This window comes from Pempheris klunzingeri, chromosome 8 (genome assembly GCF_042242105.1).
Source record: "Pempheris klunzingeri isolate RE-2024b chromosome 8, fPemKlu1.hap1, whole genome shotgun sequence".
Classification (NCBI taxonomy): domain Eukaryota; kingdom Metazoa; phylum Chordata; class Actinopteri; order Acropomatiformes; family Pempheridae; genus Pempheris; species Pempheris klunzingeri.
Genome location: NC_092019.1, coordinates 16,072,014 through 16,196,290, shown reverse-complemented (window position 1 = coordinate 16,196,290; position 124,277 = coordinate 16,072,014). Strand labels below are relative to the sequence as shown.

Sequence of the window (124,277 nt, the reverse complement as noted above, 5' to 3'; positions counted from 1 at the left end):
TTCAAAGTGAAATGACTTGATGGTGGAATTAGTTTCATTTTCTTTTGCCAAATTATTTTTTTAAAGGAATCACTCTAATTGACAAAGATTAAAATTTTTTTTAGAGATTTTAATGAATTAATAATTCATTTATTTTCCTGATGTTTTTTAAATTGAAATTAGAGATAATGTAGGTGTGGTGTTTCATGGAAATTAAATGAAGTTTATATATTTATAATGTTACATATAATTTTCCCACTATATTTGATTGACTAGACCTCAGAAAATCCATAGGTTGGTTGCGCGGTTTATTACAGCTTTGAAAATCTACATTGTTAGCAGTTCATATAATTTTTCCAAATATTTGGGTGTATTTTGGCTGTAAATCACACAAGTCACTGCATTGTTTTTTTATATTAATTTTGAAGATTTGTTAAATAATTTACGTGATGTGAAATTTTACAATCATGTAAAAGAGGACTTTGTTTTTTATTTCTTTGTGTGTGTCACGTCTTCTGCTTTCACATTTTAGTGAAGAATGTTACGTCTTCTATGAAGAGCCAACTGCAATCTGAGCCTTTTTTACGTGGCAAGACAACAAAATAAATATGATTGCATTTAAACGCGTCGAGTCATTTAATTGTCTTTTTTGAACTTTTGAAAGTATTGATATTTTATGTAACCGCGCGCACACACACACACACACACACACACATTGCACACACTTTATTTGCAGAACACACATCTAGTATAATACGCAGGAGTATGAAGATAAGGAGACTTCAGGGACTTGAAATGACCTTGTGGTGTAAGAGGCCACTGTAACATGAGTAACCTAGTGGAATATTGAGCTGAGTTTTTATCTATGGGTGGCCAAAGCCTGCTAAGACTCAGATACCTAATAGAATCCCAGTATTAATAGACCCCAAAGCATCATTGAAAATATATGAATCTTAAAGTAGTAACTGTATTTACTTTCAGTAAACACAGAACTGAGGTTGGACGCAGAGCAAGAGGAGATGTTTTTGTTTTGCGTTTTGAATATAGAAGTTTACATCTAAATAAGCTGTAAATGCATTTCCATTTATGTAGGCTGTAATGTAGAGCCTCTTGTGAAGCCAGAAAGGCAATTTCCTGGATAATGGGGCTAATGCTTCTATTTCATGGTTTATGATCTCTTCTGATGACATGTTTGTCACTGTTGAGGCATGTTATGAACTGCCTTTGATTTTGACCTTCACGTAGGAATTTCCACAGCCGATGTTTTCATTCTTTTTTCCACTGTGAATGATGAAGTAAGCATACTGAAATCAGCGGAAACTGGGGGATACTTTCAGACTGGTATAAAAGGAAAAGGACTTAGAAAGCAGCAGCGGTAAACTGAGCCTGTGTCCAGGTTGTGTTAATCCAGCGAAAGGATGCACAAACAGAAGCTTTTATATAACAGTGTGATATTGATGGATTCTTTTTTTAATGTTTTATAGTTGATTCCAGACAGGAAATAATTGAACAATCGTACCAAGAATTTCTGATATTTTTAGATTTTTTTTCTCATTGGACAGTAGTGGTGTTCTGAAAGCGTCGGCTGTGTGTCAGTGTACTAAAACTGGAGCTGAACTCACCCTCCAAACTAAACGTCATAATTATGGACAGATGTTGCCATATTATATAAATTTAGAAGACTGTAAAAATTCCATGTCAAAGCTTCGACTGCGGGACGACTGCGATCATAAACAATTTCTTGGACGACAGATTTAGTTTTTAAGTATCTGTCTGACTAAAAACAAAAAAAATCCTCATTGCATATCCATACTGCAGCTCTGCATTTCAACAAATGACTCTGTAATTACACTGTACCACATTTCAACATAACAGGTTCTGTTACCAGAAGTTGGCCTATATCTATTTGGACCTCAGCTGAATATTTAAGGTTCGAATTGCCAGTGTTGATTACATCTTCCGAAACACAAAACTCTGGCTATTAATAGAGGCAAACAATGCTTATATAGTCATATTGCTATTACTTGAAAAAATACATAATTTCTAAGGGCACAATATGATCAAATACGATTATATATTTGAAGGTATTTACAGTAAAAAAAAATCTGAAATAAAATTAAATATGTATTTTAATTCAAAGTAATATAAATCTGCTGTAGTTTTAAATTATTGCAAGATAACAAGTTTCTCCTTTCTTCTTAGCATTCAGCAGGGCGTAGATGTCTGCGGCACATGCTTCCCAAGGCTTACCTTGAATTTTGGAAGGATGTTAAGAGTTTGTCAGCATGTAATCAACACCTTGATCTTGTTGAGAATCCTGACCGGTGTATATTTCACATAATTCAGAACCAAGGTGAGCTGAGGTGAGAGGGCGTCCCGACGACTTCAAGTGTCCCTCTGAATTCTTTGGAAATGCCTCAAGAACATGAGGTCCTTGGGAGAGGTGTTTTTTAAACATCTTGAATTAATTTGTTGGGTTTTTAGAATAATGTATTTTATTGAAGTCACAGCATCCATAGAAGATAAACACCTTATGTCCTCAAGGCAGTGAACCGATACAAGGCCGAGCTGGTTTTCATTGTGCATTCTGTCCTTCAAAGCCTTCATCTGGTACATTTTAACAAAGAAGACTGTGAGACTGTACCACAAGTAAATGGTTCTGGACACGACTAGTCTTGTTAAGATGCTGATGATTACAGGGATTCTATGCTTTTGCTGTTATGTTTTGACTGTTTTCACCGAGAGGCAGCCATAAATGTTATTGATGGGCAGAGCCAGTTGGAGATTTAAAAGGTGCCAAAACTAAAGCTCCTCTGATTTTTCCAGCTCACCAAGCTGATATTCAGCCAACACTTCTGCGCATTACTGCCCACATCTGCCTTCTTCCAAAAACTTTTTGCATCAGGAAATGGAAATGACTGAATCGCAGTTTGAATCTCCTGACCTCCGGACTTTAAACACCGCATCAGCCAGCACGTAGAAGCAAAAGCTGTGAAAACAAGATGCACAACACAATGCTTTTCTGTCAGGTGTCATCGCTGCCACGTGTCTGAAAGCAACACTGAGAGTTATTTTACTCCTCAAGGTAAAGTCTCAGCTGTGTGTGCAGTATTATATAGTCCCACAAAAGAGCTCTCAACAATATCAAGAACAAGGATTATGCTTAAGTCTCCAGCAATCACCAAAATGTCACTTGACATCTCTTGCACATATTGCGTCTACTTTTTCCAATACTTTATAATCAGATACAGTATATATTTCCCAGGGTGAGTATTTGACCCTTCATGCGGTAGAGAGTAAAAGACGCTTAAGATGCTAAATCTGTGAAGTGGGTTATAACAAGCAGATCCTTTACTTAAGTGCCTTTAGATTCTTTAGAGTAAGAAGAATATCCCCCTTATTTATTCTGGGAGGTTTCACTTCACTTATTTTCCCAGCGACAGAGTATTTTCAATGGGCTTCACAGCTGATCAATAGTTACCACTCTTTACCTCACATATATACAGAACTAGAACAGCTGTCACTATGCAAGCAACATTATAGAAAACATTGCTTTGTATAACAGAGTATATGCAGTATAAAAAATGTAACTGTGTTCACAGAGCCATAATGGAGGGTTGAGCAGCCATTGTACGAATGCAGAGCCCCTAAAGCTTTAAAGCTGTAGGAAGGTAATTATTTCATATAGAATTACTAAGTATTTATGCAAATTATCTTTAGTTTAAAAGTTGACTTTGATAGTAGACAGCCCAAAACCAATAAGAATGATATATTTTAAATCATTTATCAAATTGCAGATTCAAAATGTCACTTAAAAACCACTGACAAGGAAATAATTTGGAATAGATGAATCCATTGAAATAACACATTTGCATTTACACATTCATTACTGAGGATGCCACATCACAACACACCCAGCTTTGGGGAAATCACTTCGTTTTTTTTAACGCTATTTGATTTTTTTCATTCAGTGCGTATTTATATGAAGTGATTTACCGCATCATTTACAATAAGAGTCTGTTAGAAGCATAGAAAAACATGGTTCCCGACCAGGTTCCATGTTTTGCTCATAGTCTTTTCTGCGTGAGACTTTGGGTCGTGGAGGCCTCTGAGGATTATCATTGAATAATTTTGTGGCCTTGATGAATCGGTGTGCTATTTAATTTCCAGGTTATGAATAATAGTCTGAGCTTTTATTTCCTCTTCGCCGTAAGCAGAGTTTGTTTGTTCTAAATAAAAGCAAAACTATCTGCGTCTGCTTGTCGTACTCTTATTCACATCCTTTACACGTGTCAGGTAGACAATAACAGTGTAATTATTTCTGCTGTATGCTCACAGAGCAGGCCCTTCCACTGTGTCTCACAAACACCGGTAAGGGTGGATGGACCGGATTATGACAAAGGAGGTAACAACACACATTAGCTGTTTTGGTGTTAAGCTGAAGCAGGAGCTCTTGTCAACAGATTCACAGACCAACATGCCAGCCTTTGTTGTCAATGTGTTCTCATTCACATCCACTGATTTCACATTTCCTACATAAGAGCAATCCAAGGACACTCTGAAAAACACTGCAATGACAAACTTTAAACACTAAAAACATGAACAAGATGTCATTTGAAAGAGGTAAACATAAATATTATCTCCATGCCTGATATTGGATATTTTACATTGATTCATACATAAAATTGGCCTCAGAAAACTTGTGGCAGCACTTTAAAATCCAGTCCTAATCTTTAAAAACAGGAATCAGTTGACACTGGCTGGGCCTTTCTAGTGTTAAACATCTCTCATCTTTCTAATACCCTGCACCATGTTTAAGTTATGGCTGTTGAGTTCAAATGAGCTCCAGTTGAGTTGAGCCGAGCTGATTTTTTCTCATCAGTTTGCAGCATGCTGGTTGGAGCTTCACAGACCCCGGCCCTTTATATTAAAGCGAGCCCGCTGTGTGAAAGGCATCTCTGAATGCATCCCATGTGTGCGGCTACGAGCAGGGGGTCTTGGTTGTGTGTACCGGACTGCGAGCTGTGACAAACTTAGGATTATGAGACGGGCTTTTATTTGAACACACCAAAACCAGACACAAACGAGCGAAGTCAGTCACACTTCACATGGCAGCAAGCAAAGCAGCCTCCTCCCTCGTTCTCCCTCCCACTTTCTCCCTTGCTTTCTTTCTCTCTTACTTTCATCTACTTCTAATGTGTGACACTTTGATACTGAACATCCTATTTCCCGTGTTCTGGTCGATTGGCTTTACATGCAGATGGGTTGGTAATTTGCATAGACTCAAAGGTCTCCCTTCTCTCCTGATGCTTTCTGACAACGGAGTGTCTATTCATCCTCTGTGTTAAGCATCCCTCCCAGGACATCGCCTGAATTGCTGTCTCATGCTGCTTCAAGTCTCGTTTTACACTACAGGAACTGCTGAGGAATTGGATTAGGAACATATTCCTTTAGAGAGAAGCATCACAGTCACCAAGGCAGGCTCGGATCTGAAATGGATAGTTCACTCTGATATCAAAGCTTGTCACATGTTTTTGCACAAAGTCATACCAAGAGTGTAACAGTGATCTTAAATCATGCTGAGTCCATTTCACACACACCGTTAGCTCTGTGGATTCTGTTATACCTCATCGTCCCACCTGGGAGATTTGGAGAGAAACGCTTCTGCTCACTGTTTTATGGAGCTAATACAGAGGAGGTAACTCTGATCACCCCAGTTCTTCTTATCCGCACATCCCCTTAAGTGGCTGCTGTGATCATACCTCCACCAGCCGACCTACAATCTCTCTTTGGAGAACCAATTAAGTTTAAATATGCACAGGAAGAGAAAAAGAGTCACTTTTTTTGTATTCCTGCTTCCCCCACTTTGTCTCAAATGACACAAAAGTTGCTGTATCAGAATTTCAAAAATGTTTTGTTTGCAGTTTTGTAGATAGCAAACAGATCCTGTTTTAAAAGCAGCAGTGTGAAATTACAAAAAAAAAAGAAGAAGAAAATATTCATAAATATGCAGTTGAGGACCACACAGAAAAAATAGTATTTTAGTCCGGAAAACGATCAGGCTAGTCATTACCCATTTCCTCCCACTATGTCACCACAGACATTTTTCTGACTCAGTCTTCTGGGTCAGAATCAAAACATCATTTTGAAATTCATAAGAAGGTACTGAGAAAAAAAAAAAATCGAGAGTTATATCACTTGGGAGAGGCAGAGGACGGATGTGGTGTGATGACTACAGTAGATAGTGGGTGGATACAGCAGTGAAGCCAAAACAGACATGAAGGATGAAACAGGCAAGTGAGAGTGATGGAGTCACAACTGAAAGAGGATGAAGATGAAACTGAGGGAGACAATGTAACTAAAGGACAAAGATAATAAACTTTAGAAAGATATCATACAAATGTCAAAATAAATGCAGCATCCCCAGTTTATATGATAGCACATACATTCGGGTCTCAGGGTGGAGCTGCTTTCACCTACTTTATGCTCTTTAAGTTCTGCTTCACAAACCTGTATTTATTTTGAGGATTTTGCTCTTAACTGCCTCTTTGGGCCTTGAGCAGGTAAAAATAAAGTATTTAGTCAGCCACCAATTGTGCAAGTTCTTCCATTTAAAAAGATGAGAGGCCTGTAATTTTCATCACAGGTATACCTCAACTATGAGAGACAGAATGAGAAAAAAAAATCCAGAAAATCACATTGTCTGATTTTTAAAGAATTTATTTGCAAATTATGGTGGAAAATAAGTATTTGGTCAATAACAAAAGTTCATCTCAATACTTTGTTATATACCCTTTGTTGGCAATGACAGAGGCCAAACGTTTTCTGTAAGTCTTCACAAGGTTTTCACACACTGTTGCTGGTATTTTGGCCCATTCCTCCACGCAGATCTCCTCTAGAGCAATGATGTTTTGGGGCTGTCGCTGGGCAACACGGACTTTCAACTCCCTCCAAAGATTTTCTATGGGGTTGAGATCTGGAGACTGGCTAGGCCACTCCAGGACCTTGAAATGCTTCTTACGAAGCCACTCCTTCGTTGCCCGGGCGGTGTGTTTGGGATCATTGTCATGCTGAAAGACCCAGCCATGTTTCATCTTCGATGCCCTTGCTGATGGAAGGAGGTTTTCACTCAAAATCTCACGATACACGGCCCCATTCATTCTTTCCTTTACACGGATCAGTCGTCCTGGTCCCTTTGCAGAAAAACAGCCCCAAAGTATGATGTTTCCACCCCCATGCTTCACTGTAGGTATGGTGTTCTTTGGATGCAACTCAGCATTCTTTCACCTCCAAACACGACAAGTTGAGTTTTTACCAAAAAGTTCTATTTTGGTTTCATCTGACCATATGACATTCTCCCAATCCTCTTCTGGATCATCCAAATGCTCTCTAGCAAACTTCAGACGGGCCTGGACATGTACTGGCTTAAGCAGGGGGACACATCTGGCACTGCAGGATTTGAGTCCCTGGCGGCGTAGTGTGTTACTGATGGTAGCCTTTGTTACTTTGGTCCCAGCTCTCTGCAGGTCATTCACTAGGTCCCCCCGTGTGGTTCTGCGATTTTTGCTCACTGTTCTTGTGATCATTTTGACCCCACGGGGTGAGATCTTGGGTGGAGCCCCAGATTGAGGGAGATTATCAATGGTCTTGTATGTCTTCCATTTTCTAATAATTGCTCCCACAGTTGATTTCTTCACACCCAGCTGCTTACCTATTGCAGATTCAGTCTTCCCAGCCTGGTGCAGGTCTACAATTTTGTTTCTGGTGTCCTTTGACAGCTCTTTGGTCTTGGCCATAGTGGAGTTGGGAGTGTGACTGTTTGAGGTTGTGGACAGGTGTCTTTTATACTGATAACGAGTTCAAACAGGTGCCGTTAATACAGGTAACGAGTGGAGGACAGAGGAGCCTCTTAAAGAAGAAGTTACAGGTCTGTGAGAGCCAGAAATCTTGCTTGTTTGTAGGTGACCAAATACTTATTTTACCGAGGAATTTACCAATTAATTCATTAAAAATCCTACAATGTGATTTCCTGGATTCTTTCCCCCCATTCTGTCTCTCATAGTTGAAGTGTACCTATGATGAAAATTACAGGCCTCTCTCATCTTTTTAAGTGGGAGAACTTGCACAATTGGTGGCTGACTAAATACTTTTTTGCCCCACTGTATATATATGGTGTATATAGAGTTTAGTGGGGAAACTGTTCTTTTGTGGAAGTGAGCATCTGAAATGTGACAAGAGGCCTAAACCGCAGTTTGTTTGTTTTATTGTAAAGGGTAACAAGCCAAAAAGGTTAAGAACCACTGGTTTAATCTACAACAGTTCATGATATATTGTATCTTATAAGCTTACTATGTGTTTTTAGGTAAAACAGTCATAAAAAGTGCAATACCTCCCTCTGAAATGTAGTTTTGAAGTACCAGCCCACCTCAAAACTGTACTTATGTACAGTAAAGTCCACTATAAAGACCATCAGGACCACTATAAGTAAAGAGTATAGGCCTATGTATGAGTATAGTAACATATTGTAGATGGATATACCACTATACTGCCTTACAGCTATATTAAAGTGATACTGGAAGAAAATGAGGAACTAGAAAGTTACAACAAGCACACAAGAGATAAAGTGGAGCAATGATGTGACTTTAATCTATTCATTAATCTGTTTAAAAACCTAACTCTTCCATTATAGTTATATACGCTAAGTAGGTCAAAGTGTGAGTCACACAAGGACAGCCCACCTCACGCACATCATGAGTCTATAGGAATATAATTTTCTTCCACACAAACATCATCACTCAGACAATGTCCCGGTGTTTTTATCGCACCACCAAAACACACACCATTACATTTGTGCCGTGATTATGAAGCCTCTGTTCATTGCCTCCTTTATTACTGTTATTATTAATAAATCAAGCAAGCCGTGAAGCCCGGACAGATAAGTTAGGGGGTACGGGGTGCCGGGCTGGAGGTGGTAATTGCTGGTGTAACAGTGTGTGCAACCCCGCGGTGGCCTCGTAAGCGACCCGCTTTATTAGATCGGCCGGTATCGATCCACGCTGCGCGGCGTTGACTAATCTCCAGGCGGGGGGAGAGAGAGCGCGGATCGATGAGCCTGGATTCAATCATGTCTGGAAACAGAGAAGGTAATTTTTTGTAATCACTGCTGCTAAATGGAAAAAGTGAGAACAACGCGCCCGTGAGGTGAGCAGAGAGAACTACAGCGTTTTCCAGCGAGGATCTCGGGGAGAGATGCTCAGTTAAACACGCTGCAGCCTGCGATTATGGATATTCACTGAGACACAGATGAATCAATACGAGCCTGCTGGTTGACCTTCAGTAGTCTGTCCATGCTGCCGCACGCCGACTCTCTAAAACCCGATTTTCTCACCTTGACAGAAAACCTTTTCACATTATTTACTAATACATTTTGATAGAGGCTCTCTTTCTGGGCAGATTGTTCATATTGGATTTGGAGACAAGACAAATGGATTCATGAATAAGATAAATCAAGAGCAATATTTGAAAGCCCTGCGCGGTGCCATCTGTATGTGAGACTCCTTAAAATAGAAACATGACAATGGAAAAGATGACACAGATTGATGATTTATTCAACAGCGCAGAAAGCCATTACTTTAGACTGAAACTCACATGTATAAACAAATAATTCACACACACACACACACACACACACATAAACTCATTCTGCAAATATTCACATGAAGACTTGATAAAAACGTCCATGTTATATTTTCTAGAGAGAGATGTGCGCAGGGGGATGGTCTGAGATCTGAAAATCTGGGTCCTTCAGCAACAGGTGACATGGTGAGAAATGAGACTACATCATCAGGCACGGGAGTTTCGCTCCTCTTCTTCATTCTCCAGGAGGTAGGCTGGCCTGTATCGCGACACCCCCCTCCCATCCACCACCTGGAGGGACGTATTTCGACAGGTGTTGTCCATGCTGCCCAGTGAAGTGTACCTGCAGGTCGACAGTGGACGTTAAAATAAAGACGTGGTGCTCAAACCTGAATATATGGAAGGTATAGAAAGTGGAGATGGTTGAACGTGTTCTTACCCTTTATCATAGAGAATACAGTAGGGCACATATAACGTCCTCAAGAACGACCAGATGTCATGATACGTCCAGTCCTGTAGAGTATTGGAAGACATCAAATTTAATTGGTTGGTGATAGATGCATGATTAGTTCAATCTAGAGGAATTCCTCTGAGATGCACTCATGCTGCATAAATTATCAGCGTCTCCTCTACAGTCTATTTGTCAGTCACAGTATGACCATTAACAGAAAGGATTTGTCATTTCTGAATACACTGACAATTCTAAAATAAAGCAGGTGACCTTGTGTTTTACGGACATGTACATCTGTTCTCCAGCCTAAGCAGATAAAGAGCTACAAAAAAGATGGACTCCGTGTCATAAAAAGCCACACGATGCAATTTAATCCAGAACAGACCAACAATAACTTCAACCATGTGAAGCTTTTAATGGAAAGTATTTGTTGAGAATGCGTCACCGAGGTGTTGACTTACACCACCAATTTGTTTTGGGGTTGTATTGGATAGCCATTATATTATGCAGGTGTACCTAATATTTGTATAACATCATTTGAAGCCTCGCAGATGCAGTATTACTGCAGGGCTGTTGAGGTGCATTAAACTGTGCAGGTGTTATGATATTTTGGTTTACACCCTGTAGATCTGCACACTGAAACTTCAGTTAAGATGACAAATAACATTAAGTGTAACAAGGGGAAATTGCCTGGCGAGAGCAGTGAAAAAAGATTTGTATTACTAGTTTCTCCTGCAGCACAATATACGCTGTAACTTTAACAAAGGCAAAGGGGGGGGGTGAAATATTGCTTGGTTCTTATTTTTATAATTAATGTCTGCAGGTGCTCTAAACATAAAAAAAAACAGGTGAAGTAAACCTCAACATCCAAGTCTGTATTTTTTTGACTTGATTTTTGAAGCACTTGGTCCTAGACCCTCTTACACGACATGACTTTTTACTCTGTACCACTAAAGGCAGGTAAAATACAACAAGAGAGATATGCACAGGCAAAATTAAATAGTATAGCAATGTTATCTGTGTGTGTCTCACTAGTAACGGGTTGACTCTCATGTACACCGGCCAGCCGGGGTCGGTGACACGCATGGCCGTGAGTGTGTGTGAATAGGGGTCAGTCCTCCTGGTCCCCATCAGGACGGCTTTCAGCTCCGGCCTCCTCTCCTGCACCTCGCTCAGCGCCTGCCGAATACTGCCCTCCACGGAGAATAGCTCCAAGTCATATCTACGGGAGACATGTCGCCAAATGAGGAGTTGCCGTACTGTGACATATAGGACTGGGAAACCTTTTTGCAAAGGGAACCTTAAATACACAGCTATTGGGACTGGTAACACCTGCTAGTTAAAAAGATATTGAAATGCACGAGTGATTACAATACAAAAATGGGTCTGCAAAAAAATATTAGTTTGAAACAGCATGCAGTTGGAAAGAGCGGTGGCTTCACCTTTTTATCGTGTCTTGAAGGAATCTCTCCATTTCTGGGAAGGGAGAAACAATACGGATATACAGAGCTTTCAATTTATCTTTACCATCTGGATACCGCCTGAGAGTGGAAAGACAGAGAGAGAGAGAGAGAGAGAGAAATGGGACATTTAAAAAAATACAGTATATAATAATAAGTTCCTGTTTATCCTTATCACGATCTCCCACTATAGAATAGATTAGCCTTTATTGTCATTGCGTGTGTACAATGAAATTAGGAATCTATCTGCCCAACACAGGTCGGGTACATTCCTGTCTTTTCTCTATAAAATTTCCGCTGAACTCATTTGTTCTCCACTTATTTCTGACTGCGATACCCCACTGTGGAGAAACGGTATCATTATGTTTTTAATTTGAATCCCCCTTTCATCTTTCCTCTCTCAGGTCATTTGTTTTGTCCTGATTAAAATCAGTCCTACTCCCTAAATGTTCTAATGGTCTCATCTCGTCCTCTCCGCTCCCGTTACCGTTTCAGTGTTGCATAGTAGAGATGGAGCAGCGCTGTGCAGTCTTTGCCTCCATTGAAGCCGACACAGACTTCCTCTGTCGAATACTGATCCAGTGCAGCCTCTATGGTTTTCAGCGCAGACATAACTTTCTCACCCAACGGTGTACCTGTAGGAAACAAAAACCATAGCAAGAGGAGGATTTACTGTAAATTGTGACGTTTTGCTCGTTATAATAGAAATTATCCCTCATTTTAATGTTCAGAGTAAAATTATCTGCTTGATTGATGCTTGGCTCTATTATCTGCTTAGCCTCCTGTCAGTTGTAGTCTTTTTTTATAATCCACTATGATTTTACAGTGATAATTACTTTAATCTTTTCGCTGCCTTTATTGGTCCCAATGCCTGTGTAAAACGTGCAAGTTCTCTGTAATATTCATTTTCTATTAAGTTGTCATAGTTTAAGTATCATCTCCCAACACCCTCTGCCCTCTGTCTCACTCTTACCGCTGTTGGCCAGTGTGTACACCTCAGCGGTAGCGATGGACACTGGGTCAGTGACTAAGGGTACCACGCTACCCTTGGGCAGCACGTCTAGCAGCTGAGCCCGGGCTTTGTCCACCTCCTCCTGGCTATCTGAGTCCAGGACCAGCCTGACTCTGTGATAGTTGCTCAACCAGTCAGGGTAAGAGCCAAGAGCCACCTTCCGGCCCCAACCAGCCTGCAGTTTGGTCAGCACAGGGGCGATCTCGGCTTCATCTGCATCCACAAACACCTGATGCGAAGATCTTTGGTGAGCATGCTTGTACCATCCAAAAACAATACTGAGATGGATTTGTAAATGGAAGGAACAATCATGGTGTTACCTCACGAGAGTGGAAAGTGGTCCCTGAACCAGCAAAGAGGTGCTCCAGCCCATTAAAGGCCCTCTCCATCAGAGACGGGATCCCAGGAAAGATAAACACGTTACGTACACTGACCTGGGGGAAGATGGTTGGCACATCATGTACTGAAAGAATATACGGACCAGTCAGACTTTTCTTAAAACTACAGGTTTGATGATCCCCTATCAATACTTCTAATAACATGTATTTCAAGGAGCCAACATATATACAGCCTTAGTGTCCTCTTGTTCAAACAGTTTTTGAGCCTATCGATCTATTTGAATACGTTTTATCTATTAAATATGTCTATAAACTCATAGAAATATGAATCTAATATTGTGCCAATTTCTTGTTTTATGTGAGTTTTCTGTATATCTTTGTATTCTGTTTGAAAGATGTGCTTTTTCCTTATTTTCCTTTTTGTCTGGTCTTGTTGCTGAGAGTGTTATGGTACAATGGTGCTCAATACTTAGAATAGCCTTCTGTCTGAATAAGCAAAGTTGATTTATGCACATTTGTGTAGCTACATCACTTCATAACTGGCATTAATGACTAACTTCAATGAGTGCCTGTCTGTATGGTTAACACCTGTAGCGTTGTGATTATATTTTTTACTGTTTCAAACAGAAACACACCTATAGTCCTATAGTCTTCGTTATGGAAAAATGTCAGCATGTTACGTTTGAATTTCAGCAAGCTGCAGCACTTGCAGTTGTGTATTCCATACACTGCTGTTTTCTGCTCGACGTAATTATTTTGCTGACTGTGAGAAGCCACTTCTCACTCCCACGGTGTCTAGTTAGGAGTTGATGTTGCAATCTGTCTTCTGAAATAACCCCAACAACATAATAAAACAGACAGACGATTATGTGACTGAGTAATCATCTCCCTGAACGTTGCGTCAGCCAAACAATTTTTGTTTGCCCCAAAAAGCCTAACGGTAATACACAGCACAAGAGATCGATTTCAGTGTAGGCAGTCAGTCAGTCGGTAGGTGGGGGGCACCGATCCTTTCTAACTTGGGTATAATTTGATTGAATTTAGTGTTTTCTGACAACATGATGCATGGCATTTAACAACAGCAGCTTGATGAACAAACTAAGCTGATTCCCCTCCATCCTGTGTTAACTCACCAGTGGGTAGCGCAGCGGTTGTCCAGTCTGAGGGTCAGTTCCATAGTTGAGTTTGGCTGAGCGAGGCACCATGGCCAGCTTCATAGCAGCACTGTCCTTATCGCCCACCCCAAAGAATTCCTCAACCAACCGGGCGAGCTCAGGGTGGGGATATAACTCCTCTTGGAAAGCCATGGCAACGCTCTCAAAGGTGACGTCGTCATGAGTTGGGCCTATGCCCCCTGAGGTAATGAGGTGTGTGTACCGAGGCGAAAGGAGGGCCACCTCTTTGGCAATAAGCTCCTGTACATCTGGTATGACTGTTATGCGCTGCACAGACACTCCGAGCTTCCTTAGTGCTCGTGTCAGAAAGGCACTGTTGGTATCCACTGTGTGACCCTGGGAGACAAACAACGAGAACAGACACACAGTTAGTTTCAATGCTGTATTTCCACCTACGCTTGAATGTTACATTCAAGGACTTAACAGTGACTCCAAGGTCTTGTTTGATGAAATTCATTGACTCACAGTGAGCATGTTTTGAGGCCGAGACTTGACATTGGACAAAATCAAAGGCACAATGTTTAAATCATGATCATGTAAAGTCGAGAAATAATGGAGACTTGTCATTTTAAAACTGAGCACTGTTGCCACATTAAATAACCATGATAGGTTTTTCCTGGGGATATGAATTGTGAATCTGGACTACAAAGCAGTCCGGAGGACTGAGGCATACTGATGGATTAGGGTGTGATGTTAGAATGTGTATTTAATAAAATATTTTCAATGTGTGCAGATTTGTCAGGGGGGGAAAAATGAGGGTTTAGTTTGATTTTCTCAAATCCACAAACTTTCAAGGATTCTCAGTGGGATACTGTCAATCGTACAGCTTGAAAGTCACTCAAACCACAAGTATCTATTAACATTAAGCAACCTTGAGTATTTCATCTCCAATGATGAGAATGGCTGCAGTGGGAGCATCCCCATTGGCTGCAGAGGACGGACTGGAGCCCTGGTGGTTTGTGGACATTGCTGCTTCACAGAGTTGAGTCGCGAGTCTCCTCACACGCACCGCTGCTCTACTCAGCTTGGGAAAAGCAAGACTAGAAGACAAAGGAAAATATGCTTTCAACACTGTGCTTTCAGCATCTGTAATATCTGTATATTATGCTCTCAAGCATAAATGTGGACACTCTACATGTCCTCTACATGTTCAGGTATCAACAGTGAACACAGCCATGAATCTCCCTGGTTTATAGCAACTCTATCTTGGCATTTTCTTTATTTTCTTTGTGCTTTTGTGATGAGTGATTATGCCTATGAGCAACAGTGGAGTTCCTTTTGAATCTTACATCAACATCAAGAGTTCAGATGGGTATCTCAAAATGTTTCATTACAATTTAGGTCCTCTTCATCTTCATAACTTGTCTCCTACCAGGGAAGAGACACAAGAAGCAGCAGCAGATTAGAAAAAAGGAAAATAGAATCAAGGGGAAAGATAAAATTGTCAATTAACAAGGATTTCTTATAAGCTGTTTATTCACATGTCAATTGAAAGGTTTAATACTGAAACTTGAGAGAAACTGAAGAAATTACGAGTTCAGATATTGCAGATATTCAGATATTGCATCTGGATGCATAGGGAAAATATTCTATTCAGTTCTATTTAATTAATGAGTCATAACATTGACACGCCCAAGATATGAGCTGTTGACACTGCAAGTGTGGCCTGTCAACAAGTTGTCTGAATCAGATGAGGGTAACTAACAAATAATGCTCAGACAAGCTGACAGAGGAGAAGACAAAACAGATTCACTGGAATGGAAACACAGTGAGGAAAGTTTGTCAGGATGAGGTGGACAAATGATCAAAGGTTTAATGGACAGCTGCCAGCTGAGTTCATGACTTTACAATAGACAGACAGACAGACAATGCGGGACAACCTATATCACATACCGGTAGTTTAAACTGTCTGTCTGTGTGTGTGTGTTAACATTTACATGTATTAGTCTAACCTGTACAGAGATGCCTGACAGGAGACACATGCTACCGTCTTTATCTGACAGCACTTGAAATTGCGTAACACTGTTACATACGTGACGAAATAGTGAAGTAAGTAAGTTAGCCTTTATAAACACTGCCACAAGTTATGCATTCGTGTCAACTAAAGCAGCAGGTACGTCTATGATACATATTAGCTAAACGTCTCCTTGCTAGGTTACTTAACCCGTTGTTAAGGGCACTAGCAACAACGACGCACTTAGCATTCAAGTACACTTACACATATCGTACCTTATTATCCGCACACTGCCGATTTCTCTGCGCTACTATATACCGTGAATTGAAACACAATCTACTGTGTTTATAATTTGGTGGCCAAACTCGTCAAACCTTAGGAAACTTACTCCTGAGCCGTATGTGTCCTCGTTTGGTATCTTACCGTTTGTGGTAACATGTCATTCAAAAGACAAGTGGTTAGCTGTCCAATCATAGACAAGAAAAGGCTTTACGTCAGACGGGAGAGCCAATCAAATTCACGGAGGGTATTAACGCTAAGACTGTTCCGCTACACGGAAGTAAGCGAAAGATGGTCCTGCTGAGGCACAATCAACGAAGAGGAAGTGGTACATTAAAATGTAGTTTGACCAAAGTAAACACTATAGGGTTTAGCTAAATGAATGCCCCCGACAACTCATTTAGCATGATCGTAGACATGACAGCTGCCGAGACACGACTTCTTCTCTTCTGCCCAAATCAAGACAAAAAGTGAGATTACTGCTCTCTTCTGCCCCTGCTGGCTGGATGAGGATGAGTCCATAAACCGACAACTGACCCCACACTGCCACAGATACCATACTGTCTGCTGTGGTTAGTTTTCTTGCCGATGGGTGGCGCACACTGGCATGTATAGAACACATTGTCTCTGCAACTGGGTTACATTGAGACCATAACTCCTTACATACAGTGTGTGACTGAGACGAAGTGGAAGGTGAATTGCTCATCTTGCACAGTTTTTTAAATTGTATTTAGAATACATTGTTGGTCTAAGATACATCATACGCAAATAAAAATGAAATCCGCAAGCATGGTATTAATCATGCCAAGAAACTGGGTGCACTCACCCAAACAGTCCATTCAAGAAATCATATAATATTTAACTATTGGAAATATTAAGTAAAAATGTAAATAGAATATTTGCATGATATTTAATCTCATTGCAATATTGCAGATGGGTGTGCAAATAAAGGTATATGGAAGACCCTTTCTGCCAAGAAAAGAAAAGAAAAAGAAACAGAGACAGTTAGGAAACAATATGATCATAATAAGTATGACAGGAATGATAATTATTAAATAATAAGTTAATATGCCTACTATATTTACTTATCTTTACTTATGATTTAGTTAATGAAGTTAATGATGGAACTGCTCTGTTGAAGTGTCACAGTGAGCCAGTCTGCATGGCCCCTGAGATCAGAGCCTTTAAAAGTAGCCGGCCATCATCAATTTTACAATTTACACCTCTGTTTTTCCCACTGTGACATGCAGAAATTTATTCTGTGAAAAGGGGCCTATTATGCATACGTAAAGACCCACTGTATGTTCTGTCCATGTGAGCAGCTCCAAAGGAGTAGTGAGCTTAAATCAAATGCCTTGCTCAAGGACATATTTATCTGTTGCTGGTATTTTTATTGCTTAGCGTACGGCTTGCACCGAGGGGTATATCTCTTGCCACCATCAAACTGTAATTAGTCATTTTAAAAATGTGTAGAGCTTATATGAAAATCAGCATCTTTAGACGACCACATCTATCAAAAATGTGCTGGCGGCAATGAGGGCACTAAGCAAGCCATATGATTTGAAACATAGAATATATGGGTTAGTGAAGGACTACGAATATACACCCTGTTACTAAGTCATTGAGGACAAAATAATGACATTATTCACTTTAGTGTAGGTTATCTGTATAATGCAATATAGTTCAACAGCATCGTGAACTACACCCTCCAAAAAATGACCACACGGTTGAATAAACACCTTTCTGAAAGAGCTTCAAAAAGAAACATTACAAGAACACTGTTGTGTTGTGACTGTTGTGTGAGGCCACACTGTATTAATGCAGGCTTCCCAATCAGCAGGTAACTGTGTGTAAATAGCCTACTGCTGCATGCCTTAGAATTAGCCCAATAATTAAAAATGACTATGATGAATAAATCCAAAATAAAGTATAAAACAAATATTACAGGGCTGCTACAAGACATGAAAAAGTATGACAAAGTTGTTAAGGTGGTGATGATACAGAAGAGTTTTCTTTTTTCTCTCATTGGTAGCTAAAGACGAAAGCAAAACTTAACTTGCCCGCATGTGGTATTTATTTCAGGTAACTTGTTCATGCACTTGGCTTGCGATCTGGGATTTCTACTTTTGCACAATCTGCACTGAATGGGCCAGGTGCAAAACAGGGCCAAACACACACACACACACACACACACACACACACACACACACACACACACACACACACACACACACACACACGGAGGATCAGCGGCCAGATGACGTTGCCATTTGTTCGCGGAAGTGGCTTCTGTCGTGACCGTGGAGGGGGGAGGCCGGGGGAGGAGGAAGGGAAGGAAACGGAGGGGAAAGGAGAAGTTTAGACCCATCTCTTATGAAGTTAATGAAAACCGTAGGGCGACCGGCGGACACAACCATCGACCCTTTGTCCCGTTGGATGAAATTAAGCTGAAGTTTGTGCAGCAACAGCTTGGTGGGCAGGAGGGGCAGCTCGTGCGCCAGGGAGGAAGAGAGCTGGTGAGTTTCTCGTTAAAGTTGACCACACTTTTTTGGGGGAGGTGGTGGTGGTGGGTGGGGGGGGGACATGGTTTGCTGGCTGTGCCTCAGTGTACCGTAGTTATTGTACATTTCAGAAGTTTGCGGAAACAGTTCACTCAGTATGTTCGTGCTGCCTACAGAAAAGCCCCATTGTGGCTTTGTAAAGTCGTACTCTTGTGTTATATTAAGACAGCACAGTGTAACGTAGCCTGTCGGGTTAGTGCAAAAATGTTTCTCATGGACATGACTGGGCTGTGCACACTTTAGCTAAATGTTTAACTTCGCCCAGCCGCTTCCTGACCAGTTTTCACATTTTGTTATTTGAGCCCAAAGTCTCAGCAGCTGCCAGTGGAGCAGCATTGTAGAGTTACAGTCTTCCTGTAAGCTCTGCTGCTTGTTCCAAACAGGCAATGGTGAAGAAGGCTGTGCCTCTTTCAGTAAACCAACAGTGAATAGGTCACTAAAATACATTTTTATCTGTTACACACCAATATTCTCCAACTGAGTCAGAGCTGAGATGATTAAGCGATGAGTCAGTGAGACAGAAAATCAGTTGCCATCTATTTTCATAATTAACGGTTTGAGACTTTTTCATGCAAAAATGACAGACGTCTGCTGTTTCCATCCTTCGCTTTCAATGTAAGGATTTTCTGCTTTCCTTTGTTAAAGATGATATGATAGTAAACTGAACATCTGTGTGCATCTTGGACTGTTTTTTTGTAAACTGTTCTCTAACTTTTCATAGCAAACACGATCATAGAGAACATAATAAGCAGTGGTTGTGTCAGTCAAGCTCTATCTTTACAAGTCGCCATAAATTGTTAGTGAGATAAGCTACAGAGCAAATCAATACACACACACACACACACACACACACACACACACACACACACACACTCTCTTAACTTACAGTCATGAACGGCTATTCTTCTGTTTGGAGCGTATCCATGGAGACCAATCAGGAAAACACATCTCAGATGTGTTGAAACAGGGTCACTGTGACAGAGTTAAAGTTCACCATGAACGAGTAAAGGACAGACGGACAGACAGTTTATGGAAGCAGACTGAAGGACGTGGGATGATTGAGGCGATGGAGGGCAGCGGGCTCAGTGCTCTTATCAGGGTCAGCCACACCGCTCAGACCAGCAGCCCCTGACATGATATTATATGGTGGAAGTTATCTGCGCAGATGAATGAAATGGAGGGGAAGCCAAGGTCCAGTCAACTGATCCGAAAAATGGTAGATTCAGACACGTCAGGAGCCAGACAAACAAGACGCATCTGCACCTACACACACGCACACACACACACACACACACACACACACATATATATCTATATATACGAGGACAAAAAACGACCCAAAGGGAAGGACAGGCGTCAGAGTGGAGCATCTCAGCTACTCCATCACAGCATTGGCACAATCCAAAATCCACTTGATTAAAATTGGATCTGTCCAACTCCGCTCAAACCGAATCAATCAGCAGTGAAAGCTTCAGTCCTGAGTGACGGCACAGTGTGACACCTGTGATTGTTACAGCTCCACTTTGACAGGTGTGTGCACATAGCCACGCACACACAGTCATTTCAGAAATAAGCTTAGACTTTTTTTTTTGTAAGCAGTGAACATTAGCACTGATATTAGCCTTGAATAAGTCTTGTGATACTTGACTATTGATAAAACACAGTGGCGAGGTACTAAGCTGCTTTAAACATGTCAAAACTGTTGACAGGACACAACGTGTGGGTGTCTGCCTGTGTCTTTGTCTGATGTGTATATCTGTCTGTCTGCCGGTGTGTTTGTCTTTGTGTTTGTGTCTGGTGTGTGCATGTGTCTGCGTGTGTGTGTGTGCGCGCACACGAGCGAGTTCTGGAAACAAACTGGAGGAGTTTGTTTTCGAGGTCGTAGCATGTGGTTGTCCGTCTCTACCTCCACACAATGGGACTGAGCCTCAGCTGTGTTTCCTCCAGCACTGCTCGCTCAGATGCAGCATGCTCAGTACACTGTGTGAACCACAATTTGATTAGAATCCTGTCTGCTGTGGGTGAGTGACGCTTGAGTGCAATTTGCAAAAACAGAACTTCAGTCGCACTGTCATGACTGTCGATTCGATGGTATTTTTGGCTCCTGTGTGATCTGGCTCGGATCATCATATTGGCTTTGACACATGCAGTATATCAGCATGAATCTGTTGCATCATGCCCTCCGAGTTGCAAAATATCTCCGTCCTTATCGTGGTTGATCCCTGTATGCAGAGCGCTGAGATTGTGTGTTTAAAAGTCACCACTTTTTTGCAAATCAGGCCTCCTTCGCCCATGTGTAGCCATGGTAATGTGTTGGGTGTGAGATTGTAGTTGTTGGCCACACTATGGTTAGGTTGATATCAGGTCTGGAGCAGGCCAAATTCTTATTTCCTGGTCTGTGTCTGGTAGAGCTGTTATCAGTTTTATGCTCTAAATTGCTCCCTTTACTGAGTTCTGAGAATGATAAATTGCACTCAAGACACAGAAATAAATGCTTAGCAAATGCTGACACTTTATTTTAATTTTGTTGATAAAGTTGGACGTAAAGCAATAAAAATCAGCGAGTAAAGCCACTCTGCTATTTGAGCAGCTGGAAAAACCGGGGACTTGAAAACCTGTTTTGCAAAAGCAAATGTAAAAGCAGCGATACTGCAAGATGCACTTGAGTGAGATGACACAGTCTAAATGTTGTAAGCAGCATACAGTGGAGAAACTGCTGAATCGACTTTTCAGTGAATTTGATTGTCTTTGCAGATGTTGTTTCTACTTTTTACCAATATTAGTGTTATGAAACCGCTTCCATTGTTAATGTTCACCTCAACTTGGTAAAGGAAAGTCTGGTTAATAGGTGAAACTAGAATAGGACTGGTTATCATTTGGCTTTTTTTGATATACCTGTCAGGTGTATGTTAAGGCACTTCTCGTTGATCTACAGTGGCTTGGATTTTAAAATGTAAATGTACATGAGTTTTGGTATCTACACCAAAGCAATACTCTTTTAGTTACTCTACTGAAATTCTTATACACAGCAACTTGTCATGTTCAAACAAAATTAGCCACACACACACTTCATGCTAACTTTCGGCACTTTGCTAGGGAGTCATTTAAGTTGGTACTCAGAAACTGTTAGCTGGAAAGTGAAGTAATAACACTATTTATGACAAATATACCGTTATAACAAGGGGGAAGTTGTAAGTAGAGAGGCAAAGAGTGGCAGTGGGAAGGGAATGATGGAAGGAGATAGAGATGTGGGAGTGTGGTTAGAGGGGGTAGTGGTGGTGGTGGTGGTGGTGTGTGTGTGTGTGTCGGGGGGGGGGGGGGGGGGGGGGCAGTACAACCCAAAATAGCCAGCTCACATGTTTGCTGTGTGCATGGTGAGCTATGAAACCAGCAGAAAGGCCTCCCGCTGAATGCCTGGCTAATCTAATGTTCGCTCTCACCCCTAATTTTGGAAAATTTGATTGCCATTTTGCTGTCTGTATATACCTGTGTGTGTGTGTATGTGTGTTTGTGCGTCATTTCCAATCAGAGAAGCTTTCCCTTCGTCAGGTACACCCCCTCCCACTGTTCCCTCTTCATCATTGTCTTTCTTGTGTCCGTAATGTGAACTGATGTTAGACAGTGTGTCAGGCTGGCTACAGTCCTGAAGGGAAAAGGTCAGTGACTAGGCCAGTTTACTCATCTACGCTCAGTTTTTGGCCACGTGTATGTAAGGGAGTGAAGCGATGGGTCAAATCAGATTACACACACAGACACACACACAGACATACAGTGTAAGAGCAGACGGCAGATGTGGCCCTGCAGCATGTGCATTAGATCCAGAGCTCGGTCCGCCTCTGACTGTTTCATCTAATAAATACTGACTGGCTGCAGCCTCCACAGACAGTCATTCCATCTACTTCATGCACAGCAACAAAACACACACTCGCTAACTCGTGTCGGGCAAGCCGAGACACAAACATCCTACACATGCGGTCCTTTGAGTCAATTCCTTTCATTCCACAGAACGTGTTTCAACATGCACACTGGATTATTGCCTATCACTCTTTCTCTCACTTTCTGTCACTCAGTCGCGCTCTAATTCTGTTTTATGCCAATGTCGTGTCTCTGTTTGCTTAATCAACTGGGTTGTTTATATCAAGGAGGTCCCATGACCCTCTCCACAGCTGATCCTGGGAGCAAAGCATGCTGGGAGTCAAGTAGCTGCAAGGGCGGCATTGGAGCACGCTGTGATTGGCTCCTTCAGTTTGTATGTGTGTGTGTGTTTATGTGTGTGTACAGTGTGCTGATGTGCACTTTGGTGTTTTTAGGGTTACAGACAGCCTGTGTTGGCCAATGGAATATATGGTAAGACTTTCAATTGACACCCTCAGGTAACCAAAGACACACAGTAACACTGTGGCAAAGGGGTTGCTTCATCTCACCACAATGTTTTGTCAAACGGAAAGCTCAAAACTCTCATGTGTAATATGTAAATCAGTTATAATGTTTTTTACAGACTGATGAGGTTTAAAGTGTAAACCAAATATTAACCATAGAGCCCATTTATCTTCAGGCGCAGGTTAAATATTGGTCTTGTTGTTGAGTTGTTGTTAATTTAGGGCTGCATAATTACAGAAAAACATGCTCTAAATAGTTTTTTTTAGATATCGCAAACATGTAGTTTTATAGGGGTGTTATAATTCACAAAATTCACAGTTTGATTAATTTTCAATATATCATGAAATAATGTATTCTTGAGATGTGCCCTAATTTCTAACTTTAATTTATTATTTTTCAGCTGTATTAAATTGTGTTGTTAAAGACTGTGAAATTATAAAAGTGGAGCAGATGAATATTATTCAACAGAATTTGAACAAAGCACATTCTTATAAGAAACGATACTGTATGATATATTATTATATTGTTGCACCCCTACCGATTACTTCAAAAAAACAAGGTGTTTATACCACATTTGGCATCTGAAATTATTTAAATCTGTAGCTCCTTGGCTAGTATTCAATCGTAAAACTGGAGATACAGTGTGTAATCATGCATGGGTACTTGTGCAGCCCTGAATATGTAAATTTACAGCGAGCTGAGTTACTGTTAACTACACTCAATTGCCAGTTTATAGCCAGGTACACCTTGCTGAAGCTGATGCAGTCAAATAGAACAGTCCTGTCATAAATTCTCCCCTCATGAAGGTTGTAATGATCAGTTTTTGTTGAAGCAGTTTGCAAGAGCTGTTGATTTGACTTCATGGTCATATCAGCGGCTGCAGTTTGTGATGCTGTTGAACTGGATTGTGTAAAGTTCAAAAACTGAAAAAGATATCCTGTCCATGAAGGTGGAATTATTTGCAGGATTGTGGTATTACATTAGCTGTATTCGTGTTAGTTGGATGTAGAACTGTCAACTGAGTTAATATTTTTTAGTATAAATTCAGGAGAACCCAAAAACGATTCAGTGGTCGGTGATTCAGAATCAATGTTATCAACCCTAAGCCACAGTGTGTTGTGTGTTTCATTGGTTACAGGAACGGTGCAGGCCACGGGTGTAAGGGCCTGTCTTCACCAATCACTTCTAATCATATCACCGCATGGTGTATGGTGATGGATAGTATCGTGAATGACTCTTAAGTTCTCTGCAGTGCTCTGATTTTGATCCCTTACATCCCAGAGTGCACTGATCGACTCCATGACGACGGAGTAGTGGTCAAACGTAGCACTGCAGGGGCTGTATGTTGGGGTGTCCTTTGTGGATTCTTTGCTTTGCACTCAGCTGGGCTCCTGTGTCACTCTATGGGTGGTTTCCTCTGCTTTCCGCAACACTGCCTTTTCATTAGATATGCTAGACTGTCGGGTCCAATCTGTGGGATCTCTGCTTTCTGTCTGCCTCTGTGGAATCACTCAGTTGTTATTGTGCTTGTCTGGTAATAACCTGTCCTTTCCCCTAGAGAGCTCTAGTCATGTAGTATCCCTGGGTATATTTATTATGTGAATGCCAGTCTGTTTCTTTCTTTTTTTGATTTGTCCACTTTCATCAAGGTTATGTAGAGTGACCTCATGTCACTCTGTACAGCCCGTAGAGGGCGGGTGAACCCTCTTCCTCTGTCTGTCTCCACCCCCGCCCCCCCCTCTCTCTTTCTCTCTGTCTTTCACTCTGTTTCTCAGGTTACCAAACATGAATAAGAGAGGAGCCTTGAATAGCCAACATGAACAACCTGCCCTCCCCACACATGCAAAGGCAACCCCCACCCCACCCAACATCTCCATCTCCCCATGGAGTGTGTGCATTAATGTGCAGGAGTGCAGCATCTTGCTGTGCATACACATGTTCACTGCTAAATGACTGAGGCTGCAGAGAGGAGGTGGGGGAAGGGGAGGAAACAGGAAGGAGGTAGGAAGGGAGCATAGGAGGTGGGGAGGGCAGAGGCAGCAGCAGCCGTGAGTGTGTGTGTGTGTGTGAGAGAGAGAGAGAGAGAGAGAGAGAGAGAGAGAGCGAGAGAGAGAGAGAGAGAGAGCGCACCGGTAAGAGAGAAAATGGGAGGCAGCATCACCCACCCAGACTGGGAGGAGGGGAGGACAGACAGCGTGATCGTCCCTCTAACAGACAGAGGTGGAAGGAAAGTGGGAATGAGAGACTGACGTGAGGGGAGGAGAGGAGCACAATGAAGGAGTGCCATTGTCCATCCTGGCAGCACTGCCATTTCACCATCTGCTGAAAGAGAGAGAGGAGGGAAGAGAAGACAAGAGGAGGCAGCCAAACGGAGGAGAGGATAGATGGAGAGGAGCTGCCGGCAGTGACTTTGTGAATTAATCGAGCGGAAGAGCGGATCAGAGGAGAAGCACGTTTTTCAGGGAGTGGACGGACAGGGAGCCAGAAAGAAGAAGGGGAGGACGGATGACCGGACAGTCCGTGGCTGTTTAAACATTAATGTGGTTCTCATGTTGATATGGAGGCCAGCTTTAGATGAATCACCATGGATTATCAACTGTATGCTTTTTAAACCAAAAAAGGAACTATTCATGTTTTGCCATTCATTAAAAAAAGAAAGAACTCTTAGGGAAATTGATTAGGCTCACTTTTTACAGAACAATTTGAATTACTTTTTTTGTTTTTTGTAAATATAGACTCTCTTTGTGACTTCTGATTTTCTATTCTCTATGAGCATAGGATCTACGCTGCAGGATGTTATACAATCATTATCTTTGTTAGCTGCTGCAAAGAATATTCAGGTTGTTTTTATGCAAGTTTTCTAAACATCATTGTTGTCTTTTAGAAGTAAAGGGTTAGCCTAGTTGTTGATTATTGTCCTTTTGAAATAATATCAGGCATACCATTTTACATGCCCTTGTTGGAGTCAGTGCATGCAGCCAACATGGGATGTCAACATTGATTGGGTTTTATGGCTGGCGCGACGCCGGTCAAACTTTGATCATTTCCTGAAACCTATTGATCTTTCGAGGAGTCTATAGCTTTTCCTCCTGTTGGATGAAAATAAGCTCTAGTGTGGAGCCATTGATGCAGCAACTAATTGCTGCCATGTGATTTGACAAAGCATTTATCTCTTTGTCTGAAGATTTCTGCGGTTGTCGGGACTTCTCGGTATATATCCTCCGCAGGCATCTCTTTTAATGTCTGTTGCCATAGCAACCGGCGGCAGCTGCAGACAGAACAAGATGTAAAGTTCGTTTTTCTTGTCTTATCTTTAAAAACTGGTGCTCTTCCATTAGGTAATTATATACATCTAGTAGATAAGAGGCGGTAGACTTGATTAGCCCATGGTTGTGTGCAATTTTTAGACTTTCTCTCTTAGACAGGATCTTTTTTTCTTTACTAGACAGTCCTTGTCTATGCGGAGCTCGACAGTCTCCGAGAATCAGGGTTGTTTCAGGTCACTTGTCTCCCCCTCCCCGTTCTGTATGTTCATCTTGTGCGCTTCGGCTCAGCCCCGTTTGTCCTGATCTCACCTTTATCAACGGCAACCACCATCTTCATCAGTCAAGCTGGTGTGCCATTGTCAGGAATGACTAGATAAATTTGATTATCACACTGGTTTCACTTGTACATATCACTCTGTGCAGCTGCTTGGCTTTGAGGCCACCAATCACAGATCATTAGGTGTGCTGTGATGTTTGTGACAGTCTGTTCTTTATACTGTGTGTAGGTGACTCAGGGTTTCTCCTCATGTAGAGGGTCATTCTCCTCATGTAGAGGGCCATCTCCTCTGCAGTCACCTGACCTACACTGTGTTCTGTGCACTAAAACATCCTTGGGCAGTGTGAGGGTTAACTTTGCTCAAAGAGTATTTCAGCAACCCTGTTCTGGAGAACACACCTGGAGTTTCCTCTTTAGTGTTAAGAAGTCTATTTATGTTGGTTCTCTTGCCTTTTTAAAGTGCTAATTCTCTCTCAACACTAATTTCTGCTTTTATTAGGGGTGTGACGGACTGTTTTGTTAGTTCTGCATGCCCTTTGATTGTCCAAATACCGGGTGTCTTTTGTGACTTTTCCAGCCATACTTCTTTACAGCTTTCTGGAGATCATCCCAGCCTGTCTGGCAGTGCATGAGTGTGACTGGATCCTCCATGGTGCTTTTTGGCCAAGACCAGATGGATGACTAGCTAGAATTGCTAGACAATCCCTCTGTGGTGCTAGACTGGTGTAGGCGACTGTTCCTTTGCCATGCATCCAGCGCCCACTACAAGCTGGCCTGCTGTACTTCAGACACAGTTAAGTTTTGAAATGTTAGCTTGTGGAAAAATCAACCTTTTCACTTGGCATCTCTGAAACATTGGTGCCATATTTACAACGGTGTGCAAGTGGTCAAAGCAAGGTGTGTGTAAACCATGCTCTCCTTTGAGGGAGTAAAGGTCAACAGATTGTAAATATGACTAGTGCCTCAATAGCACTGAGGTGTAGGCCAGCCAGTTTGCTGCAGGTGTAGCCTTGCCTCCCATTGAGGTCAAACCGCTGCAGACTGTTTTGTTTGGAGGACTTGCGAGAGACTGTTAATGTAAACATACTGTTGTTTGCCTTCTAGGTTGGTCTATGCAGAATATGAGATGTTATGTGATGTCTGTGGAGTAGTTTGGAGTAGAACCGAGAGCTAACATGCTGTTTGCTAAGCCCTGCCTTAGATAAGGAAACGGTTCCAGAACAAAACACGTAGCTCGTTCATAACATATGGGCCTGCGACAATGCTCTTCTCTCAGGTAACTGTCTGGGCTTGTTATTCGAACCAGGCCATAATCAAGTAACAGTGTGAGAAGAGAGGTGCATAGAGAGATAAGAATAACAACAGAGCACGTTTTAATTGAGCATTTCCTGCTGGATGAGTGAGTTCGTGTTCAACTTTGATGAGCCTCCAGCACCATTCAGGGAACCCTGGGTTGGGAGTTCAAACTGGACCGATCAGGTCTCATTACCATCACAACAAGCCCACCGGTAGTCGTCATCAGCCAATGACCTACATTCTCCAGTGTTACATCACCACCGTGCTACTGCAGTGTGTGTCACTGTACCAGACGCAGACAACATCTCAGAATCAACCTGTCACTATCTAATGGTGCTCCAGAAAAAAACAAAACATCTCAGCTGAGGTGGCCAGTGTTAGGGAACACACTTGAACCAAGGCAGCCTCACTTGTTTTAGCCATATCAGGAACTTCAGTCAGGAACAGGCCCAACTCTGTCGGCCCAGTCTTAACAACTAACTTTTTTTCTTTCTGTTTTCTACTGGTGTCTAAATGGGTGACCATGCCTAGCCTCTAGCCATCCCTAACCTTAAAGTCACGGAGGCAGAAAGACAGGGCTCACCATTAATATATTAGACAGAGGAACTGTTAAACAGGACAGCCTGGAGAACGGGCGAGCAGACGAGGGAGGGGGTGAGGGGGAGCGAGAGATCATCTGGAAGAGGAGAGAGGAAGTGGTGGCGCGGGAGAGGGCGGAGGCGTTAGAGAGACAGAGGTTGGCAGAGTACATTGTGTGGAGGAAGAGAGAGGGCTTCCAGGAGAAGAGAGGCGACAGAGAGAAGGGAGGAAAGAGTACAGAGAAAGGGAACGAGGCCGTGCCAGAAGTGATCTGGAAGAAGAGAGAAGAAGAAGAGGGAGACACGGGGAGGGAGAGAGCAAGGGCCATTCAGAGAGGACATGAAACCATTTGGAGGAAGAGGGAGAGGGAGTAAAAGAGGAATCAGATGAAAGATTGGAGAATATGATGCCCTTGAAAAGTAGCTGTTAAAGAAAGCGTGCTACGTTGGACACTAGCCATACATCAGTAAGCCTCCTCTCTCTTCTTTAGCAGTTCTGGGCTTCATTGAGCTCTGCAGGTGCTCACAGTAGTATCGACCAATTGGAGCTGTGTATTGTGTGTGCTACAGTCGCGTTAGTGCGTGCGGCCCCCTTGCCATCCCCTCGTTGGCTGCTAATAGGATTTTTATGGGCCCGTGTCAAGCAGGATAGAGCTGCCAATGGGAGCTGCTTCACACACGCGCGCATGTGCACACGCCAACACACTCATAGACAGATAATCTGAGAAGCATTGTGGGCAGGAAAGGTTTAATACTGCCTCACACACATGTAAACACATCACGTACATGTGCGTTCCCCCTCTGTGCAGTAAGACACATGGGAGGGGGTGTTGAGAGACAATCACTTCTGTTGATTCTCCATGGTGCTGGCGACAGCTGGATAACTGGCCCTCACTGAGAGGCCATTAAGCCTGGGAAAAGATACTCACAGATATTGTTTTACATTATGGCAAAAACACCAAGATGAACACTCTTGTGGAGACCTAAGACCATCATCATCAGTCCCTGGGAACACAATGAACATTGATGCAGATTTAAAAGTGAACTGATGACAACATGATCTGCACTGGTGCACTAAAAACAAACTTTTTTCATCTGCATTCAACCATTAACTGGGACACCCCACTTTTCCTCTGCGCCTTCGCTCATTCTGCTTTCATTGTGGATAAAGCAGTTGGTTTCAGCTGCCTGGTAATGAGTGGAGGACAGACAACCAGACAGATGGATGCAGCTCTTACGCTGAGGGAGACAGACAGATGGCTGTGTGTCCTTTTGGAGGAAAACTTTGAATACTGAGACAAAGAGACTTTGATTGAATCTCTAGAGCCTGTGTGGACTTGTGCGGATATAAAAACTGACACTGCAGATTCATTATGGAGCTTGTCCCAAAAACCAAGTACACCCACTTTCGGAGTGAATCGCTGAGCTCAACTGATGAAACAAACTCCAATCCATCATCGTTCCCTCCTTCCAGTCCTGCCACCCCGCTCACTCCCTCCCCTGGTTTACCTTCTTCCCTCTCCTCCTCGTCTCTCACTCCCATCTTGCCCCCCTCTTCTCCCCGCCCAGCTGAGAACAGCCCCACCACCCTCTGCTCCTTCTTCCCCAGGATGGGATCCCTTCGTCTAGGTGTCTCTGCCACTCTTCTCCCAGGACTCAAGGCCTCAAGCAGACCGCAGCAGTCTCAGGCTCCTGTTGAGTCCTCTGGGGACGACAGGAGCAGCTCCAGCTCCTCTCCTCCGTTCCATCACCCAGTCCCCCCTCTAACCGCTCCCTCTCCCCCTCCCCGACCTCCTCTGCAGGACATGAACCGGCTGGGAGGGGCGTCCAGGAGGGCACGGGTAGAAGGAGGGCAGCTGGGAGGGGATGAGTGGACGCGGCATGGCTCCTTTGTCAACAAGCCCACCCGCGGCTGGCTGCACTCCGACAGTGTGGTCAGCACCACTGGTGTTTCCTACACTGTACGGGTAAGTGACAGGCACACTTTCACTTAACCCTAACTTAAATATATAGTTACACATCTCTCTTTCCTGTCAGTTTCTTTGCATATACACACCCTTGTTTCACATTTTTAGAAAATAACACAAAAATAATGGAAAACACACAATTTTTTTTCCCTCTATTGTGTTCCATCTGTCCAATGAGACTGCGATGTAGGAAATGTCTGATGCTAATGTGTTGCCTTCCTGTTTCCTGGGCAGTACATGGGTTGTGTGGAGGTGCTACAGTCAATGCGAGCGCTGGACTTCAACACCAGAACTCAGGTCACCAGGTGAGATTACACTCCACTCATCTGCTGCCGGCTTCCAGAAGATTTCTCGCATTTCATTTCTCATTTGTGCATGTTGGGGTGAGATTGTGAAAGTGGGTTAGACTAGAAGCGGGGGCCGTGTACACTCACACACTCCCCCCTCGTATATTTATTTGTGTGCTTGGTCGCTTTCTGTCCCGTTTCCGCTGTCTTTTGCTTGCTTGTTTCTTTCTGAGTTAGTGTCAGTGTATATATGCTTCTGTGATATTGTGTGTGTGTGTGTGTGTGTGTGTGTGTGTGTGTGTGTGTGTGTGTGTGTGTGTACACGTCTGCAGCTCTCCCAGCCCCTAAATTAGAATGTTCTGGAATCCTGGTGGTTTCCATCTGGTTTCCGTAGTGATGTTTGTCTCTGTGGCAAAGACGAGTACAGTTGCCAAGGACGATAAATTCAATCACCCCCTGAGCCAGATCTCATTTAATCCACGTAATTGGGAGTCCAGGAAGGTGTGAGGGTTGATGACATGCTATTGCAACACTTGCGTGTTGTTAATGTTTCAGGGAGGCTATCTCTGTGGTGTGCGAGGCCGTGCCCGGAGCCAAAGGAGCCCAGCGCAGGAGAAAGGTACACACCACGCACACAGACGTACACACCCTTACAGGACATTATTTATTTATATGGCTTAAGTGGGCGGCAGTGGGAAGGTTTTCAGGATAAGAGCTAGATTTAGCTTGATTGTCCACTCTGTGGTCAGTCGGCCATACAGTCACACACTCTCCCTTATACACACACACACTCACACACACACACACAAACAGATCTTGATTTAGGCTGATTGTACACTTCTGTGGTTAGCGGACCACTCGCAGGTAATTACCAATCACTCTATGGTCTCTGCCCCCATACCCCCCCCACCCCCACCCCGTCTTGTCACAAGGGAGGCTGGAGAGATGGAGTAGTGGCTTGTGTGGAGCCACTGTCAAGCCAAAGAAGTACTGCAGATTAACAGACACAGCCACCAGTCTGCTGTTTAAAGACTGTGTGTCTGTGCACAGTATTCCTGTAAAACTAAAAACATCCACCCCAACAGTCTATAAAACAGGTGGCTAAATCCAGCAGCCTGTTGTCATAGCAGGTTTTGACCAAGGAATGTCTGGCAGTGCAGCACACCAGACAAAATGCAGTTATAGGATGTAAACTAGAATAGATGAAAGTAGTCTAGTTCCTCTGATTTGGCTGGACTGAGGTTAATGTGGCTGAGCATCTGCATCCTGTCCTGATGCTGTTTTTCTCACAGCGTAAGCCAAATATTCTAGGACAGATATGGTCAAAAGCCATGAGAACAGGAGGAGGATTGGGATAAACAGGCTGGCACAATAATGCTGGCATGGTCTGAGTGATGCTCTTGGCCCAGCCTACAGTATGTGAACTGTCCTGTGTACTCCCCACTGGTCACAATTGGCCTTGGAGACAGGATCACTTTCACAATTGCAGCTGTTCTTCCACTCCCACACACACAGGCATTTCCACACATACGCCCCCACAAGCTCATGCACAGCCAGGGAGCACTCGGTGGACTCTCGTGCCTTGTTGAAGGAAAGCCTGTTGTTTTCTGCCTGTGCACCTTGTTTGTTTGTACTCATGGGCGACATCCTTCTCCTTTTGCAGCCTTCCTCTCGCTGTATGACCTCCATCCTGGGGAAGAGTAACCTGCAGTTTGCTGGCATGACAATCAGCCTCACCATCTCGACCAGCAGCCTCAATCTGCTGGCCTCTGACTGCAAACAGGTCAGACTGAGACCACCTTAACCAGTTTAGCAGCTATTGTGTGTGTTTTTCTCAAAAAACTCCACTTTGTGTTTGGTAGACTTGTCCCTGATACCCAGAGATTTGACTGTGAGTCAGAGATGCATCTGATTGTTTGAGCTCAGTTGTAGCCAAAGGTATATTTGGTATCCAGAGTGCACTTAGCCTCTGCAGCTTACTGAAGCAGAGTAAACCTGAGGATCTCTCTGCTTGAGGGAGTTCATGTTTATAGAACTATAGAAAGGCAGTTTTTATAAAACTGTAAACATTTATATTTTCATTGCCCTCAATTTACTGAGACCTAAGATGAATATTATTTGTATTATTTATTTTAGCTCGTTTCATTGTTCATTATTATATCCATTATTATCAGAGTAAGATTTATGATTATTTCAGAGAATGTTTTAACATGCATGAAAAAAATTCCCCCTGATATAAACAGATTTTTGGTTTGACCTAAATTATATTATATGTCTAATGGTTTTTGACTTCAAGAAAGTATCTTTATGAACAACAACCTCAAGGTATTAAACTCAAGGTGTTATTTTTGTGATGTGGTCAACGGTGTGCTCTGTTGTGACCTTTTAGGACATTCAGGAGATTCCTTCTTCACTTTGTTTGCCTCATTTATTCAGGATTCTGCTCAAATCCCTCAAAACCATCATCTTCAGTGCATCATCGCTGCGGGACAAGATGTAATCCTCCTCCCAGACCTCTAATGAGTTAATAGCTGCTGAATGATGTTTATTTCTTTGGGGAGATGGTATACAGTAGTGCAGCACATACACATTATCACGTAGCACAAAGAAAGGTGCCATGCACGTACAGTTTATCCATTCACAAATAGAGGCTTGGATATAGACCACTCATTGTGCACTGAGCATTAGCTAGTGTTGGTGTTGTTATTGATCCAACATGGGTGGTTGTTGCAGACTGTTAAAAAGGTGTTCCATCAATTGTCCCTACTTAGTTTATATCCCTGCTGCAGCTGATGGTGCTCAATGGAGGAAAAAGCACTTTTCTCAGTAATGATTCCACATTTGTCTCTCCACCCACATGCTTTCATCTCACTTCCCACATACTTCATGTCACCCACGTGCTCTCCTGCTCTCTCTCTCTCTCTCTTTCTCTCTCTCTCTCTTCTTTTTCTCCACAGATAATCGCCAATCATCACATGCAGTCCATCTCCTTCGCTTCTGGAGGAGACCCAGTGAGTCACCCAACACTCTCGTTCAGCTCAAATCTCACTCTGGCCTTTTTCCATCTTTCTTCAGTCTGCATATCCTTCCTTCCTGTCTTCTGTCATTGTCTGTTCCTATGAATACCACTCACTCCATTGCTGCCTCGCTGGTTTGCAGTTCTTCTCTTCCAAGCTTGATCTCATTGCTTCCTGTTGTTTCTCTTTCAATTTATTGTATGTTTTTAACTTCAGTCATAACTTAAAGACTCCTCTTCTTCTTTTTCTTTTTCGTTCTTCTTCTCAACCTTAATATCCTAAACCTGCCCTTCACTTTCTCCTCCTGTCAATTTTCCCCTTCCCCATCTCCCCTAACTGTCTGACCCTGTCTCCCTCAGGATACGGCTGAGTACGTAGCATATGTGGCCAAAGACCCAGTCAACCAGAGAGGTGAGAACATAAAACGAAGTATAACCAGCATTAAGTAAGGCAGCAGTCTGACAATACAGACAAGTTTTTACAAAAAAAATCTCTTGGCTCAAGTAGAGCTCTGACCATGATCCTTTGGTGCATGAGTTGCACTTTTACCCTCTACATTCAGTCTTACTGCATGGTGAATCCGGTTTTGAGCATGCACTTTCAGCAAATATGGCAAATAAATACAAACAAGCCATTTTATTAGAATATAAATGAATCCTATTAAATAAATGAATAGAGCTGTGTCATCTATCATTTCCCTTTGAATTTGACATGCCACCCACCAAAGCACAGACATTACAGACCCAGTGTGCAGAACGAAGGAAGAAGCAGTACATTTACCACTAAGTGGGCATAGCAAGTAACAGAACTATTTTTAATTTTTGGCAGATTCTGCTTTATTCATGCTTATGTGCTAAATGTGTGAACGCGTGGCTTCGTTTTCCATGCAGTGAAGGCAAATGAAGGAGAGAATTTTTTTTCGCACTGACGGAGCTCAGGAACAACTAAAAAAAAATCTTTGGGATTACATCATTTACATTAAAGCTCTATCACCATCCAATGCACAAATATTTTAATGTTCTCTACGCAATACTGCAGTTCCAGTCTGTGAGCTTGAGGTTGATATATTTGTATAGCCGAGTGCATATTTCATTCCAAGTACATGTTGCTGCAGCTTTCTTATTAGTCATTTGTGCCTCTGCTCTTTCAGCATGTCATATCCTGGAATGTTCAGAGGGTTTGGCCCAGGAAGTCATTAGCACCATCGGCCAGGCCTTTGAACTGCGGTTTAAACAGTACCTAAAGAACCCCCCCAAACTGGTCACTCCTCATGACAGGTAAATGTGAAAAATGTCACTCACATGAATCCAAAACATGAGTTTGTGTTCGTATTTTGTCACCAATGGAGCGTTTCTGTGCCTGCTTTTGTGCCACCTCTTTTTCTCAGAATGGCTCCGTTTGACGGCTCTGCATGGGAGGAAGAAGATGAGGAGGCTGCTCCATCTCCTGACGTCCCTTACTACAATAATTTCCCTGGAAAACAGCCTCCCCCTGGTGGACTGATTGACATGAGGACCCGCCCAGGTGCCACACTGGTGAGTGCTCATGAACACAACAGAAGGATGAGATACTTATATACATCCAAACGAAGACATGATACATTTGTAAGGAAGCTGAGAATTTCCTACTTCTGAGCTTCTGAGATTTTAAGGCGGCAATAACCCAACTAGGATTGTTCAATTTTTTTCCATTCAAATCATCATCAACCTTTTATAAGCCTTTTGATAGGAGTGTATTTGTGTACGTACACAAGTGTATGCCCACACGTGGCTGTGACTCACTATTTGTTTATACACCTCTGTGTTTGCAGCCTTATGGACAGCCAGGTCAGAATGACATTCACAAGCAGCCCCTGCCACCTCTACCAGGTGAGCTCTGTCTCTGCTCATATGTCTGCATCTCTCTGTTACACACTGTGAATCATGTCGGACTATTTTATTTTATGTTGGCATAGCTGGTTGAAATGGTATTACATGTACATGACATGAAGGATGTGCAAACGTCACTAATGTTTGTTTGTTTTTTTGTTTTTCTTGTAGTGGGAGCCAAAGAAGGGGGACGAGAACTGTTCGATGACCCTTCATACGTAAATGTGGATAAACCCCGTCCCCCAGTTGCAGCCAATGGAAATGCTCACAGGGATGCTTTTGACATGAGTATGTGCCTTGCGCGGTCTATCTATGTTGTTATGTGAATATCGTACAGCCTGATAATCAAGCTAAAAAGAGCTGCTATCTAACAAACTCTGAGATAGTAACTAAGGGTGATAACATTGTAAATAAGATGTGTGGGTTGTTGTCAAAATGACTGGTTACTCAAATGTGCAGTTGTTTTACCATGTAGAAAAAATAAGGGTTAATTATTGACCAAGGAGATGAGCAGAGTGTGTGTGTGTACTGTACATTCCATACGACAGGCTAATTGAGGAGTGGAGCTGCCCACAGAAGGCAGTCTTGGAGGAAGATAAGGGAATTAGAGTGCCTTTGTCCATTACAGGGGCATTTTATGTAACATGAATGGCTGACTGCATAAAGCTTTTCACATTAAAGACACAGTCCACTATCAGTGTACAGGACACAACTGTCAGCAGCCATTTGGTTCACTCGGACAAGGTCTGATCATTTTTGTTCCAAATAGAAATTAAATAGTAAATGACATTTTTTCCTATACAGGCATGCATTTGAGGTTTTCAACAGAGGAATACAATAATACAAATGTACTTGTTTTGTTTCTGAAGAGCCATTTGATGATGCACTGGGGGTGTCCGGACATGGTGGCCCAAGCTCAGTGACAGCGGCTCCCCCTCTGGTGCAGCAGCTGCAGTGTGAGGCCTGGTTCCATGGTAGCTTAAGTCGCAGGGAAGCAGAGAGGCTGCTGACTCACGACGGAGACTTCCTGGTGCGAGAGTCTGGGACCACGCCCGGACAGTACGTCCTCACGGGACAGCAGGGTGGTCAGCCCAAACACCTGCTACTAGTTGATCCAGAAGGAGTGGTGAGTCAGGGTGGGAGGAGGAGATCATACCAGCAAGAGGGATTACTGAGGGGAGGGAGAATCATGAATGAGCAAGGGCCATTTTTTTATGTAGGGTTTGCCTAATGCAATGTTCTATTGGTGTATTTAAGCATGCCTTTATGTTTTGTTTTGTTTTTTTTGTCTTTTAGGTCCGTACAAAAGACCACCGGTTTGAAAGTGTGAGTCACCTGATCAGTTACCATATGGACAACAGACTCCCCATCGTATCAGCTGGTAGCGAAGTGTGTCTGCAACAGCCAGTAGAGCGCCGGGCCTGACATTACACACACCAATGAAATACCCCACCAAATACACACTCCTGCAACAATTCAACACGAGACAACCGCACCTTCATAACACACACAGCAACACTACACATAGCACACCCACACACACAAGAACACATCTGCACACACCATAGAAAAGAAAGCCGCCAAAAAAAAATCACCAGTTTCTCTGCAAAATCACTTACTTGCTGCTGTTGCCACATAAACCTGTCCTTTCTGAAAGCCAAACTGTGACCTGCAGTCCTCGATCCCACCAACTATCAGGCACACACCTCCATAACAGAGAAGCACTGCTGCAAATTCTCAACAGCCTACTGTGAACCAGGGAGGAGCCCTTTGCTAATTTCAGAACGGGGCAGAAAACAAATGCAATTTTTTTTTCTTACAGATTAAAAAAAAATCATATTATGTGATCATGAAAAACAAAACAAAAAAACACTTTGCGAATATGTGGAATCGTGTACAAAAACTTGTGGAACTGAAAAGTGAAGAAAGGTGTATAAATGGGACATCGAATGAGATTGTCAGTGCTTTGAAGCATTTGCTCTATCATTCAGGGAGCTGATTTCCCTCCTCAGACTGTTACTGGAGCATATTAGGCGAAACACAAACTGGATGCTGATGGTTCTTTGTTTCAGAGACTGAGCCAGGCTCCACATGAACTCTCCCCTCAAGTGTCACTGGAGCACTTCCACAGCAAACCTGACTTTGAAGTAATCCTGCCTGGTGAATATGCATAAACAAGTCTGCTTCCAATCTAACCAGGAGGAGGCCACCCTACCCCCAACCACTCTCCTTTTAAGGACTCGTTGACCGCTGGAGCGATACCTGGTGATGGGGAAAGCCTGTATGCAAAACTGGGGACTGCTATGCCAATGACCATCGCATATGTTCGTTTTTGTTTCCTTCTTTTATCTTGGGACTCGTTACTCATTGGACATTCTGGGTTCAGGAGGATCTAAACAGCTGTATCTTCCTTATCCCACTGTAAACACACATACGCCTACACCTTCACACCACACACGATCTGCACCACCTGTCAACGCCAAAGAACATGAACTTGGTCGCTAACGGCAGACAAAGCCATGACAGTTATCAGCAGTAATCTATCTGTCTTGTGTGCTTATAGCATTGGGAGCAAATTTAGATGGAAGGAAATGCACATGAAATTGGGTCTGTTTTACAGGGGTGGTGATTGTGCCTGAACACATCATCACAAAGGGGATTCTTAAACTAAATTGTGCATTGATGTTACCCAAAAACACAATAACTAGTACATTTTGAGGAGCATAGACCAGATCATTTTGACCCGTTGCTTTTAATTGACTTCTTAGTACATGTTTGCATTGACAATCTATGGGTTCTATCTTTACAGAGTTTTCTGACTAAAAGCAAAGGAGAGTAGTTGAAGCAGACCCCTTTAAATGGTGGCCAACAAAAAAGGCTGAACAGTCTAAGCAATGAATTTCCCTCTGCAAAAATGATGCAAAACATGTCGTAGTAAATGGTTAGATAAGTTTTGTGAATTGTGACGTTGCTTTGTTTTTTAATCACTTGAGGAAATAATGTCCTCTTTAAAAAAAAAAAAAAAATGTATCAAATGAAGTGGTTTGGGCTTAACTGAACATAAAAACATTAATGTATCCGTAGCAGCGCTAACAATGAATTATCAAGCCAAATTTTTCTCCTCAGTGTTCTGTTTTCACAAACTTTTGAGGATCTGGTGGGAGGTCACTCTGTTGTTTCTCCTTTCCTGTTCCTCCTCCCTCAGTTCACTATGTTGTTTCTTTAACGTCTTTTTAATCGTGCCTTGTTTCTTCAATGCAGTCACGTCACTTCAATGCAGTCACCTTATGTACTTAATTCAAATGTAGTCGACTACAGGAGAATCCTATTCAAGCCTCTCAGTTAAACAAAGACTCTGCAAAAATGACACTCCAATAAACACACACAAATAGATCCAGTGATGGCAATCTCCTCTGATGCACATTATTGCATTCAGCTTATAGTCACAGATACTTGATGTCACCATCGGGGGGGATACTTCTTTACCATCTGTAAATAACATCATTTTTTGACTGGTCAGCTTAGTATTGGATTATTGTTTTCATAGATGTATATTTAATTACTTAAAAACACAGAGCCAGTCACCACAGCACTGAGGTAGCTCTTCTTAAAGACGATTCAACTTGTCACAGAGATTGAGGCCAAACTCTTGAAATACGAGAAGGGATCTTTCAACCTAAACCTTAACTGTCAACTAGTACTCAGGCCCTGAAGTGGGCTCACATGTAATCTAGCATGAGCGTGCACACACATACCGCAGTGACAGCTGGGTCAGCCCGACGCTCACACGCCGCGTGTTTAGGTATTTGTAGGTCAGATAGGAAAACCAGAGCTTTCTGTTCTGCCATTACTCTCTGTGTGTGTGTGTGTGTGTGTGTGTGTGCGTGCGTGCGTGCGTGTGAGTGCGTGTGAGTGCGTGTGAGTGCGTGTGAGTGCGTGCGTGCAAGCTGAAACGGGCCCACCTGACCCTCTGCATCATTAGTGAACTGGTCCCATGTTATCATCATTCGTCACAGATGCCTTTGTTGCATGAAAATCCTTTCGAAAAAAGAAAAAAAATCTTGTTTGTTGTTGGTGGTGGTGATAGTGTTGATGTTGTTGTACTTTTTAATTTGTGTTTTTGAAAACCAAAGGTTCCTTTAAAATTGCGTGCACATGTATTGATTTTTACTTTATATGTTTCTGTTTTAATACTTTTTTTTTTGTTTTTAGGGAAACATGTCGGTTTACACCTGTATCTGAAAACATAGATTGCATATATAAATACATATATCATTCATCTCTCTTTGCGAGTTTGGCTTTTGATATGATAAGTGTGCATTTAGCCTGAGTGTTTGTCACCTTGCTGGATAGGCTTTTTAAATTCCCTTTCATTTTTCTATCAAAGAGCATCAAACAACTTTGATGGGAAATGAAACAACAAAGCACACACACACACGCCAGAAGGTATGACTGCCTGTCACATACTGTCCTGAACAAAGAGCGGGATGTAGCGGAGGTGGCGTACTGGAGCCGCTGGAACTCTCCTGTTTGTGAACAGCTGAGCTTGTAACAGTGGGAGGGGGGCTGATTCAGGGATTATTAGAGCCTAGGGAGAGTCTGTGCATGGGGTACTATACAACACAGGGGAACAGAGCACTGCAAAGGTAAACAAGGCCTTTAATCAATCAGCGGATGTTTGAAAGCAGGGAAGAGTCGAGAAAAAGCAGGATGTGAATGGAGGCAGCCCACAGCTCATATAGGAGGTTATAAGTAGGGGAGCTAACTGAGCCACGAATACGGGGCAGACCTTAGCTCTTGCTTTCTGATCCAGTTCATCAGACCTCCCACCTCCCATTTCTCCTCATCCACTGCTCCCCTCGTTGCCTCTGCCTTGTTGCTGGTTTTCCTCTGCAGCGCCATGCATCCCCAGCGTCCTCTTCCCCAGGCCATGCCTTCCTCCTCCCTGGGACAGCACCTGCGGGACATGGCCATGGGTCTGGGACGAGGCAAGAACTTCCTGGGAGGAAACTTTGCCTACAGTTTCATCCAGTCGGTTAAGGAGTGCCTCTATTTCCTCCTCTGCTGCTGGTGCATCAAGGAGATCCTGGACTGACAGACTGACAGAAAGAGTAGATCAAGTGGTCAAACATTGATTTTCCTGTTTTCTCTGTTGGCTCCTATAGTGTAATTTCAGCCAGCTTTTATTTCATCAGTGTTTGATCAGCGGTGTTGGCAAAGCATTGGCAAGTATGAGTCTCATCTCGTATGACAACAAACTACCACTTTAGCACATAGTGGACTAAAATCTTTCCAGTTTGCATAATGAAGTTTATGCTGTCTACTGTTAACTTAAAGCTGTGTTTTAGAAAGACGCAAATTCGGTGAGGAATATGTCCAGTAAATCATACGTTTATTTAACATCTTAAAATATGTTTATGTCTGTGTTTTTCGGTGTTTGTAGGATGCTTTTCTTAGGTTCCAGGAACACATTTCCAGACGCTACAAATGTTCATTGTGAGACTGGGTCAGAGTTTCCTGAGTTCAACCCTGCTGATCTGAGATCTTGAGGAATGGCACACCTGATGTTCATTGTACAACACAAACTGGTGTACACTGAATAAAGGAACTAATGAATAGAAAAAATATGACCTTTATGTCTGCATTTTTGTTCATTTTGTTTTGATTAGCCTTGTAGCTAACATACTGTACAGCTAAATATTTTTTTTTTTTTTTTGTGCCTTTAATTAGACTTTAAGGCTTATATTTGATTAACTTTAGGAATTTTCAAAGTAACATGTCTTTAAAGAGGCCCTATTTATGATTTATGTATTGAAAAAAAAAAACAGGATCAGATTTACATGGGAAAGGAGGATGTGGTGGCCAAACCTTCAACCTGGAATCAACCAAAGCCTTTGGACTACCAGCATTAAATATCGAGGACTGGAGTTGTGAGAATAAAACTCAACTTATATACGACATATGTTTGACACACGCTTCATCACCTGCGTGTGTCAATCAACATGGAAGCTGTCCCAGTGAAGCACAGTGACGCTGCATTGCTATTGGTCGAGCCGGAAGTTGAGGGGCGGGACCAGATCGAACATCTGCCTCTGATTGGACGAGAGGCGCTTGGCTCGTACAACTTCAGGAGGCATGTTTTAAGTTCCCAAGTTGGATGGGAAGACTCAGAGGTGTCTTCAGTATTTGTGGCAAACTGAGAGGTCTCAAGTAAAGCGACGGACTACGGTAAGACTGAACTGGTTTTGGATGTAAAAGTGTCGTTACTTCAAAGTAACATCGTCTGTTTTCTTGTTTGCTCGCCCATTGAGGCGCAGACGTCGTTTCACTCACTTTTTCCTGGTTGCTCGATTGCAACCAGGAAAAAGTTGCAACGTTGGAAGACAGTTTTTGTTTTAATTGCTTAATGTTGGCAGTTTTGTCTTATTTTAACCCTTAAGGAATTTATCCCATTCGCATTGGCCTTGAACGCATTTAATAAGTAATGTTTCTGAGTTTAAGTCGGTTTTTAGTTTTAATTTTTCCTCGCCGTGTGAGATTTCCACACTACATCTCTATAAGCAGTCTGTTAAACTAACCTTACATAATACTTTGATGATGCTGTGTGTGTCTGTGTGTCTCTCTCTGTGTGTGTGTAAACTGCTGTTGACAAGCTGGCTATGGTGCGTTTACGGACAGCCTGACACTGCCGTCCTAATGGCCTTTTTTCCCTTGGCCTTTTTTGGTAATTTTTCCCTGCTGAGACCAAGATAACTCTGGGCCTACAGCTCTAGTTATATGTTTGGCTGTATTTTATGTTTGGCTGTATTTTGCAAGTGTTGCATATGGCAATTTTAAGTGACACACAAACAAAACTGAAGGGAGATTATTGTTTGTCTGAAAAGGTATTAATAATCTGAGATCAATGAGGGGTTCAAGTGTCTGTAAAATATGATGGCTATGAATATGTAAAGTTAAAATACACTATGTAACCCAGCCTCCCAAAGGTAGAGCTTTAAAGGTCAAATTAGGCATTACTCACAAAAATCAGAGAGTAGGACCAAATGTCAAAGCTATGAAAATGATTTTTTCTCTGTTCAGAGCCATCGGCTTGATAGTGCATTTAGAATAATCCTTTTAACACTGTCCTTAGAACACATTTCTGCCTCTGTTGTGTTCCCCATGGCTATCTTCTGCACGCTCCCTCTTTCTGTCTCCAGTCAATCTCATGGTAGCTATATTTAGCTGATATCTATTTAAGCCATTCCACTATATGCTCCACAATGCTCCTAGGGCCCTAGGCTAGATTCAGAAGGCTCCTCTTGGGAGGCACTCGATTAAGAGACCTAAATTGTGGAGCTGGGAGAGAATTGAATTTGGGGAGTGAAGTGTGTCATTACCCAGATGCTGTGGTGTTAACGTGGCTGGTTAGTTCTTTCTGTATTCACTAAAAGAAAGCTAAACCACATTTAATAAATATGCACCACTGTTCTGTTATCCTCTGCAGTCAGAGAGGAAAGGCTGTAATAGTAGCTGGTGCCTAATTGATGTTTGATTTTGGATCTGTGTCCTGATCAACTACATGAATTCTGAAGTCTGGAGTGGCTCAACCATGTGTTGTTGGTTTTTCAAGTAGCTGTAATACTTGACACTTGTGTCTGACCAGATGATGAAATTGAAATGTAAGTCTGTGTTTCTGCTTATGTGGTCTCGAGTTGTGCTGGCCAGATGCAGTTCTACAGAAATACAGTGTTTCTTACTTCAGAATTCTTAACTCTCAGCAATGCACATAGGAATAGTTATTAAATTTTTTCAATTCAATTCAATTTATTTTGTATAGCCCAATATCACAACAGAGTTGTCTCACAGTGCTTTACAAAGTTCACTGAAATAAACAAGAAGTGTAAGCGAACGAACAATCTAATAAAGAGTCCAGCAGTCGATGAGGCCAATGGATCGGTCCGATGGAGTTATATGCAGGATACAGTTGATTGCTGGTGGTTTGTAGACATATTAACAGACCAGCAGCTTTGAAATGGAAAGCCCATTCTGCTGTCTGTATCTCCAGAATGGTGCTGGCCTTAGTTACCCGTGGCTCTGCCAAAACATTTCCTAGCTAGTCAAAAGCCAGGGTGATCAAAAGACCCACAACACACACAAACTACTAATGAAGAACTGAATGGTTCCCAGCAACGTGGACTTCCTGCACACATGCACGCACACAAAGTAATGTGTCAACAGCAGGTTACAGTAGGCCCTTCATTTGCCCAATGGGTGTGGCTGAATAGCAAAGGCATGCATTCAAATCATGTGCATGGGTAAACAGAGGATGTAAATTTCTTGTCACCCTAATTGTTGACAAGTGGCAGGCCTCTGAACAATACACCTGCTCACATGGGGTTGTTGGGCGTCACTTCAAATATATTGCAATAAACCCAAATCCTTTTTTTTCCCTCTCTTGGCCATCTTTTTTTTCTGTAGACAGTCAGGCAGCCAGATATGGTGCAGAGGGTATAGAGACATAAACGGGTGTAGGACGTTCTTCAGTTTGATTTGATTGCTTCTCCGTGAACTGCTATTAATCATCTAATCTGCCCTCAATGTTCCTGTCTCTTCTGTGTTGCAGGGGACAGGCAAAGCCTCTAGGGGGCCATGTCGGGTGGCAGCAGTGCTAACAACAGCTGGACCATCCTCACTCCTGAGGTATCACCACTCTGTAAAGAGCATTGGAACATGTGGAGTGTCTGTGCATGACCTCATTGAAAATGTATTATTTTTAAAAAAAGAAAACTCCTTGTCCCAATTGATTTTCTTTTGGGTCACCCGAATATGAAGTAAGTTCCTGTAATAAGACTCTTTGTTTCTTTGTCTCTCTTTTTTTTTTAAATGATTTAACAATTATTCAACAAGACAAACTGGCTAAAAGGCACTGGTCTGAGGGCTTGTTACACACACATACATACAGTGATGTCAATACTGTGCTTAGGAACAATCAAAAATGGATTGTATGTTCAGATTATTTTGCTCCGGCTATAATACCTGAATGGTAATAATGTTTGTGTTCTTTGACTGTCTGTTGTTTGTCTCAGGAGACTGTCACTGAAACCCTGAGGCCTTTGGCAGAGGGGACTGAGCATGAAGAAAGCCTTCCATCTGCAGCAGGTGTTTGTCACTATACAAGTCAGGACTGTGAGATTGTTTATGACACAGGAAAAACAGATTATGCACAAACACACAAACCTTTTAGAATTTCTGATTTTTATTTTTTTTACTCACTCACTTTCGCCCATTTTCCAATTATTCAAACAAAACAAAAAAAGTGAAAAATAACAAAATGATATATACATCATCAAGTAAAGTAGAATTTCTGCATTAAAAATAGTTGCAATTGAAAATTGTTTAACTTTTGCTCTTGTTTCCTGTTTTCTGTGTTTGATGAGCCAGGTTCTGGGGAGAAGCAGCCTGCAAATGGTGCAGAGTCTGCAGAGGGGCTCCCTGTGGAGGGCCACCTGGTAGGACAGCAATGCACTCTATTTTCTCTCTTGTAGTATTTGTTACACAGCTTAGCTGAATATGTAGTTATTATTACCCAATGAAGGCACTCTGCTGTCTTATATTTTGTAATTATACCATGGTTTGCCATGAACAGTCATTTCTAAATTATCAAAGGATACACATTTAAACAGCTTATGCTGTAGCCACCAGGAGTACTTGTGGTTAGTGGTCTGATTGGCCAGTGGGGGTGTAGCCACATTATTGCCCCTTTTAAGTACTCATAACTAAAAGGTGACTCATTTCAGCTGACAGAGGCCTAAAATAATGTTCAACACAAAGTTTCTATTCAAAGAAACAAGTGAACACTCGTATGTTTTTTTTTTTTTAGCCCAGGCTTTATTAAAGGCAGGTGTACAAAATGCAGAAAGTCACAAACATTTCACTGATACTAATTCTCATATATTTTAAAGTTAAAGGAATACTTACTGACTTTCTAGCAGACAGTTAGATGAGAATATAAATAGCACTGTCATATCTGGCCATTAAGTATAAGGCTTCAGCCAGCAGCTGGCTACCTTGGCGTAGTATAAAGATTGGGAACAGCTAGTCTGGCTCAGTTTGAAGGTAACAATATCGTCCTGGATTATTGTGGACTATTTCTTGGCTGTGACTGTTAACTTCCTGGAGTCTCTGCTGGTTGTCTGGCAACAGTTCCTAGCTAAGAAATTGTCCAGCATATAAATCCTCTAGAATTAAACAAGATATAACATGCTAATGAGTAAACTGTAGAGGTGCTGGCAGGATCTTCCTCCTGTCCCCCAGTTTCCAGCCCTGAGTGCTAAACTAACTGACTTCCCCCTGTAGCTTTATATTTGTCATTCAGATAAAAGAGTGGTGTAAAACTTCTCCTCTAACTCTCTATCCAAAAGCAACTTTTGCTTTTGAAGTAGGCACACTTCTTGAGTATAAACTACAAATGCTTAAAAGGAGAACAGAAGTCTTTGAGTGACAGTGTAATACCTTATGAGAATTTAATCACCTGATTCTTATACTCAGGCATCTAAAGAAATAACAGCAGATCTAAATGGAGACACAAGCACAGAGCAGCACACCTCCGTGCCCACCTCCACCACTGATGCCCCCATCCCTACCTCTCTGGAAGTCTCCAGCAGCTTTGTCCCTGACAGCGATGCACCCAGCCAATCAGAGAGCCCACATGAGGGCCTGGCAGAGTCCATCCCCGACCCCGATTCATTCTCTGACTCCTACTCCCACATAACTCCCTCCCCTGATGAGCCCCCAGCCTCACCACTGAGCACAGAGACTCTGGGAGGGGGGGAGTTTGCACAGGAAGAAGAGCAGCTCACGCATGAAAGAATACTGTATCCGCTGAATGGGGAGGAGCTACAACAGGAAGGGGAGGGGTCAGACCTGTCTGCGAGGACGACTGACTTAGGGAAACAGGCAGGTATGAACAACAAGACTTCAGCCAGGTTATTATTATATTAATATAATAGTAACCTCAGCATCAGTTTTGATTATGTGTATGTTATGTACATGCCATCTGGTATGCCTGTGTCTAAGACTAAGCCGTATGTACTATTTGTGTTTGAAGTGTACTTGGTGGACCAGCTGGTTATGGAATTGTTCAGTATCTGGGCCAGGGAGTTGTCGGGAGAGGCTGTGGTTGGTATGAGGCAGGGAGCATGATGTGACAGAGGAACCTTTAGTTGCATGACACCCTGCAGAAGTAAATTGGCTTCAGAGGGACTGGAACCTCTAAAGTTTTTTGCAGTGTGGTGTTTTTGGTCTGCAGCTCTTTTTCTTGCTACAGCATTAAAAAATTAGTCTTCTTTTGCTCTGTTGTGCATTTCTTTCATGCACTTTTTGTTTCCCAACCAGAGTGTAGTGTCAGTGAGTTCATTACAGCACTCATTTATAGTACCATTGCTCCTTAACAATAAGATGTGATGCAAATAGTTTGGAAACTTGGAACACCTTTTAATCACTTTCCAGATGATTCATTCAAGATTTAAGCCTTATCTGTGCAGTTTAAAGGCAAATGAGGAATGACAATGGAGCAAATTAAACAGCGTGCCAGGCACAGCAGAGCCAACAAAGATGAAATACTTAACTTCCAGTAAGAGATTTTTTTTCTTATACTGCTGCATCAGACAATTTACAGCACAATAGCTGCTGTGCTATCTAACAACGTTGTAAGTGCAGGAGCAAATTTGTATCAAATAATGTGCAACAACTTTGTTGTTAGAAAATAAAGTTGTGTAATGGATGCCAAATACATTAAATGATCTGCTGTGCTGAACATTTATGCCTTAGGGGGGTGCTCATAAAATGGATTAAACGTGTTAATTGCAATGTAATAGTCAAAATATACTTGGTAACATCTGCTTTTAATGTTCTTTTTATCCACTGCTCCAGACTCCCCTGTGGACTCCGAGGTGGGCGAGGAGAGGATCGAGAAGACTGGAGAGGAGGGAGAGCCAGAGGTGAGGAGAAGGAGGTCTCTCTTAGCAGCTCTGGAGCGGATCGGAAGGACAGAGGTGGACGAGGAAGAAGAGGAAGAGTTTCAGCTGCCACAGAGGGACGATGACAGCGGGTTCTCTGTGAACAAGTGCATCCTGGGTGCTGTCATTTTGTTAGGCCTCGGCACAATCTTTTTCTCAGGTAGGTGTCCCCATGTGACCTGTTGAGAAATGAGAAGATCCCATTTTGTTCTGCCTGTTATAATGTTATTTCAGATGAATATTAACATGTTAAAGTGAGGTTAGTTGGAAGAGAATGATGAGTTACTAGTAGTGATTTATACGAAGAGTGCTCTGCGACTGAGGTGTATTATACCTGCAGGTCTCTTCATGGACCTGGATGAGGGTAGGTTGTGTGTGTGTGTGTGTGTACGTGTGTGTGAATGAGTGCTGTCCTGCCAGCAGCATGTGTGAATGTGCATGACAAAAAGCATGTTTTGCATCTGACCGTTTTTAAAAAGGTTTTTAAACAATGGCGAGAGAGAGAGTTATTTCTGCACTTTTGCAACAATGCTTATTTGCTGTTCTTGAATGTAAACCTTGTACCACATCACCACAATGTAAACCAATAATATTTAGCATGACCACCATATATTGAGTGAAAGACCTGATTTGGGGCTTTTATGAATCTTTCCCAAGCATGATCTGCAAGAACATGGAGTTGAAATTGAAAATTTGCATTTCTGGAGATGCAAATTTCTGGAGGTTTTCAGCCAGCAATAAACAAATCGTCCCTAACCTTTCATTTTGATTTTAATATTATACAGTACATACTGTCTATGCTTGTACTCAGCTGAAGAGTGCACATTTTATTGTAAAAGCCTTGATTGTTGTCTGGGTAGGTGCCATTTTTATAATAATATACAATGGAGTATGAAGCTTTTGCTTGTGTATTATTCACATGAAAATTAAGCTTTGCACAATACATTTGCAGAAAGTGACTATGGTACAAGGGAGCTGAAAGACACCGAGTTACCAGGAAAACAGGTCAGCCTGACATCAGTATGTCACTTGTTCTGTTCTGTTCTGTGTTTGTGTATTCAATAGAACGCATTTTCATTTTACAGTACACTGAGTACCACCGCATGAATTTTTAGTGTAATATGCTCAGTAGGAGACCACCCACAACACTGGCAGCACTGCTGCTATTGTCTACCAACTGTGCTACTCTGGACTTTTGTTTCCTTTCCTGTCTCATCTACATGCACTGTTCTCTCACTTCTCCACTACTCTGTCTGGCAATAATAATTAATCTAAAAGTCATCTAAATTCTTGCCATTGTGTTGTTCTGTGTGCGCAATTTTGTTGACAGGAGTGGCTTAATCCAGAGGTTCCTCCACCCCCAGTAGATGCTGACGGTACATTGCTTCTAAATAAGTTAGCCAAAGGGAACCAGCAGGTTTCTATGCTACAAGCCCAACTTCAGGTGTGACTCCATTCTGTCTCTCACTTTATCTCTCCTGTGTGTGTGTGTGTGTGTGTGTGTGTGCGTGCGCGCGCGCGTTTTTTCACTGTATACATATGCATAAAGGTGTCACTGAGTGTGTAATATTCTCACAGGACTCTCCTCTCCTGTTCTTTTTTTTCCCAAACAGGCACAGAAAGAAGAGCTAAAAGTAGCCAAGGGACAGGCAGCAGAGGGAGCAAAGGAGCGGCTGCAGTGGGAGGAAGTGGAGAAGGAAAACAGTAGGTTGAAGAAAGATCTGGCATCTCTCCCTGTTCTTCAGAAAGAGAACGCGAGGATGAAGAGAGAGCTGGAGCCTGTCCCGGCCCTACAGAAAGAACTAGAAACGCTGAGATCCACTTTGACTGAATTAAAACTCTCTTCAGGTACAAAGGGACAGAGGGAGGAGGTAGGGAGGGTAGATGATATAGAAATATGATAGTTATTAGACAGCAAGGGAAAGTGAAGTACCTTTCTTCTGTCCCCTTCTTTTCTGTTACTCTCATTTGAATGCTCGATCCTCATCTTTGTAGTTGTGGTGACTTCTTGTGTTTCCTTCAGCAGCCAGTGAAGCAGCTCAAGCACCTGTGAAGCCCACTATACCGCCCTCCAGTGGCCAGCCAGAGGACGGCATGCAGGGCACAGCCGGATCTACAGACAAACAGCCATGGAAGGCATGGGATGACCAGAGGGAGAAAAAGAAAGATATGAAGAAGGATAGAAATAACATGGGTGAGAAAAGGGAGAGGAAAGAGAGAGAACAGTCTGAGAGGAAGGAAGGAGAGACAAAAAAGTACAAAGAACGGGGTAAAACAGAAAAATATGAGCAAAGAAAGTTTGACAAGGAGAAAGATAAGGAAGGTAAGCAAAGGAGGCACAGTGATGAGACAAGACAAGGGAAGGAGAAAGACTTGAAGAAAGAAAAGTCTAGCAGAGGTGATGAAGGAAAGACATGGAAGGCTAGAGAAGGGAAGAAAGACAGGATAGAAAAGAGTGAGAGAAAACAAGGGAAGGAGGATAAAGACTGGAAAAAGGCAAAGCATGAGAAAGTGAATGAGGGTAAACAATGGAGGGATAAGGAGGAGAAGAAAGACTGGAAGTTAAGAAAAGACCATGGGGAAAAGCACAAGGGTAGAGAGGAATGGAAGGGAGAGAGGGAATGGAAGAAAGGGAAAGATGGCTTAAAGGAAAGTGGCAAAGAGAAATGGGAGAAAAAAGATTGGAAAGAGAAAGGAGAGAAGAAAGAGTGGAAGAGTAAAAATGGCAAAGATCATAGTAAAGAAGGGAAAGGAAAGGGTGAAAGGAAACAGTGGGAAGAGAGCAAAACTCATGGTAAAGAAAGAAGGGGAAAGGATGAGAGGAAACAGTGGAACGACAACGAGTGGAAGAGTAAAAATGGGAAAGATGACACTGAATGGAAGAGAAAGGGTGAGAGGAAACAGTGGAACGACAACGAGTGGAAGAGTAAAAGTGGTAAAGATGAGACCGAATGGAAGAGGAAGGATGAGAGGAAACAGTGGGAAAATAAAGAGGAGCAGCGGAAGAGAGGAGGACAGAAAGAAAAAAATCACAATGGAGATTGGAAAAAGGCCAGATCGAGTCCGCAGAAGCAGAACAGTGACCACAAATTTACCAGTAATCACGGCCATGAGGCAGAGCATCTGTGGGGAGACAGGAAGCCTCCTCACACACACCGCCAACCCTCCTTGGATCAGCCCGAGTACTGGGTCCAGCAGAGAGAGCGCCTCCAGCACAACCCCAAACCACCACAGACCTGCAACTCACCGGAGACGTGCGCCCAGGCTGAGGGGCTGCTCCCTGTCCCCCTCCCTGAGTTTGAAGCCATCCTCCAAACATACCTGGCCAAGGCAGAGGAGGCGGGCGTGGACAGTTCCAAAAGAGAAGAGCTCGTGAAGCTAGCCACCGAGTTCTTCAAGGATGGAGTCTTCGTTCATGACCAGATCAGCTTTCAAGATTTCGTGGAAGATTTCGGAGACATTTTGGAAGACATGGTGGAAGGAGATGACAGTGGGGAAGAACAGGATGGAGCCATAGAGGACGAAATGGAAGGGTTTGAAAAAGAAGTCATGAAAAGGTTTTCCACGCCAGGAGCTGGAGAGAAAGAGGAGAGAGCCAAAGGGGAGTCGAGGACGGAAAGCGCACGTGGACGTGGCTGATGAAGTGATCGCAAAGATGGATCTGTTAAAAGTTGCTAAGAGCAGCCATGACTGATGAGGCGTCATTCAAAGGGAACACTTTATATTGGACCACAGATGCTTACAGATATATATTTATCATCCTGTCGTCCCTTTTACAGGTTTTATTTTACCCCCTTCCATCTGTTGCGCAAGAAGTTCTACTTATAATATAATTTCACTGGTTTGGGTCTCTTGTTTTTTTTTTTATTGTACCTAAGCACATGCACACACATTAGTAGTCAATAATAGAAAAAGTGCTCACACCTACATAGTGTTTTTGTGACGGACTTGAGAGCGAAGACCATAAGAGGCTAAAGTCACTCTAAAACCCCACATCTAGCTCTGTTTTTGTGACTGAGCACCTTTTGGCTAATGTTGAACATCCATCGGTGTGAAAGTCATTTCTGCACACAGTACTACTTTCTCCCTTTGCGCTGGGGAGTTTAAACCAGTTAGATTGAGTTGGGTTTTATTCTGCTGTGACTCCACGAATAGATACTGCTGGTCTTATTTCACACACTACACCTCTTCCTCTGCAAACAGCACTGTGCACTGATTCAAGTCTACCTATTCACTCATCAGGCCTTCTGTACTCCATCCTTATGTATTAATCGCTGTAGTCTGACTCTTAATGTCAGATTACCTTTTAGATTATTAACAGGGCGTGAGTGAGCGTGAACTGCTGAAAAAAGTTTAGTGAATATTTTATGTTAAATTTGAGAAATCTGCATTGGCTTTGTTTTGAATGTTTGTACATATTGCACTGAATGTGTTTAAAGAATGACGTCGAAATGCAGAAATACATAATTAACTTATTTTATAGTGTATAGTTGTCTTATTATAATTAAACAATCGGTTGGCACATAATGATATCAACATGTTGAGCATGTATGTTTCTTTTCAGGTACTGAACTCATGTTGTGCACTAAAATCTCCTTAATTATCCTTTAACTTTGAATGTAGGATCTGTTTTTATTGATTAGGTTGGTCATGGCAAATAGTTTCCAAAAAAGCATGTTCTCTTATTTGTTTGCACACTAACTTGATGTATGAAATGTTGCTGATTCAAGGCCCTCTGCCACATACTGTAGTACATACTGAGATTGTTTTTCAGAGGATGGCGACACTGAACCACATATTATTTGGGCTTTGTGTGCACAACTGTGTGTGATTAGGATGTTCATATTTGCCCTTATTACTGTCATAAGAGCAGAATAATAAATTTGGTTCATCCCTGAGATCAAATAACTGGATTTTGTCTTCTTTTCACTCTTGTGTTAAATTTCCGCCACCTACTTAAACATCTACTCATGTTTTAGTCTCAGTGATTTCAGGTCTTCTTCCTTCATATGAATCGGATCCTGTTGAATTTACAAGTCCTGATGAGTTTGTAAGGATAGAACGAAGGTGAGGTCTTTGTTTTTATTGAAAATTAATGATGTTTATTAGTGTTTTTTAACAATTGGCCCACCAATTTCTGTTGAAAGCCAGCTGAGTGTGTAAAATGTTATTTGCTGACCATTCATTACAATATGAGTGATTTATCACTGTGTGTGCCATTACAGATGAACCAACTACTTTCCACGGACCATGGATTGCCTTGATGTCAGAGGTACTTTATCTGCTTGATCTTTCCCTCTATACTCCCCTGTATCTGGTTGGGTGGAACGACTTAACTGGTGCTAGCAGAGAAAAAGAAGAGAGAAGGGGGAGAGGGTGGGATCGACTGGTAACTTTATCAGTCAATCGTTGGGAATAGAAACATTTAAGCTTTTTACATAACTGTATATCAGTATAGACATGCTACAGATGCGTAACTAAGTATTGATACTTAACCACTCATAAAGAGAGGTGCCTCTCAACTTTCCATTACTACTTATGTCGTGAAACTGCTCTACTGTAGCTTCAGCACTAATATCACACTCACACAGACAGAATCTCCCATGCAATCAATACTGCCTCCGTGGAAAAGCAACATTTCATGCAGGTTTACATTCCCTAGCGTGCACTTCTCTGTAATGAATAACTCCATAATAAAGTCTGTGAAAGGAGACGCTGTAAATCAGTCCCGTAGCACTGCTGTTTGCTGTAAGTGCTTGACTTTGAGGACACTTTGTGTGCGTGAAACTTTTAAAGTGCAGAATGCATCTATTCCCAAGGACAAATGCTGGATAAGCGGATAAGGCAGGCAAACAAGGAATTCAAGGAGTATGAATTGTTTGAAACACAGACCAACAAATCCATAGACACAAATGCACCTACAGCCAAGCATCAATCACATGTCATTAATCACAAGACAACTAGCAGTATCGTCCAATGGAAAACCCTGATGCTTTTATGCTACTGTGTACTATGTCTCAGTCCACTTTGTAAGCCATTTATTTTCTGTTAGGAGCAGCACTCTCCTTCCTCAATGATAGGCGAGGGAATTGAAGGAGAAGACGAGTAGACTGCTGTTTCAGGTGTATGGGGATATAGTGTGTGTGTGTGTCATGCAGCTGAGATGAGAAAAGTAGGTGTGAGGATGCTCTGATGACAAAGCCATTTTGCTTGTTAGCACTAACTGCCTCCCTAATATGCCAATTGAGCACATCCTGTCAGCTTTGGCTTAAATAATATGCCTTTTCTGAGGTGAAACCCAAGAGCCTCATTCTCAGAAGTTTTTGCTCTGCCGGCTGTATAATTATATCCAATTTTCTGCTCACTTTTTGCTCTCTACAGCATTTCACCCAAAGCTTCACAATCACACATAGCAAAGGAAACAGTTGTCCATGAATTGGCATGAAGTGAGCAAAACATTAAACCATTGTGCACACACAATGTATGATTAACTAGTCCAAACTCATGGTTAACAGTCTGAGTGATTCTGGGGTTTTCGTGCAAGAGGTGATTCATCCAGTAATCCATAACTCCTGCCAGAGCGTAGTTAAACACTCAAAGTGCATCTGAAAATGTAATGGAAAATGGTCAGTGGTGTTTGGGGAACATGGTTTACATTTTTACATACAAAAACACAAAGCTGTATACAAGCTGTAACCATAGAGAGAGAAATGAGTGAATGATTTATCTTGTTTACTGGGAGAGGTAGGCTAGAAAAAGGCCAGGAAGACTTCACAACTAACAATTTACTGAGGTGGTGAGTCTCTATGATCTGTGTTGCCAGATCCAGTCAGATCAAGTTGTGGTTAAAGGTGGTGTTTCTTTGCCATCTTAGGTTGAACTTAATCTGTATAACAAATGAACTGTGTTTTAGAAACTCAATATCATAATCAGCAACGATTCTCATGTTTATTTTTCCTGAAATATTGACCAAAGATTGACCTCCCTGTGCGCCTCTTGGCTTGTGTTGGAGTCTGCCATTGGTGCGCTGGTGGCCCAGTTCAAGGCGTTTGCTGGCAGCGATGAATCATCTGAACAGAGATGAGTTCCACAGACTTGTCACATCAGAGCTCCCAAACTTTGTGAAGGTGAGGATGCAGAGATGCACTCGTGTAATGTAGTTGTATTTGTGTAGTTCACTTATCGGCCTAATACATAAGAGCAAGTGGAGTGTTTTCACTCCGATATCTATATCATCAATTGAAATCTTTAACTTTTTAAAGTTTGTTCGTCTGTCTTTGGTTCAAAATGTACCACAAAATTGCCGGTTTGTGCTACAGAGATGGAAAATGACTGAAAGCATATAACATACATCTGCTCTTTTAAGTGTATACTTCAAGGGCTGAAAGGATAGACCAGTGATTTTTTTCCCTCTTGTCATCAAATTCCATGAAATGACCAACAATGTGTTGATATTCCTTATTACTCTGTTCCATAGAGCTCAATTGTCACCCAAAAACTACTGAAAACATGTCAATCAGCCGCACGGTTATTAAAAACACATCAGTCATCAGTCATCAGCTACACAGGAGCACAGGGTGACAAAGTCTTCTCGAACTGATCACCCATACATTGTCTTGCTGCTGTAAATACTCACCAAACATGTATTAATCTGCAGCTGAAAACAGCAAACCCCAACAAATGCACAATTTACTCCTGTTAAAGTAACATTTGCTAAAAGCCACAAAGTCAAACCACGGAAATCACTTGGGCTATTTATAAGGCTGAAGATCTTCATCTTCAGTGGCAACAACCGGGCTTGTGGTTTGTGGCTGATAGTGTTCAGAGACGGACAACGCCTTGCTCTTTAGTCTTTCCATGAGATAAGTTGACAGTAAGAAAAACACAGACTATCACCAGCCTCCTCTGCAGTGCTTGTTTGAAAGAGTCACCTGCAGTCAAACCCATACAGGAAGATATTCTTATTTTCCTCTTAAGCTCTTTCTTTGCTAGGCAAAAGAACGTTCTCATAAGAGCAGATTCATATTGAAATTGTTATCATCTGGATGCCACATTGGCCCTTTTTGCTGTGACCATATAATTAACTGTTAGTCATACTTCAAAAGGCTGCTTCTGTTCTTTCACGTAGGTAGTTTTCTATGCATACGGTCTTACTGGACTTCTGAGTCATAAAAGTAGTCTAACTTGAAAACAGTGTTTCAGAGTGTTTTTCTCATGTGTGATCCTGAGCAGGAATGCTGTATGCTGTACATACCTTTAATGCACCTCTGTGTTAAAACACAAAAACTATGAGTTTGTCATTAAGACAGAGTTGCCTCCACCTGAAGTTTCACTCTAGTCTGGTCTATTTGTGGTCGTGTTGTCTGCAATCTGCATGTCTAACCAGAGTGCAGCGACAGAAAGTAGCAGTTCCTGAGCCCCAACAAAAAAATACAGGGCAGCCTTTTCCAAGTGTGGAAAATTCCATGCGTTTCTTTTTGCTTGAACAGTTGAAAAAATCACTTTGGCCACTAGATGGTGACAGCCACAGATCCTTGTGCCAAACCACCTTTGCTGATGTTGCATGAATTATTAAACTGGTGTTGGTGCCAGTGGTGTCAGCTTACCTCTGTCTCATCGCCCTGCGCACACAACCAATAACATCATAGTTGGCCCACACTGACTCTCACTATTGTTTTTAGTATTTGATGGAGTATCTTCCTGTTTTTCTGCAGAATGCTGGTGATCCCACTGCCACTGACCAGCTTATGAGTTCATTGGACAAGAACAATGATGGAGAGCTCAGCTTCCTGGAGTTCTGGCAGCTGATTGGGCATCTTGCAAGCAAACATGGAGGGTTCAGCCAATAGAGTGTCCTCAGATACTCCATTACGGTTCCATGTGTGTTTCTGACTTGTCTGTGTGCCATACAGTTAGAAAAAAAAAAAGGGAAAACAGCCAAATGGAAAACACCCTTAAGTCTATTTCAACTACAAAGTGCTGTGTTTTGTTTTGTTTTTTATCAGGAGTCTGCATTTCACAGCCTGTCCTCTCATCAGCAGTTGCCATACTGGCACAGATTCTGTCACAGAATAACATTGAACAGTTTCAGCAATATTAGAACCAGTCCTAGCTATCAACAGAGCACACACACACACACACACACACACACACACACACACACACACATACTCGCAGCTACTTGTGCTTACAGGTCTACCAGGGAGTTGCAGGATGGGAATGTATAGTCTGAAAACTGACAGTGTGTGTGTTGGCACTATGTATCCTGTGTATTCTTGGCTTGTCTAGTTGCAGTGTTCATGGTCTCCCTCCAGTACACAAACAGAGGTGTGATGTGTCAGAGCAAGACTGTTGTTTAAAGCTGGAGATGAAAGCTGAATAAAATGTACAAAAAAAAAGAAAGAAAGAAAGAAAAAGAAAAGGTGATTCTTGCTGCTCAGGCCTCCACTTGTTAGTTTTCTCCAAAGTTTATTGTAGCGAACACTATCTTTACAGTCTTTGTAGTAGTAAGTAAAGTTTCAGGGTGTGGCTTGGATACATGTGTCTGTTGGGCAAGGCTTTGAACACTCGCGCACTGAGACATGAGCGCGCGCTTGCTCCTACATGTTGAGAGAGTGTGTGCCAGAAGGAAAAATGCAGAAATAAATGTGCAAGTAAACCGACACACAAAAGAACTGTATAAATGCACCAAACCACATCTTAAAGAGCTGTTCTGTTTCTTGGACAACGTAAATGTTTGTTGCCAAATGTTGCTGAAAAGCTGCCGTGTTGCTTAAGCTGCGCCTCTTTCTACATTCTTTCTCTCCCAGGCACACGCCCTATGACAATGAAAAAAAAAAACGTTGGCTGAAGTGAGAAGTTAAATCACGGAAAAGATATGTGTTGCTGGTTAATCTCGCCCAAGACTGAAGAGGAGGATCTGTGAGAGAGCAAGAGAGAGAGAGAGAGAGAGAGAGAAGGAGAGCATTTGCTGAAATAGTTCGTCGCCTTTTGTGCCCTGTCCTAACGGTGGGTCTACTTTATTCTCATTACGCATTTTGTGCTCAGCCTCTCTGTGGTTAATGAACTTTATTGTGCTAATGTGCCTGAACTGTTTTCTTGGCAAAATTATCAGTTTATCTTACTTCTTCCACTGTGTCATAAATTTTGCATAATTAGCGAGCGCATCTATTGTCGTTACCCAGCTTGGTGGCCACAGGGATCAGGTTCTCCTTCTTGGTAATCGATCCCCAATGCCTTTACACTTCCAGAGAAACCGGAGTCTTGAGTCACGTTTACTTATTAATTTGCTGTGTGTCAGTCCTGCCTCTGGTCGCTCTACAAATTGTCAGGTTTAGTTAGGGCTAAATGTAAATGTGGGACAGGGGCAAGCCCCTGACTTCTCCGTTACGCACGGCGTTGACGAGTTTTGGCATATGCGCCGAGGCCGTTTTCGCCCCGTTAGTCTGCCACAATGTGATCATCGTAACGGTGGTCAGATTTGGCTCTTATCAGCCTGAATTATTAACGTTATGATAAGACTCCGGTAGCGATCCTCAAATGGCTGCGGCCTGGTGTAGTTAATGACGCGGAGGAGAAATAGCGACCTGGGCGATGACAGGTAACATGCTCATGGAGGAAGTGAGTCAGTCACACCTAGCGCAAACAACAGGAGCAGGGTGGAGCTGATTGGTCACTTAATCAATGCTCATACGGGAGACCTGAGATGTACCTATGAGCCATCAGCTGCCAGCACAGGAATATGACCTGTTAGGTTCTGTGGTCAGAACAGATCAAAACAATTTCGCTTTGAGATATGAAACATACAGCAACATTTGGGTGATGAGGGGTGGATTGGTCGGGCTGGGTGGCCCTGCCCGACTTACCTCTAAACTGGTTTGTACTTGTTAAGCCTTAAAGCCAGTTGTAATACTAACTGTACCCGAAACTCCCACCAAGTCTGCACAAGTCATGCTTTATTTGATTTATTTAGGAAATAATGTGCATACACACTATGATACATATGCTGACTGACCTTGATCTTCGTTTTCACAGTTAAAACAAGGAGACACCAATGACATAATGCACAATATGGCACAAGGGACATATCAATATGTAGTTATCCTTTGCTAAACCAGGTTGAATTTGCAAGGGAGAGCTGACCAAAGAGGTCATTCTGTGGTCTTGGGTTCTGTCTGCCATGTTAACATGAAATATTTAATTAAACAAACTCAAAACAGGCAAGTCCAGTATAGTTTCCAAACAGTGGATCAGATCGCTTAAGGTGACAAGATATGTCTAAGGGATCGTAAGAGACAGGATGGGTAAGCAGAAAATTACATTTACTTTTTCACTTGAGAATTATAGGATTGTTTTACACCTTTATGCCTCTAATAAATAATCACTCTTTGGTTAAACTGGTTATAGTACACACACATATGCAATTAGAGAGTATGGAGTCAGAGGTTTGCTGTATTTGAAGAGTGGGAATCACCAAAGTAGCATATGTTTGGTGTCAAATTTCAGTAAAATGCAACAAAAGGGAGCAGTTCTACAAATAAAACAATGCGCTGGGCCTCACACAAGCATTCGTGACACTTGAGTCATCACAGTGACCATCCCCAAGCTCTGAGTCTGAATGCAGTACATGCGCTGAGAAGCTGTAGGTGAGCTTCGTGTGTACGCAGCCCACGCTTCCAGTCTTATCAGACAAACCATACTACATGTTCCTTTCTACCCATTTGTAATTCTGTGGCCCCGGTGTCTCCAGTTCTGACCGTGGCCTGCATGGTTTCATGTTCATCTCATTACACTGAGAAGAGACACTAATGGATGGTGGCCTGTCAGACTTTTTGATATATGGCCTGTACAGATACAAACACGCAGAGACACTGGTCTGCCTGCTCCCATGCTGCTGTCCGTCTTGTAGAGGGTATTAGGAAGGTGTTGGGACAATTATAGTAGCATGTTAAATAATAATGAACTGCATGTTGGTGACAGATGCTCACTTGTATGTAGGAAAGAGTTGTGTGTTCACCTATGTGTGCATGTGTGTGTGCTGGCATGGCAGGGAGACATGAAACAGAATCCAAGGTTTGGGTGCCTGCTCTCACTCACCCAGTAATTAGGTTAATGCAACAGAAGTCCTAATTTGTGTTGTCCTTCTTTATGTGTGCGTGTGTGTGTGCGTGAGTGTGTGTGTGTGTGTGTGTGTGTCTCCGTCTGTCTGTCTGTATGTCTCTGGTAGGTCTGGTAGGTCAGTATAGGTGCATAGTGTGAGCATTGAGGTGCGACATCTGTATCAGATGGAAGATTTACCAGCTTCTACAGTTACTCAACAACATCGCCCCGGGCACCCATCATCATTACCCATCCCGTTGTTACCCGTGCCTCCCGGTAGTTTCCAATACACACTGGAAATCCTGCAGCGAGGCCTCACACTACACTGCTGTGATACTTATCAAGTCTGCTCAAGTATCTGCAGCATTTATTCAGGCCTTTTATTTTCTGTTGCCTTGGATATCTTGTTTGTTGAGACAACAGGAAGCTAAATGGGAGCAGAAACGTAGAGAGAACCCTCTTTTGGCTCAATGATGTCTGCATACATTAGGTCACATTTGTACCAGCTGTGCTCCTTGACACTTTCTATAATACTGTTTGTATTATGTACAGAACCAACAGCTATGTCTTAATGCCATACTACATACCAGTAATATACAGTATATACTGCACTGGATATTTATTGTTTCATGTCGGTTACTTTTTTTAGTTGGTATACAAGGAATCAACTTTACATTTTTTATACATGAGGAAATGATACAATACGTGCATTGACGGATGTCAGTCAAACTCTGCAATGTCACTGCCAATTCGATGTCTCAAACAGACGTAAAAATGTGGGATTTATTCGTTAGTTATTATTTTCGGAGGTATTCCTAAGCCTGTTTTACCAGCATCCAAAATTAGCTTTAATTTTTTGCAGCTGTTGAAACCAGCAGCTTCTCTGTTTTCTTTGTCCATTGCATTGTGGTAGAATAGTGCTCATCAACAGCACACTGAAAATGGTCACTCTTCCACACGCTACAAACTCAGCACCTGCTTATGACTAATATAGTTTATCCGACCACAATTTGTATGCATTTCTGTTTTCCGGCTCTCAGTATCGTTTGTACATTGTGCGGTGAAATAACAGCCTCTTTTCACAGCAGACATTTTGACATGTCGCAGTAGGAAAAGTACAGGGGTTACTAATAATATTCAGGGTCTGTTCAAGTGTGAACAGTACCAGGAAACTGAATCAACCCAACTGAATTCAGTCATCATTTATTTTAGTATTCACAACTGGTCTTCAGTGGAAAGGCCCATGGTGTTCATTAGCCGCAAAATTAGGTGGATGAGCAGAGGTAGTATGCATATTGATTTTTTTTTGTCACTTTTCCAGTGCGTCATCATCAGAATTTGTGTAGAATTGACATATAGTATGGAAGTGGGGCACAACTATTTGGATATTAGATTTGACTTCTGGTGAAAGCATATATGTGTGTTTTCATCCCGTTTCTGTCTTTCCTGTGAGGTCCATCTAACCAGTGAATGAAATGAAACAAAACTGCTTCCCTGAAATGTTCAGCTGAGGGTTTCACTTCACATGACAGATTCCTTCAATAACAGCACCATTAGATGTTTCAGGCTAGTTTACTCCGTTGGCGCTGTGTGATGTTTGTCACAGTATGTCACAGTATGCAGTGTCTTCCTGCAGTGTGATGGGAGGCGAGCTGCAGCAGACGGGCAGCAGGCAGTAATCTGAACCTGTGGCCTCCTGCTGGCTTCTGGGGATCAGATGTCCACCGTCAGAGATCACAGCTCCCATTGTGTTTACCTCAGAGACTCCCCTCCTCTTCGACCTTCCATCACTCCCTCTCTCTCGCTCTGTTTACCTCGGAGAACCTCAGGGCTTTGCCCCTTCCTCTGCCCCCACCCCCCCTGCACCTCTTCGTCTATGCTGACATCACTTGAGTGTCTCACCTTTCTCACATGTTTATGTTCAAGATGTGATCCTGTTTTCAAGATGTGATCCAATTAACAACCAAATAATTACATTTGTTTCATCCTCAGCACATTTATGGCTTAAATGACAATGTAGATTATTTTGTTTTAAAACTATTTTAAAACATCATATATAATGTGATAGCACAGTTCCTCATGAATCCCTAATCTTGATCAGTAAGCTGTGCACAAGCATTTCAAGGTTACGGTGTTCTTTCTTCAACAAATGATGCACTCAGTAACTGAAATAAGCCCAATGAAATTCATGGGAAGTGTACCTAACGGCATTACTGAGTGTCTAAGATATGGCCATATCTCTCCTTGCCACTTCCTACAGTCAGTTCTCCTTTTCACTTTTTGTTTTTGTGTCTCTCTCTCTTTAGATATGGAGTCAGCCATTAAGACGGTGGTGACCACATTTCTTTCTTCTGCCAGGGGGAAGGAGAATCTAGACGGAAAAGTCTTCCAGAAACTGGTGTCTAAACAGCTTGGAGGTATCATGGAGGTAAAGAGCTATATGACTTCTCCATCACCAACGGCTGTACAAAAATAATCCATCAGTATTGTAGAACATTTTTTTTCCCTCTTTAGTTTTTCACAAGGAGCCACCATATTAGTTCTAACGGTATTTTTCGTCTGCTTCTGTCCATCCAGGATGCAAACTGCTCCTCTGCCGTGAAGGAGATGCAGCGGGGACTGGATGAGAACAACGATGGAAAGGTCAGCTTCCAGGAATACCTCACTCTGATTGGTTACTTGGCCAACGCCATGAGTCAGAAGAAGTCTGAAGAAGCCACTGCAGATGCTTCATAGATGCTTGTGGGCTTGTGAAGCTGCACTGTTTGGTGGATGAGCTTTTTTAGTATCTATCCTCAATTCCAAATGTTCCAAACTTCATGTATCCATTTTCTTCACAACAGTCCGTAATCATTTTCATTCATTCAGTTAACCAGTTGTATAATGCGCTGAGCTGAACCTTAAACTCTGTCCAGATCAACCTTTTTTTTCAGTCATACCATACAGGCACACTGAAGGACTCTGAGCCGGGAGTGTCTTTTGTTGAACCAATTATACGAAGGACACTTACTGTATTTTCAAAATAAAAGCTTTATATAATAAAACTATATTTTGTGTAGTTTTTAATCTATCTTTCTTAAGTTGCATTTTCATGAAATGTAATTGCTGACATAACCCTTTAACGTTCGTTAAAATTCTGCTGGGACACTTAATGAAACACTGTATTTGGTCAGTGATTTACCTGATACGGTTTGACATTGTCCCACAAGCAGTGCTTCAATGATACCTGCTCCTACCACAGCTACCAGCAACACTTGCTAAATATAGCTGTAACATCCCTGGCCAGTCAAACTCAGCAGCCTTTATATGCATCAACTATTGCAACCAGATCCTGACATACAGTATACGCTTCCTATTGTGCACCATCGTCCACTCTGCAACATTATACATACACACATATGGTGCATACAGGCGTGCACTTGCACTGTGCTACCCCACTCCCTGACACAATGCACTACAGTAATGACACATAAACAAGAAGATGCACTTTACAAGGACAGCAGATCGCACGTACATTTCATGGTGATGATAGTGCCTGTGCATTAATGTTGATGTTGTTTTCTCTCATGTATGATTCATTCCAGTGCACATGATTATATGTTTGTATCATTTATTTTTCATACTCTGTGGCTCTCACTGTATCCATTATGCTGCTTTAAGTCAAATGGATACCTGGCCAGAACTATGTAAAATATTTCTGCTTTTAAATACTAAACCATGTATTCTTTGTGTTTTGGAGCTTGAGGTGTGAATGTGGTTGTGAAAATGTATGTGTGTGTCCTCGCATTAGCACGTTGGCCCTTGTGTGTGTTTTGCAAAGTCTTTGTATTGGGATTTCTCTGCATGGCTGCCAGGTGTGATGGCTCCATTCATCGGTGCTATACTAATCCTCCGGATACTGTATCAGGCATGACCCCCCTCTCCTCCAGTGAACATCCTACCCCCACACTCTACTCCGACACTCTTTGCTTCTTAAAAACACACACATTTGAAAAGTTCGCAAGTTATTCATCTTTGCTTGGCTACAATATTTACTTTAGCACTCCCTCTGTGCCTTTTCTTTGTTTTGACATGAATAACAAAATGGTTGCACAACAGGGTAGCAGGATAATCTGTCAGAATAACAAGCTGGAGCATACCAAGTGATGTGTCATTGTCACTGCACGCCAAATCATTGTGCTCAGTGTGTTGAGTTCATCAAAGTATGAATGTTACAGACTGATGCCACGTCTCTAAAACTCACTATTATCCTAACCTCCATGCACTCTGACATCTCAGAATAACAAGACCACTTTCAACCTGTACAAGGGCATCGGTGGTGTGGCCTGTGGTCAAATTATGAGTCCTTCAGTGGATACATGATGTCTTACTGAAGGTACAATGCCATTAGTGTTTTTTTGCCGATATGCCATCTCTGACAGACAGTGGGGGCGATGGGGGGCAGGTGGATCTTACATCTGTCCATTCAGCGGATGGCAGGTGTCTGATGCGTAAACAGAGAAGGAGGAGAGGAGATGGGGGGGATGGGAAGGAGGAGAGGAGCAACAGGTGGAAGGAGGGAGAGAGGAGGAATGGGTAAGTGGGATGGGTGGAGTGAGGGATGTATTTAAGACGGTGTCCTCCTCGTCCTCTTCATCAGTCGCTATTGCCTTCTCTCTCTGCACCTGACCAGTAGGCCAGCACTCATCCTTCACTCAGGTAAGATGTAGACGGCAGGCTTCAACACTGAGAGTTGTGTCTCTGCATTTCTCAGAGGTTGTTTCAGACTGGTTTTACTTTTAAAAGTAGATTTTTGGGGGATGCAGCTAATGTCTGTAGGTGGACTGGTGGTCCTTGTGCAAATAAACAACAAGGACAGGAAGAGCTTTCTGGTAACCTATTGAGTCATTAAGGAACTTTAAGTTATCTTGAGCAGAGCTTTCCAGGCTCGTGATTGACAGTTAGGAAACGTCCTCACAGTTCAGAGGTGATGTAGGTTCAAGAAATGCAAGGACTTACACATGTCTCCGGTGTTTTCTGCCATCCGGTAGAGCCAAAGTAAAAGCCAGATCAGGTTGCCTCTGTGTGTCTTGGTTATATCTCCTCCACTGGTTCGACTGTTTTACCAGCTTAGAGTTTCACTCTTATCAGTTGGCTCACATGTCCGGCTGCTGACTACGTCCTGACTCCCAGAGGTCCTCTTTACAGGGCAACGCAACAAACAGATTGAGGATCAGTTCATCTGTAGAAAAAATCTTATCAGGACCAGTGGCAGGGAGGAAACAGCTAGAGCAAACTCAAATCTGGGACTGTGCAGGGTTTCCAATTCTGCCAAATATCTCTTCAATCACTGGCGGTATTTCAGTGTTTGTACTGCACAGTGTGATTCAGTTGTGTGTGTTTTCCATGACTTCTATCTGTCACCCAGTCTGGCAGTGTCTAAAAGAAGAGTGTGTTTGCATGTGTTTGTGTGCGAGAGAGCAACCGCAAGCGGCTTTAACCTGTATTGATTTGCAGCTGACTTGTCCTTCATGCTCCAGAGAGCAGATTTTGCAGACAGGAGTACTGACATGAACTGCTGTTGCTCTCTCCTCCCTCCACCCTTCCTCTTATTCTACCCTTCTCCAGAATGTCTTTGCCCAACTCAGAGAACGCCTCCACCCTGGAGAGCGCCATGCAGCTCATGATCCAGACCTTCCACAAGTACTCTGGAAACGAGGGAGATAAATATACACTGAGCAGGGCTGAGCTCAAGGAGATGCTTACCACAGAGCTTGGCAACTACCTGGGGGTAAGCAGAAAAGCACTTAGGGATACAAAATGAGCATATGTATGAAACAGACATGCATTTCTGTTTTATACCCTCACACATACAGAATGCCCAGGATAAGGAGGCAGTGGATAAGGTGATGGGAGACCTGGATTCCAACAACGACGGGGAGGTAGATTTCACCGAGTTCATCATACTGGTCGGAGCTCTAACTGTGGCCTGTAACGACTTCTTCCTGGAGTACAACGACAAGGGAGAGAAGAAGAAGTGAACACGCCCTTGGCACAAAGACATCCACTCCACACACCCACACGCTCCAGGGAGGAAACAGTTAAGACAGGAGAGCAGACATCCTGTCATGGAGTGACATGCACAAATACACACACATACGTCTAGTCATGTCAGCAGTACATGTGGGGTGTTTGTGCATTTGTCTGCAGTTTGTGCATTTGTCTGCAGTGCCCAATCAATCCATCACATCCCACCCCACACCCATCTCATATTGTATTTATTGCTATGTAAAAATATGGAGAGTTTAAGTCAGTTTCAACACCTGTCATTGTTGAAGATGTGAATATATCTCTCTTTCTTTTTCTTTTCATGTATTTTGTAACACATTCAAACAAAGGAATTTCTCCCTGGAAAGAATAAATGTGACCTTGACTCAAAACAATAAAATGTTGGCTGCTCTTTATTTAAGCAGAGAAGATGAGTAAGATCAAATGATGGGCACCAGGTGGCAGCAAATGGCCCTCAATCCAACCCAATAGTTCCAACCGAGGATTATTGCATTATCTTTAATTTGCTTTGCACATGATGAAACAGCACTTTGTTCCAGCAGTGGATGGGAATAGGTTAGAGATAGATTTGTCAGTCATCGTTGCAAAGAGACATTGTTGTTATATTAATGAAATATAGAGTTTAAGTGGCTTTAGTTAAGTCTTTTGTATGACTGACAGCTACGGCTCGGTTGTGGCCTGAGGTACACAGTGTTCCTCTGCATCAAAAAATTCATAAGGTGTATGTGATCAGTTACAGACTGTACCTGCATTCTTGTTTTTACAGCAGAATAATGAGAACTTGAAGTGACCTTGGCTGGGCCCTACACCCATGATTGTTTAAAAGCCCTGCTTCCTAAAAGAAAAAAAACACTACGAGAGTGTGTAGGTGTGTGTGTGTGTGTGTGTACATTTTATAAAAAGGAAGCTGCCAGCCTCAATATTAGAAAGCCAGGAAACGTTTCTTTCTTTCGTTCTATCCTGTGGTGTAAGATTAATGGGAAGTTTGGGTAATACAGTAATTTACAGACTGTAAGTTACATGCGTGTGTGAGTGTGAGAGTAAAAACATGCCACACATTGGTTAATTAATCTGAACCTACAACCTTTATTGGACTGGTTAAGGTGTGCACAGGAGCAGATTTGAGAGTCGAGAAGGAGAAGGTGAGAGATGGAGGAGCATAACGAGAGAGGAAGTGAGAAAAGAGGAAGGAGAGTGGAAAGGTCAGAGAGAGAGAGAACAAGGGTGGACAGCAGCACTTTGTCCATATAGAGCGTTGCAGCCTACAGTTTTCACAGGTCTCTGATAGGCTTTTCACACTTGTTCAGGATCTGCTGGGGGATCCCCTTGGGTAATCCCATCCTCCAGAGACAGAAAGAGAGAGACAGAGAGAGAGAGAGAAAGAGAGAGAGAGAGAGAGAGAGAGAGAGAGAGAGCAGCTCCCAGCCCAGGACTGAGCTTAGCTGCAGACTTGGCCACTTGGCCGTAAAAAGCCGGGGAAACTCACAGCGAGTGACAGTGACTGAGGATTAGACGGCATTTCTGCAGAGTTTTATAGTGGCTTTCCTTTGCAGTAACAACTCGTAAAGTCTTTTGTCTCTGCCTATCCTGCTTAATTCTTCCTCACTATCTGGATTGTGCTTGCTGTGGTCAGATTATCCTGTTTTTTTCACTCTGTTCTTCCTCAGCTGTAACATCACAATAAAGTCAGAAACATTTCTATTATTAATTCATATATTGCACACATTTTCTTTTCAGCTTATTATTTTGCATCTGTACCTTATTGCCTGATTCGACTACTTCACTGTCTTTCCTCTTGTCACTTCTCTCTTGTTTTTTGAGGTTTTTAATTCGTCCCCCAGTCCCTGCGTAATTGAAAAGGCCTTTTGCTTCTTGCTTGGTTGTCAGGGAACCTGGGAGGGTTATGGAAATAAGAAAAATCTGCCAGTCCATGATGAAAAGGAAAACTGCTGTAATGAATAGGCGGACTATGAAGGTAACCGTTAATCTCATTGGACTAAATGTCAGGAATGTCTTTGTCCATATATGACCAGATAAAGGGGAGAGAATTGGAGAGAGGTTTCCAGAGATTAATAAAAGGGAGGGGGAGACACACAAACAGTATGCTCTTCTGAACGTCGTATCTGACAGATGTGATAATGCATTGGGGTATGGGGTACGCACACACATACATACACACACGCATACAAGTATACATATGCTCTGAACATTACATACTGAAATATGAAATTACATATTAATACACATAATAGCTTAATTTCCATGGTAAAATTCCCACCCTTCCATCAATATAATTAGATTTACATGTTCCTTTTTCCAATACTGATCTTTGCTTCATCTCAACTGAGATCTAAATACTCCATCTGGGAGAAATCATGTTCCACTGTCCATCACACAGGAGATCCTATCCACCATCTTGGCTCAGATTCTGAGGTTTCTCAGGAGCTAGACTCATCTCACTGCAGCTGCGAACTCTGGCGCAGCAGGCTGCTTCTGTTCTCTATTTAATGTGCACAACTCTCTAAGCAAAAAACTGTCCATGCATAATCTATTACTTTGTCCCTTTGACCTTCTATCTAATAATGCAACCTGGCTCTTTCAGTAATTCAAGTCCCCTCCGCGTATTTTCCATCACAATCTGTTGCTTGTACACATTTTGTGTTTGTGTGCGCATCTCAGGCTGTGTAGTACAGTTTATATCACATTCTTGTTTTATCTATACAATCATACAACACACCGTAGCCTCTCAATCAGCAACACACCCCTTGCATGAGCTAACACATAGAGAAATCTTAATAATATATTCCTAATGCTATACTGTGGTAAGCTGCTATGCTATGATAAAATATACTGAATCAGTTCACTGACATAGTGGATTCCTGAAAAAATAAAACAAATGTATAAGAACCTTGATATGAACCTCCCCTCCCTTTCTGATTAGCTCCTACTGACATCAATCAATATTGTGAATGAGCAATGTCATAGTTGAAGGCGGGCATGTCATGTGTCAACTAAGCAGTTAGCGTCAAGCAGAAAATTGGCTGGTTCAACAAGGAGTAAATCAGAGCATCCTCATGCCCTGACTGGCTTAAGAGGAGAGCAGGGAGGGACCTTTCCACCAGAAAGGGGAGGTCAGTCCATAAAACATCTGGACAAAAAAACGCAGGTAAGAGTATGATGGTGTTTTCCTTTTTCTTCACACAAGAAAAACTGTTGTCGTTGCAAAAAACGTTACTATAAAGGTAATGGGTGTGATTGCTGTTCAGTTCCAGTTCTGGTTCCAGTCCAATAGACACAATAAAACCCAGACCAGCCCCCCCACCTCCGGCCTTTGTCCTGTTGTGCTGATTGGTCGGGGGAGCTGTCCGTCAGCGTGTTTGTAGGCTGGGAGCGGTCAGCCTGGCGGGCTGGTGATGGTCTTGACTGTGTAATTCTGGAAGAGCGGCTGCAGGAACATGCCCATTGTGCCGAACACGCACACAAACACAAAGATCCACAGGAAGAGGCGGTCGATCACCATGGCAACGTACTTCCAGTCCTCGCTCACCTGTGGATGGGGAGGGACAAAAGGGGTGTGAGATGGGATGAGGAGAAAGATTAAAGTGAGCAGAATCACACTCTATTACAATCTCTCATTCTGTATCCATCCCTGCGCCTCTCCCTATGCAGAGGGCTAATGGAGGTCAAGGGTTAATGGGAGCGGAGACTCGTGCTGCCACACAGCTCTGATGAGGTCTGGCATGAGTCAAGGAGGAGGAGAAGGACGCAAGAGATGAGAGAGTGATGGAGGGCAGCGAGACAGAGGGTGTGCTGACACTGTAACCCCTGTGATGATGACTTGGGGAAGAGGGGGATAGTGGGCATACCACACACGGTGCAGGAGAGGGAGGATTTTAAAGCGGTCAGGATGGTAACGACGTGGATGATGGACAGAATTACAGAGGATTACTAATTCCTGTGTCAGTTTCTTTAATTCCAGGAGAGACGTCCGAGATGCCTTGCGGAATAGCGATACAACGTACCACCCTCACTTTGCCGTCTTGGTTCCTCTATTCCAGCGCTTTTCCACTTGTGCTCCCTCTCCATGCACACGTCATGCTGCTGCTATGCTGCTATGTCTGTGCTGAATATTCAGAGGGCTGTGGTTGCGTCACCAGATCTGTCTCCTTTACTTATGCTCTAGTGTAGTCCCCCATGCGTTTCAAATGGCAGAGCTAAACGGCAAAGCTGTACCGCTCTATTGTCACTATAACTTGATATGGCACTGAGAGGACAGACCTCTGCTGCTCGTGAAGCTTTTTATGGGAACAACATGTACATACAATAGGGTGATTTATCTTGTGATTTTATCCACACACAGAGAAGATAATAATTCATTTTAATATACAGAAGAGCTAATGAGATACTTTAGCAGGCTGGTATTGTCAGCTGATCCACTTATCACTGAAGTGTACGTTGGCTAGAGAATGAAGAGCAGTAAACTGCAGAAATAAAGGATTTATTGGCAGCGTCATCAGACTTTAAATCTTACTTGGTCTTTGTATTTTTGTGTTGAAAATATAATTTCATTATGTGTTCAGCTATTTGAACCCACATTCATGGATTTTTGATCATGTGGACGCAGAGCAAAGAGCTGTAAACAAACATTCATATTATCATCTTCTACAGTTGATGAGGCAAACGTGTTAGCCAACAGTTGTTGTTGTATTTACATATCCGGCAGTAACAAAGCAACATTAGTATTCATGCCTCTGGCTACCTGATGAATGTAAATCCAATGTTTACTCAACTTGTAGCTCTGTTTTGGTAGTCACTAGTCAGGAACTGTGACTGTCTGGGCTGGGCATGAAGTGTAGAGAACTTTATTGTCGGAGGGTTTGTGACTACAAATGACACATGTACATTGCACGTACTATTGCACTCTCCATTGTTACTATTAAGATATTCCATAGAGCAGCTTTAACCATCCATCCATCCATTTTCTATACCGCTTATCCGTCAGGGTCACGGGGGGAGCTGGAGCCTATCCCAGCTGACTTCGGGCGAGAGGCTGGTCGCCAGCCAATCGCAGGGCCAATCGCAGGGCCACATACAGAGACAGAGACAGACAGACAACCTTTCACTCTCACACTCACACCTACGGCAATTTTAGAGTTACCAATTAACCTAATGTGCATGTCTTTGGATTGTGGGAGGAAGCCGGAGTACCCGGAGAGAACCCACGTTAGCATGGGGAGAACATGCAAACTCCACACAGAAACACCCCGGGTCCAAACTGGGATTCGAACCCCGGACCTTCTTGCTGTGAGGCAACAGTGCTAACCACAGCACCACCATTAACCAATTGAGCATTAATCAAAGACTATTGGTAAACTGGCATTTGCTATTACTCATCTCTTGTCATCTCTGATAAGACTGATTTTTAAACTTTATCTATGGTACCGTATCTATTCTCAGACTCTTTATCATGAAATGTTTATAGTTTTTGTTTGTATAAAGAAATATCACCTGATATTTTCTCATTTTCAATTAAGAATTTAAGAATCCAGTATTTATTACTTTAATGATGTAAATGGTATCTTACACATAATATAATACTTACACTCTGATCATCATCCTCACTCTTCATGTGGTTCGCGATGAAGCGTACTCCTTCCACAGCCTCCTCAAAGCCCGGACAGGCTTGAGCAAGCAGGGCCTGAGTCAGAGCGGGACCCCCTGTTGCTTGCTTCCCCCGCGGCAGGTTCCCAGAGCCGCCTTCCCGGCTCTCCCTCACCCTGTTCAGACCATCCATGGATCCCCCGCCTGCACCTCCCAGATCCCCTCCAAACTGTTTAACAGACGCCCGGTTCACATAGCAGGTGCAAGGGTCACTGTCCTCCTTGCTGAACACCCCTGTGGAGGTTCCCCCTCCGTTACCGCCACTGCCCAGCCCAAGCCCCACCATCAAGGCACCTGCCTCCCCGCTGCGCCCACCCTCCTTCTGTTCCTGGGCCCTCCTTCTTTGGCGCAACCGCTGACGCTCGCAGCTGTTCCTGGGCTGGCGCATGAAGAGCAGGGCAGGGAGCTTGTTGAGGAACACCAGTTTAACCCAAGGAGGCATGGTGTGTGTGGTGGGTGACCGGTGGTGTACGTTGAGCACACAAACACTGGTGACGATAGAGAACGTGACCAGGACCATGGTGAACATCAGGTACTTCCCCACGAGAGGGACGTCTAGTGAAGTGGGTGGGACGATCTTGGAGATCAGCAGCAGGAACACAGTGAGAGCCAGCAGCACGGAGATGCAGAGCGTCATCTTCTCTCCACAGTCAGAGGGCAGGTAGAAGACCAGGATAGCCAGCGAGGTGATGAGCACGCACGGGATGATGAGGTTGATGGTGTAAAAAAGAGGCTTCCTGCGAATGATGAAGTCATACGTGATGTCCACGTAGGTGGGGTCAGCAGGGTTCTCATTTCGTCTGCCTGGGAGGGCAATGATGTCCCACTCCCCGCTGGGCGTGAAGTCATCCATGCTGGCCACGTCAGCACGGAGCACCAGATCGATCTCAGTGCGGTCATAAGTCCAGGAGCGGAAACGCAGTGTGCAGTTCTGCTGGTCAAAGGGGAAGTGCTTGACCTCGATCTTACAGGCTGACTTATAGATGGCCGGGGGTAACCAGAAGATACTGCCATCGTAGGAGACTACTGCATTAGAGTAGAATGACACCTCGTACACCCCATCAGCACTGAGAGACAGGGTGAGAAAGAGGGAGAGGAGAAACACAAAAAAGAGAAGGAGAGTCAGATATAAAGAGAAACTTGTGTGATGATTTAATTAAAAAATATATAATTTTGTATGAGAGGCCATCCACAGAGGGACATGACGCATCTCATTATGCAATATGGGTTCATTAAACAGCTCTGGGACACACACGCATACAAACACACATGCGGATGTGGAGGTTATGGGGGTGAGGCTTTGAAGTGTTTTAGGGCAGCAGGGTCACACACACCTGCCTAAACAAACACATGGAACAGAAGAACACACAGTCTAGACAGGAAATACGGCTCACAGGTCACACTGGGTCGAGTTAAACAGCTCGAATTAGACACTTCAATCAGCTGACAGCGTTAAGGCTGTAGATTGAATTTCCATTTAGCTCAAGATTTTGGCAAGTGAACTAATTAATGATGGCTAATGCTGTCAGGTGTGACAATTCACAAGTTTTGACTATTTGACCCATCTGCTGCAGCACACTTTAACAGCTACTTTCAAGCAAATTTGGTTTTTATTTGGAGACTTAAAATGAGCAGCTATAGTGCTGCTGCATGCAGGGCTAATCCTCCTGTTTAAGTGGCAGGAAGGAGTGCGAAGCAATGAAGACGACTAGGAGGATAGCGTGTCGACCTGGGGTTCGCAGGATTAACGGGATCATTTTATCCGGAGCTCGGTGGGTCAGGGATCTTTTAATCTTTAGTAAAGTAAGGACGGAGGCAGGGAAAGAGGAGAAGGCTAGACAGATCACTGTTCTCTGACGAGCTGATTTGCATACTGTAGGCTGACGCTTAGTTTCCATTACATTGAGACAAGCTTTATGCAACATTCCTCAGACACGCACATTTTAATCAAAAGCTGACGAGATAAGTTTCTGTTTTATACTTGAAGAGTTTTGAGTTATATAATGCATTAAAGTGGAACACAGTTAACTGCATTGAACATGATGTTGGATTATGTTATTTTTTACCATTCTGGCATACATTTACTATATAGCTTATTTTATCCATATCACCAAGACCTACATTCAAGTACTGATTAAAAACCAAAGGCCTTCATTTTACTGTCCACTGTACGACTTTGCACCAAAAATGTACAATCAATCAAACAGTCAAAACAGTGTCAAAATACAGTTTTGAGACTTTACTCAAACTAGATTATATAGATTATATTGTGGTCCCACGGTGCATGTTCGTATACGTAAATTGGCGATTAAATAAATTACTGCAAAGTAATTTGCAGCACTGGAATAGTAGCTGGTTTCTGAGCTTGTGTGTGCGCTGCACCTGATGGCAACAAGGTACATACAGTACAGAGTGCACAAAGGGCGGGACTGTGGGTGGATGTCAATAGGGTTCAACAGCAAATGTTTGCCCCTGGTGTCCCTTTATAGATTCATCCTGGTCTACGCTGTAGGCATGGCCTGTAGGCAGCAAAATCCAAACGTACAGCAGCACATTGTAGATGTCACATAAGACTTTAACAGCATGGTATGATCCTGGACACAGACTCTAAATCAAAATGCAAAAACATTTATTTACCAAGCATCCAGGCATGCAGAACACACGTGCATCAAACAATTTAATCTGCCGAGAATGAAAGAAGAGAAGTTTGTGTTTGGATGTGTGCAAATGCGTGCAAGTGCTATTATATTATATATATTATATATTTCCATACACGCACTGTACATGTTTTCATGTTTTCATCTTTCTGGTGTGTTGTGCAGATGACTCCATCTTTGAAGTGTCTCATGAGACTTGGAGGCACTTTTTTTTTACAGTAATGTAGCATGAGTGATATGAGCAGATTACAATGGGCATCTGCAGTCATGTGTGGTGGGCCTGCATGTATTACACAGTAAACCTTCTGCGCATTGAACTTATGTTCTTATTCAAAGTGACTTACATTGGTGGCAGCTGCATTAACTCACCTGGGAGTTTGTTTTAAAACATTATTAGTTTAACATGAGAAATGTATGTTATTGCATATTTATGAGTATGCATGCGTCCATGAGAGCCTTCTGAGGTGAGGACAGGAGGGTGAGTGAGTGACTCACTTGTTGTAGAGCACCACGTCAGGCAGCCAGATGTGTTTTGAGGGCAGCCTGACCTTCATCATTCCATCAAACTCCTCAGGGACCCAAGTCAGACGATAGTCCTGCCACTCCTGAGGGCCAATAAAAACAAAATGCTTAGTCACTCAGCCGCCAATCACACAGCAGCAAGAAGACGTCTTGAGCGGAGCAGAGAGGAGAAAATCTGTCTGTCCGTCTTTGTGTCATTCCGTCGGTCAATCGGTGGTCAATATGACACATCACAAGCCACATACGCCTGGAGGACATCCTGTGCTGTCTGTCCTTCTATGCTTACATCATACATTTAACTAATCCAAAGAGAGAGTGAAGCACTCATGTCATCCCTGACCCTGAATGGTCTTTTAAACACACCCAGCCACAAACCAATCAGTATGATTAAAATAGCATCTATAGTGAGGTGGCTCCTCTGTGTGTGTGTGTGTCCATGTCCTTCATGTCCTCTGTGTAACCTTTTGTAAAAGACAGCATTATCTTGTTCTATACGTTGCGGGTCAATCATTGACGGGACCACAATGAAGCCTCTGTGCCCTGGGACAGCAGCCCTGTCTGGCTCCTCTGTGTTATGGCCATGTTGGAGCCTTAATGCCCATGCTAGGTCGTCTGCAGTAACTGTGATGCATTATGGTCATTACAGTTTGTCTTGGCTCAGGACAGCTGTCCTTGGCTCCCCCTGCTCACCGAGGATTGCGAGGGATCCATAGAGCACTGATGGTCGTTCTACGCTCCATTACATGTCATAAATCCTAACTTGCTCAGGTGCAAGTACATGTGCATGTGCATGTGCGTGTGTGTGTGTGGACAGAAGTCAGAAAAAGCATTAAGCTATAGCCAATCTAATCAAAAAAACGCAGCATCCATGATGGTGACATTATACGCAGAAAGCTGTTTAGAGAACTGTCATCTGTTTCATATAGATTTAAACTCACATCTGAATTAAACATATGTCTCAGTAATTTGTTCTAACACCTGCCCTCAAAAGCAAGCACATATGTTGATGATGTGTGTGGGTGGATGCATTTGTATACCCAGTGTGTGTAAACGTGTACACCTACATGCTCTACCATGTTATAGGCCTCAGCTGTAAGCATACAAAGAGCCAGCCATGTAAAAGGGGGTCACAGCTCAGTCAGCGTCACATTATTCACAGGTTTCACAGGGTGAGGTTATGGTAGGTCGCAAAATTACAAACAATTCAACAACTCAGTAAAAGGGGTTCAGCATTTGTCCGATGTGTGCTTTAGGTAACATCCGTTCTCAGTGTTTGTGCTTGAAAAAAATCTGTGTTTCCAGCTCATGAATTTTAACTCATGTCTCATATTTCTCCTGTCAGATTTTGGGTTTTCGAGGACGCGCATTGTTTGATGTCTCTCTCACTGTCTGACACTTCACCAGTCACGTCAGCTCTCAGAGCTGCTGTTCCACGTGAGTGGAGCCACAACCAGCGAAACACAGAGAACACAGGGATGAATCTTCCATATGCTATATTCTGCTGGTGTAATAAGACTGTGGCCCATGATTATATAACATACATCAGCATGTTCTGTATAATGTAGTATATCAGTGTGTCCATTTTTTATACCATCCTGGCAGTAAAAAACTGGGAAATCTAAAGTAAAATTATTGTTCAGTCTAAATATATTTTAATAGTCTTTCTGTCTGAAGTTCTTTTTGTCTGTGTGGCAGAACTTTACTATGTTAGCACAGTAAGAAGAGAGGAAGACTGGGAAGTCTCACCTGTGTTAGCCAGACATTGGTGGTCATCACCTGCTCTCTTTCATGCTGCAGGAAAAAGAAGACATATACATTAGACACTACGATTAAAGGGGTACCTCTGTGCTTCATTACAGCACTTCCAATAAGATGAAGGGTGTAGATTACAGATTTTGTTAAAAAATGGCATAAAATTGATGCAGCAAAACCGTGATATCCTGACTTTTCGCCCCATAGGCTGAATAAAGCTTACAAAACACTGTATCCTATACTTTGCAATATGTATAATACTATGACAGACTATTTTTAAATTGTGGTATCGCTACTTTTACTTAGGAACAAGATCTTTATACGTCTTCCATCACTGCTTGTTTGTCTGTTTATGAAGATATTCTCAAAACGCTCTAAATAGATTTTCATGAAACAGATCCAGCCTCGGGCCGTGGACCAAATAATTATCAGACTGACTTGAAGTTTCCTGGGATTTATACCATTAGACAACTTAATGTTCAGCCTTAATCACGAGCCCTGAATATAAATCATTTTTGCAGACTCAAGAAATGATTTGTGAAGTCCCGAGCAGGAACAGCATTTGTCAGCATTAGTGCAGTTTTTGCACCTTACAAATACCTTCTACATTTAATTATTCCCATTAGTCTTTTTTTGTGTGTGAGCAAAATTAAATTATCAACATCATATGAGATCATTCTCATGCTATGAAAGGTGCACACAGATTCAAGCCCAGGCGTGTGCACACTCACCACGCTGATGAGCTGGGCCAACGACACCATCAGCTGCACAGTAACCAGCTCGGAGCCATTAGTCGCGGGACGGATCAGTTTGTTGTAGTGGGCTGGGTTTAGGAGATGCTCCACCAACCGCTCCTCTGTGTCTGCCCCGAGGCTGCCTGTAATGAGAACACATTATCCTCATCATCATCTGCCTCTATCATGAGCAGTAATTGTTGTAGCCATCTGTGTTTCTTTTGGCATTTCTAAAGAAAATTTTGTCATAACATATCTATCTATATATATATATATATATATGTGTGTGTGTGTGTGTGTGTGTGTATATATATATATATATATATATATATATATATATATATATATATATATATATATATATAGTGTAATCATACAAAAGCAGTAAATCAGTGGTGCTGTTGAGAGCCCCTGTTTGGACACTGCGCTCACAGCTAGCGTTGAAAGCTGGCTATCCATGTGTATTGAGAATGCAAAGCCTTTGAACCACGTCTTACTCATCACTGCCGGCTGGAGCACATCAGCACAGCTTGATACACACTTCTTACAAGATCTGACATCATAAGAATGAGTCAACCAGTCTGAATGTCTCTATAGCTATCCTTTCTGTCTCTATCGCTCTATTCGTGCCTCTGTTCTGTCTCTATCCATTCTCCTCTGCCGTGTTGCACTTCTCCCCAACTGCCAGTCTTTTGTAGCTTTGGGTTATTTTCACTCCATCTCTCATTTCCCCTCGCCTGTCTTTCCCCCTTGTCCCTCCTGTCTGCCATCCCTCCATCTGTAGCAGACTGTAGTCATATATCAGTGTGAGTGGTCCAGTTTGGGCAGAGCTGTCACAACACCACACACAGGAGGGGAGGCGTTTTACTGAGAGACACCGTGCATAAAGAAAAACAACTGTTCTGCACTCCCTTCTTCCTTCCTCTCTCTCCTGCCATTCACTCGCTGCCGCTCTGGCATCTGCTCGCTCCTGTGCTGCATCTTTTCCCTCTCACAATTCCCTCACACGTTCCCTCTGAAGATAAACACAGGCTGCTTACCGTTAACCTGGTTCCAATGTTGTCGTACTTAAACCTGCTATTTTAGAGGCCATTAACAGTGTATGAAAATAAACACGTAAAAGCTGATGCCGGTAATTAATGTTTAATTTTTTTAATCTTTTTAAGAATCATGGATAAACCACTTGCCTTTTCAAGGGGTCCCTCATACACAAGGTTTAGATTTTAACAAACAATACAACAGAATAGAAATGGAAAATGAGAACAATCAAAATAACATACAATGAAAAACAGATCCAAATAAATCCCAGACCACTTCTCCTACACCTTTATCATCCTCTTTAATATGACTTTGTGCCGATCAATAGAAAGTCGAGTAATTTATCAAGCAAAAATGCCAAATAATCACTCACTGTAACCTGAATATATCTGACGTTTGATCTGTCGGTCGGCAATTTAAAGACATCATCTTAGGCTTTCTGATGAATGTTTCTTAGACCAAATGATTAACTGATTTATAGCATAATCATCTGGTTAATCAACAATGTCATTAGTTACAGCCCTATCAACTGTACTGACAAATCAAATGAATAAGCTACAAAAGACAAAGAGAAAGAACTGATTTAAACAGATACATAAAGGTAAATGCAATCAAACGAACGAACAGGTACATTTGAGATGAGCAAAAACGTTGGGATATGTTGAATTAGTGATGTAAAAATATGGAAATGGAAATTAAAAAGCTAGAAATAAGCTAAATGTGCTCAACTGTTGTTACTTTTCCTGTTGTGAAAGTGTATGTTTGTGGACTCCTCTGTGACACTGGCAGTCAATTTCCCTCTAGATCTCCACCTTCCTCCTCCCCTCCCTCTCACCCTGTAGCTGCTGTGCTCACTGAACAGGAATGATAGCCTCTGTCTCCGGATCAATGAGGACTCTATTCATTCTCCGTAAACTACACACGCAATTCCTTGCTCCCCCTTTTTTTTAATCTCCTGCTCCTGCCCGCGTCCCGTCTCTTTCGTTTCATTTACTTTTACGCTTCCTCCGTCTTTCCATCATTCGAGCCGGTCCATATTTTTTCCTCACTCCCCTGACTATCTCCATTGCTCTCTCCTTCCTGTTATCTCCATCTTCTTGTCGCTGACAGCCACTGTCCATCTATTGCCCCTTCCCTCGCTAATCCGACATCATCAATACACATCCTGTCAGCACATGCAAGTAGCACACAGTTGTTTATTGTGCACAAGGATCAGTTAGTTTTTTTATGTGTATATGAGTGTGTGTCTTTTTCTGTGCACATATTCATGAGGGAAATAAGCATTACTGTCTGTGTCTGATCCATATGAGTAATGTATATTATCCCCTGAAGCACAAGGCAATAACACTGTCGAATGAGACAGAAAGCTAATACATTTCACTTAAACAATGATGAAGCAGAAAAAGGTCTACATTTCCATCAGCCATGCTCATAGTGTAAATGCAAGTTTAGTGCTAAATCTAACTAGATAACAGCTTAAACGTCGTCAAAATGACATTCAGGTTTCTTCTTTGTAAACATGGTTTGTGAGAAGAGAGTCAAATTAGATTTGCTTCATATGTTACATTATATTTATATCAAGCTTTCTGAAGCACCTGTGCACTTGAAACTATGAAAAGAAGATCTTTTCAAAGAATGCAAGGTCTTTGCCATAAAGTTCACCAAACCGACCTGTGCACCTCAATTAAACCTCACAACATATGAGGCGAGAGCTGATTCGCGTCATCTTCAACATCATGGCTTATGAGTAGTTGAATAAGAAGCAATTATAAGGCGTTTTTTTTTATAAAAACAGAACTGAAAAGCTCCTCAGTGTAAGACCACTTAAGATGACTAAGAACAACTTTATAAGCAGTCCAAGGCTGAACTGATTCACCTGAAAAAATTCACCGCAAAAGGAGTTTTGTTACACTATTACACAACTTCATCTCTGTCAGCCTGCCCGCTTAGCCTGTTTCTTTCTTTCCATATATATATATATATATATGCATATTGATATTCAAAATTTGAAGAAGCACTTCAGTTTTTATTAAGTTTGACAACAGTTACATATATGTTTTTTTTTACAGGATCTTAACATTGTGACATGGGCTGTATTTTCACATTAATGACTGTACCTAGCCTAATTATAAAAAAGGTCTGGCACATGTATCCCACCATATGTACGTTGATGCAAATCCAAATCGAGGTGCAGATTAAAAAATCCCATTCCTATTATGAAAATAAAATAATACATTTAGAGGACTGGGCAGTCTTGGCTAACACATCCACTCTTTGTATTTTCTGCCTATTTTTAGTTTTACTAAAATGTTTGCATGCCTGAGCTCAGGATGAAAGTCTAGACTAATATTTTACGGCACTGAGACAAATTAGAGACCAAAACAGAAAGCCGTAGTCCTTTCTGTTTTTATCTCAAGACTGCAAAAAATATCCACACGCTCCAGCCTGATCCCTGTGCAAACATGTTTGCCCGGCTGCTCATCTTCAGCACTTACTAATGGTTCTAAACAAAGACTGATCTCTCCCTCTCTCTGTCTCTACATACGACACTCTGTCATGCTAAAGGCCGAGCTGAGTGGTTGTAATGTTGCTGGTAGCTCAGGTTGTATTCTGGTTGTTTTCAAGTGCAAATATTGCAAACTTAATGTGACACTATGAATATTTCAGCAGGGCTCCCCATTAGACCTTAGAGCTAGGGAAGTTACACACCACTATGCACATGCAAACGCACACATGTACAGCCACACACACACACACACACACACACACACACACACCTCAGTGACAGAACACAGGAACAGACAAGATGGTAGCTATGTTCAGTGTTCGATTGCTTCACAACTACATCTGTTTCTCTTTCCTTCTTATAGATAGCCATTGATCTCATGCTGACCAACCTCAGCGAGTGAGCAGGTCTTCTTCCTTGTGATTTTCGTAAGATCACTTCATCAGTAACGTGTTTGATCAAATAAAATTGTCAGTCATTACCTTTAACAGAATTTGTTGCTCGCAGGTTACAAAGCTACTTAGAGGCCAGAGTCCACACGCGCTATAAAGACAAATGTGGAGAAAATGAGGGCGAAGCGAGAGCTAAATTGAATTATCCCGCTAAGACTATTACAGCGATGATCTCTATTTATACAGCTCACTCAAATGAGAAAAGGTTCAAGGGAAAGCAGGGTCGCTTTCTGCTCTTCTCTCTGTGCTCTGCCAAAGAGGCTTTTTGGCTGCAGCTGGGACCTTTTATGCTGAAATATTCTTAAATCAATAATGGAGAGATCCATTGATCTACTGGCAACACCCAATTGGCTCTGTAGTGCCCATAGAATGGAGATATTAATATTGATCCTCCATCCAGCCGCAATATCACAGCACTTCAAAGACCAAGCTATCTCACTGTGGACTAACTGAGGGCGGAGGCTTCATTGTTGCCAAATTCAACAAACGCAACAGTCAGGAGAAGTTTGGCTGGTCAAATTTGCTGTTTTAATAACTAATAATGACGAGGAAACATACTTTTTAAACAATGCCACTAACAAAATCTATATATGCATCTAGGTGCATAAGGTACTTAATTCAAGAACAGAACACAAAGAAACAAGGTGAAAAGTTGATGAGATCAAAACACTGAAATATCTATAATATGTGTAAGAGGCATCAGAAGACCACTTCAGGGTCTGGGGATTTGTGACGGCCATGTTATGCTATTTTTTCATAGACCAACCAATTAATTATCGTTATTAATTCAAATAACTGCTGACTAATCTACAGTAAAAAATAATCATTAGTTCCAGTCCTGATAAATGTTGAAATATAAACAGGAAAAATGATAAAAGATCAACCAATCAAATAACAGTTCTGAGTGAAAAGGACAGCGGCCTGTGGATCACTGCAGTAACTTAAGCTTAAGTTCACTGAGGAGCCTTGTAAGCCGTCTTGTAAGCAGTCATCGTAGTTTATAGGTGTCAGGCCAGTTATCACAAATGCACAGTGGGCCAATCATTGAAGCACTGAAACCACTAAAATAAAAATGTGCTATTGTACATTGTTATTTCTAGTCTCAGTTTCTAATGATGGTAAAATATATGAATTTAATGTAACTGCAGTCAAAAAAGGCATCTCAGGTTTGAATATTTTTCTATTTCTAAGGTATAGCCAAACAGCAAGAGTTGAAAAGCTATGATTTAAAATGTCCAGAGATGCTCGTATTGGGGATATAAAATCTGCTTTATTTATATTATTTTCAGCCTAAGTAGCTCTGCTGTTGGATGAAAGACGGTATGGCTTTCTATCTATAGTGGTGCGTATTTCATGGATTGCAATAAAATACATCATCTGAAGTGCATAATGCCTCTCATAACAGCTATTATTTGAGCTATTATTTTGATACTCATAAATCCTGAGGTGGTGTTATCACCAGGTCGTGCTGCCTGAGAATAAAATGTGCACATGAAGAGATAGGAGGCTGCCTGTCTGACAGAAATACATGTATCTAGATCGCACTCGGGCTTGTTTCTTATCTTGCAGAAGTCCTGATCAGAATCATCACAAACATATTTTTTCGCGCTCTGCACAAGCATTTCTTTCTGTTAATAAGCATATTTTTCTCTTGTTTTGTACTATTTTTCAAGGCCAGTGTGCTTTTAGATGCAAGGTCCTTTCTACAGCTACAACAAAACTGTTTTATCTTTCATACATGTTATCACCAGGGGATGGTTTGCATTATCTTGAGCACACTTCAACCTACAGTGCAGCTGCATCAGAGGAAATCAAGTTAAAGCAAGTCAACCTTTTTTCTTTTTTTAAGTATTCTTAGACAAAGTCAAAATTAAAACTCTTAACTTTCCAAATGTCTCTTATCTGCCTCTTCTTCTCCACCGCTTAAGTTTCTATTAAACCTCTGTGCTCTCCCTCTGCTTCCCTCTAATCTCCTGGGCCACACACTGCTGTCCACTGCTACTACTGCTGCTGCACATTCATTCACACAAACACACTGCCTCTCACGCGCGCACACACACACACACACACACACACACACATACAAGCTTGCACAAATCACACGAGAGCACACAGTTTTACACACGGAATCACACACGTTCTCACATGCAAACGCCGGCCTCTGTTGTGTGACTGCTGCATTTCTAATCACAGATGCAGCCCTATCTGCCGATCTGATCCTGTTGCTGCTGTGTATTGGGAGCCAGTCCAAAGAGATAGAGACAGAGAGAATGAGAGAGCGAGATAAAGACAGAAAGTGACAGACACACACACACACACACACAGAGAGAGAGAGAGAGAGAGAGAGAGAGAGAGAAAGACAATGGGAGGGCTGTTGTAATGTGCAGGTTGAGATGCTGCAGAGATCAGTGGGCTGGAACAGTGCAGCAGAAAAGTGATGACAGGCTAAACTGACTGAGCAGAACTTTCTAGACTGTAGCACTTAGAGCAGAGGACAAAGATTATGGCGCATGCATACACTCACACAGTCACTCATGCAAAGAGGATGACTTGGACGTGGATCAATCACATCTGTTTTAAGACGCAGCTGATAAAAGTGTTGCTGTAAAACTAATCCAAGAACACTTTGCGTCCTTGGCCGCTGAGACTGTCGCACACCGTGCTCCATATCCAGTAACCCCTGCATCAGGTCAACTCAGCACCACAGACCTGTTTATTATGCATGGCCTGCAGGGGAAATGACAAGAGACATCCTCCTCACACAACAGGATGGCCACATCCTCACGGCAGTGTCTAAGACAGGTGGTGAAATGTCCTTGAGCGTCCTTGCACAGCCACTGACTGTGAGACTGCTTTTGTGCATGTTTGTGTATCTGCGCATGTTAAAGGCTTATGTAAGAAAGTATGGTTGTATGTCTGGAGGTGTAAAGTTATGACGTCTTCTCCCTACAAGTCGATCACTACCAGTATTTGCTCAGACATGTGTATGTGTGTGTGTGTAATGTGTATGAATGTCTTTTCTAAGAACACATTTTACAATTATGTGTTGGTGTTGCTGCTTTGTGGGGAATATCTAAAATGCACAAGCACCATTGTGAGCATTTCTTCAAACATGTGTTTGCGTGTGTTTGAGTATGGATTGAGTTTATAGTCTCTGAGGATGATGCTAATCAGATTTTCTCCTTTAAGGCAAGATGACTCATTAGTACTCCACTGCTTATGAAGCTCCTTAAAGTGATATTTCATGTTGGTCGCATTTTCTCTTTTAGTGCACATACCTCTGTTTGAACTGAGGAATGATCAACCAAGCAAACTGATTGCTTAGGGGAGCCAAATATTATGCACTAAATTTAGAACAACAGGACACAATCTTGTCACATTAGCTATTCTATTAGTTACTTCTATGTGTGGTTTTCTGTCAGTTTCTTAGTTTGTTTTATTTTTGCTCACATTATTTTATTTTGTTTCGTTTGTAATGTGATACAGAGAGACCTCAGCCTCTTAAACTATATACATTTTGATATTTTCTATATATTTCATCTGCTTTATGTCTTTACACTTTGTATTACTGTTTTTGCACTTTGCAGTATTAACTAAATCAAACATTAACTTTCACCAACTGTTAAAACATGTGCGTTTGCTGAGTGTCTGTGTCCATGTCAGTGCCTCGAAGATCTGAAGATGGTGACTGAAATAATATCACCCCTTACATCTATATGCACATCACAATGCTCTTTCAAACACTTTGTCAAAGTGCAATATGATTAAAAGTTGTCATTCTAACGCAAACATAGTCCTACTATTAGAATATTACATGTGTTTGCTTTTCTGTGTGTGTGTGCGTGTGTGTGTGTGTGTGTGTGTGGAGCTGGTGCTTGAAGTGATGGATGTCAGCTTAATGGAGGTCAAAGCTTTTGATCTGTTACTGTATGTCTTTGTGATTGCTTCTGGATGTATTGTGATGAACTGCGTGGTGTAAAGCTCTCTTTTCTCTTTCAGCCCGCGTGCGTGTTTGTGACAGAAAGACTGAGGGTTTATGTGTGGCCCGAGTAAAAGCAGGAGCATGTTGTCACCATGGGTGATGATGAACAGTTAATGCAAGGCAGATGGCCAGGCATGTGTGTGTGAGCGGATGGAGGTGTGTTGGGGTGTGTGGTTATGTGTGCTGCTACACAGGCAGTGACAAACAGCCTTTTAGCTCGGAGGCACTGAGCTGGCCTCTACTCTGTCACTACTATGGATTGGCTGAAAATTTTCTGCCGTAATTCAACCAATCAACTGATGTGTTTTCCGCTCTACTTGGGGCGAACTCTCGCTGAGCAGAAATTAACACCAAATTACAGCCAATTTACGAAGGTAAAACATGTCCAAACACCCTAATAGCTTTACACTTAACACATACCTCATTTGCTCCACATTCACTGCAGCCACAGAGCAGCACATAAGGTTCATCTGCTCAATGCATGCCCTTCATAGAGACAAAAAGAGCATTCATTTGTCTGAGCTGTTACACAGACACAGAAGGCTTTTCCCGTACTGCTGGATGACACATCATTTGTCCTTTGATGACAGGATGTAGAAGTTGTTTTAGCTCAGGGTGCCTCTCATTAACCTGCCCACTCAATACAAGACCTCAGTGTTAATAAGAGAGAGAGGGGGGAGAGAGAGAGAGAGAGAGAGAGAGGAGGGTGGGTGATAAATAACATAATTTCTTTCTCTCTCTTAGAGAGAAAGGGATAACTGATGCTCAGAGTTTTTGGAAGGTTAATGTTTTATAGATTGCATGCTAATTGAGAGAGACCTCTATACCTGCTGCGTGTGTTATGTCATGCAGTTAAGTCATATTCAACCAGTTAGCAGCAAAAGCAACGTGTGGGCCACATTTAAATGCTTTTAAATGCTGCAAACGTGTTTAATATATGCCATATTCTATTCAAGTCATTGTCAAAATGTGCTTTACCTCAAAAAAAACACAAAAAACAATACAGCAGTGAGCTCACCCATGAGTCCATATAATTATATAATTGTGATACAATACCACATGGTGTTACTTTACTTTAAAGTGATGTCTCCAAAAGCTCCACGTTGAGTGCACCAGGTACCCTGCATTCAAATAAATGTTTCTGCTTAGGTTTTTGATAGCTATTGCATTTGCCAGTGTTCCTACATTGTGCGCATGTAATATATATGGTGTGGGCAATATTTCTCCACTACATCATTCCGTCGCGCTCGCTGCTGCTGTGAGAAAGATGGTGACACAGCAATGAAAGAGTCATTTTGTCCACCTCTGCCTCTCCTCAGCATCCAACCACTCCTTTTTGTTTTCACACTCACTCCCTCGTCACTTTGAGGATCCAGATTCCCTGAATGCACGAACGCGCGGTGCTTTTGGCCCTACAAAAGGTGGCGATGCTCACAAAACGCGCGTCGATGGAGCCATGAGACGGACAAGTTACTCACCTCCCGCAATGGCGAGGAGAGCCAACAGCAGCAGCGGCGGCCAGCCGTCCATTATGGTCCGTGAGTCCGAGTGCGCTCCGAGCTCGAAAGGTGTTCAGCGCGATGGAGAGGCCACCCCAAGCACACCCGCAGTGTTCCTCCCCTCCTCCTCACGACCCAAACCTGCCTTCAGTCTCTACCTGGCATGGTGACGCCAGGGCTCTCCGTCGGTCCACTTCTTCTCCTTCTTTCCTCGCCCGAAAACGGATGAAATGGAGATATCTCGGCGGGGCCAGGTGAGCTCTGCGCTGGTTCGTGCGGTGCAGGCTGTCCGTGCTGAACACACCGCTCAGCGATGCGACGCGCAGGAGAGGCGGAGGAGGGGCGGGGGGGGGGGGGGGGGGGGGGGGGGGGTACGCGCGGCGGAGCAGTTCAGGGGGGAGGAGGCGGGGAGGGGAGGATGTGGCATACCTCAGAGGCTCCACGGCTCAGCTACCGATGCCAGTGTCTTCCCCGCACAAAGTCACACGTCACCATGTAATATTCAGAGCTCTTAGGCGCGCACAGGGTGTTTGTGGAACTGATAGTGACGTTATGGCGACCTTGTCAAACTTAATGACATCTTTCATCTCTATCTGCTCTTTCTTCCATATTAGCCTCAGGACAAATAGTTGTGGCAGCAGTTGTGGTATTTTATATCTTCTAAAATGTATCTTTCATCAAGCAGCCTCAATATAGTATAGGCTATAAATATAATAAAAAGAATATTAGAAAATATAATTTAAAAAATCAGGATTTGGAAAACTTTGTAGCCATGTGTGTGTAGAAGTCTCACACACCTCTTTCTTTGCACATTGAAATAACCTCACAGCATCTTTCTTTCCCGCGCTGCGTGTGGTCTTTATTCTGAGAATAATCCTGGATTCTAAAAACTGGAGGTGCATGTCATGCCTTCTCTTATGTGATCTCTTCTCCTTTGTATCTTCCCCTTACCGTCACTTATCTTTCAATAAATGTAAATGTCTGTTTCTCTCCCTCTCTAGGCCACTGGAGTGTTACGTCCAGTCCCCCATCTACATGGTCAGGAGCCGGTTAGGAAGATGGAGAGGGAGGAGAGAGCAGGTAGGTGGGGGGGGTGAAGAAGGAGGATTAGCCAGGTAGATGGGGTTCAACATATAGAAGCTTGCTGCCCACTCTGGACATCGCAACATCCTTACTGCGGGTCATGATTAGAGTCGGGTGCCTGATGATACGAGAAACATAACAACTGATTTGGGTGATGAGGGAATGCAGCAAATGAAATGAAGGGGTACAGGACTCAAAAAGCAAGGGGGAGGGAGAGGAGGGGAATCAAATGAGCGTAGGAGGCAGGGAGGGAGGGATGGATGGGGGAAGACTAAACTAAGTAAACAGGAGTGCAGGATGGAGGGAGGAGGTGGTTGCCGTGGTGACTAAGAGAAACCAGAAAGCTCCAGGAGGAAACGACCTGTTTCTCCTTCATTTTGTCTATTTTCATCACCGGTACACACAAAGAATACACATGCGCAGCTGGCACACAGCACACTCACACACACACTCACACAATGTACACACGCATGCACACACAGGCAAACTCTTCCACTGTAATGTCTTGCTCTCTCATGCTATCTTTATACACTCTTCCTCTCTTCCTCTCTCCGTACAGTCCTTTCTACCTCTCCTCTGCAGTGAATGAGCTGACCTGACAGTGCTCCTCCTCTGCACTGAGTGCTGTGAGTCTCTCTGTGAATTATTTAAAAGCTGGGACCCCCACAAGTGCTTGTCTTCCCCTAACACCCCCTCACGCTCTCCCTCTCTCTTCTTTCCTCTGTCCCTTCCTCTCTTGCTGTCATTCTGTCTTCTGGTGGCTGCAGTTACTTCCTGTGGTTCTGTCACATCTGGGCAACACTTTGATTAACAGCGTGAAAATCTGATCTATGAATCACAGGCTGATTAATAGTGTAAGACAAAGTATACAAGTACAGAACTGAAGTCCAATTTTGAGGTACTTGTACTTAATGAATATTTATACTTCTTTACTAGATTTTTAGAGGCAAATAATGATTAATAATGTAATAATAATTTGTGGTTACTTTGCAGATGAAGATCTAACATACAAACCATGTGGCCAATCCGATTGTACTGTTATAAACTGAGCAATCCAAAGGGATAAAAAGTAGTTAAGATCAGCTCTGCCTTAACCAGATGCAACATCACACATTAATGCTATAACGATAATGATGAACTAATAGAATGTATATTGGAATAAAACAGTAACTGTTGATACTGATTGTGAGCATATTTTGCTGATAATAATTCTACTTTTCGATCATTTTGAAGGCACCACTTTTATTTTTTTTGTATCACTTCTATTAATCAAGAAAAGGATGTGAATACTTCCACCATCATTGATACATTATAATGTCACATTCAGAGCGCAGGTGATAGAAATCTTGCATATCATCACTGTCTTTGAAAAATCTCCTGGTTTTCAGCTGTGATAATGCAGTTTTCAGATCGTTGGGATGTTATTGTTTTTTAAATAGTTTATTTAGCTTGAGAAAGGATGATTTGGTGGTTTGGTGGTTTCACAAACAACCACTTAATCCTGTATTTAGTTTATCTCGAGAAATAAAAAGGAGATACACGCTTTTCAGGGATGGTATGGGATGATGTGTAAGACCAAGAAAACCCAAAGAAAAGATTGTATGCTTGGTTTTTACCGAATGCAACTTTCCCAAAAATAGACTAACAAGCTCTGCAAGAATCATGTGTCAAGCATCCCGGCCCTCTTGTTTATTTTGACCTACTTTGTGATTTAATTAAGAGAGCATAGAGGACTAACCATAACAGATCACACGGATGGAGGGAGGGGTGATACTTAGTGGTGTCTGTTGTTGTGTAACATTGCCATTTGTGACACGTTGGGTAGCAGGATGGCCAAGATTATAGATGGCTCCTCAACCGGAAAGCCTGAGCTCAGGCCTATGCAAAAGTAAGCATCTGCCTTACTGAGATGTCTGAACGAGTCGTTTATTTGTTCTGGATTGGGCCTTTCAAGGAGGTGTCAGGCGATCAATAAGGCGCTACAGAATCTGCTTCATGGGCTGATAGTTTTTACTCACTAATTCCTGGCAGTGCTCTGACATTACATGTTGCTGCTCTCCATTCACAAACCAAGGCTATTCTGTGGGGGAGCTACACTGCTACTATGGCACTATGGCCACGGTTATTCATAGCTCTTTTTTATATTGCAGCCTGTCTCTCCTCCCTCTTTCTCTTCCTCTCTCCTCCCTCTCGTCATTCCCCGTAGAGATGGCCCTACCTCACTCTAACTAATCACCATGGCAACCTGGTAATCCCTGAACAGAAAAATTCTGACTCCCTCTCTCTCTATCTCTCTCTCACACACACACAGGACTGCACGCACGCATAAATGTCACACATGGGTGCACACATGGGCACACTCACGCTTGCACACACACTCGCGCGCACACACACACACACACATACACACTAAGAGATACTCATGCAAAGCAATACACTGGTGTTTTCTGGTAAGACATATCTTAGCACAAACACACGCTTCCATGCATCGTTGTGAGGACGGAGCTTCTCTGCATTTTGTGTGTGTTGGCGAGGATTTAAATGCACCACCTTTTGGGTTGTGAGTAAATGCGATTTGTGTGTACGCTATTTATGTATGCATTTTGTATGTGTGCTCATGTGTGTGCTGATGTTTGTCTGCATTTGTTGACTACAAATAGGTGAGTGCCTGTGCATGCCTGCGGTTGCATGTGAGTGTGTAAATGTAATTGATTTCACACTCAGGTCAATGGTTTTACAGCTACAAGAGAAAAGCACACAGATTCACTCTGGTTAGCTTTTCATCTCTGTTTCAGTTCTTTTTTTCCTTGAACCCTGCTTTGACTTTTGCTGCCGGCATGTCTATTAATAACACTGTTTGTCTCCAGTTAATATGAATTTTATTTCATTTACTGAATAAAAGTCTTACAACAATAATATACAGCCCACATCAGTGTGTGGTTGATATAAAAAACTATAAACTATCCATCAATCACTTCATACATACTTCATTTATGCAAAAGTACATTTTAGGGCAAAGCAAGTCAGTTCATTCACAATAAAGTCAGAGAGCTTTTTAATCACAACAACTTCAAAATTAGATTACAGTGAGGGCACGTGAGTGGACGATGATAGTCACATATTTATTTTGCACTCTTACACACTCTTACATAAACAATGTTGCTGACTGGGCACTAAATTGTTATTAGACCCCTCCCACCACACTAGTTCTAATCATCTAATCAATAAAGCTCTTTCTCTTGACAGACAGAGTGGCTAGCAAATGAGCCTGATTGTCAGGATAGATCAATAGGCTGATTGACATGTCAGATGGATGAATGAATATACTCCAATCAGGTGTATTGATCTCAGAGGCCAAACCTAACCTGATGGCACTGTGATAAGTGATGATGCCAGCACTTCAGTGTAAGGGCATCCCATGAAGAGAATAGAAACCTCTCCACACACTTCAAATATCCAATGATATTATGATATGATATTATGATCATAATATCTGACTGACTATGGGCCAAGGGATGGTTTTCCTATAACTGCAAATACACTCTGTAGGGCTTGTGTGAATCTGTGTGTTTTTTAGATTTTAGATTGGAAAAAAGGTGATTGAACAATGGTTATTTAAATGTGTGACGCTGACCACTAGGTAGCGCATGAAATAGATACAAACATACACTTATCAAGGTAGTACACAGGACAATTCAAAGCAGCATATCTTGGAATATGTGTGTATACACATGTATTTAAGTATACTTGTATGATAAGTTCATGTGTGTGTCTGTGTGCATTTGTGCATAAATGTGTAATGCATGTCCCTGCGCATGTGTGTTTATGTTCCAGTGGGTTTCTTTGTCCTTTACGCATGTTCAGTGTGGCCTGGGCACAGGATGCTGCAGGGTCATGTGCTCTGCTCCAGTGAAAGGCAGTCTGTGTGTGCAGTAGTGATGGACCAGCTCAGGGATACTGGAGAAGACACAGCTACTCTGATCCAGGGTGAAGCCCAAGCCCTTAACGCTCTTAGTCTGGGCCACAATGATGTGCACACAACTCTGACTGGTCCTAAAGGAACAAAACGGAGCAAAAAACACACAAAATGATGATCTTTTGTCGGAAGACACAGGCTTGCAAGTAAAAGACACAGTTACAGTTCAGAATTATAAGATGCTGGAAACATATTATAGGTATCGTGAATAAAAAATGTGCTCTCTTATCTCCCCAAAAGAGGCTGCACATTTTCCGAGTTCAGTGGATGTGTAAATGGGGTTAATGATGTGGACTCAAATGAATGAGCAGCCTACAACAAATGTGCACCCAGGCGCATGCACACACACGCACACACGCATACACACACACACAGTTTGCACCACAGGATTTCAGTGTTATCCTAGAGAACCTGTTCTTGGCACGCTCATCGGTAGTGTCTGCTCTAGAAATGACACACATTCTCATGCATTAATGCCTCAGAGGATACCAATGCCAGTTACTGTTGCTCCTTTGTAATTCCTTAAAAAATAGCCAAACACAGGTTCAATCACTGTCAGTCAGTGGGCACCAACGCCTGAATATATTTTGCCAGTGAAATACACAAGATAAATGTGTGGTGCCCATTTTTAAATAGGACTGCATAGTGTGAAAAAAGACGAATGCATTATTAAAGACAATGTCAAAATTATTTTCAAGCAAACTGTCACCGTTGTAACTCAGCCAAAGAGACACTGAGATTGTGATGTAGCAAAAGAAAAGTGGATAAAAAATGGCGCTGTAAATGTTGCATTATATAGAGTGCATGAACTGTGTTCCACAATCACATTCTCAAATGAAATACACGTAGGCACATGTGCACACTCACTTCAGAGCGATGGAGTATTTGCTGGTTCCTGATTCACTGTCTCTCACCAGGAAGCTGGCTTCCCTGCAGCGCTGCAGCTGAGCCTCAGCCTGCTGCCGACTCACACTGCCGTGGTACCAGCTTGGAGAGGCGAGGGAGGGAGAGGGAGAGGGAGAGGGAGAGGGAGAGGGAGAGGGGGAGGGGGAGATGCAGAGAGAGACAGCAGATCATTGACATATAGCGCAGTGACATATGGAGATAAGTCAGATGTCAAGTTAATGATAGGTGATGATGATGAGAGAGAAAAAAAGAGAAAAAGACTGCCGGAGGAACTAAAAGCACAGACACCAACAATGATTAACTGTCGTCATAAATCAGACAGACAGATATATATTGTGGACTGAAGGAGTTAACAATGTCAGAGGTCAACTTGGGAGGCCAAAGAGATAAATAATATGGACAAACATAATGTATGTAGCTGTGCAAAGTGTCGAGGGAGGCCTGTCAGTACACAAGGTGGTGACAGTGGCCACAGGTTAAAGCCATGTATAAACTTGCTGTATGTGGCCTTGGTGCTCAGAGGCAGAACACATTGGCATTTAAACACAACACGAGAGGAACAAATCCTAACATGCTATGAGCATGTTCCACACATGTTCCACTTGAAAGGAAAGTACATGCTTAATGAGATAAAGAAAGAAGATTTACAGCTAAAATGAGTCTCTCCAGTCTAATCAAGCCTCACCTCAGGGGTGCACCTCCCTCTGGCATTTATCTTCAGCCTCCTTATCATGAAGGAAAGTTTCCCAGAGGGCGGCTGTTGGCTTACGCTCTCAGTAATAAATACAACATTTCACTTAAAGATTTCTTTAGAGCCAAGTGTAAAATATGTGTAAGATTTTGGCCAAGATTACTGGCAGCTCTTCACTGTATTTGACATTGTGAATCGCCAGACAAGATGTTGAAGGAAATCTGCTTGATTGCTTTACAACTTTTACTAAATTGGTTTTACAGCCCAAACTGTGGAGGGTGCTGTTCTTCCACAGCACACAGATGGTAAGGCAAAGGCCAAAAGACAAGAAAAGCAAAAAAGCTTATTTCAAAATGTGTATTCTTTACTGTCATTACAAATAAGCAGAGACAAGGGGACAGGGAGTTCCATGTAATCTGCAGAGTTTATGCGAAATGTGGCGTTAATTTTTGATAAGCACTAATAACACACAGACAGAAGACAAAGACGACCAAATGTCTCAACCCTCTTCCCATTTGTTTAATTCTTTAAATCCACTAATCCTGTTCAGGGTTGAGCGTTCAGTGGGTCACTAGGTAGTCAAAACACAACAATAACCAGGAAAATGAATGCTTTAGACTCTGTCCAGTGGGTATGGGTAAGAGTTTTTAATTCACCTGCCCTGCATGTCTTTGGACTGTGGCAGTTAACCGGAGCGCTGGAGGAAACTTGTGCAAACCAAGCTTGGATTTGAACCCAGAGCTAACTCCTTGTATGTTAATATTTACCAAATCAATTGTCATTTATGTGAAAGTATATGTGAATTTGTTGAAATCAATAAAATGTTTATTATAATTATCCCACGTTTTTTTACCTTTTTCTATTATTACCAGCATATTTTTCATTTCATATTCAGATTTTTTCTTCATCATTATTTGTGACTGCTTCTGAACTGTTTTTCAACTATTCCCTTTTTGACAATGTACTGCATCTTGTGTGTGTTATTATGTTTTTGAACATCATGTCAGGATTTGGTTTGTCACACTGTACATTGGCCACAGTGACGGTGGCACTACAAGGTTGAAATGTTTCCTGTTTCAGTACAATAAAGTTTGGGAGCAATAATCCAGTACTCAAGTGATTTTTTTCCCATTACTTCTTGCCTCCCTCCCTCCCTCCCTCGTCGTCTCTTTCCTTACCTCTGCTTCTCCAGCGGCAGGCTGGGGTCCACTTTGATTGCCTCCCCATCCAGTGGGGCACTGGGGGAGGTAGGAGACGGTGGGGAGAGTTTGTTAGGACTAGAAGAGGGGGAGAGTTTGAGGGTGGGGAAAGAAGGAGATGGGGGCGTGAGAGGGGAGAGTTTTAGAATAGGAGAGGAGGGAAAGGAGGGAGAGGAGGAGGAAGACGGAGAAGATGGTACAAGTATTTTATGGTTCCAGTTCTTCTGTCTCAGGGTGTGTTGTTGTTGCTGCTGCTGCTGCTGCTGCTGCTGCTGCTGCTGCTGGCGGCTGGAGGTGGATCCGTTCTCTTTACTAGGAGAACAATCCACTGCCTCAAACTGAGCTGAAGGAAGCAGGACAGACAATATCAACCTTTCATAATAAAATTCTATCAAAGCATGTCAGAGCTACCAAAGTAAACACATCTCTGGAAATTGATTCAGCAGGATTGTTTAGTTTCCTCTCTAAAGCAAACACAAAATTGTTGTGACATTACTGTACAAATAAAACTCATAGCATCCTTCCTCCACACCCTAAACCCCCACCTTTCCCATCATCCCTTTCACCCATTCTCTACCTGACAGCGCTCGAACAATGTCCTCCTTTCTCCACTCCCAGGGCAGTTCGTACTCTCCAGCGGGACGGACATCAGACTCTGGCCGCGTGACAGGGATCCACACCCCTTCACTGTCGCCTTCCAGCCCACCCTCATATGGCGTGTCGTAGATGTTTGGGGGCGTGGGCTTTCCCTCATCTCCTTTACCCTCTCTCTGGCCCCGGTCCAGCAGCACACACACTTTCAGGAGATCTTTGGAGCCCCGTCTACGAACCTCTGCAGTAGAATGGTCAAGTGATTAGATAACAGCATAATAGAAAAAGAATTTGTAAAGGATTCGCAACACATTCATCTGCTCTTGTTGAAATGTCTTCCTTTATTTTTGGATAAGTGTAATGCTTTGAATCCAAATTGGCTGTTTGTGTTTTTATAAATTTTTTTAAATGACTAAAGATACTTTATAATTAGACAAAGCAGTCATCAGCATAATGTCATATCTCTGTTTTTAGTAGATGGGCTGCCTTCTAGGCACATAGTTTCCCCTTTTATTTGACACGCATCAACCTATGTCAAAGAAATTCAAATACATAATATGACATACACAATACATAGTTTTTTTGTTTAAACCGTTTAAGAGAGATATTGATTCAACTGGCTGTGGTTTGTGGTGCTGTTGAACAGTTTTACATTACACAGAAGTACGTAAATAGGGTAAACAAAAAAGTATATAACATATATTCTATATATATAATACAATTCAGCAGCACCAGTCAATCTTCAAAATTACTATAAAGTTTAATCAACATCTCTCTAAAACTGCATAAATTAAAATGAAACATTATAACCTTCATGAAGGTACCATTATATGCAGGGCTGTTGTATTGGACTGAATTAGCTTTGGTTAGGTGTACCTCAGAAATAAAGTATTTCAAATGTAAAATACAGATTTTATCATTTAAAACTTCATTCATTTTCACTTAAATAGGCCAGTTTCCCAGCATTCATCTACATAACATTTCTGTCTTCTATTCACACAGATGTCTGACATTTGATGTAAATGTATGAGTCCCAATGAGCTATATCAGGTACTGAGGAAGTGACGAGGGAGAATGACAAAAGTATGACAAAACATTAAAATAAACTTTCTTATAGCACATTTTCATCACTTTATGAGTTAGATTGGTGCTTATTACCTTAAACTAAGGAGCATGCTTGTTTTAATTTCAGTAACACTGAAATGTAATGCATGGTATCCTCACTCATTTGATGGCTAATGTGTGTGTTACTGGGAAAGATGGATTAACAAAATCTGTCTGTCCAATGTGAGTTGCTCTTTAAAATACATTTGTTTTAAAAAGTCGTTAATTTGGGGGGAATTTCATTTGTTGTGTTTCTTTGCTGTCTGACAGGTAGCCTGTGTGTCTGCACTATTGTGTGACCAAACAATGGAGCTACAGGAAGAAAAGGTCAACACAACCGCTGATTGGCTGGCTGACCAGGCCACTTCCTGGCTGCTGGGAAGTGATTGGGCAAAACCAGGGGGGGACCTGCAGGTTTTAAGGAGGGGGGGGGGGGTCTTTCAATTCTCTTCACATAGGGTCCATAAAGTATTTTGTGTATGTATGTGTCTGTGTGTGGGGGGAGGGGGCACTGGGGGCAACTTCCTATCAAGAGAATGGGGCAAAGGAAACAGAGGCAGGAGACAGGAAGTTGGAAGAGGAAGCTGCACCCATTATCCCTGCACAACACTGTTCCTATGGCAACCGCCAGCAGGGTGGGAAGTCAGCAGAGAGACTGAGGGTCTAGTTTGGCTCGAAGTCCCTTTAAAATAGCCCTTTAGTAAGAATAAGACATGGTATTAGCGCAGAGAAACTTAGCTGAGATGTGAGTGTTTCGTGGCTTGCATAAGATTCACTTTACCTATCACAGACGATACACAAAGAGTGCTACAAGGTAAATTAATGTGCTTATGATGTTAGCAGTCCACTCACTTATTTCAAAAAGTGAGTGGATGATGATGATCAGTATCAGACCTGTCAAATCTCAAACAAACTCTTTCAACTGAGCATCACGACACATTTTATATTCCAAATCCAGTGATTCTGCAGAGAATCAAAGCTTTCCATAGTGTAACTGTAGTTTACGGGATAAACGATGACCCTCACCTGTGATGATGACCTGGGCATCATAGGGCTCCATGTACCCATCATTCACTCCTGCTCTCTCAGCCTCTCTCTGCTCCTTGGTTTTCTCTGCATCGAAAGGATCCGCGTAGTCCTCCAGGATAATCAGCTGTGAGAAGGAAAAGACCCGTCAGAAAGCACAATGCCGGGCTGCTGTATCTATTGAGAGGTCGCATTTACCTGGAGACGCCAGAACAGGCAGGGGAAAAGGGATTTGATACAGTGTGTGTGTGTGTGTGTGTGTGTGTGTGTGTGTGTGTGTAGTGTTTATGACTGAGTGACATGTAATGGTGTGACAAGCAGATATACTTGAGCAAAGAGGTCAGCTCATTGTGTTTGCCCGTTTGATCTGACACAATGTAGTGAAACTGCATTGTGTTCTTTTGAGACTGATGGAAACTGAATACAGGGTTATGTGCTGAGGTGGGGAAGGAAAACACAAAGGAAAGTAATGACTTCAGGCACACAATGAAATGTTTTCAAGTTTTTGTGCACTCTACAGTAAATTGACTCTTCATTATGTTGCTATAATCTCCTCTGCATGCCTGGTTTTGTTTGATTATAAATAAATAGCAGATGAAATATGAACATCTAAAAGTGTTACATGGGGTTTGCATTAGCTGTGGAAACATCTCTAGAAGTCACTCACCGTTGTTTTAATGTCAGATCTTCCCTTTTCGTTATCGGGCTGCTTCTGTCCACTAATTCCGTTGAGTTTGGGGGTCTTGTCTTGTTTGTCCACTTTGATCATCCTGCTCATGTACGCTTGTGCCAAACTGGAGGTCCTAACCTGACGGTTCTCATCTGAAGTCCCGGTCTCGACCTTGGAGTTTTTGCGACCTTTTCCATTTGTGAGACTATCCCAGACTGTCCCACCACCAGAACCGGCGTTGTTACGACCCAATTCTGTAGCCGAATTTTTCCTGTTTCTCCCTGCCAATAAACCCCCCACTCCTCCATCTTTGCGCTGGTTTCCTTTCAGACTGTCACGAGAAAACGAGGGTTTGGGTCGAGTTTGAGGACCAGATTCAGAGGCCGAACGGACCCTTTCGTTGCCGTTCTTCAGGTTGATTGGGAAATCTCTGAACCATTTTGCCATGGCTGTCAAGGTATTAACAATTCTCGCAGATCTAAAAGTTAACAAGTGAGTTGTCTTTTATTCGTTCTCGCATTAGCTCAAACTAAATTTGAACCGTGCGCAACAGCTTTACGCACAGATATTTTACGCACACGTCGGTACTGTAGTCTGAAATTACAAGAATCTCCCAGCCATCAAATTTAGAGAGCCCAAGTCATGGTGTTAAACTGTTTTCTAGTGTCTGAAACTCCCTGACAGCTCCTGGTTCGTCTTGGAAGGCATTGGCCAGTGTTGCTGTCACCCTGCACCTGCAGTAACAACTATCCCTGTAGTTTGAAAAGTAGCTTCTGGAGAGCGTAAACTCGAAAGAACTCGAAGTTTTTCTTTGAACCCAGTGAAGATCCCATTCCCGGAGCGTGAGATGGTGCGTCCAGTCTGTCGACCAGAAGAAGTGATGCGATGGAGAGGAAAGTTATGTGCAGACTGTGGGATGTGGCTGGATTTGTGGGGAGGGGCTGAGTGTGCGGGACGGGGAAGGGATTTTACTGTAATGAATTCAATGGATACACAACTGAGACTTTATCAGTAGTTGGTCTAATGCCAATGAAAGTCTTTCAATAAGAAACGTGTAGGACAGCTCTGTAATTTGGAGACATCTGCAGTGATTGATCACTGAAGTCTGAAGAGTTATCCTTTATCCAAATTTCCTTTTATCTTTATCTTTTATTAAGGGTCAAAGGTTAGAAAGTTTAAAAAAGGGTATAATAGCAGACATAACTAAATACGCCACAAAGACAGAATTCAATTTATGAAATCAAGGGGGAAAAAAAGTAAGACAGATCATATAAAACATTTTATCATAAAAACTAGATAAATTGCATCTTAAAACAGCTCAAAAACCCACTCACGTGAATAAAGTATGTGTAAGGTAACACTACTTCTACTGGAGTAGGATATTTAGGTATTTTCAAGTGTTGCTAATTTTTGTGTGTTAGTGGAGGTCATGTAACAGATTGTAAAAGCTTTCTGCCAAGGAGGATGCTGCTAAACTTCCAGCTGGTAGATAGTTGCGCCATCTACTGTTCTATTGGAGAAACAAACAAATGAATGCACCAGTCTGTAATCACCTAAATCCATCACTGATCCTGGAAATTCTTGTGTATCTGGGTCACACCGGTAGTAGTTTTGGTTGGTTTCATCTGCAGTACAAACAGGGAGCTCCCGTTTTAAGGGACAGGCCCATATAAAGTGGTCCAGCACAATGGATGACTGACGTAGAGAATTCACCAATAGCAAACGTAGCTGATATCTATAGTCCCGCCCACATGAGCGCGATGGTCCAATCACAGCTCTCCATCCGACGAGGCTGGGCGGGACGGTTACATCCCCGACAAAGGTAACAGGTTGCTGTCGCCGTATGATGAACTTGTTGCTGATAAGTTTGTATCGTAATTGTCCCTCCATCCGCCGCTCGGTGTGGACTCTGATGAATGTCTGAAAATATTTGAATTATCATCGACTTACGCAAAGGAAAGTGTCAAAGAGGAGCAGAGGAGAAACTTCAGAGAAAGAGGTAACTTTACGCTTGGTTTTGGGCTGCACATAGCCAGACAGCTAAACCAGAAACACACGACCTGTCACACAGTTATTTGCTCTCTGTGGGAGGGTTTTCATCCTTTGTGGCGCTCATTTCTCCATTAAAGTTAGTTGTGTGATCATTTCTTACAGTACTGTGGCTATGGGGTGCTTCAGTTAGCCGGTTTAGCTCGGTAGCTAACGTTAGTTGGATGTGATAGGAAGGGACCAGTGCTGCCAGCTAACATTACTCAGGATAAGTTATGAGTTTTCATGGCAATTAAATGCCAATATATATGCGAGAGATGTCTGCAAGTACTCTCAGGGTGACCGGACGTCTCTGCAAGTAAAATGTAAGACTTATTAAGCAGTTTAATGCCATATTAAAAGCTGTAAAACAAGTATGATTTCTATGCATATGCTGCGTGTCTGCCCTGTGCTACCAGGGGGATTTGTCACTGGAAAAACTGTGCGCTGACAAACAAACAGTTTCACCTCTGAGACAGTGTTAAAGGCTCCTACATGGCTACATGCGACCACATTTCAAATCGTTAAAGGTCCTAAATCTATGCAACATATTAATATTTTTTTTAAAAGCCATGCATGTTTTCTATGCAAACAAACCAGGAACAGGTTTATAATTCAGAGATGCTCCTCAAGATGAAGCCTGAGTCAGATGAAACTGATGATGGCTGCAAGAAAGAAGTCCAGATTATAGTTTTGAAGTTCAGTAATTATAGCATTGAATGTGCTAAGACGTCTGCTGTGCTGACACAGTTTCTGGTAGTACTTTTTAATTCTGGGCAGGGTGGTGGAGGGAAGTCCAATGTCACAGGTACAAATACTCAAGTCTGCAGATGAAATCCCATGAATCAACCTGTCTCTCTCTCTCACACACTCACACACTCACACACACAGATACAACTCTCAGCAGATGTAAGTGAGAAGGACATAGTGATACAAGTGTCTGGAATGTGGAGAAAGGGAAGGGCGTATTTATGTGCCCCTAATATGGTGTCATTTGTGTACTATTTGGTAACACCAAAGTCTCTCTTTGTTATGCCAATGAAGTTCTTCGGATTTGAAAAGGGGAATAAATGGCTGTTTGTTAGAGTGTGAAAGAGGACCGGTGGCAGGTTTGGAGAGAGATTGACCGCTGGAGAGAGGAAGAGGGCTTGGTATAATGTCAAGAATGTAATGGAGAGGGAGAATACCCTGAGGACTGAGTGGCTGCCTGCCCTCAAAGGACACAGAAGACATAAGCGAGTGTTTTGTCAATCACTGGTACTTACACACACTCACCCGTCTCTATTTTTCAGGTTATGTCTATAAAACTTAATGAGTTACCTGGAAGAAGTGGGCTAAACTGCTGTTTTACAGCATGTCCTTGCTGGCTTTATACAATGTTGTATACTAATGCTGAAACAGTTCAGGAATTGATAAGTCGATCAACTAAAATCAGTTGACAACAATTTTAGTAATTCTTTAAGTTCCTCAAATGTGTGAATGAGCCTCTAAAATCATTTTAAATTGAATTTGAGCGTTAATGGTCATTATTGACCTTGAAAACAGTAGTTTGACGTAAAAACTCAAAGTCCATTTACTATCTTTTACTGGTGCTCATCTCACTTAGTCATCCTCAGCAGATGCAAGATCAGCCAGTCAGCTTGGAAAATGTTAGCAGATATAAGCCTTGTCCAAATTCTTAATTCTTTCCAAAAACACAGTATGTATTGAAAATTACTTACTGTTAGTATATACAGTTCTGTATTTAGGATGGACAGGTTTGTATATTATATCAAACACAGCACATTTACAGGTCAGTTGGCATCCAGGGTGTTTTACCCACTTGGAATAATGTTTTGACTTAAATAACGTCTCCTCTCTTGCTGTATCAGTTGTAAGCCTGGCCTCAGATGATCTGATCACATGAACCGCGCTGACTCGCTTGAGTCAGCAGAGGCACTTTCATGACTCCACATACTGCTGTTGTTTCATTTCTCTCCACACCCGCTCTAATCTCCTAATTATATTTTCCATTCCATCTCGGATCTTAACAGGGAAGCAGCTCCATTTCAATTTACTGTGCAAGAATTCAATTTCAGGCCAGAGGCCTGCAGGGTAACTTGACTGGCAGCATTATCCAAAAGCATCAAATGCACTCCTTGCTGGGCAAGCAAGCCTGAAAAAGCTGGTCTGTTGTTAAAGTCACATCCTGTTAGTGTTCCAAGTGTGTGTTAGAGACCTCTGCCTGAGAGCCTGTGGCCAGCTAAAAATACTAGTGCTGCAACTAATGATGATTTTTTTTTAATTATCGATTTATCTTTCTATTAATGCTTAAAATCACTTGTTTTGTTTGTCTGACAGAAAGATAATCAGTTTACTATCACATAAGATTAAAAGTAGCGACAAATCCTCAGAAACGAGAAGCTGAAACTTGAGAAATATTCCAATTTAATCACTAATTGATTGATTGAGGAGCATGTCAGCTCTACAGGACATATAGAGTCGTACACAGTATTTCGTTTAAATCAAGAAATCAATGATATTAGGTTTGACAGATTGTTAATTTCACCACATGCATGGTGCAACAAATGGAATACAGAAGAAGTTGTTTGATATCCTACTGGCAGTATGGAAAAGGATGTTTATTTTAGAGATGTGTGGAGAGAAAATAGCTTAGGGGGTAAAAAAGAGGGAGGGAGTATTGGGACAAAAATGTTTGTGTCGAAACAAACTTGTTGTAATTAGATAGACAGTGTGCGGGAGGGAATGAAAGAGCACGGGAATCATTTTGGCATTCTCAGGATTACTGCCCTAATTTTCTGCCCCACATCCGCTGGACAATAGGATGGGTTCCCCCTCACTCATGTCCCTCCTGGAGCTGTGATTGCAGTTTTCGTCAGTGACATGAAAAAAGAGGTATAATGAGAGAAAAAGTATTGTTGCTACCACACATTCACATTTAGTTTGGGACAATTAGACTCCACAGATCTCCCTGGTTCAGATCAGCATTTCACATGAAATCAATGGACATTGTCTCCTGTGGTCCTCATACGGTGTCTCAGTGAAGCGTTTGTCAGTGCATGACACGTTTGCTCGACCTTGCTGTGGAGACCGTGGGTCGCAGACTTTCATGCTCGACTGCACAAATGTGTTGTGACATGGTGCTTCCTCTGTGGTTCCCAAGGGGTGGATAAAAAATCGACTAACTGTGCACGTCTGATGAGCAGGTCTGTCTGTGGACAATGCTTACGCACCATAAGCTCACAGATAGCCTCAAAGGTCATTCATGTCATGTTGCTTTGCTCACTGCCAGCCCAGACATTTTCATTGGCCGTCACTTCACACCCACCTTCACAGCAGGAACATTTAGGTTTATCCGTCTTGGTTCACTTTGATGACAGTATCTTATTTTGCTCTTCTTCACAATGGCTATGGGCTGCATTATACAGCTTCCAAAATCTGTATGGAAATATAAAAACGTGTGTATAGGCGTTTAATAATGTATATGTGCAAAACAGAGTTCTCTATTTGATGGTTACTTTTGTTGTCGGTCCTTTGTGTGTATTTGGGGGGAGGGTTGTGCACGGGAACAGCCCGACTTTGGGTTTTTATCACACAAGGCACTGATAAGAGAAGAAAAGCAGTGTTTTTTTTTTCTCTCCATTTCTCTCTCACTTCACCCTCCCTTCTTAGTCTCCCAGCCCACTTTCTGTCTCTCACCTTGGAAAGCTGTGGAGAGGAAGTAAAAGGTGCGGAGGTCAGGAGGGAGTGTTGTAATAGATTTTAAGTTAGTTCAATGAACCATATTAGTTTAATGCCATGGGTATAAGATCTCATCATATTACATCAACCAGTAGATGTAATACCAGGGTTGTTTAGATCACTACAGATTATTGCGTGTACTGAATAAGGCTGGCAGTGACTTAGAACTAAATCTTGACATACAGTAGGTCAGAATAGTTGACACAGTCTTGGCAAGAGACATAGTTTCAGAATTATTCATTAAGACTTATCAGAGTATAGAAAAAGGGAGGATTAGGGAGTCAAGAAAAACTGAAAATGTTGAGAAATTACAGAGCACAAGAATGAAAACGTCTTTGGTACCTGTCTGTATCCAAGCTGTCAACTTTTTATTGAGGGAAATAGGTTTAGTATCTGGCTGGGAAACTTCCAAAAGTTTGAAAGGCGTAGTCGGTCCTTACAAGGGGAAAGTGATCTGTGGGTGTGTGCTTTCAGGTTAATGACTAATGGAGTGCACTGAGGTCAAAGTCCATACAAGCAGTTTAGAGGCAGAAAGTAGGTGTTCCTGCCTGTGAATCTGTGGTCCTGTATTTGTTCAAAGCCAGGCTGTGTGTCTGTGTATGTCCAACAAGGGTTAGACATTTCAGGGTTGCATGCCAATGAATGTCCACGTTTTCTTTGTTTTATTTGGTAATTTGGGGGGAAAGCTGTGGTATGTTAACCTGGCTATTGATTGTCTTATAGAAGTCTTTTTCCCTCTCTGCATCCTTTAACCCTTTATAGGGCACTCATTGAAATACTTAAAAATTAAAAATTTCAACCTTAAACCATTACTGGTGGTCATTACAAGACTTTTTTACTTTTGTGAGTTTTTCAAAACAAAATTCAATTTTATGGCGAAAATCAAGGTCAGTGAAGTTACCATATATGCTTTCTTGCCGGTCTGTCATGTAGCCTGATTGATTGTTACCAAATATGTCCCTTGCTGGATATTGTGAGTATTCCCCGACTTTTGCTGGAGTTGTTAGGCCTATATCATGGACTAAATATAAAAAAAAGTTTTATGCAGTTTTATACCGTCTATGGCTGATACTGATAATGATGTATCAACTGTTTTTTTTAACAGATAAACAATCTTACATCCAAGATACAAGATCCAAGATGATTAGCAGAACATTTCTTAGTGAAAAAATAAACTTGCAATTGCTGTCTGGCTGACAAACTATTTAATAGTAGTCCAAATTTTTGATCCTTGCTGGCTATCATATGCCAATATACCTATACACATACCTTAACCAAACCCCGAAAACACAAAACAATCTTTTTGTTGTTTTGGGGTAAATATGCAGAAATTACTTTCTTGCTATAATATCATCGTACAGTGATGTAACTCTAACCATGATGCAGATTTAAGAATAACCAAGTATTGTACTTTATTTTGTTCTGCTATGTCAGTGTGTGAATAGCAGCGTTTTATGGGCTGACTGTAGCTCAGGTGGAAGGGCAGGCAGTCCATTAATTGTAGGGTTGGTAAACTACGTGTTGTAGTGCTCCTGTGCAAACCTGCACCTCAAATTCTGTGCATGTGTAGAAAAAAAGTGGCTGTGGACAAAAGCAACTCCCAAATAAATGTGGTGTAATATGAAACTGGTTATAGAAATACTAGACAAAAGCAGATATGTAGCTGTTGCTGTTGGTTTGGTGCAGAAAACTAGACAAAATATAACCACATCCTTTGCTTTATCCTTTTGCTCTGTTACCAGCATGAGCACTCAATCTTCAGGTCAGAAGACCCCAGTGGACTACGGTGTCCAGATCCGCTTCATCAATGACCTCTATGACACTGGCGGGGGGCAGCCTGTGTCCCAACCCAAGACCAAGACTCCCACCTCCAAATATGGTGTGGCGGTGAGGGTGCAGGGTATTGCTGGCCAGCCGTATGTTGTCCTGAAGGATGGAGAGAAAGGAGACTCATATGGGGTCCAGCTCAGGACCCAGTACCCCTCTGGTTACAGCAGCCTTCCCCGGAGGAGAGAGAAAGCAGAGTCAGGAACACAGGGGGCAGACACAGGAGGAGGAGGAGGAGGAGGAGGAGGAGGGCAGGGAGGTGCACTACGTCGGGCCCAGTCCCATGGCTCACTACTGGACAGGGATGGAGAGGGGGGGCCCGGCAATGAGGATTTTCAGCTGTCAAGGCCACCAGGGGATGGGAAGTCTGGTAGTTATGGGAATCTGGATGGAGGAATTGGAGCACGGGGGGAGAGAGAGCAGGTTCAGCGTGGTGGTGGTAGAGAGGGGGACACGGAAAGGAAAGTGTGGGACAGCTCTTACAAAGCAGGGCTCAATGGATCAATCAAGTCAGTGAGGAGCAGTCAGTCCCCCCCTGATCCTCCGCAACAAACAAATGAGCTTCACTCTAATCAGAGACAGAGTCCTGTCAGCAGAATAATAAACAGGTTTGATGGTGGTAACAACGGAGGCCAACATAGAGGACTCTCTCCTGCACAACAAGATCCCAGAACTACATCTCCACTCCCTACCCCCAACCCCTACACCTCACCTCCGTCCTCAACTCACAGCAGCCTGGGACGCAGCCAGGGAGCTGTCACCAAATTTCCTGGGCACTCCACTAATCATTGGACTTCACAAGGGAGATATGCTGCTGTGGAGACACCACAGGCCAGTCTGACTGAGGTACACGTAAGAATAAAATATTCAATGGTTAGCCATTACAGCAGATATTTAATGAGCTCCATGCAACATTGCAAGAGTAGTTTTCTGATCTATGTCTCAAGGTGACTCCTGACCTTTTGCTGGACCAGGGTCAGAGTGCAGAGATGAGCAGTGAGGAGGAGCAGGTCATGCAGACTATATACAACATCCTGAGACAAGGGTATGGCTTAGCATGTTGAGGTTTTATATCGTTGTGTTTTTTTTTTATATAGTCATAATAAAATGGCAGTAAATGGTTACATTCATATAAATGTGTTACATTTGACTATTTTCACCTTCCTTCAGGACGAGCGAGAGTGATGTTGTCATCAAGCACAAAGTCAAGGTCATCTTTCAAAAGATTCAGAATTTAAAGGTTTGTCCTTTGAAAATATCAGATTCTGTGGGGGGTTGTTCCTGCACGGGTTTATTTATCACATCAAGAAATAGCATGAGCAAACGGCTTACATGTATGTACTCGTATATCTTTTTCCAACAGCCCAAAGAAAGACCCCAGGAAGAGTGGATGAGGGAAAAGATGGAGCTTGAAAGAAAGATAACTGAACTACAAACTGCCCTGCAGGAGGAGAGAAGGGTAAGCAAAGCAGAAAGATGTGATGGCATAAAGATTTTTTTTTTACATTGATAACTGTGTGAGTGCTTAAAAGGCTATTAGCAGTGCTGAAATGTTTCACCATACTTTTCCCTAGTGGATAAGACACAGCATAAAATAGAATAACAGCTTATGTGTACTTATTATTTTGCTTGTAATGCAGTTAACTTCCATTGCATGCCCAGAATATACTAAAACATTTTCCTGTTTTTTCCATTTTAAGCCTCATACCCCACATTAAGGTGTTTTGCAATGCCCAACATAAGGTAGAGGAGAAAGACATGCAGAGAATGTGTTCCTTTGAGTTTTTGGTTGTTACTGTAGTTTTGGTGCCTTGGATGACCCTCCAAATCTCCCTTAATTCACTTTGCTGATTAGAACTGCCTGCCATCAGAGGATGTTATCATTCGGTGTAACCTGTCACTTTAAATCAGCTCTAATTACATGGTGCACATCCAGTGCCACACATAAACCCTCATCCAAGTCTCCTTGAAGTGGGAACACCAGCCATCAAGTGAGGGAAATAGCTGTTGTTTGGTTGAGAGTAGGAAACAGTCCTCAGAGTTTTCATGTCTTTTTAACTAATCTAACCATGAGGACTGGGGGTTCCTTGGAGTGTGCTTCAGATTAATCCTCAGATTAATCCTTAAAGCCTTCTGGGCTAGTCAAAGGTGCATGCACACAGTAATCTAACTTCAATAATGACTCATTATATGTTGGCTTAAGGAAGGTGGGCAGGTCTTAATCTTTAATAGCTCCTAAGAACTTAATCCCTTATGCATATTGATCGGTGGGTAAATGCAAGCCCACTTTAACATTTCCTTAAAGGTCATTGTTTATGCTGCCAGAGCTACCTGATGTCTTATGTTTCACTGCTCTCATTTATTCATCATGTCTGCTCCTGTGTAGGACTCGGTTAGCAATTCTGATCCTGCTCTGAAAGCTGAGCTGGAGACCTGTCTGGATGAAAATCTGCAGCTCCAGGAGACACTGGACAGGAAGAAGAAAGAATTAAATGAAACACAATCAGAGTGAGTGCACAACAGCACACACACACACACACACAGACAGACAGAGGAAAGCAGGAAGGGGCATGGTACCATTGTCTGTGAGTCTTGGTGGGCAGGAGTGAGAGGGGTGAATGACAAGCCCACTTTGTTTTCAAGCACATGCTCCTTACAAGCATTCACGAAACAAGCAGTTACTGTAAGTTATTCACAAGACAAATAGCTCTACCATAGCCTTGTGAATTCAGATCATTCAGTACAGTGTGTGTCCTCTTTTCCTCTCAGGCTGACTCAGCTGCGTATGGATAGGGAGAACGCAGAGGCACGGGTCAGAGAAATGGAGGACCAGCTGGCTGAGTTTCAGGATGAACTGAGAAGAGAGAATGGCAACAAGACGGTATCACAGAAACATAATCGCACGAACACATCCACACAGACCCCGCTACTGGATTTTTTACGAATAATCTGAGACTCAAGCCTAGACTAAATGGCTTCTTAAGACAGAAATGTATCATATAGCCTGGTAAAAGTGAGTAGCTAAAAGCAGGATTAGCTGTTAAGCAGCATTGTGTATTTGTGCTTGTGTAAACATTGTACTGTGCAAATGGTGTGTTGAGAGGCCAAATGTATCAAGTTGATACAGTTTGTTCCGTGTGTGCAGGACCTGATGTCTTGTCAGGCACAGCTGATGGAGGTGTGCCAGCTGAAACAGAGGCTGGAGGAGACGCTAAGACAGAGAGAGAGGGAGCTAACGGCTCTGAAAGGAGCTCTAAAGGAAGAGGTGGCCACACATGACAAAGAGATCGAGACGCTCCGAGAGCAGTACAGCGCTGACATGGAGAAGCTCCGCAGCAGCATGGAGCAGGTGTCCCAAGTGTGTACACAAACACAGTAGCCACCTCAGCATCGCTCACATTTGACATCAATAAGACTATGTAGAGAAAACACCTTCTTTTCCATCTTTTTTCCTTTGCAGTGACAAGATTTGTTAAGATTTACTCCATTTTCTTATTGAGAGCGATTTAAAAGAGCCAGCTTGTTGAGCACCTGTGTCTCACTCAGGGATATTTTCACTGGATACACGCGTTGAGATCAAATCTCAGCCCTACAGATTTAGTTTCACAGTATACATAATTAAATACATTTAATTCTGGATGGATGAATTCACACACATTTTATTACTTAAATTCAAATTCATTTTTATTTCATTCATTTTATTACTTAAATTCATTTTCAAGTCCACTCCCAGTTATTTCTATACCACTCACATTCACAGTAACTTGTTATGTACATAGGCATATAAACAGCCAAGTACCAACCACCAAGTACTATGATGAAAGCCGAAACTCCTCTGATAAGAGCTTAAGGATAAGAACATAAGAGCGTGTGAGGAGAAGCACGTCACTCTGTAGCAGAATGTCCCTTACAATTTTTTGTCATTATGCGGCTTGATCCCGCATAATGATTTATGTCTGTGAAATGGTTGGGTCATAATCAAACATGCTGTCAATTGTTCTGTCCTCTTTTTCAGTCTCACGCAGGGATCGAGGCAGAGCGGTTGCGTGTAAATGCATCAGTTCGCTCGCTACAGCAGCAGTTGGAAGACTGTAGAGACGAAAGTAGCCACTGGATGGAGCAGTTTCACGCCACCAGAGACGAACTTCGAACAGCTAAACAAGAGTGAGTCTATTCTAATACGCCCTATTGCTCAAGTGTATTCATGATTACCTACGTGGATTTGGGATTTCCAATGTCCAACCTGGACCTGGATTTTGTCACCGTCTTTTCATGGTTTCTCTTTACACCTGCTGTACTACTAATGTGTGTCCATCTCTTCTCTTTCATTCTACCTGGTCAATGTTTCTCCCCCTCTCTCTCAGAGAGCCACCCAGCAGCCCTGAAACACCGTGAGAGTCACTAATTGAACAGAATTTGTGTTTAGATGTGCAAACCTGTAGATGTGTTTAGCTGTGCTAACAATTGTCTGACTGTAGATCTAAGGCCATCCACATTTACAGCCCTAATTCATGACTGTCTACAGTGTCTACATGATCCAAGCTTGAATATGTACCATCAGCCCTCAAGTACATGGGTCCTAATGGGAATATGGGCCATATTTAGTACTGTGGTTGGGCAGAAATGTTGCTGAACCCCAGTCACGATGTGGAGCTTCAGGGCATGACATATTTACATGTCACTGTTTCCTTCTTTGTGATTTCTTTAGAGTGAAACACTGTTTGGAAAACAAAACTATTAAGATACAGAGGAGTAGTGTGGATGATCTTAAATTTCTGTGTTTAGCAAAGAATATATTCTAGACTTGTCTCCTGTGAATATGTCTGACTGTTATGTAGTAACAGGGAATGCTGATTTATTTCTTATTGTTTGAAACAATAATAACTAATTTTTTCATTGACTACATCAAAGTAAATTAAGTTCACTTGTCACCATTCACCTTTACAATCTAACTGCTTCTGAGCTGGACTTAACAATACTTTTGTCTCGTACAGTTTGTTTAGATAAACTGAATTTTATCTGCATTTTTAGCCTCCTGCAAGCCCGTCTGGAAAAAGAGGAATTTGAGGAGGAAATAAAGGAGCTCAGAGAGAAAGTGAGCACCATGAAACAACAGATACCGGACCCTAGCCACACACAGACTCTCAACCAGGTGCAGCAAAGATACACTCAATCCCACATGATCACTGATCAACAGGTGACCTGATTTGTTGAACAAAAATGAATCAATTTAACTGTCAGATTGTTCATATTTCTGTTCAGGAGCTTCAGCGATACAATGCTGATCTACAGAAGGCCAAGTCTGAAGTGGAGAAGCAGAGGACGGAGTCTGACAAGAAGGTCATGGAGATCATCTCGCTAAAAAAATCTCACCAGAACCAGGAGGCCGAACTGAAGTATGAGATTGACAGGCTAAAGGACCAATTACAGAGGACCAGAGAGGATTTTGTCAAGGCACAGGAAAAAAACAAACGGGTTAGTTAAATCTTGTGAGGGGCTAAAGCACCCAGAGCGGATTATTTCAATTTTAGCAAGTTTATAATGATGTGAATAAAACAAATTACCTTGCTAGCACAAAAAAGTGTGGTTATATGTGTGTGGTAGTTTAATGCTGATTAGGATGATGATATTTGCATGTAAACGACTAGTTTGTCTAGAAATTCTCATTCTTAATCTCCATCATTTTTGTATTTTTCGTCAACATCATTAACTTGCCCTCCTGCCTATAGCTCCCAGACCCGGCCATCATCTCAGAGCTGGAGAAGAAGCTTGATGAGACACGCAGTGAAGCCAGCCAGCTCAAAGACAAACTCTCACTAGCTGAGGAGGAACTGGAGGCCAGAAAAACACGTCTCAGTAGAGCTCAGATGGATGTGTTGTCACTCCAAGATGCCCAGCAGGAGCAGGAGGAGGCCAACACGCGTCTCAAAGAGAAACTCTCACGGTTAGAGGTATGTCGCATCCTCTCGCACACCACGGCACAGACCATCAGTGTGTGAGATTCCTTGAAAGCCGGAGATGCATTTAAGGATGACTGGAAATCCTCTGCGGTTTCCTCAGGTTCAGCTGCAGACCAACGCCACAGAGAGCTCAGAGGCAGAGCTCGCCCTCCACACTGAGGTGAGAGGGCTGAGATCTGAGCTTGAAGAGGCCAAGAGAAAAGCCTCCAGAATGAGCCAGGCGCACCGTGAACTTAGCTTGCATCTGGAGGATATGGAGAAAGAAAAGGAGACATTCAAACAGACCATCAACCAGCTGGAAGATAACAAACGACAGCAGGAGAGAGCTCTGGAGAAACTCAACAAGGAGGTAAGAGGGAGAGATCCTCTTTATACCTTTGCTAACAAATGAAAACTTCTGCAGCTTGGAGCACCCAACTGCTCATAACAGGATTCACAGCACAAAAAAATCACCCTCTTTGTTTATTCCCTTCTCCCTCCTGGTCTCCCTGTCAGTATGAGTCTCTGACCGTGTCCTCAAGAGAGGAGACGCAGGCTCTCAGGGTTCAACTGGAGGAGCAGCGAGAGAGAGCACGCAAGGAAATGCAGGAGGTGCATCGTCATGGAAGCGACGCTCAGAGTGAACTGGAAAGAAGTCACACAAATCTAAGGCGACTGGAGGAAGAAGTGTGTGTTTTTGTTTTGATTGTTTGCCTGCATGCTTACTCGGCCTGGTTGTTTTTATTATGAAAATGATGTCAGCTCCTCATGTTTTCAACAGTTTTGACACATAATATTTATGGCGCATGCTTGACTGATTGTATTCATGTGTCTGTGTGATATAACATGCAAAACCACACAATGATGAACACTCAGTCTGGCATTACTGGTGCTAATATTATGATAAATCTAACTAGATGTCACGACAGAAGAGGGAGCATCTGCTTGTATGTGAGGAGAGAGACAACCACCAGCTGGACAAAGAGCTTCTCACAAACAGACTGCGCCACCTTGAGGGAGAGCTGGAGGCGAGCAAAAACGGCCACAATGAGAAAACCAGGGAAATTCGTATCCTGGAGGTAACGTATAAGCATCTGCTTGCCTCATGGTTTGGCAGAATAAGCCATGACTACAGGGCTCACTGCTGTTAATAGTTCTGCTCTGCATACATTGCTAGTATAACAATTGTGATTCCTGTTTTAAGTGTAACAACTGACCTGATATTCCCCTGTGGGATAACTGTAGGTTTGTGCAGACTGTTAAGCCTTTGAGAAATGAGATCTTGATATCACTCATTGAAATACTTAGAAATTCAAAATTTCTTTCTTCTTTACTGGTGGTCATTACAAGACATTTTTACTTTTGTGAGTTTTTATCAATTTTATGGTGAAAATCAAGGTCAATGAAGTTACCATATGGTTTCTTGCCGGTCCGTCATGTAGCCTGATTGTCGCTGATTGGCTTGGAGAAATCTCGTAGTTCTGCTGCCTCATGGTGAGGCAAGGGGCTGCATTTTGAACTCCCACTTAAGTTACCAAATATGGTCCCTTGCCTGATAAAGGGTTAACTTGTGACGTTGTTGTCCCACAGCTCAACTCAGTAACACTAAATTGCACTATAATTGTAATTGCACTATTTTATAATTTTTGTCTTATTTTTTTTTAATAATTATGGTTTATAAATAACCATATGTTATATGTGACATACAACATTTTATTTAACATTTGTTGCTATTCTCTAGTGTGCAATTATTGGTTGTCTATGAAATGTGTATGTTCACACCTTTTTGAAAAAGAAAAAAAAAAGACAGAGTACATATTTTGGGACATGTTTCTGCACATTTTTTACTTTCAGCATCTGAACATAGAATGTGGCTTGTTCACTCGTTTAACACTCTATTGTTATTAGGAAGTACAGATCAAGAGTATTCACATGCTTAGTGCCATCAAATCTCTCACTAGGGCTAATCCAGTACACACGGTCTCCCCTCTGAGCATCTAGTAAATTTGAATCTCTTGCTTCTGTCAGGACAAGCTGAAGCGTGTGGAGTTGGAGCTGGAGGAGGAGAAAAGCAGCGTGGAGATGATGACAGACCGAGTGGCCAGGAGCAGAGACCAGATAGATCAGCTCCGCTCTGAGCTCATGCAGGAGAGATCCTCCAAACAGGACCTGGAGCTGGACAAGAACGCCATGGAGAGACATGTACATACACACACACACACACACACACACACACACATCCCATTTGACATTTGTGATCATCAGCAACAGAAATCTTCAACCTGCCAAAATACACTTGTACTCAGAATACAGCATTTAGGTGAAAATCCACAACTTACCCACCCTGAACCACCAGTTACGTGCATTCTGGGTATTGACCTGCTGATTGTTTGTCCCCCCCAGCTGAAGGAACTGAGGAGCCGAGTGGCTGACATGGAGGGCCAGTCTCGCTCCACAGCAGGAATCTCCCAGCTGGAGAACAAGATCCAGGAGCTGGAAGATCGTCTGCGGAGTGAGGAAAGGTACAGTGCAACAGATAGAAAACATGCTGCAGTCCAGTAGGTCTTCGTTCTGGTTCTGTCACACTTGATGTACAACTGAATATCAAATATAACCATATCACTCAAATGTTATTTTATTTGGTGGGTGGGTACTGTTAGTTGGTTACCTTTTTGGTTGTGATCCCAGTTTAGGTTTTCTACATTAGACATGTGCCAGTTTATCTTAATTATGAAAGAGAGTTACATTTAAAAATTTGAATTATAGAAGCCATACTAACATCAATTTTGGTGCTGTTTGACCCATTTTCTGAAATTCATTTAACATTCCTGCCTCTCGAGAGGGCTTAGAAATTCTGCTTTTTTCCTACTGACTCTCTGCTTCACATTAATACAGTTACATATACACCTGAGAGTCCAGTTAAACCAGACTTTAACCCCTGGCTGCAGAGCCTCTTCATTGGAGCAATTAGGTGGCATATGTATGGCCCAATTCGGCGGTAGTTGAGATGTGGAGAGTATTACTCATTAACATGCCTATTTGTCTTATGCTCTGTTGTTCTCTTGTATATGTAAAGAGAGAAAAACTCTGTGTTGGCTTCTCAACGACGTCTGGAGAGGAAACTAAAAGAACTCAACATGACGCTGGATGAGGAGAGACAAACGCACACTGAGCAGAGAGACCAGGTATACACAGCCACTTCTTATGTCAGTATTTCAACTCACTCAGAGACGTAGGAATATATCAACATTAAAGTACGCTTCAACCTTATCTTGCGTTGCAGCTTGCTCTGAGAGTGAAAGCTCTAAAGAGGCAGGTGGACGAAGGAGAGACAGAGCTGGAAAGGATAGATGGACTGAGGAGAAAGGCTCAGAGAGACATGGAGGAACAGATGGAGCTCAAAGAGGCCTTGCAGGGCAGGGTCACAGCACTGGAGACTGAGCTCAAGTAAGCATTTCCTTTCTTTTGTCTCCAGTTTTGTTTCTCATCCAAATTGTTAATCGCTGCGTGAGCTTTTGGTAATGATTATGCAAGACACTTCCTGGCAGCCAGATTATCACAGCAATGCATACGAGTGAGTAAGAGAGACAGACACCATCTCCTCCTTCTTATGTCAACGAATGAGCAAAACTGCATGTAAATGACAGTATTATCTATGAAGCCAGATTTCGTAGCTGTTACAGACACTTGGTAGTGATTCATACAACCTCCCTGAGGTGCATAATTTCACAGTGTGTCGTGCGTAAAACAAATCAGCAGCCACCCACATGTGAAAAGGTATTTCATTAGACTAAAATGGCACATTACTCATGTCCCTCGGGGGAAATTATATTCCAAGCACTAGTTACATGGAAATCCATGTTGTTCCCTTATGTTGCCACTAGAGGGAGCACTATGATCCCATGGCAGGGCTAACACTGTCTAACAGCTTAAACACAATAACAGTGTGTTTTAAAAAAGCAGTGATAACAGCGATGACACTGATATTATCAATGATGATTACGTATCACAGGAGAAAGACACATTCAGCCATGCGCCCAGCTTTGGATTCATCAGCCCTCAGCTCAGATGACGACGACAGCCTGTATGATCCCTCAACCATCACCTCCATCCTCACCGAGAGCAACCTCCAGACCAGCTCGTGTTAAAACGGCACTTAGGGACAGGGAGGGAAGCGTAGGTTAGCTGCTGTGTAGACTGGGAGTAAAGCCAAGAGACACAGCAGACAGCGAGGGAGGGGAACAAGGACCTGGGATGTAAACGACAAATTGTAGAGGTCAGTATGGGAATGATTTTCCACACCCGCGTCAATGGAAGGAAACAAAACATCCTCTGCATTTCAGGGAATTTCCTTCAGTCTGCAATGCACATGGATGTAATCCACTGGCAGTTGGAAACACTACATTGCATTCATGCAATAAACGCATACACAAGGTACTCCAACATATAAATGTCACTACTGCTCAAAGTCAGTAACTAGATTGCATGTAGAGAAATTAAGGTAGGAAATACCTCTTTTTTTTTTTTTTTTGGTACAAATTCAGTATTCAGTATATGAAACTATTTCAGGGATGAGAATATGAGTCAAGCACTTATGGTACCAAGTCTGGTTGAGACTTGATAATTAAAAATACTCTTCATTTCTTAGTAGACAGTTTACCTGTTTGACTTAAGTTTTCTCTGGAGCACAGCCGTCAACTGACTGAACTCGTGAATTCAGCCTGCACCAATATCCGGTACAACTAATGAAAAGCATTGACCAAACACTGACTTTCAGCACATGCACGATTGCCACAAGTGAAAGAGAAACTTTGAGAAACTTTATAAATCTTATGCTGGTTTTCTGAACATTAATTCACCAAACCAAATCTAATGGTTTAAGTTCTGCAAAAGATTCTTATTGAAGGAAATCTTTGTTTACATGAAACAAAATATGTTTTCTCAATACAATACTAGGATAGTTTGGGTTTATTCCACCGTCCAGTCTTTAATGGCACAATGTTACACAGTCCAGTTACACAGATTATTAAAGTATGACACTACTAGCATCTGTAATTCATTCTCTTAGACGAGGACACTATGAAAGGCGACAAATGTCATAGAAACCTTGTGTTGGTGTAAAGGTTTAGAGTAGTTTTGCTCGTGTCTGACAGGGTAAGACTTAATTCACCGTATCTGAAGCAGTTTCCTGGTAAGTAAGTAAGTACAACAGACTTTTGGGTTTGTGGTTTATGACTTTGAGGACAAGGAGGTCTCTGCTCACAAAATCCCTGTCCTCTGTCAGAATATGTATAAATGTAATTTTCCACTTTTATTCTAAAAGAATGGCCAAAATATCTGCCTGATACTGAGATGAAGTTTATTTGTAGAAGCTGCACAATTCCTATGCATTCCCTTTATAGCAAGTCACTTAAATATATTTTCGTCATTTCATTACGATGCCTTAAAATTGTTTAAAAAAATAAATTTGTAATTCCTGTCTGATTTTTGTAACATGTTTGTATTTAACATTTGTAGATTTTTTTTTTTTTGTTGTTGATACAGTTTGAACAATCAATTGGAGTTATAATTGTATTACATTTTGCCACAATGTAATGTTTCTTCTTATATTTTCAGTGAAACTGGAAAATGATACTTACTGTGATTTGTTAGTTGTTAAAGAATGTAGATACTGTAACTGACTGCAAAAAAAACAAAATCACACTGTAGCTTTACTTCACAAAATAGATCTTTTTCTATTGCATATGAATTTAGCAACAATAAAGCTGTTAAGTTGATTTGGTTTATGTTTATTGACACATTCATGGACGTATAATTCGCTCATTGTTTGAGTCAGATATAATTGGCTTTCTGCCCACTAAAGTGTAAAGTTGCAGCAGGCATGACTCCACCATGCCAATACATTTCTGAGCAGTGAGGAATTTCTGAGGAAGATCGTTTTGCTACAATAGAAAACTTGTTGGAAGATGTCAATAAACTTTTAATCCAGATAAAATAGTTTAAAGAAAATTCCATTGGGAGTTGGTTGAGACCAAAAACAGCTAAAAGAGATTCAAGAGATACATTCTTCACTTCATCAAGTGGACAGAAACACAATGTGAACAAGAGTGTTGCTCCTTAAGTGCCTCATGTAGAAATAAGCAACTGATTGCTAACAAGCCTAACTTAACAACAGAAAACATAATATGCCAGTGTGGCGTTCACTGCTTGTTTGTTGCCCCTGAGTAGGCAAAAAGATCAGCTATTGCAGGTTTAATGCAATATAATGTATGTGTAGCCAGTGTGAGACAAGAACTACAAACTTTAAGAAATGATTGAGTATTTAAGCAGAAACGCGTTCAGTACCTATTAATACCATTCCCATATTTGAAGGAGTGTACATGACTCCTTCCAAAGAATGAGACGATGGCGATTGATCAAGTTTTTGTTTTGGCAGCACAGCTGTGCTTCTGTTCCACAGAAGTGTGTTTGCGAATGAGTTATTCAATACCACCTACAGGAGCCCTCTAAGCACATAATAGTTATTATCACTGTGCAGTCAAAATAGATGGCTGTGTGTGAACAGTATCCAGCATAAGCTCACATGGTCTTTTTCATATCTCAAACACTGGTTTCGAGCAGGCAAATTGCTGCGGCCCAGCAGAAAAGCACGGCTTCAACTAATGACATTGATCACAGCTTCTACTGATGTGACGGTGTAACTGCTCGAGCCTTCCCTTCGTAGTGCATGGAGTGGAAATACAGCGCAGACGGCTATCCAGCAACGCCTCTTCCCACAGCACCTGTGTCACGTGTCACAAGCGTGCTGCGTTGTGACCTATACTGTTTTGTTTGCATCAGCTGTTCCAACAGAGAGGCAGAGCAGGTGCTGACGTGCCGTGACTGAGTGCCACTGTTGTTGTTTTGCCCTCTTATCTCTTGATGCAGAATTGTTTTTGTTCATCATAACTGTGATAAGCATCTGGGCTGATGTGTTGATACAAGAGGCCTGCTGCTCCTGTTTGTGGACACATTCACATGTACGTGTGATGACTGTGTTCTCACAAACCAAGAAAAACAGCTGCTACGTTTTAACTGTAACTCTAGCGCGACTGTTGAACAAATTAAACAAATTAAACTCTGACTGAATCTGACATCTAGTTGTATAATTGTGACACTGTTTTTCTGAGGGTTAATTTGCTGTTTCAAGTGAAATGGTTTACAGACTGAAAACTGTTGAGGCCCGTCTCATGCAGTCGGCACTGTGGGTAGTGATGGATGATTTGTTGCTGCCGGGAGCACCGCAGGGTGAGGCACGATAGGAATGTGCAGGGTCGACTGAGACTGGAGTGAAAACATGTTACGGAAATACAAATACAAAATCTTTATAAAATAAAATCTGACATCAGAAGATAATCCCACTGGTGACACCTGCCACTGTTGATCCAAGTCACCTGTAAATCTCTTTAAAGCAATGGGAAACAGTTCATGCTTTTTTGTTTCATGCCATAATATTTTTATGACGTCAGGCAAAAAAAAAGATGAAAGTCCGCAGCCTGGAGGGTTATTTAGGTGTGTCCATCCTATTTTGCACATTGGCACTGATGACAAGACCTTCTTTGTCAAAATCAGCAAGAGGCCTGAACACAAACAAGACACGGACGCCACAGTTGTGTCTCAAAATAGTCAGACTTACTGTACCTCCTGTGGTGCTGTTGTGTGACTGATCTACAAAAGACCTGAAAAAGCACTTTTCCTCTGCTGGTTGCCTGGAATTGAACTTTTAAGTTCTTTACTTGGAACAAATTTTGTTGACATGAAGTCACGCACTCAATATTTGCTGTAGAACCAGATGCAGTGTGTATGATACTACGCCTCCTATCCAGTGTCACTAAACCTGCCAAGTGCCAACATGTGTGTGTGTGTACCGTACCTGTTTTGCTAGACTATAAAATATGAGGGAACATACTTTCCATGGGTGGGATTGGATTTCCATATCATTCCAGCAGTCCAGGCACAACTTAAAACCTGAGAGCTGATTTGCCAAGAGCTGGGTGTGTTGAAATCATGCCGTGTTTGCTGTCTCACATATGGTTCCTCAGAAAGAATGCAGCCCCACCATAGAAATATTTCCATCTGCCTGCAGGTGTTCCACACATGGAAGTATGTTTTTTTTTTAGGTTTTGATGCAGTAGCTCAGACACAAATGTGTTTCAATTGTTCTGCATTTATCAAGAATCAACAAATAAAAAGGAGTGGGGAAAAACGGTCATCGTTTAATGATGTCAGTGCTGTGAATATATCCTGTGTTCAACAGCATGTGATTGTCAGGGCCATGGTCAGCATTTTAGAAATACTGAGGCCATGACGACACAAAGAAACTCTGTGAACTCTTTAAATAATTAGATAGCTAAGTCTGTCGTGTTTCATTTCTATCTCAGGCAGTTTTTAGTCAAATGAAGCAGTTCTTACACAGAAATCCCTCCGGAAATCAACAGCTGCTCATAAACTTAAATAACTGAAACTAAAATAATTTCCCCATATAATTAGTACCAAGTTCCATAAATTCCTTGAAGCTAATTGGAGAAAACTTACAGGTTGACAGATTAATCCCTTATATAAATTTATAAAATGCTGCCAAGGGTTCAACAAAAAAAGTCTAAAAATACTAGAATCAGCATTAAAAAAAAAAAAGATGATAGTTGACGTACCTCCAAAATTCACAGAATAAATGTGACGTTAGTGTCAAAGGTAGGCAGGACTGTGATGATAATAAAGGAGTGGAAAGGATGGAAGGATGACCTTTCCCTATGAGGTTCACTTTGCTAAATATGACTACAGTTGCAATGTCATCATTGTTTTCGAGAAATCAGCATCACTGTGTCACCACACACACTCTGTGTGACTCTGTGTCACTATGTAGTGCACTTTTAACCCTCGACCTTTTTACCTAAATTTGACTCTTTTCTTTCTGTTCCAGTTTTCTGTGCTGTTGTTCTGAGCATGATTTCCAACCTTTTAGAGCCACTCAGACAAAAAGCAATTGAAAAATTATTGTTATTATTATTCATTTATTTAAAATTAAACTTTATTTAGCTGCTCTTTGTTCCTTTGGGCACTGACCACACAACCCTTTGATTGTTATCAACCACTTGTTGCCTAACAAGTGGTTTTTAAGACAAGATTAACATGTAAAACTCAAGAAATAAAATATTTCATATACTATACAAACATGACATAATTTAAGTGATGAATAAATAGAACCTTTAAATGAAAAAATAACTAAAGGTCATATAAAAACAACAAAAATATTCTAACTCAAAATGCGTCCCAAAGACCACTAAAGTGGCATCAGAGGAGACCATGTGACTCACACCGTAGTCTCAGACGTGGATGTATGTAAACATTCATAGCTGTCTGCCGTCTGATCTCTGGATCAGTCTGTCTGCGTGTGTTCAACTGTGTGATGCAAACACATAATTACAGTATGGCTCATATTATGGCTCAGTATCTGGGACACATGATGACATACAGCAGTAAGGTTGTGGTGTGTTTGTTAGTGTTCTGGTTTCTGTGGATCAGCCTCCTTTCAAATAATGAACCAGCCATTACAAGGAACTTGCGCTTTGAGGAAACATTGATCGTTTTCAGTAATGTGAGATAGCAATATTTTTTTAATATACACACTGTTTCTGTGTGCGCGTGTTCCTGCTCTTAGTTCAGTTTCCCTTGTGTGCCACCATGAGCTGTTGTTTGCTCCTCAGCAGCCATTAATGCCATTAAAGTCTTTATCCAATTTGTGGTCTGTGCCGTCCTGGATCAGCTGCTGCTGGAATCAGCTAAATGCCAGCAGATAAACTCTGTTACCTCAGTCATCTCTAAAATATGTTGTACGTAATGTGTAATCATTAATGCTGTATAAAGACTTGAATTAAATCCACATCACTGATTAATTTAGTAGGCTTTAGCCTGTTCGCTATAATACAACAGAGTTTTATTTTGTGGAATGTGTTCCAATCTCAGCTGGTTTAAATGTATTTTCCTGTGTTATAAATATCTTTTGTGAGTTTTTCCTTGTCCAAAATGAGAGCCCAAGCCAGACGGTTTTGTTTGCTCTCCAAAATGAAAAAAGCCCACTGAGTCAAAAATGTGTGAATTGCTTTTTATAAAAATAACTTGACTTTATAGGTCACACTGAGCAAGTCTTTAAAACTTTGAAACACTGAGCAAGGAAACTTTGAAGACAGAGACAAAAACTGGCAAGATGACCACTGTGGTAGGACACTTTTTTCAAGCAGTGTCCAAGTCTCTGCAAACTAGTCCTCATACTTTATAGAAATGTATGTGAGCCAGATTAAAACTTTAGAAAAATATGTAAACATCTTTTGGGAAATAATGAGCAGTAATATAAAGTGATTTTTTTTTCTGGGTTTCTGATTTTGTTATTCAAGGAGCCAAAATATATATTTTAATTATGTATTTAAATAGTAATAAATATATTTAAAACAAAATAATCTAAACAAAGCTGTGTACAACTTTTAAAAAAACTGACTTCAATCACTGAATTTAATACCTTGCTTTCCATTGCTCTGTAAGCTAATAGGCGGCACTAGTTAAACAAGATCAGTCAGGGGTTAAACCTTGTGTATTAATAATTGATTGGTAAACTGAGCGGCGTGTTGTTCACCATTTACTGTCCAACCAGGGAGCGTTTCTCACCCTGAAATGACTTCCTACCTACCAGCACCATGGTGGAAGGTTTCTGGAGGCTGCTGTGGCTCCTGAAGCCATCAGCAGGTACCTCCAGCAGACCCTCCCTCTTCCCCTCACATCCATCCCCTGTTTCCTCAGCTCCCTATTTGGCTGTTTCTGCCAGGCTGCAGGCCGTGGGCGGATCTGTGTGCTGCTCACTCCACTCCCACAGTGACGTGATGAGAGCAGCTCCCATAGTGTGCTGAGAGGCAGAGAGAGGGAGGGAGCAGACCCATGAGGACACCGGCCTGAGGAGCGATAACAGCAGCTATTGTGGAGAGACACAGAGAGATCTTCTAACGGGGGGACCTTCACACATTTCCCTATTTATTTATTTATTTAGTTGCGAGTATTTATTACATTTCAATTAAAGATGAGCGGAGTGACGAGAAGTCTGTGCACATTTGAGGACATCAGAAACCAAGAACATGGGGTAAGTAACTTGATATTATTCACATATTTCTTTCTCCTAACTTTTGTTTGTTTGATGATAAGTAGACCAGCAGCACAGATACAAGTTCTTCTGTTCACGACTCTGCTCAGATGTGTGTGGACTGGATTAGAGGCTCTGTGGGATGCTGTGATTCTGTCACAGATCTTCAGGCTTCATCTGCTCTAAGTGGTGTATTTACTATTAAGGCTCAGGCCTTTTAGTAATTAGAGTATTAGGCCCCCTTCCCTCCCTCAGCAGCAGATCGGAATTAGTCCCAATAACATCTGTGCCTGTCACAGTGCCTTCTGCCCGCATCATTTAAGGGCTTACAGTTGCACTTGTGACAGACAGTAAAGGCAACTCAGGAAACAAACCTGTAAAGGCTTTGCTTGTGCACCACCTGTGCATGTGGAGTTTAGCTGAACAGCTTTAAATGTTGCACTTCCTTGATTGCAGCACTCTTCACTTTGATACTTGGTAAATGAGTGATCAGCAGCTCACGTCAACTACAGTAGAAGGGCTTTATCCTCTGTCTGTGGCATGAGTTTAATCATTTACCTCACCTGAAAAAGCAAACTGTTAACCTGCACTGAGGTTTATGAGGTTGTGGAGCAACATGACACTTTCACCTTATCAGCAGCCTCCTGCTGAGTTTAATACCAGCCAGCTCTGCCAGCAGCTTCAGATCCACTGAACTCATATCAGATGATATTCTCTAAACAAGGGCATGACAGCGAACAGTCTCAACCATGATTATGTTCAATCAAATGTAACTGAGTATGATTACAGGAAAATGTGTCAGTGGTCTAGACGTAAATATCAGTTTCTGTTGTGTAACTGTACCACTGCCAAAAAGGTCAAAGTGTACAAAGGGCAGCTCCACTCACACACCTAATAAAGTAATTTGTGTTGAGGAATGTGTCATGAAGCAATATGTGAAACTCCATATTTGTTCAGCACCTGTTTGATATGTCCTACATTACATTTTAACATGTGACTGATCGCACATTTGCATCAGCTTCATACAGAACACAAATTCCTCTTTATCAAAGTCAAATCCAACATTCAAATAATCACCCAGCTACAGTATTTACATAACTGATATGGGTTATTCAGGTCAGACTAAATAAAGCAGTAAAGTATTTCACCTCTACATATGACTAGTGGAGATTATTAACTAAAAATGATCCATACAGTTTATCAGGCATAAGCCTGTAAGGATACATGTGGAGCAGGGATGTGCCTGATGTAGCAGAGAAAGGCCTTCAGTGGTTGTTGTGGTGTTTTGTTGATAAGTGTGTTTCCTGGAACTGAGATGATATGATCTGAAAAAGAAATTCCCAGGAGGAACATCCAAGGCCTCGCTTTGAAACAAAATGTTTGATAAAGTTTATAACAGTGGCCAAAATTGAGATTCCTCCCTATTAAGTAAGTAAACTTAGAAGACTGATTGCTTCTTTCTGTGATTATTCCTCCAGACGTTTAGTTTCCCGGCTTTTGTGATTTAGCACATTCCATCTGTCTTTCCTCATCCTCAGTCACCATCTCAGTCAGGAGGGTCTGACGTTACTGGCTGGGAATGAGCCAAACATGACGTATAAA

The 124,277-nt window shown here is 42.2% G+C and overlaps 10 protein-coding genes and 1 pseudogene across 22 annotated transcripts in view; 8 read left to right on the top strand and 3 right to left on the bottom strand.

Annotated features, from left to right (window-relative positions):
• Positions 1-9,584: 9,584 nt before the first annotated feature.
• On the bottom strand, positions 9,585-16,610 carry flad1 (flavin adenine dinucleotide synthetase 1). Of its 3 annotated transcripts, none has more exons than XM_070835280.1 (11): positions 16,281-16,609; positions 15,341-15,419; positions 14,923-15,091; positions 14,010-14,387; positions 12,859-12,972; positions 12,500-12,767; positions 12,014-12,161; positions 11,509-11,607; positions 11,099-11,288; positions 10,055-10,128; positions 9,585-9,958 (listed from the first exon to the last, which is right to left on the bottom strand). In XM_070835280.1, exons 2-11 carry the CDS (start codon positions 15,346-15,348, stop codon positions 9,823-9,825), a joined length of 1,584 nt encoding a protein of 527 aa, XP_070691381.1. In that variant the 5' UTR covers positions 15,349-15,419; positions 16,281-16,609; the 3' UTR covers positions 9,585-9,822. The 3 variants fall into 3 exon arrangements, with proteins under 3 accessions (XP_070691381.1, XP_070691382.1, XP_070691380.1); XM_070835281.1 differs by having other exon boundaries at positions 16,394-16,609; XM_070835279.1 differs by lacking the exon at positions 15,341-15,419 and having other exon boundaries at positions 16,394-16,610.
• A 2,005-nt stretch (positions 16,611-18,615) lies between these two features.
• On the top strand, positions 18,616-40,060 carry shc1 (SHC (Src homology 2 domain containing) transforming protein 1). 3 transcript variants are annotated; one of them, XM_070834724.1, is made up of 14 exons: positions 18,616-18,800; positions 23,156-23,192; positions 30,445-30,609; positions 30,844-30,914; positions 31,452-31,515; positions 32,560-32,679; positions 33,854-33,907; positions 34,273-34,324; positions 35,064-35,190; positions 35,301-35,448; positions 35,724-35,781; positions 35,953-36,069; positions 36,651-36,907; positions 37,078-40,060. In XM_070834724.1, exons 2-14 carry the CDS (start codon positions 23,181-23,183, stop codon positions 37,204-37,206), a joined length of 1,374 nt encoding a protein of 457 aa, XP_070690825.1. In that variant the 5' UTR covers positions 18,616-18,800; positions 23,156-23,180; the 3' UTR covers positions 37,207-40,060. The 3 variants fall into 3 exon arrangements, with proteins under 3 accessions (XP_070690825.1, XP_070690826.1, XP_070690824.1); XM_070834725.1 differs by lacking the exon at positions 23,156-23,192; XM_070834723.1 differs by lacking the exons at positions 18,616-18,800; positions 23,156-23,192 and having other exon boundaries at positions 28,784-30,609.
• Positions 40,061-40,321: 261 nt separating this feature from the next.
• Positions 40,322-41,048, top strand: lenep (lens epithelial protein). Its single transcript, XM_070836104.1, has one exon. The coding sequence runs from the start codon at positions 40,682-40,684 to the stop codon at positions 40,874-40,876; it is 195 nt and encodes a 64-aa protein (XP_070692205.1). The 5' UTR covers positions 40,322-40,681; the 3' UTR covers positions 40,877-41,048.
• An 870-nt stretch (positions 41,049-41,918) lies between these two features.
• pbxip1b (pre-B-cell leukemia homeobox interacting protein 1b) lies at positions 41,919-52,673 on the top strand. 6 transcript variants are annotated; one of them, XM_070835271.1, is made up of 12 exons: positions 41,919-42,009; positions 44,387-44,463; positions 44,850-44,922; positions 45,205-45,272; positions 46,312-46,723; positions 46,871-46,945; positions 47,695-47,940; positions 48,121-48,144; positions 48,733-48,785; positions 49,111-49,224; positions 49,394-49,484; positions 49,807-52,673. In XM_070835271.1, exons 2-12 carry the CDS (start codon positions 44,413-44,415, stop codon positions 51,417-51,419), a joined length of 2,820 nt encoding a protein of 939 aa, XP_070691372.1. In that variant the 5' UTR covers positions 41,919-42,009; positions 44,387-44,412; the 3' UTR covers positions 51,420-52,673. The 6 variants fall into 6 exon arrangements, with proteins under 6 accessions (XP_070691372.1, XP_070691371.1, XP_070691368.1 ...); XM_070835270.1 differs by having other exon boundaries at positions 49,804-52,673; XM_070835267.1 differs by having other exon boundaries at positions 49,394-49,628.
• A 1,548-nt stretch (positions 52,674-54,221) lies between these two features.
• LOC139204847 (protein S100-A13-like) lies at positions 54,222-56,629 on the top strand (annotated as a pseudogene).
• A 984-nt stretch (positions 56,630-57,613) lies between these two features.
• On the top strand, positions 57,614-62,926 carry LOC139205527 (protein S100-A13). The gene is made up of 3 exons (XM_070835774.1): positions 57,614-57,788; positions 62,186-62,307; positions 62,457-62,926. Exons 2-3 carry the CDS (start codon positions 62,188-62,190, stop codon positions 62,613-62,615), a joined length of 279 nt encoding a protein of 92 aa, XP_070691875.1. The 5' UTR covers positions 57,614-57,788; positions 62,186-62,187; the 3' UTR covers positions 62,616-62,926.
• A 2,561-nt stretch (positions 62,927-65,487) lies between these two features.
• Positions 65,488-66,147, top strand: s100t (S100 calcium binding protein T). Its single transcript, XM_070835448.1, has 2 exons — positions 65,488-65,649; positions 65,735-66,147. Exons 1-2 carry the CDS (start codon positions 65,488-65,490, stop codon positions 65,897-65,899), a joined length of 327 nt encoding a protein of 108 aa, XP_070691549.1. The 3' UTR covers positions 65,900-66,147.
• Positions 66,148-69,321: 3,174 nt separating this feature from the next.
• chrnb2 (cholinergic receptor, nicotinic, beta 2) lies at positions 69,322-86,758 on the bottom strand. The gene is made up of 6 exons (XM_070834930.1): positions 86,710-86,758; positions 77,251-77,396; positions 76,514-76,558; positions 74,741-74,850; positions 71,530-72,655; positions 69,322-69,474 (listed from the first exon to the last, which is right to left on the bottom strand). Exons 2-6 carry the CDS (start codon positions 77,278-77,280, stop codon positions 69,322-69,324), a joined length of 1,464 nt encoding a protein of 487 aa, XP_070691031.1. The 5' UTR covers positions 77,281-77,396; positions 86,710-86,758.
• Positions 86,759-90,722: 3,964 nt separating this feature from the next.
• On the bottom strand, positions 90,723-98,835 carry she (Src homology 2 domain containing E). Of its 2 annotated transcripts, none has more exons than XM_070835185.1 (6): positions 97,974-98,835; positions 97,307-97,433; positions 95,163-95,417; positions 94,565-94,928; positions 92,657-92,776; positions 90,723-91,866 (listed from the first exon to the last, which is right to left on the bottom strand). In XM_070835185.1, the coding sequence occupies exons 1-6, from the start codon at positions 98,421-98,423 to the stop codon at positions 91,674-91,676; spliced, it is 1,509 nt and encodes a 502-aa protein (XP_070691286.1). In that variant the 5' UTR covers positions 98,424-98,835; the 3' UTR covers positions 90,723-91,673. The 2 variants fall into 2 exon arrangements, with proteins under 2 accessions (XP_070691286.1, XP_070691287.1); XM_070835186.1 differs by having other exon boundaries at positions 91,690-91,866; positions 92,704-92,776.
• A 982-nt stretch (positions 98,836-99,817) lies between these two features.
• On the top strand, positions 99,818-117,278 carry LOC139205252 (cingulin). 3 transcript variants are annotated; one of them, XM_070835417.1, is made up of 20 exons: positions 99,818-99,975; positions 105,488-106,418; positions 106,547-106,617; positions 106,743-106,812; positions 106,936-107,031; positions 107,959-108,080; positions 108,342-108,453; positions 108,718-108,930; positions 109,588-109,736; positions 110,604-110,724; positions 110,835-111,047; positions 111,302-111,523; positions 111,633-111,881; positions 112,028-112,198; positions 112,429-112,590; positions 113,540-113,713; positions 113,915-114,033; positions 114,588-114,696; positions 114,795-114,958; positions 115,524-117,278. In XM_070835417.1, the coding sequence occupies exons 2-20, from the start codon at positions 105,489-105,491 to the stop codon at positions 115,657-115,659; spliced, it is 3,603 nt and encodes a 1,200-aa protein (XP_070691518.1). In that variant the 5' UTR covers positions 99,818-99,975; position 105,488; the 3' UTR covers positions 115,660-117,278. The 3 variants fall into 3 exon arrangements, with proteins under 3 accessions (XP_070691518.1, XP_070691517.1, XP_070691516.1); XM_070835416.1 differs by having other exon boundaries at positions 106,520-106,617; XM_070835415.1 differs by having other exon boundaries at positions 106,499-106,617.
• A 5,183-nt stretch (positions 117,279-122,461) lies between these two features.
• tuft1a (tuftelin 1a) overlaps positions 122,462-124,277 on the top strand; it is a 10,752-nt gene continuing 8,936 nt past the window's right edge. The window contains exon 1 of the mRNA XM_070835789.1: positions 122,462-122,675. Within this exon, the coding sequence (XP_070691890.1) occupies positions 122,616-122,675 (60 nt within the window). The 5' untranslated portion in view covers positions 122,462-122,615. The remainder of the gene's footprint in view (positions 122,676-124,277) is intronic.

Excerpts from the sequence above, each read along its gene's own strand:
- flad1 (XM_070835279.1), bottom strand. The coding sequence starts at position 16,479 with ATGATTGGACAGCTAACCACTTGTCTTTTGAATGACATGTTACCACAA. Across the intron at positions 12,768-12,858 it reads CCACTTTCCACTCTCGTGAG|GTGTTTGTGGATGCAGATGA; the intron begins GTAACACCATGA and ends TCTTCGCATCAG. Across the intron at positions 10,129-11,098 it reads TGAGAGTCAACCCGTTACTA|GACTGGACGTATCATGACAT; the intron begins GTGAGACACACA and ends AATACTCTACAG.
- shc1 (XM_070834723.1), top strand. The coding sequence starts at position 30,016 with ATGGAGCTTGTCCCAAAAACCAAGTACACCCACTTTCGGAGTGAATCG. Across the intron at positions 30,915-31,451 it reads ACCAGAACTCAGGTCACCAG|GGAGGCTATCTCTGTGGTGT; the intron begins GTGAGATTACAC and ends TTAATGTTTCAG. Across the intron at positions 36,908-37,077 it reads TAGTTGATCCAGAAGGAGTG|GTCCGTACAAAAGACCACCG; the intron begins GTGAGTCAGGGT and ends TTTGTCTTTTAG.
- lenep (XM_070836104.1), top strand. The coding sequence starts at position 40,682 with ATGCATCCCCAGCGTCCTCTTCCCCAGGCCATGCCTTCCTCCTCCCTG.
- pbxip1b (XM_070835266.1), top strand. The coding sequence starts at position 44,413 with ATGTCGGGTGGCAGCAGTGCTAACAACAGCTGGACCATCCTCACTCCT. Across the intron at positions 44,923-45,204 it reads AAGCCTTCCATCTGCAGCAG|GTTCTGGGGAGAAGCAGCCT; the intron begins GTGTTTGTCACT and ends TTGATGAGCCAG. Across the intron at positions 45,273-46,311 it reads TCCCTGTGGAGGGCCACCTG|GCATCTAAAGAAATAACAGC; the intron begins GTAGGACAGCAA and ends TCTTATACTCAG.
- LOC139205527 (XM_070835774.1), top strand. The coding sequence starts at position 62,188 with ATGGAGTCAGCCATTAAGACGGTGGTGACCACATTTCTTTCTTCTGCC. Across the intron at positions 62,308-62,456 it reads AGCTTGGAGGTATCATGGAG|GATGCAAACTGCTCCTCTGC; the intron begins GTAAAGAGCTAT and ends CTGTCCATCCAG.
- s100t (XM_070835448.1), top strand. The coding sequence starts at position 65,488 with ATGTCTTTGCCCAACTCAGAGAACGCCTCCACCCTGGAGAGCGCCATG. Across the intron at positions 65,650-65,734 it reads AGCTTGGCAACTACCTGGGG|AATGCCCAGGATAAGGAGGC; the intron begins GTAAGCAGAAAA and ends TCACACATACAG.
- chrnb2 (XM_070834930.1), bottom strand. The coding sequence starts at position 77,280 with ATGGTGTCGTTGGCCCAGCTCATCAGCGTG. Across the intron at positions 72,656-74,740 it reads GACGTGGTGCTCTACAACAA|TGCTGATGGGGTGTACGAGG; the intron begins GTGAGTCACTCA and ends CCTGTCTCTCAG. Across the intron at positions 69,475-71,529 it reads GTGAGGATGATGATCAGAGT|GTGAGCGAGGACTGGAAGTA; the intron begins GTAAGTATTATA and ends CCCCATCCACAG.
- she (XM_070835185.1), bottom strand. The coding sequence starts at position 98,423 with ATGGCAAAATGGTTCAGAGATTTCCCAATCAACCTGAAGAACGGCAAC. Across the intron at positions 97,434-97,973 it reads GATCTGACATTAAAACAACG|CTGATTATCCTGGAGGACTA; the intron begins GTGAGTGACTTC and ends TCCTTCTCACAG. Across the intron at positions 95,418-97,306 it reads TGCCCAGGTCATCATCACAG|AGGTTCGTAGACGGGGCTCC; the intron begins GTGAGGGTCATC and ends ATTCTACTGCAG.
- LOC139205252 (XM_070835415.1), top strand. The coding sequence starts at position 105,489 with ATGAGCACTCAATCTTCAGGTCAGAAGACCCCAGTGGACTACGGTGTC. Across the intron at positions 113,714-113,914 it reads AGAACGCCATGGAGAGACAT|CTGAAGGAACTGAGGAGCCG; the intron begins GTACATACACAC and ends TGTCCCCCCCAG. Across the intron at positions 114,959-115,523 it reads GCACTGGAGACTGAGCTCAA|GAGAAAGACACATTCAGCCA; the intron begins GTAAGCATTTCC and ends TACGTATCACAG.